This window comes from Scyliorhinus torazame, chromosome 24, assembly GCF_047496885.1.
Source record: "Scyliorhinus torazame isolate Kashiwa2021f chromosome 24, sScyTor2.1, whole genome shotgun sequence".
Classification (NCBI taxonomy): Eukaryota; Metazoa; Chordata; class Chondrichthyes; order Carcharhiniformes; family Scyliorhinidae; genus Scyliorhinus; species Scyliorhinus torazame.
The window spans coordinates 36,378,447-36,494,845 of NC_092730.1; the positions used below are offsets into that span (position 1 = coordinate 36,378,447).

At 50.1% G+C, this 116,399-nt stretch overlaps 1 protein-coding gene and 1 long non-coding RNA gene across 2 annotated transcripts; both read left to right on the forward strand.

Moving 5' to 3' along the window:
- Positions 1–17,526: 17,526 nt before the first annotated feature.
- On the forward strand, positions 17,527–64,305 carry LOC140400109 (uncharacterized). Its single transcript, XR_011938047.1, has 3 exons — positions 17,527–18,567; positions 27,187–27,271; positions 64,112–64,305. It is a non-coding gene; the product is annotated as an uncharacterized lncRNA (long non-coding RNA).
- LOC140400108 (histone H2B 7-like) lies at positions 54,459–55,148 on the forward strand. Its single transcript, XM_072489587.1, has one exon. The coding sequence runs from the start codon at positions 54,716–54,718 to the stop codon at positions 55,079–55,081; it is 366 nt and encodes a 121-aa protein (XP_072345688.1). The 5' UTR covers positions 54,459–54,715; the 3' UTR covers positions 55,082–55,148.
- Positions 64,306–116,399: the final 52,094 nt, after the last annotated feature.

Consider the following 116,399-nt stretch of genomic DNA (forward strand, 5'->3'; position numbering starts at 1 on the left):
AAAAACAAACCGAGGATAACAAAGAGAGAAATAAGGAAAGAGAGAATCAAATATGAAGGTAGGCTAGCCAGTAACATCAGGAATGATAGTAAAAGTTTCTTTAAATACATTAAAAACAAACGGGAGGCAAAAGTTGACATTGGGCCACTCCAAAATGACGCTGGTAATTTTGTGATGGGAGACAAGGAAATAGCCGAGGAACTGAATAAGTACTTAACGTCAGTCTTCACAGTAGAAGACATGAGTAATATCCCAACAAATCCGGAGAGTCAGGGGGCAGAGTTGAATATGGTAGCCATCACAAATGAGAAAGTGCTAGAGAAACTAAGAGGTCTAAAAATTGATAAATCTCCGGGCCCAGATGGGCTACATCCTAGAGTTCTAAAGGAGATAGCTGAAGAAATAGTGGAGGCGTTAGTTAAGATATTTCAAAAGACACTGGAGTCAGGGAAAGTCCCAGAGGATTGGAAAATCGCAGTTGTAACCCCCCTGTTCAAGAAGGGAACAAGGAAAAAGATAGAAAATTATAGGCCAATTAGCCTAACCTCGGTTGTTAGCAAGTTTCTAAAATCCATTGTTAAGGATGAGATTTCTAAATTCTTGGAAGTGCAGGGTCGGATTAGGACAAGTCAGCATGGATTTAGTAAGGGGAGGTCGTGCCTGACAAACCTGTTAGAGTTCTTTGAAGAGATAACAAATAGGTTAAACCAAGGAGAGCCAATGGATGTTATCTATCTTGACTTCCAAAAGGCCTTTGATAAGGTGCCTCACGGGAGACTGCTGAGTAAAATAAGGGCCCATGGTATTTGAGGCAAGGTACTAACATGGATTGACGATTGGCTGTCAGGCAGAAGGCAGAGCGTTGGGATAAAAGGTTCTTTTTCGGAATGGCAACCGGTGACTAGTGGTGTCCCGCAGGGTTCAGTGTTGGGGCCACAGCTGTTCTCTTTATATATTAACGATCTAGATGACGGGACTGAGGGCAGTCTGGCTAAGTTTGCTGATGATATAAAGATAGGTGGAGGGGCAGGTAGTATGGAGGAGGTGGGGAGGCTGCAGAAAGATTTAGACAGTTTAGGAGAGTGGTCCAAGAAACGGCTGATGAAATTCAACGTGGGCAAGTGCGAGGTCTTGCATTTTGGAAAAAAGAATAGAGGCATGGACTATTTTCTAAACGGTGACAAAATTCACGATGCTGAAGTGCAAAGGGACTTGGGAGTCCTAGTCCAGGATTCTCTAAAGGTAAACTTGCAGGTTGAGTACGTAATTAAGAAAGCAAATGCAATGTTGTCATTCATCTCAAAGCAGGGAAAGCTTTATAAAGCATTAGTTAGGCCCCATTTAGAATACTGTGAACAATTTTGGGCCCCACACCTCAGGAAGGACATACTGGCACTGGAGCGGGTCCAGCGGAGATTCACACGGATGATCCCAGGAATGGTAGGCCTAACATACGATGAACGTCTGAGGATCCTGGGATTATATTCATTGGAGTTTAGGAGGTTGAGGGGAGATCTAATAGAAACTTACAAGACAATGAATGGCTTAGATAGGGTGGATGTAGGGAAGTTGTTTCCATTAGCAGGGGAGACTAGGACCCAGGGGCACAACCTTAGAATAAAAGGGAGTCACTTTAGAACAGAGATGAGGAGAAATTTCTTCAGCCAGAGAGTGGTGGGTCTGTGGAATTCATTGCCACAGAGGGCGGTGGAGGCCGGGACGTTGAATGTCTTTAAGACAGAAGTTGATAAATTCTTGATTTCTCAAGGAATTAAGGGCTATGGAGAGAGAGCGGATAAATGGAGTTGAAATCAGCCATGATTGAATGGTGGAGTGGACTCGATGGGCGGAATGACCTTACTTCCGCTCCTATGACTTATGGTCTTATGTCCCTGTCAGGCAGGGAAGAGGTGGTCGAGTGAGGGAACCATGGTTGACAAGAGAGGTTGAATGTCTTGTTAAGAGGAAAAAGGAGACTAATGTAAGGCTGAGGAAACAAGGAGAGGGCGTTGGAGGGATACAAGATAGCCAGGAGGGAACTGAAGAAAGGGATTAGGAGAGCTAAGAGAGGGCATGAACAATCTTTGGCATGTAGGATCAAGGAAAACCCCAAGGCCTTTTACACATATGTGAGAAATATGAGAATGACTAGAGCGAGGGTAGGTCCGATCAAGGACAAGAGCGGGAGATTGTGTATTGCGTCTGAAGAGATAGCAGATGTCTTGAATGAGTACTTTTCTTCTGTATTTACAAATGAGAGGGGCCATATTGTTGGAGAGGACAGTGTGAAACAGACTGGTAAGCTCAAGGGAATACTTGTTAGGAAGGAAGATGTGTTGGGCATTTTGAAAAACGTGAGGATAGACAAGTCCCCCGGGTCTGACGGGATATATATGGGAAGCAAGAGGTGAAATTGCAGCGCCATTGGCAATGATCTTTTCATCCTCACTGTCAACAGGGGTGGTACCAGGAGATTGGAGAGTGGCGAATGTCGTGCCCCTGTTCAAAGAAGGAATAGGGATAACCCTGGGAATTACAGGCCAGTTAGTTTTACTTCGGTGGTAGGCAAAGTCATTGAAAAGGTACTGAAGGATAGGATATCTGAGCATCTGGAAAGACACTGCTTGATTAGGGATAGTCAGCACGGACTTGTGAGGGGTAGGTCTTGCCTTACAAGGCTTATTGAATTCTTTGAGGTGGTGACCAAGCATGTGGATGAAGGTAAAGCAGTGGATGTAGTGTACCTGGATTTTAGTAAGGCATTTGATAAGGTTCCCTATGGTAGGCTTCTGCAGAAACTAAGGAGGCATGGGATAGTGGGAAATTTGGCCAGTTGGATAACGAACTGACTAACCGATAGAAGTCAGAGAGTGGTGGTAGATGGCACATATTCAGCCTGGATCCCAGTTACCAGTGGCGTATCGCAGTTCTGTGTCCTCTGCTGTTTGTGATTTTCATTAATGACTTGGATGAGGGAGTTGAAGGGTGGGTCAGTAAATTTGCAGATGATACGAAGATTGGTGGAGTTGTGGATAGTGAGGAGGGCAGTTGTCGGCTGCAAAGAGACATAGATAGGATGCAGAGCTGGGCTGAGAAGTGGCAGATGGAGTTTAACACTGAAAAGTGTGAGGTTATCCATTTTGGAAGGACAAATATGAATGCGGAATACAGGGTTAACGGTAGAGTTCTTGGCAATGTGGAGGAGCAGAGAGATCTTGGGGTCTATGTTCATACATCTTTGAAAGTTGTCACTCTAGTGGATAGAGCTGTGAAGAAGGCCTATGGTGTGCTAGCGTTCATTAACCGAGGGATTGAATTTAAGAGCCGTGAGGTGATGATGCAGCTGTACAAAACTTTGGTAAGGCCACATTTGGAGTACTGTGTACAGTTCTGGTCCCCTCATTTTAGGAAGGATGTGGAAGCTTTGGAAAAGGTGCAAAGGAGATTTACCAGGATGTTTCCTGGAATGGAGAGTAGGTCTTACGAGGAAAGGTTGAGGGTGCTAGGCCTTTTCTCATTAGAACGGAGAAAGATGAGGGGCGACTTGATAGAGGTTTATAAGATGATCAGGGGAATAGATAGAGTAGACAGCCAGAGACTTTTTCCCCGGGTGGAACAAACCATTACAAGGAGACATTAATTTAAGGTGAATGGTGGAAGATATAGGGGGGATGTCAGAGGTAGGTTCTTTACCCAGAGAGTAGTGGGGACATGGAATGCACTGCCTGTGGAGGTAGTTGAGTCAGAAACATTAGGGACCTTCAAGCAGCTATTGGATAGGTACATGGATTACAGTAAAATGATATAGTGTAGATTTATTTGTTCTTAAGGGCAGCACGGTAGCATTGTGGATAGCACAATTGCTTCACAGCTCCAGGGTCCCAGGTTCAATTCCGGCTTGGGTCACTGTCTGTGCAGAGTATGCACATCCTCCCCGTGTCTGCGTAGGCAGCAATGCTAACCACTGTGCCACCGTGCTGCCCTCGGTGGTCGATAAGTTCATGGAAAGTGTCCTGAGGGGTAGGATTAATGACCATGTGGAAAGATGCAGCTTAATCCGGGATTGTCAACAAGGATTCGTGAAGGGTCTTGCCTCACAAATTGGATTGAATTCTTTGAGGAGCTAAGTGTGCAGATGAAAGTAGAGCAGTTGATGTACTATACATGGATTTCAGTAAGGTTTTTGATGAGGTTCCCCATGGTCAGCTCATGAAGAAAGTAAGGAGGTATGGGATAGAGGGAAATTTGGCCAATTCGATAAGTAACTGGCTATCACATAGAAGACAGAGGGTGGTGGTGGGTGGAAAATTTTCAGACTGGAGACCAGTTACCAGCGGTGTACCACAGGGAGCAGTGCTGGGTCCTCTGCTATTTGTGATTTTTATAAATGACTTGGAGGAGGGGGCTGAAGGGTGGGTCAGTAAATTTGCTGATGACACCAAGATTGGTGGAGTAGTGGATGAGATGGAGGGCTGTTGTAGGCTGCAAAGAGACATTGATATGATGCAGAGCTGAGCCGAAAAATGGCAGATGGAGTTTAACCCCTGATAAGTGCGAGGTGATTCATTTTGGTCGGACAAATTTGAATGCGGATTACAGGGTCAACGGCAGGGTTCTGAGGAATGTGGAGGAACAGCGAGATCTTGGGGTTCATGTCCACAGATCTCTGAAGGTTGCCACTCAAGTGGACAGAGCCGTGAAGAAGACCTCTAGTGTGTTAGTGTTTATTAACAGGGGGCTTGAGTTGAAGAGCCGTTGGGTTATGCTGCAACTGTACAGGACCCTGATGAGACCACATTTGGAGTATTGTATGCAGTTCTGGTCACCTCATTATAGGAAGGATGTGGAAGAATTGGAAAGGGTGCAGCGGATATTTACCAGGATACTGCCTGGATTGGAGGGTAGGTTTATGAGGAAAGGTTGATGGAGCTAAAGCTTTTCTCATAGGAGCGAAGGAGGATGAGAGGCGACTTAATAGAGGTTTATAAGATGATGAGGGGGATAGATAGAGCGGACGTTCAGAGACTATTTCCTCGGGAGGATGTAGTTGTTACAAGGGGGCATAACTATAAGGTTTGCGGTGGGAGATATAGGAGGGATGTCCGAGGTAGTTTCTTTACTCAGAGAGTGGTTAGAGTGTGGAATGGACTGCCTGCTGTGATAGTGGAGTCGGACATTTAGGAACTTTCAAGCGGTTATTGGATAGGCACATGGAGCACACCAGAATGACAGGGAGTGGGATAGCTCGATCTTGGTTTCGGACAAAGCCCGGCACAACATCGAGGGCCGAAGGGCCTGTTCTGTGCTGTACTGTTCTATGTTCTAACAACACCAGGTTCAAGTCCCACAGGTGGTGCTTCGAAACAAACCTTTTGGACTTTAACCTGGTGTTGTAAGACTTCTTACTGTGCTCACCCTAGTCCAACGGTGGCATCTCCACATCATCTCTGTGATATATAACACATTTTACTGCTCAGTAACAGGTGTTGGAGAGTGTGCGAGTGTGTATTTTATCCTCACTGTCTGTCTATCATATACAACATATTTTCCTGCTGACTGCTCAGTTGCTGGAGTGTGTGAGTATGTGAGAGTGGCGAGAGTGTGTTTTACCCTCACTGTCCCCCTGAGACATACAATGCATATTTAACTGCTTACTGCTCAGTGACTGGTGTGTGTGAGAGAGCATGAGTGTGTGTGAGAGACAGTGTCTGTATGAGAGTGTGAAGGTGTGATTTGCCCTCATTGTTTCTCCGTGATATATGATGCTTACTGGTGTGTGTGAGTGAGAGAGTGTGTGAGTGAGTGTGTGCTTTATCCTCACTATCACTCTATGATACATACCATATATTTAACTGCTTACTGCTCAGTTAATGGTGTATGAGTGTGTGTGTGAGTGCGAGAGTGTGTGACAGAGCGAGTGTGAGCAGAAGTGTGTGTGTGGGTGTCAGTTTTCTCCCCACTGTCTCTGTGATATAGCATATATTAGTGTCTGCTGCTCAGTTACTGATATGTTTGAGAGTGGGTGTGCGTGAGAGAGAGCGGGTGTGTGTGCATGAGGAGAGTGGGTGTGCGTGCGTGAGAGAGAGCGGGTGTGCGTGAGAGAGAGCGGGTGTGCGTGAGAGAGAGCGGGTGTGCGTGAGAGAGAGCGGGTGTGCGTGAGAGAGAGCGGGTGTGCGTGAGAGAGAGCGGGTGTGCGTGAGAGAGAGCGGGTGTGCGTGAGAGAGAGCGGGTGTGCGTGAGAGAGAGCGGGTGTGCGTGAGAGAGAGCGGGTGTGCGTGAGAGAGAGCGGGTGTGCGTGAGAGAGAGCGGGTGTGCGTGAGAGAGAGCGGGTGTGCGTGAGAGAGAGCGGGTGTGCGTGAGAGAGAGCGGGTGTGCGTGAGAGAGAGCGGGTGTGCGTGAGAGAGAGCGGGTGTGCGTGAGAGAGAGCGGGTGTGCGTGAGAGAGAGCGGGTGTGCGTGAGAGAGAGCGGGTGTGCGTGAGAGAGAGCGGGTGTGCGTGAGAGAGAGCGGGTGCGCGTGAGAGGAGAGTGGGCGTGCGTGCGAGAGAGCGGGCGCGCGTGCGAGAGAGCGGGCGCGCGTGCGAGAGAGCGGGCGCGCGTGCGAGAGAGCGGGCGCGCGTGCGAGAGAGCGGGCGCGCGTGCGAGAGAGCGGGCGCGCGTGAGAGAGAGCGGGCGCGCGTGAGAGAGAGCGGGCGCGCGTGAGAGAGAGCGGGCGCGCGAGAGAGAGCGGGTGCGCGAGAGAGAGCGGGTGCGCGTGCGAGAGAGAGAGCGGGTGCGCGTGCGAGAGAGAGAGCGGGTGCGCGTGCGAGAGAGAGAGCGGGTGCGCGTGCGAGAGAGAAAGCGGGTGCGCGTGCGAGAGAGAGAGCGGGTGCGCGTGCGAGAGAGAGAGCGGGTGCGCGTGCGAGAGAGAGAGCGGGTGCGCGTGCGAGAGAGAGAGCGGGTGCGCGTGCGAGAGAGAGAGCGGGTGCGCGTGCGAGAGAGAGAGCGGGTGCGTGTGCGAGAGAGAGAGCGGGTGCGCGTGCGAGAGAGAGAGCGGGTGCGCGTGCGAGAGAGAGAGCGGGTGCGCGTGCGAGAGAGAGAGCGGGTGCGCGTGCGAGAGAGAGAGCGGGTGCGCGTGCGAGAGAGAGAGCGGGTGCGCGTGCGAGAGAGAGAGCGGGTGCGCGTGCGAGAGAGAGAGCGGGTGCGCGTGCGAGAGAGAGAGCGGGTGCGCGTGCGAGAGAGAGAGCGGGTGTGCGAGAGAGAGAGCGGGTGTGCGAGAGAGAGAGCGGGTGTGCGAGAGAGAGAGCGGGTGTGCGAGAGAGAGAGCGGGTGTGCGAGAGAGAGAGCGGGTGTGCGAGAGAGAGAGCGGGTGTGCGAGAGAGAGAGCGGGTGTGCGAGAGAGAGAGCGGGTGTGCGAGAGAGAGAGTGTGTGAGTGAGTGTGTATTATCCTCACAGTCTCTCTGTGATATACAATTAATATATTCTTGATTACTGCTCAGTTATTGATTTGTGAGTGTGTGGGAGAGACAGTGCGTGGGTGTGTGTGAGAGAGTGTATGAGAGACAGAGTGTGAGTGAGTGTGTCTAAACCTCTCTGTTTCTGTGTGCGATATATGACATATTTTACTGCTTAATGCTCAGTTATTGGTGTGTGTGTTTCACCCTCAGACCCCCTGTGATATTCACTGCATATATAGTGCTTCCTGCTAAGTTACTTGTGAGTGAGCATGTGCATGAGAAAACGTGAGTGTGTGTTTTACCCTCACTGTCTATTTATGATATATGGCATATTTTACTGCTTCTTGCTCAGTTGTTGGTGTCTGAATGTGAGAGTGTGTTTTCCACGTTAGCTGTCTGTCTCTGTTATGGGTCAAGTGTTAGGGGGGAAATTAATTTGATTCCCTAACTCCTGTCTCTGTGCTTGCATTTGTAGCTGTCTGTCCCTTATGGGATTCTGGGTTTAATCTCTATCTGTAATATTATTTACATTTACACGAGAGGACAGGTAATCTCAGTCTGTCCACCTATCATAGATTATCATAGATTATCATAGAATTTACAGTGCAGAAGGAGGCCATTCGGGCCATCGAGTCTGCTCCGGCTCGTGGAAAGAGCACCCTACCCAAGGTCAACACCTCCACCCTATCCCCACAACCCAGCAACCACACCCAACACTAAGGGGAATTTTGGACACTAAGGGCAATTTATCATGGCCAATCCACCTAACCTGCACATCTTTGGACTGTGGGAGGAAACCGGAGCACCCGGAGGAAACCCACGCACACACGGGGAGGACATGCAGACTCCGCACAGACAGTGACCCAAGCCGGAATCGAACCTGGGACTCTGGAGCTGTGAAGCAATTGTGCTAGCCACAAGGCTACCGTGCTGCACCTCTCTGATGTGCAAGATTTTATTGTGTTTTCTGTACTTGTCAATATCTGTTTTGTGAGTTAAGGGTGACCTTTCTGTTCAATATTGACCTTCCATTATTACTTTTAGTGATAACATTGATATGTTAAATGATCTATTTCCATGTCTGTTTCATGAGAATGACACTGTACCATTATATCTGAGATTGTGTGAGATATTTGGATTGGAATTTTATATTTTGTTTTGGGAGGTGGCTCGGTAATTATATTTAATTATGATTAATTCGGCACTTTTCAATCAGCTGTACTATCCGACCTTTCACTTGTACCAAAGGTTCACAAATGGTGAGATGAAAGGATGGCCTTACAATTTGATAAGTGTCCTTTTGGAGAACAATTTAAATGTATAATTTTTCTGTTAATGCCTTATTCAAGTGCTTTGCTTCTGATATATTTTAAACTAAGAGAGTTACAAAAAAGTGCAAATGGATACTTGCACATTGATTGCTGAATCTATAGCCTAATTAATACTATACTGATTACTTTACAGATGAAACGCTGTTGTCAAAAGTTGATCCAACATTCCATGAGAGAGTAGGGGTGAATTGTGGAAAATTATCCCACCTGTCCTCTCGTGTATCTGTAAATAATATTTACATTTTCTCCAGAAGTCCAGATTTACTTGAATTTTTCAATTGGATAATGAGGACTGTTGGATTGGACATGTTCATCTGGGACTTGAGGTCTCTGCGAATCTGTCTGCTTCTGCTCTGTGACGGTGGAGCTGATATTGTGTCTGTGTCTCTGCAATGTCGGATTAATATTGTACTTACAGTCAGTTAGAAGGAGACGGCTGTACATTTATGTTGCTGAGGAATCATCATCATCATCTTGGAACTCATCATTTCATCTGTTGAACTAGGAAGAAGAAAACAAATTTCATGTAAGTTAGGGTCAGATGAGGCCAATGATAAATCAATCTATTCTTTCAACTGATAATCAGTAAAAGAAAGAAAATACTCTCCAAATCCTAACCCAGAATCAGACAATAAGCCAGGCCCAGAAAGAGCTCTCCCCTCCCCCCGCTCACTCCAAGTCCCGGAACAAGATCGTGCTCCGCTGCGCCTCTTGCAAACAGCCCCCGATTCTCCCTGAACTCCCCCCGAGTCAGTAATGATCTCTGAGCCTCTTTGCTCACACTCCCAGATGGAGGTGCTGCTGCAATGAGAACGCTGTTTCCTCGCTGACCTGGGCCCTGACATTGACATTTCCCTCAGCTTCAACAAAGCGATTCAGTGACCAAATGGAGAGTGTGTGGGGGAGGGGCTGCGCATGCGCTCCCAATCTCAGAATGACGAGCGGCAAGCGGTTACCCCGGGCGTGCGCAGATCCCCGCAGCAATTCCGCATTGAGAATCAATGGGAGTATTCCCCATTTCACGGTCATCACAAACGGAGCAGAACCTCCTACAGAGCCCGTGTTCCGGGGACTGTGTGTGTGGCTGCAAATGGCCCTGCGCCCTCGGGCTTAACCAATCACCTTTGTAGCTGTGTGTTTGTCCCAATGAGAGATTCAATTTGCAGTCATTGCCTGCAGCTTGTTTGTTATTACACTGTCACTCAGCCCCTCAAACTCACACTTTCTGCAAACTACCATTTCGCTGACTGACTTCATTTTTCATAGAAGCACACAATTTATTTTCAAAAATATACTTCATTTATAAAATCCCTTGAAATAAACATGGTCAAACATTTCAAATTGTCATCACAATAACATCGTTTCGTACAATAATATTCACATTTTCTCCAGAGCTCCAGATTTACTTGAATTTCTTCAGTTGGATAATGAGGACATTACACACATTTCAATATATACATTACAATTCTTCTCAAAATATTTACATCGGTCATGTTCCACCCTGTAAAGCTTCAATAATTTTAAACATTTAGTGTTAATCACACAGACCGACGGGTTTTACACAGTTACCAGCCCCTCTTTAGTGTTACTCACACAGACCCGGGGTTTTACACAGTTAACAGCCCCTCTTTAGTGTTACTCACACAGGCCGAGGGGTTTTACACAGTTACCAGCCCCTCTTTAGTGTTACTCACACAGACCCGGGGTTTTACCCGGTTACCAGCCCCTCGGTGTACATTTGCTGGAAGAACTTACACAGTGGCCTTTCTCCATTGAGCCTTGGTGCTGGGTACCCCAAGCTTGAGTGCGTCCCTCAGCACGTAGTCCTGGACTTTGGAATGTGCCAGTCTGCAACACTCAGTCGAGGCCAATTCTTTACCCTGGAAGATCAACAGGTTACGGGCAGACCAAAGAGAGTCTTTCACCGAGTTTATGATCCTCCAGCAGCAGTTGATGTTTGTCTCAGTGTGTCCCCTGGGAATAGCCCGTAGAGCACAGAGTCCTGTGTCACAGAGCTGCTTGGGATGGAAGCTGGACAAATACCACTGCATCTCTCAAAAAAGAACAATACAGCACAGGAGCAGGACCTTCGGCCGTCCAAACCTGTACCGGTCATGAAACCAAACTTTGCCAAAACCCTCAGCACTTCCTTGTGCCGTATCCCTCTCTACCCATCCTATCCACGTGTTTGTCCAAATGATTTTTGACCGCCGTAATGTATCTGCTTCTACAACCTCCCCTGGCAACGCGGTCCATGCCCTCCCCACTGTCTGTGTAAAAAAACCTGCCTCGTACATCCTCTCTAAACCTTACCCCGTGCACCTTAAATCTATGCCCCCTGGTGTCTGACCTCTCCCCCCTGAGAAAAATTGCCTGCCCATTCACTCTGTCCATGCCCCTCATTTTGTAGGCCTTTATCATATCACACCTCAAACTCCGTCTTTCTATGCTTTGTAGAGTCTATTTAGCCTCTCCATACAGCTGTAGCATGACTTGCCAGTTTTTATACTTAATGCCCGGCCAATGAAAGCTGGCATTCCGTCTGCTTTGTTGACGACCTTGTCCACTTCCATTGCCACCTTCAAAGATCTGTGGACCTGCGTGCCCAGATCTCTCCGACTTTCTATATTCCTAAGAGTTTTGCCATTTACGGTATATTTCCCCTCTATGTTAAACCTACCAAAATGCATTACCTCCCGTTTGTCCAGATTAAACTCCATTTGCCATTTCTCTGCCCAAGTCTCCATCCTATGTATGTCCTGCTGTATCCTCTGACAATCCTCAACACTCTCTGCCACTCCCACCAACCTTGGTGTCATCCATGAACTTTCACTCTCCAGACCTTCTTTGGAAAGGCACATTCCACATGGATGTGAGTGAACGTTTCATCCCCCAGCCACTTTGAGGGCAGCGTGTGACGGCGTTAAGACTTTGGGTGTGCATGAAGGATCTGACGGGGAGGACCGTTCTCACCACCAGCCAAGCTTGGTGCTTGTTTGAAAGTTCTGGTGATGCGATATTCTGCCAGATGCCTCTGAGAGTCTGCTCAGGGGAACCATCTGACATGATCCACCGTCTCCTTTCCCTAAGGGCCTCGAGGACATTACGTGCAGACCACTGCTTGATCGCCTTGTGGTCAAAGGTGTTTTCTGAACAAATGTCTCCATGAGGGACAGGTACGACGACACGGTCCAACTACCAGAGCATCCTGCGGCAATGAAGCCAGACCCATCCTTCGTAACACCAGGGACAGGTAGAACCTCAGTACGTAGTGACACTTGGTGTTTGTGTACAATCACGCACAGCTTGATGTAGCCACACACAAAGGTGGACATCAGGGGGAGGACGGCCTTATCCAGAGATTTGTACATGCTGTGCCGTCTGTTTGTATATGGGTCTCTGTGATCTCCAGATGAACTTGACGATGGCTCGGGTGACTGCTGCGCGCAGGACTGCCACGTCCAGCAACACCTAGATCCTTCCCATATAATTACTACAGTGCAGGAGGCCAATCAGTCCATTGAGTCCACAGCGACTCTCTGAAAGAGCAAACCTACCCAGGCCCACTCCCTCGCAACTCCACCGAACATACACACGCTTAGACACAAAGAGTTCATTTAGCATGGCCAATCCACCGAACCTGCGTATCTTTGACTGTGGGAGGAAACCCACACAGACACAGAATGTCAGGGTCAGAGTGAACCCGGGTCCCTGGCGCTGTGAGGCAGCAGTGCTGACCACTGTGCAGCCCATCATGTTGCAGTTGTACGTGTTGTTCAGCGCGCTCTTTTCACTTCTGTTTGGAATATAAAATGTGGGTTGGAGCAGGCAGGAGGCGGAGCTGGATGATCAATGACATTTCACTGCTCTGTCTGTCACTCGGTCTGCTCCCCGCCTCTCTCTCTCAGTCAGGTCGGGGCGGGCTGTATAATAAAGGAAAGTGCAGCAGCTCGTCTCTCATTCGGCAGCGATTTGACTGAACAAGCATCATGTCTGGCAGAGGGAAAGGAGGCAAAGGACTGGGCAAAGGCGGAGCAAAGCGGCACCGCAAAGTGCTTCGTGATAACATCCAGGGCATCACCAAACCAGCAATCCGCCGCCTGGCTCGCCGTGGCGGCGTCAAGCGCATCTCGGGTTTGATCTATGAGGAGACTCGCGGGGTGCTGAAGGTTTTCCTGGAGAATGTGATCAGGGACGCGGTCACCTACACTGAACACGCCAAGCGCAAGACCGTCACCGCCATGGATGTGGTTTACGCTCTCAAACGCCAGGGCCGCACTCTTTATGGATTCGGCGGCTGAGGAAATCCATTTGACAATTTAACAAAACCCAAAGGCTCTTTTAAGAGCCGCCCAAATCCTCACATTGAGAGCACTGACCTTAGAATGGCAGCAGAATAACTCATCGAGCTGGTTTAGCGAGTCATAGCTTGGAAACCTCGAGTTCCTGTTAAAACGGGTGGCGTTAGAGCAGGAAATCCTTTCCGAGCATTGATTTCTGTTTTCACTCTTGAAGAGCCGGTGCTGATTCGCTGGGCCGAATGGTCTCCTGCAGTATAAATTGTATAATTCGGCGACATAGTTCTACAGTCTGAAAAACAAAACCTTTCTCCGAGGTCAAACCTGTAACCGCGCACAATGAACACTGACATTGATCAGAGACACTGTTTACATAACTGATCTGTAAACACCGCCTCCTCCTTCCATCTCCCCCAGAACAGCCGCTAAACGAATCAGCCAATTTTCCCTTTAATACCTATCGCTCTTTGCATTGAAAGAACCGATATCGCTGATCAGATAAAAATGAGACAGAATTCCGCCCCTCAATAGGAGCTTTATCCCAGTCTGTTGTAGAACAATCGGAGTGAATCTGAATTTAATCCGGGTGCTCAGGCAGTGGGTCGAATCTGAGACAAAAATGGGACCAGGAATCATTGAGAAGTTTTTGATATTTACAGCTTGAGATTGAGTTTTTCAGTTTTCTCAAATATCCGTTCATGGTCCCTGTGAAATTGGCGGGCTTTTTGAAATTGATGGGGTGTCAGTTGCAGGTCCACCAATCAGGGCGCTGATATCCTTGCCGCTCATCGCTCTTTTCAAACTTGTCCACGGGATCGGGCTGCATCCAATGAGGAGAAGTGGGCGGTCACTATAATGTCTTAAATAGGCAGCGAGAGAGCGGCGCCAGCATTCTCAGCGTGTGCGTTTCCCCCAGTTTCACATCATGGCCAGGACCAAGCAGACAGCGCGCAAATCGACCGGAGGCAAAGCTCCTCGCAAACAGCTGGCTACCAAAGCGGCCCGCAAGAGCGCTCCAGCCACGGGCGGAGTGAAGAAGCCCCATCGCTACAGACCCGGCACTGTGGCTCTGAGGGAGATCCGCCGCTACCAGAAATCCACCGAGCTGCTGATCCGCAAACTGCCCTTCCAGCGCCTGGTGCGAGAGATCGCTCAGGACTTCAAGACAGACCTGCGCTTCCAGAGCTCCGCCGTCATGGCCCTGCAGGAGGCCAGCGAGGCTTACCTGGTGGGGCTCTTTGAGGACACCAACCTGTGCGCCATCCACGCGAAGCGAGTCACCATCATGCCCAAAGACATCCAGCTGGCCCGCCGCATCCGCGGGGAACGCGCCTAAAGCCTGGATTCAGCACCAACAACAAAAAGGCTCTTTTAAGGGCCACCAAGTCTGTCAGGAAGGGAGCTTCACCCCCCAATACTTCTGATTTGACGTGATTTCGAATATAAGCATCGGCTTTAGGAAGCTTTATTGAAATTATCACATACCCGAATTAATAGGATGGAATGAATTTATGAAATGAACATCGCTTATTGTCACTAGTAGGCTTCAAATAAAGTTACTGTGGATAGACCACATTCCGCCGCACGTTCGGGGACGCTGGAAGGGAATTGAACCCTTTCGTCTTTCGTCTGCTTTAAAAACCAACTCTTTATCCCGGTGTTGAACCAGCCCGGATTAGATTCTTCCCGGTCCTGGCGCTGGTTAAGAGTCCCTAAACCGACAAATAAAAGCTGCGATCTCCTGTTACTGGTTCCAATGCTCAAGCCTCTCAAAATTACAATTAACTCTCCATTGCAATGGAGTTTATCTTCTCTCCGTATCTCTGAAGGAGAATTTATGTTAATATGAGGCTCCGAGTTAGAAACGAGTCACATAGTAACCCACTTAGATAGCCATTGCAGAAACATCTACACATTAAATAGCAGAGCAGAAACGACAGGATAGATTGGATCGCAGGCTTCCTTATTTGAGCAATATTATTGGAACGCGCTACGGATTGATACCATAAAGCGTGAAATATTTTCATATTAAGTAGCAGAGCAGAATCTCGAGTGACAAAAAATAATTCGCTCTTTTTCAGATGAAGTGAGTGGCTCTGAAGAGCCTTTAGGTTATTAGAATAAAGAATGGTCGCTTCACTTCTTGCCGGCGCCAGCGCTGCTTTTCTTGGGCAGCAGCACGGCCTGGATATTAGGCAGCACCCCGCCCTGAGCGATGGTCACCCCTCCCAGCAGCTTGTTGAGCTCCTCGTCGTTGCGGACGGCCAGCTACAGGTGCCTGGGGATGATGCGGGTCTTCTTGTTGTCCCGGGCCGCGTTGCCGGCCAGCTCGAGGATTTCAGCGGTCAGATACTCGAGCACAGCAGCCAGATAGACCGGGGCTCCGGCCCCCACACGCTGGGCATAGTTGCCCTTTCTCAGGTGCCTATGAACACGGCCCACCGGGAATTGCAGTCCAGCCCGGGAGGAGCGAGACTTGGCCTTGGCCCGAGCTTTACCGCCGGTCTTTCCTCTTCCAGACATTGTCACAATCTCACAAACACTTTCCCGCAGAATGAGGAAACCCGCCCACATTCACTTCTCTTATAGCTTCAGGAGGAATGGCGGTGCACACATTGCTGATTGGTTATCTGAACAACATTGTGCAGCCTGGCACAAATTGACCAATCAGATGTCTGTTTGAAGCACCAATCAGGATGATCCAGGGTACTGAGGGCGGAAAGTTTGGGCGCCAAATGTTCAGATTCCAACCGAAGATTGATTTCAAAGCTTAAAAGAGCGCGAAAAGATTTAAAAAAGAGAAAATTGAATAGGGACCGTAAAAAATGTGAATAAATCGATGAATATTGAGTGTAAGAATGTTGGATTCTCTCTCTATCCCTAGTCCACAGTTTCCGTTCATCTGTCAGTTTCTGATTTCGTGTTTTCTCTGTAACTGACAACAAACCCAAAATAAATTAAAGCAAAATAATGCGTTGCTGCAAATGTGAATTAAGGAGAACGTGCTGGATAAACTCAGCATGTCCGGGGGCATCTTTGTAAACGTTTTGAATCTGCAGAACGTGGATTTAGATCCGAAATAGTCTTCAAAAATGTTTACAGTTAGGAGTCCAGTCGAGTTTAATCTGGCTGCTGTTTAAAACGCTCTCAGTCGCCGACAGAATGTCTAATTTACAGCCAAGTGAAAATTTTATAATTTGTTTCCATATTGTATACTGCTTCCTCAGTGTTAAAAGTGGAGTGAGCAATTTGGAGCTCGTGTCAGTATTGAAATGGAGTTTTCCCACAACACTGGTGTGCTCTCAATAAACTGATCGATTATTGAGTAAACCTGAACATAAATGGAAAGGGAGGTTTTTCGGAACCTGAACACAAATTGAAAGGGAGGTTTTGGAGTTCTATTCTCTCCAAATCTAGCGACAGGGACCGAATATGACCAAGTCAGAAACCAAAGACACACAGCGTCACCGAGCAGTCACAAAATGATGGGACTTTATTATCAAGGCACGAAGGGTGTTATGTTCCAGTGAAACGCTATTTGAACGGATTTGGCTATTCTTAAACTGATAATTGAAAATATGATAGTTTGGCTGCTTTGCAGAAATTGTGGGTGGCTCTTAAAAGAGCCGTTGGGTTTTGATGAGTTTGAGAACAGTTTTACTTGGAGCTGGTGTACTTGGTCACCGCCTTTGTCCCTTCCGACACGGCGTGCTTGGCCAGTTCCCCGGGCAGCAGCAGGCGCACGGCGGTCTGGATCTCCCGGGAGCTGATGGTGCTGCGCTTGTTGTAATGGGCCAGGCGGGAAGCCTCACCCGCGATGCGCTCGAAAATATCGTTGACGAAGGAGTTCATGATGCTCATGGCCTTGGAGGAGATGCCGGTGTCGGGGTGAACCTGCTTCATCACTTTGTAGATGTAGATGGAGTAACTCTCCTTCCTGGCTCGTCTCCTCTTCTTGTTGCCCTTCACTGGTACCTTCTTCTGGGTTTTCTTAGCGCCCTTCTTGGGAGCTGGAGCTTTCTTGTCCTCAGCCATGGTCAGAGCAAACTGCAGACACACAATAACTGAGAACTGCCACACAACTGTTCTTTTCTCGACTAACTCAGTGAACTATGTTAATGAAGGATGGCTGAGAGACCAAGTCGCCATTGGTGAAGTTAGAATGCTGAGACATCTATGAGCATCTGATTGGTTGTTTCAGGTACCCAATTAGAGCAACTGCCCCTCCCATCCACAAACTTCTGTGGCCAGTCAGATTCCCCTAATTGACACATTGCTCTGACTCTGGGCCTCCCTCTGCCGGCAGCAGCACATTCTCTCTTCTGGTAATAACACGTCACTCTCCAGGGACTGTCCCGGCTGCCGGCTATACCGCGCATGCGTGCCCACTCAGCCCGATCAGGCAGTGCGCAGGCGCGGTGCACAGCGGGCCGGACCGCCTCCTCCTGACGTCACCGGGCTGTCCAAGGGCAGCTTCTTTGAAGCAACAGCAGGTTGAAGCGGCGCCAGAGAGCAGATCCTCCATTTTGTAGCTGGCAGCTGTGAAGAATTGAAAATGGACGGTTTTGTAATAAGGAAGAGAGGGTCAGAGACACAAACAGGCCCGGATCACACATCTAAATCTGTGGGAGAGAGTCGCTGAGGAGAGTCCACAGCAACACAAAGCAGAGCTGGGGTGAGCTCCACGGCCTCTGCTCAACAACCCATTAAGAAGAAGCTGGAAACAGGAACACAGCAGAATAAAGGTGATATTTGAAGGTATGTCTTTATAAATTGTGCCAATGCAAATCAGGATCCCCTCTGGCTGATTTGTTTGCTGATGAAACGTGGAAGCTCTCTATGTCTTACCTTGCAGACATCTTTTCAATTCTAAACACACTGAACCGCAAATTGTCAGGGAAGGAGGATGATTGCTTTTGGCGCTGTGAAGAATTTGATGCTTTCCAAAAGTAATTGAACGTTAGGCAACTGCGCGTAGAAAGCCAAACCTACTACATGTTCCCCACACTGCAATGACATCTCAAAGAAAACGGTTAGGATGGGAACTGTCGATAGACTGGCTGCACTGAACAACAGTTTATATCGCTATTTTCCAGAGGAGAAGTTTCAGATTTTGAGAGAGAATTAGTTGGTGAAAACTCCCTTTGTGTTCGAGACCCCAGACTCAATTTACTGATTTATAGCTGACTCCAAATGTACAAACTGAGCTTCTGCACCTTACCTGTGACAGCACATTAAAAATACGGCACAACTCCATGAGGTTTTCAGAATTCTGGCATAGCGTCTAGGAGGAGTATCCAGTACGGAGTAAAATAAGCATTCTTTTGCTATTACACATCACAAGGATCTACATGTTCAAGGTTGGATTTTTCATCCTCAAAAGGATGAAGACAGCACACAGGAACCAGCTGAGCTCTGCACCTGAGACACGCACTGCCCTCTCCTCTAAACCTGATTGGAGTGAGCTCATAAGGACCAAGCAAGTTCACCTACTGGATTAAAGGTAAGAGAACATAGTGGGTCACGGAGGTGTGGGTCCCAAAGGCTGGCCAGCATGGGTCCCAAGGGATAGCCGGTTGGTTAAAATGGGTCGCAGGTAAAAACAGTTTAAAAGTACTGCTCTGTAAAATACTGCTGATTCAGTTCATCCATTTTCCCTTCATTTACCAGGACTAACTGATCTAATGTCATTGATGTAGTACATATGTTACAGATAAGAACATTTATAACTGAAGCAGAATGGAAAGGCAGTTTCAGACATCAGGACAAGACCAGGTCTCATGCTACAAGAAGAGACCTGAGCACTGATACATTGTTAGAATTATTATTGGTAAACATGCAGTTACTGAAGAAGAATTTTAAAATCCAGGTTTGGCAGTATGTCATGGTGCTCATTACAGAGAAAGTGCTGCAAACTGCTCCGAACTGTTTGTCAACAATTCAAGTGGAGACTGGAGAAGCTTTCCACCGGAGCTGAGTTCATAGATTTCATTGAGTCTACAGTGGCCACTCGGCCCATCAAGTCTCCAACGGCCCTTGGAAAGAGCATATTAATAATAATAGATTGTCACAAGTAGGCTTCAATGAAATTATTGTGAAAAGCCCCAGTCGCCACATTCTGGCGCCTGTTCGCGGAGGCCGGCACGGGAATTGAACCCACGCCGCTGGCCGTGTTCTGCATTACAAGCCAGCTGTTTAGCCCACTGTGCTAAACCAACCCTCCCCAACTACCTAAGCTCACACCTGAACCCTATCCCCACACCTCCAACCCTTCCCTAACATTTTTTGGGCACTAAAGACAATTTAGCACAGCCAATCCACATAACCTGCACATCTTTGGACTGGGAGGAAACCGGAGCACCCAGAGGAAACATGGGGAGAACGTGTGACTCAGTTGACTGTGTAAACCAGGGGAGTGTTCAAATCATATTCAATTTCAAATTGGAAAGGAGTGAAAATGAAGTCAGTCAGTGAAATGTTAGTTTGCAGAAAGTGAGAGTTTCAGGGGCTAAGTGACAGTGTAATAACAAACAAGCTGCAGGCAATGACTGCAAATTGAATCTCTCATTGGGACAAACACACAGCTACAAAGGTGATTGGTTGAGCCCGAGGGCGCAGGGCCACTTACACCCACACACACACAGGGTCTCAGTCTTGCGGGAGTGGAGCTGCTGCTTTGCTACTGGAGGTGGGAGTGAGACTACCTGGGGCCTGTTGCTGCTCCCTCCCGGGGTGAAGGCCCTGACCTCTGTCCTCCCACCCCTCTGCCTGAGGTGGGACCACATGGGGCCTGGTGCTGTTTCCCCTCCCGGGGTGAAGACCCTGCCTTTGGTCCTCCCGCCCCTCTGCCTGAGGTGCGAGTGGGACCGCTTGCGGCTGCTGTTAAGAAAAGGACTTTGTTTCGGGCCCCCACAGGGCTGAACAGGGCCGACCGCCCACCATTCCCACCCCCTGTGGCGGGTGTGGGGCAACTTGGGACATTGATTTCGGCCCCTCCAGGGCTGAAGAACGCTGCCCCGCTTACAGTGACTATCTGCTGTTGCCCTGCAGCTCCTTCCCTTGTGGCACCTGCTGTTGTGGGGCCATGTCCTTCCCCATGTACCCTGATCTCAGTTACAAGGCCATGCCAAACCAGGGCCAGTAACCCAGGGGCATCCTCCACTCTGCCGGGGGCACGGTGGACAAGTCACTCTGCGGGGAAGACAGCCTCCTCGCCCTTCCGCCTCCTAACGCAGCAACTTGGGGTCAAATGTTATGCCCACCCAACCATGGCCATCAAGGCGTGCACTCGTGCGATGGCCGGGGTCATCAGCCCTTTGGCCATCGTAGCCGCTTCTAGGATGTACGGTAAGGCCGTGTTTTTCCTGCGAGCCGAGCAGGCGGTCTACCGTGTCCTGGAAAGGGGGCTCACAGTGGGTGGGACACACGTGGTGGTGGACCCATTGGAGGCCACCGCCGAATGTGTCATTCCTTCAAACGTCCCGCTCTACCTCCCCACCGAGCTCCTCCTCCCCATCTCAACTTCCTGAGGGAGGTCAGGTCCGGGGTGGCGCCGCTGACACTCGGCCTGCGGGACACTTCCCTCAGTCATGAATACTCCTTCCGGCGTCAGGGTTTTGTCTGCCTGACCCGGGAGGAGGTCATGGAGGGAGGATTTGTGGTTCCCCACCAAGGGACGGACCATAAAGTGATCTGGTCTGCGGATGGCATGCGGTGCCATGCCTGAAGTGGGCTGGGGCATATATTCGCCGGAACTGCCCCACCCTAACGGCCACTGCCAACACCATCTCCAGGCCGGCCATGGCTGGCACAGCCCCCCTCTCCTCCACCACCTCTGTCTGCCCAGCACACCTTGGCCCCATCACGAGTACTGACCCCGTGCCCGTCCCAACCAACACAGAGGCCGCAGCCTCACCTCGCGATGCTGCCACCACCTCACAACAACATGAGGGGCCTGGAGAGACCAACACACAGGCTCCGGAGGGCGGTGGGGACCCTGTGTACAGTGCCGAGCTGGATGCTGTTCCGGCCCCACCACAGTCCCAGGGGCTCGGCGATGCGGAGGGGGGGGGCATTGCAGAGGGTGGGGGGGGGGGGGTTGCTGCCGAGGGCCCTCCAGCAGTGGTGGCCCCGCAGCAACACCAGCTTGCCCACCGCAAGCGCCAGCAGCCTGGGTTGGAGGTGGTGGTGGATCTCGCTACCCCCTCCCAGGCGAGCGGGGTTTGGTATCTCCTGTGTTTATTTCCATCACCCTGATGCCCAGCCCCGTTAAAAAGGCCAAAGCAGCCGCCAAGGCAACCGAGCTGCCGTCGTCACCCGAGCAGGGAGGCCTGGGCGCGGGCGGAGACGTGACCCCCCAAATGCTTGTTCTGCCCGGTGCAGTTTTACTCCCCGAATACCTTTTGTTCATCGCTGGGGGCCGGCGGCAGCCACCAGAGCCCCTATATCTTCGGGTCGTGGGCGGACGACGGGGAGGAAGGCTCCCCGCTCACAAGGCCCAAGCAGACGATGCGAAGGAGCACAGGATCCATCCCGGAGCTGTTCCCGGGGGTCTTTCCGGGTCTCTCCGAGGGCCCGGCATCGACGGCGGGGTCGGTGTCGCCACGGACTCTGAATCGAGGGGGGGCAGCCTGCGAGGAACCCGCCTGAGGATGATCCTGGGGGTGGGATCGACTCGGACCAGGGGGAGCAGTGCCAATCTGTTCTGTTCCTCGCGGGGCTCCTCAGGGAGTGGAGGGGGCAACAACCCTCTACTCCCTCTGAGCAGAGTTATGGGTGATTGGTGAAGGACACACGCTACAACTGACTTGGAGGTAACCATAGCCAGACTCAACATCCACGGCAGCAGGGACGCGCATCACCGTTTCCAGTGCTTCTCTGTCCTCCGGGACGCAAAGTATGGGGTGTGCTTCCTGCAAGAAACCCACGCCATTCCGGGGGACAAAGCTAAGTGGACCCTGGAGTGGCAAGGGGGTGTCTTCATGAGCCATTTGGCCCCACGTTCGGGCGGGGTGGCTATCTTGATGATTTCCCATTTGCAGCCAGAAATCTTGAGGGTCAAGGAGCCAGTGCCAGGCCGTCTGTTGCATTTAACGGTCCTCGACGGGGACGTGGTGCGTCACTTTGTGAATGTATACGCTCCCTGGCCGGGCCGCAGCAAACAACTTTCTTTGACAAAGTGTCCACTCTTCTTGGCGCCATTCCTGTGGGCGAGTGCATCATCCTTGGAGGGGATTTCAATTGCACCCTCCAGGACAAGGACCGTGGTAGAGTCCAGTGCAGCACGCAGGCGGTGATGAAGTTAAGAGACCTGGTCAGGTCCTTCGACTTGGTGGGCGCCTGGAGAACTCTCCATCCTGAATCTCAGGTGGACACATTTGTGGGCCCTCTGTTGGGAGCGTCCAGAATCGACCGTCTTTACATTTCTAGGACGTACTTGCCCAGCGTTCAGACGGCCTCTGTGGAGCAGGTGCCGTGCTCGGATGACCACCTGGTGTGGGCGGGGCTCTGCCAGCTCCGCGCTCAGGTACGGTCCGCGTACTGGCACTTTAACAACCTGCTGCTGGAGGACAAGAGGTTCCTGGAATCGCTTTGTTATTTCTGGGCCGGCTGGAGAAAGAAGCAGGGTGGCTTCCCCTCCTTGAGGCTATGGTGGGACTTGGGCAAGACTCATATCCGCGCCTTCTGTCAGAGGGACACGAAGCGGTCGATGCCAGGGCGGAAATCCACGATCGCCAAATTGGCTGAAGAAGTCTTCCATCTGGAGTCACGTCTCGCTCAGCCGGATGAGGACCCACCCTGGGGCTGCTGTACAGGGAGAAGACGGGCGCGCTGCGGGACCTGCAACTTGTCGGGTCCCACGGCGCGTATGTGAGGTCACGGATCCGTTTCCTGACAGACATGGACCGTGGCTCCCCCTTCTACTCGCTGGGAAGAGGATGCAGGGCCAGTCGGCCGACGACGGTCCCTCGTCTCGGATCCGGAGGGGGTCAGGACCCTAATTAGGGACTTTTATTCTGACCTCTTTACTGCAGATCCGTGCAGCGAGGACGCTTGCAGAGTTCTGTGGGAGGACCTGCCGCAGGTCGGCCCGGAGGGCGTCGGGGTCTCGACCAAACCGTCAATCATCAAGAACGGCGCCCTCGACAGCAAGACCCCAGGGCTGGATGGGCTGACCGTGGAGATCTTCAGTGCGTGCTGGGACGTCCTGGGGAGTGACTACGCGGGGTCCTGGGGAATGTATCGTGACCGGGGAGATGCCCCTTTCGTGGTGCAGGGCCATAATGGCGACCGGTCTCCCTCCTCAGCACGGACTACAAAATAATTGCCAAGGTCATGTCTTTGCACCTTGGCCCTGTGCTGGACCACATGATCCACCCCGACAGTCCTACACCGTCCCGGACCGCACCATTTACCATGATCCACCCCGACAGTCCTACACCGTCCCGGACCGCACCATTTACCATGATCCACCCTGACAGTCCCACACCGTCCCCGACCGCACCATTTACCATGATCCACCCTGACAGTCCCACATCGTCCTGGACCGCACCATTTACCATGATCCACCCTGACAGTCCCACACCGTCCCGGACCGCACCATTTACCATGATCCACCCTGACAGTCCCACAACGCACCATTTACCATGATCCACCCTGACAGTCCCACATCGTCCCGGACCGCACCATTTACTATAATATCCATCTGGTCCGGGACATCCATCATTCCCAGACGACTGGGATGTTGAGCGCCTTCCGGTCTCTTGACCAGGAGAGGGCGTTCGACAGGGTGGGGCACGAGTATTTGCTCGGGCCTCTGCAAGCCTTCGGGTTCAGGACGCACTTTGTCGCCCGGATCCGATTACTGTACACTGCCTCGGAGTGTCTGATTAAGGTTAACCTGTCCCTGACGGCGCCCCTTCGCTTTGGGAGAGGAGTGCGTCAGGGCTGACCAACTTTATTCTCTCTGCGTGGAGCCTTTCCTGCGCCTCCTGCGGAGGAGGTTGTCGGGGCTGTTTCTGAGTGAGCTGGGCATGGCGGTGGTCGTTTTGGCTTAGGCTGATGATGTGCTGCTCATGTTCATTGACCCCGGTGACCTGCGGAGGATGCGAGAGTGCCAGGCTGTGTACTCCGCCGGATCTTCTGCTGGGACCAACCGGGCTAAAATGTTCCGGACTCCTGGTCGGTCCATGGCAGATGGACCCCCTCCCAGAGGAGCTCAGGCCTTCAGCTGGCGCCGGTCCAACATCTACTTGGACCAACATCCTCGACTTGGGAGTCTATCTTTGCCCGGCAGAGGAAGCCTGGCCGGCGAACTGACAGGAGTTGGCGACCAAGGTCACCGCTCGCCTGGGACGCTGGACAGGACTGCTCCGAGTGATGTCCTACAGGGGTCGAGTTCTCATCATAAACCAGCTGATAGCCTCCATGTTGTGGTACCAGCTGGTCACTTTGACCCCTCCCCCTGACTTTGTCACAGGCATCCAGAGAACTCTGATTCGGTTCTTCTGGGACAATGGATTGCACTGGGTCGCTGAGGAGGTCTTGAGTGTCCCGCTTGCGGAGGGCGGTCAGGCGCTGGTGTGCCTTCGCATCCAGATCACGACTTTACGCCTTCAGACTCTGCAGCGATACCTGGACGTTGAGCCTCCTCCACGATGGTGTGTCCGGGCGAAGTATTTCTTCCCCCAGGTGCACGGCCTGAACTACGATGTGCAGCTCCTGTTCGTTGACCAGCAAGGTCTTCAGAATTCTTTGTTGACGCTGCCTGTCTTGTACCAGGATCTTCTCAAAGTCAGGAACAGGCGACATATTTCTTCTGCCAGGTGCACAGCCTGAACTATGACGTTGACCAGCAAGGTCTTCAGAATTCTTTGTTGGCGCTGCCCGTCTTGTACCAGGACCATCTCAAAGTCTGGATCAGGGTCCCCACGTGCCACAGCTCTCCGCTGTCAGGAGTAGTGGCTCTCGTAAGGGAGCTGCTGCTCAGGAATCCGCACCTCAGCCAATATCCATTCCGGTGGCTGGCGGAGCGGAGGGCTGTGGATGTCGGGGTGACCAGGATCGGGGACATGCAGGGTGGCAGAGGAGTGCACCTGATGACGCCCTACGAGCTCACCGAGCGCGGTGCTGTGTCCATCCAGCACGCGGCCAAAGCCATCCAAGGCCTCAAAATGGTCGTACTCGGCCCCTAGGACTCGAGACGGCGCAGTTGTGCGGTGGCATCCCGTCTGAGCGGACCCCTGCTCGGATGGAATGCCACGTTGGTCCCAGGACCCGGAACCCCTTCCGGGCGCCGGTACCCCACAAACCCAGTCGCTTCATGTCGACACCCCCCGTGCCTTTTCGTACCGCGCAGATGTGTTTCCTGTACGGCCTGCTGCTGCACACCTTCCACCTCCTTGCCCTCGCCCGCCATCCGGACACGGCTTGGCGTGCCTTGCTGCTGTCCGGCAGCGGAGGTCCCAACTGGAGGTCCCTCTACGGAGGCGTCTTCCCCATAAGACTTGGGGACCTGGGATGGAGGGTGCTGCACAAGGCAGTGTCGTGCAACCATCGGTTAAATCACCACACGGCCTCCCCAGAAACCTGCCACTTTTGCGGCCTGGTGGAGTCTGTGGAGGATGTGTTTGTTGTCTCTCTTTGGCTGCACTCCTTTTTTAGTTTTTTTGACGATATTCTTGTTGAGGTTTTCTTTGCACTTAAGCCCCACGCTCCTGATCTATGGACATCTGGTGTGGGAAGGTGGGGAAGCGGGGAAGGCGGAGGACCTCCTTGTGAACCTGCTCCTGGGCCTGGCCACACTTGCCATTAATAGGTCCAGGCAGCGGGCGACCGAGGGGGTCGTCCGGCCTGACTGTCTGCCCCTCCTCCGCAGCCTCGTTCGCGGCCGGGTGTCCCTGGAGTGGGAGCTTGTGGTGACCATGAGCACACTTGAGGCCTTCCGTGCTCAGTGGCCGCCGTCGGGGTTGGACTGCCTCATCAACCCTGATTTTCACACTTTAATTTAACGTGTTTTGTTCCGTTTCCGTTTCCTTTCTGATTCCTTTTTGGGCTCTGCTCCAGTTGCTTTCTTTTTGGAGCACCCCCCGGTTTGCTTTTGTCCCTCAGTTAATTTTTGTATTTTTACTTTCGTTGTCACGCCGTGCATCACTCCAGAATAGTCGGTGGATGCAGGGTTTTAATCCTGCTGCGTGGTGATAAATGCAGCAGGTCATCACTCACAAGGGAAGAAAACACAAGAAAAAAAACCAACACAAAAATATTATGACAGTTGTTAAACCCGATAAAACCCCCCACACACAGTGCCCCCAACACGGGCCCTATAGGAGGTTTTGCTCTATATGTGATGACAGTGAAATGGGGAATATTCCCCTTGATTCTCAATGCGGAATTGCTGCGGGGATCTGCGCATGCCCGGCGTAACCCCGCCCTCTGCCTGTCGTCACTGAGGGTGAGAGCGCATGTGCAGCCCCTCCAGCCCAGGAACAGCGTTCTCATTGCAGCAGCACATCCATCTGGGAGTGTGAGCAAAGAGGCTCAGAGATCATTACTGACTCGGGGGGGAGTTCAGGGAGAATCGGGCGCTGTTTGCAAGAGGCGCAGCGGAGCACGATCTTGTTCCGGGACTTGGAGTGAGCGGGGGGGGAGGGAGAGCTCTTTCTGGGCCTGGCTTATTGTCTGATTCTGGGTTAGGATTTGGAGAGTATTTTCTTTACTTTACTGATTATCAATTGAAAGAATAGGTTCATCCATCATTGGCCCCATCTGACCCTGATTTACAAGAGATATGTTATCTTCCGCCCAGTCCAACAGATGAAGAGATGAGTTCCAAGATGATGATTCCTCAGCAACGTGAATGTGGCGACTTGGGGCTTTTCACAGTAACTTCATTTGAAGCCGACTTGTGACAAGAAGCGATTTTCATTTCATTTCACATGGTTAGGTGGGGTTACTGGGTAAGGGTGGAGGCGTGGAACGCTCTTTACAAAGATGGGCTCGATGAACCGAATGGCCTCCTTTTGCACTATAAATTCTGTGATTATCAGTTGAAAGAATAGACTGATCTATCATTGGCCTCATCTGACCCTGATTTACAAGAGATATGCTTTCTTCCCCCTAGTTCAACAGATGAAGAAATGAGTTCCAAGAACAAGATGATGATTCCTCAGCAAAATGTATGTGCTGCCGTCTCCTTCTAACTGACAGTAAGTACAATATTAATCCAACATTGCAGAGACACAGACACAACATCAACTCCACCGTCACAGAGAAAAGAAGCAGTCACACTCACATTGACCTCAAGTCCCAGATAAACATGTCCAATCCAACAGTGATACACGAGAGGGCAGGTGGGGTAATTTTCCACAATTCACCCCCCCGCCATATCATGGAACGTTGGATCAACTTGTTGTGATAATAGCTTTTCGTAAAGTAATCAGTATAGAATTAATTAGGTACAGATTCAGCAATGTGTAAGTATCCATTTGCACTTTTTTGTAACTTTGTTGGATTAAAATGTATCAGAAACACTTTAACCTCAAGTTGTGAACCTTGGTGCAAGTAAAAAGTCAGATAGTACAGCTGATTTAAAAATACAGAATTATTCGTAAGTTTCTACTGAGACAAGTCAGTAAACAAGATATTGGGGGAATGTCCAATTCACATAACAAGCATGTCTTTCGGGACTTGTGGGAGGAACCCGGAGCATCCGGACTAAACCCACACAGACACAGGGAAAACGTGCGGACTCTGCACAGGCAGCGACCCAAGCGGGAATCAAACCTTGGAACCTGGCACTGTGAAGCAATCCCCTGATTTACACAATCCCCTGGTTTACATCCCCCTGCTTTATACACTCCCCGGCTTTATACACTCCCCTGCTTCATACACCCCCTGCTTTATACACTCCCCTGCTTTATACACTCCCTTGCTTTATACACTCCCTTGCTTGATACACCCCCTGCTTGATACAACCCCCTGCTTGATACAACCCCCTGCTTGATACAACCCCCTGCTTGATACAACCCCCTGCTTGATACAACCCCCTGCTTGATACAACCCCCTGCTTGATACAACCCCCTGCTTGATACAACCCCCTGCTTGATACAACCCCCTGCTTGATACAACCCCCTGCTTGATACAACCCCCTGCTTGATACAACCCCCTGCTTGATACAACCCCCTGCTTGATACAACCCCCTGCTTGATACACCCCCCTGCTTGATACACCCCCCTGCTTTATACACTCCCCTGCTTTATACACTCCCCTGCTTTATACACCCCCCTGCTTTATACACCCCCTGCTTTATACATCCCCCTGCTTTATACACTCCCCTGCTTTATACACTCCCCTGCTTTATACATCCCCCTGCTTTAAACACCCCCTGCTTTAAACACCCCCTGCTTTATACACCAGCCTGCTTTAGACATCCCCCTGCTTTTCCACCCCCCGGCTTCATACACCCCTGTGCTTTACACCCCCCCTGCTTCATACACTCCCCTGCTTTATACACTCTCCTGCTTCACACACACCCCTGCTTTATAAATCCCCCTGCTTGATACATCCCCCTGCTTGACGCACTCGCCCAGCTTGACACACTCGCCTGCTTGATACATCCCCCTGCTTGATACACCCCCCTGCTTTATACACTCCCCTGCTTTATGCACCCCCCTCCTTTCATCCCCCTGCTTTATACACCCCCCTGCTTTATACACCCCCCTGCTTTATACACCCTGCTTTATACACCCCCTGCTTTATACACCCCCTGCTTTATACACCCCCCTGCTTTATACACCCCCCTGCTTTATACACCCCCCCCTGCTTTATACACCCCCCCTGCTTTATACACCCCCCTGCTTTATACACTCCCCTGCTTTATGCATCCCCCTCCTTTCATCCCCCTGCCTTATACACCCCCCTGCTTTATACACCCCCCTGCTTTATACACCCCCCTGCTTTATACACCCCCCTGCTTTATACACCCCCCTGCTTTATACACCCCCCCTGCTTTATACACACCCCCTGCTTTATACACCCCCCCTGCTTTATACACCCCCCCTGCTTTATACACCCCCCCTGCTTCATACACCCCCCTGCTTCATACACACCCTTGCTTTACACACCCCCCTCCACACACCCCCCACCCCACCCCCCACACACCCACAACCACCCCAACCACACCCCCCCAACCCCCCCAACCACACACCCCCACACCCCCTCCACCCCCCCTCAATACTCCCCCCTCCACACACATCCCCCCTCCACACACCCCCCCTCAAACCCCCCCACACCCCCTCCACACACCCCCTCCACACCCCCTCCACACACACCCTCCACCCCCCCTCCACACACACCCCCTCCATACCCCCCACACCCCCCTCCCCCACAGCCCCTCCCCTCCCACACTCCCCCCCCCCCCCCCTTCCCCCCACCCTCCACAACCCACCCCCTCCACACCCCCCCCCCGGCTTGGTATATCCCCCTGCTCTATACATCCCCCTGCTCTATGCACTCCCCTGCTTTATACACTCCCCTGTTTTACACACTCCCCTGTTTTACACACTCCCCTGCTTTACGCACTCCCCTGCTTTACGCACTCCCCTGCTTTACGCACTCCCCTGCTTTACGCACTCCCCTGCTTTACGCACTCCCCTGCTTTACGCACTCCCCTGCTTTACGCACTCCCCTGCTTTACGCACTCCCCTGCTTTACGCACTCCCCTGCTTTACGCACTCCCCTGCTTTACGCACTCCCCGGCTTTACGCACTCCCCGGCTTTACGCACTCCCCGGCTTTACGCACTCCCCGGCTTTACGCACTCCCCGGCTTTACGCACTCCCCGGCTTTACGCACTCCCCGGCTTTACGCACTCCCCGGCTTTACGCACTCCCCGGCTTTACGCACTCCCCGGCTTTACGCACTCGTCTGCTTTACGCACTCGTCTGCTTTACGCACTCGTCTGCTTTACGCACTCGTCTGCTTTACACACTCCCCTGCTTTACGCACTCCCCTGCTTCATACATCCCCTGCTTTAGGGTATAAAGGGTGTATTAGCTGGGCTGGTTTAGCACACTGGGCTAAATCGCTGGTTTTTAAAGCAGACCAAGGCAGACCAGCAGCACGGTTCGATACCCGTACCAGCCTCCCCGAACAGGCGCCGGAATGTGGCGACTAGGGGCTTTTCACAGTAACTGCATTTGAAGCCTACTTGCGACAATAAGCGATTTTCATTTGATTTATGCACTCCCCTGCTTGAACCACTTCCAATCGTTTAGAAGCTCCACTGGTTTCCACACTTTCTTGTTGCGCACATCCCTCTGTTTTCACATTTCAAAAAACAAAAAAAATTGCCGTTCGTTTTCATTTATTGTCCAGAAACAAAGGCTTCTTCTTCGCTGTCTCTAATAACAGTCTGTCGCCATCTGGCTCAGCAAACAATCCTCCCTATTCCCCACCCACCCAGCTCGCCTCCCACTGACCCCCCCCCCCCCGCCCAGCTCGCCTCCCCCTGACCCCCCCCCCGTCCAGCTCCCCTCTCCCTGACCCCCCCACCCAGCTCCCCTCTCCCTGACCCCCCCCCCCCCCGTCCAGCTCCCCTCTCCCTGACCCCCCCACCCAGCTCGCCTCCCCCTGACCCCCCGCCCAGCACCCCTCTCCCTGATGCCCCCCCCCACACCCGCGCAGCTCCCCTCTCCCTGACCCCACCCGCCCCCCCCCGGCCCAGCTCCCCTCTCCCTGACCCCCCCACCCAGCACCCCTCTCCCTGACCCCACCCGCCCCCCCCCCGGCCCAGCTCCCCTTTCCCTGACCCCCCCCCTACCCAGCACCCCTCTCCCTGATCCCCCCCCGCCCAGCTCCCCTCTCCCTGACCCCCCCCCCCGCCCAGCTCCCCTCTCCCTGACCCCCCCCGCCCAGCTCCCCTCTCTCTGACCCTCCCCCCCCACCCAGCTCCCCTCTCCCTGACCCCCCGCCCAGCTTCCCTCTCCCTGACCCCCCCCCACCCTGATCCCCTCTCCCTGACCCCCCCGCCCAGCTCCCCCCCACAGCTCCCCTCCCCCTGACCCCCCCACCCCCCCCCCATCCAGCTCCCCTCTCCCTAACCCCCCCCGCCCAACTCCCCTCTCCCTGACCCCCTCCGTCCAGCTCCCCTCTCCCTAACGCCCCCCCCCGGCCCAGCTCCCCTCCCCCCGCCAAGCTCCCCTCTCCCTGACCCCGCTCCCCCCCAGGCTACCCCCCCCCCGCCCAGCTCTCCTCTCCCTGACCCCCCCCGCCCAACTCCCCTCTCCCTGACCCTCCCCACCCCCCCAGCTCCCCTCTCCCTGACCCCCCCCGCCCAGCTCCCCTCTCCCTGACCCCCCCCGCCCAACTCCCCTCTCCCTGACACCCCGCCCCGATGGTCTCCTTTTTAAAAATAATTGATTTAAAATACAGTTTTGTCCAGGTTGTGGATACAGGTATATACCTGACAAAACAAAACACAGGCTCCAGGAAATATACCCAGACAGGAGGGGTCTTTCCTCCCCTCTCTTCTTTCCTTTTCACTAATCATCTAACTGGGCAATTGTTCGTTTCCCCTTCCCAGTTTTCTTTGCGTTCTCTCACCGTGCTGTGGTTGCTCCTACTGTCGTCTTCCCCTGTGCTCTGCACACCCCCCCCTCGCCCGTTTTAGTTTCCTTCTCTTCCCCCTTCTGGCTACCCCTTTTTGTCCCTTTTCCCCCCTTCACTGCTGCCCCCATTCTTTCTTGCTGGCTGGCTTTTGTTACATCACCTTCCCCCCCCCCATCCCGGTCCTCCCTCGGTTTCCTCTTTCTGTCTCGTCCTGGCTATTTCTCCCGGGCTACTCGCTATTTATTGATGTGTTGGCCACAAACCGGTCTCGGAGCAGTCGGGTGAATGGCTCCCATGTTTTGTGGAAGCGCTCTCCCGACCAAGGATGGTGAATTTGATATTCTCCATTTGGAGAAATTCCGATCGGCCGGGAAGCCAGTCGGCAGTTTTAGGTGGTGCTGCTGATCGCCAGCCGAGCAAAATTCTACGGCGGCCGATCAGGGAGGTAAAGGCATCCGCCCTCCTCCCCATGAAGAGATCTGGCTGGTCTGATACCCCAGAGACTGCCACTTTCGGGCATGTCTTCACTCTCATCCCTAACACTTTGGACATTGCCTCGAAGAAGGCTGTCCAGTACCCACCAAGTCTGGGCAAGACCAGAACATGTGGGCGTGGTTGGCCAGGCCTCCTTGGCAGGTTTTACATCTATCCCCCACCTCTGGGAAGAACCTGATCATTCGGGTTCTGGTCAAGTGGGCTCTGTGTACCACTTTTAGCTGCGTTAGGGTGAGCCTCGGAGGGAGAGTTGACCCTGTGCAGTGCGTCGCTCCAGAATCCCCACCCTATTTCGAACCCCAAGTCGTCTTCCCATTTCCTCCTTGTCGTGTCCAGTTCGGTGTCGGTCCTCTCTAGCAGTTGTTCGTACATGTCACTACAGTTCCCTCTGCCTAGGATGTCTGCGCCCAGCAGCTCTTCCAATAGTGTCTGTCATGGTGGTCGTGGTTATGTCCTTGTCTCCTTCCTTGAGGAGTTTTGTCGCTGCATGTATCTGAGTTTGTTGCCTTTAGCTGGTTGGAATCGCTGCGTCAGTTCTTCCAGTGTTGTGACCCGCCCGTCAGTGTATAGGTCCCTGATTGTCAATGTCCCCCACATCCTGTCTCTACCTTTTGAAGGTGGCGTCGGTGAGTGCTGGTGTGTACCTGTGGTTATTGCAGATGGGGGCTTTGTCGGATATTTTGGTCAGTCCGAATTGCTGCCGTAGTTGGTTCCACGTCTGGAGGTGGCTATCACCACTGGGCTGCTGGAGTGTTTCTTGGGAGAGCCGCCTTGGTGAGGGCCCGGGGGGAGGTCCCCTTGAGGGGGTCTCCTCTGCGTGCATCCACTTGGCTTCTGCCTCCTTTGTCCATCCCATCTCTCTTGGATTGGATTGGATTTGTTTATTGTCACGTGTACCGAGGTACAGTGAAAAGTATTTTTCTGCGAGCAGCTCAACAGATCATTAAGTACATGAGAAGAAAAGGGAATAAAAGAAAATACATAATTGGGCAACACAACATATACAATGTAACTACATAAGCACTGGCATCTTATGAAGCATACAGGGTGTAGTGTTAATGAGGTCAGTCCATAAGAGGGTCATTTAGCAGTCTGGTGACAGTGGGGAAGAAGCTGTTTTTGAGTCTGTTTGTGCGTGTTCTCAGACTTCTGTATCTCCTGCCCGATGGAAGAAGTTGGAAGAATGAGTAAGCCGGGTGGGAGGGATCTTTGATTATACTGCCCGCTTTCCCCAGGCAGCGGGAGGTTTAGATGGAGTCAATGGATGGGAGGCAGGTTCATGTGATGGACTGGGCGGTGTTCACGACTCTCTGAAGTTTCTTGCGGTCCTGGGCCGAGCAGTTGCCATACCAGGCTCTGATGCAGCCTGATAGGATGCTTTCTATGGTGCATCTGTAAAAGTTGGTAAGAGTCAATGTGGACATGCCGAATTTCCTTAGTTTCCTGAGGAAGTATAGGGGCTGTTGTGCTTTCTTGGTGGTAGTGTCGACGTGGGTGGACCAGGACAGATTTCTGCAGATGTGCACCCCTAGGAATTTGAAACTGCTAACCATCTCCACCTCGGCCCCGTTGATGCTGACAGGGGTGTGTACAGTACTTTGCTTCCTGAAGTCAATTACCAGCTCTTTCGTTTTGCTGGCATTGAGGGAGAGTTTGTTGTCGCTACACCACTCCACTAGGTTCTCTATCTCCCGCCTGTATTCGGACTCATCGTTATTCGAGATCCGGCCCACTATGGTCGTGTCATCAGCAAACTTGTAGATGGAGTTGGAACCAAGTTTTACCACGCAGTCGTGTGTTTACAGGGAGTAGAGTAGGGTGCTAAGTACGCAGCCTTGTGGGGCGCCGGTGTTGAGGACTATTGTGGAGGAGGTGTTGTTGTTCATTCTTACTGATTGTGGTCTGTTGGTAAGAAAATAGAGTATTCAGTTGCAGAGTGGGGAGCCAAGTCCTAGGTTTTGGAGCTTTGATATGAGCTTGGCTGGGATTATGGTGTTGAAGGCGGAGCTGTAGTCAATAAATAGGAGTCTAATGTAGGAGTCCTTGTTTTTGAGATGCTCTAGGGATGAGTGTAGGGCCAGGGAAATGGTGTCTGATGTGGACCGGTTGCAGCGGTATGCGAATTGCAGTGGATAAAGGCGTTCTGGGAGTCTGGAGGTGATGCGCTTCATGATCAACCTCTCGAAGCACTTCATTACGACTGAAGTCAGGGCCACTGGTCGGTAGTCATTGAGGCACGTTGCCTGGTTCTTCTTTGGTACCGGTATGATGGTGGTCTTCTTGAAGCAGGTGGGGACCTCGGAGTGGAGTAGGGACAGGTTAAAGATGTCCGTGAATACCTCTGTCAGCTGCTCCATGCAGGCTCTGAGTGCACGACCAGGGATCCCGTCTGGGCCCGTCACCTTCCGAGGGTTCACTTTCAGGAAGGCCAATCTGACTTCGGAAGCTGTGATGGTGGATATGGGTGAATTATGGGCTGCTGGGGGCACGCGCCAGCGGATTGTTGGTTACCTGCTCGAACCGAGCATAGAATGCATTAAGTTCATCGGGGAGGGGTGCGCTGCTGCCAGAGATACTGTTCGGCTTCGCTTTGTAGCCCGTTATATTGTTTAGTCCTTGCCACAGCCGCCGAGAGTCTGTCTGACTCTAGCTTGGTTTGATCTTCTCTCTTGGCATTCCGGATGGCTTTGCGGAGCTCATACCTGGATTTCTTGTATAGGTCAGGGTCGTCTACCTTGAACGCCTCAGATCTGTCCTTCAGTAGGGAGTCAGTCTCGCGATTGAGCCATGGTTTCCGGCTGGGGAACGCACGTACTGCTTTCTTTGGCATGCAGTCGTCCACACATTTGCTGATGAAGTCTGTGACGGTGGTGGCACACTCATTTAAGTTGGGCGCTGAGTTCTTAAATATGGACCAGTCCACTGTCTCTAAGAGCTCTTCTGTCTCCTCGGACCAGCACTGCACAACCTTCTTAGCTGGATTCTCCCGCTTGAGTTTCTGCTTGTATGCCGGGAGAAGGAGCACCGTCCTATGGTCTGATTTCCCAAAGTGCGGTCGGGGGATGGAACGGTAGGCACCCTTGATTTTTGAGTAGCAGTGGTCAAGAGTGTTGTCGCCTCTGGTGGGACAGGAGATGTGCTGGTGAAATTTTGGCAGTACACTCTTGAGGTTGGCCTTGTTGAAGTCTCCAGCCATGATGAACAAGGCCTCCGGGTGTTCTGTTTCGTAGTTGTTTATTACTGTGTATAGTTCGTCCATCGCCTTCCTCACTACTGCCTGGGGTGGGATGTAGACCGCTGTGATAATGGCTGAAGTGAACTCACGTGGAAGATAATATGGGCGGCACTTCACGGTCAGGTATTCCAGGTCTGGGAGCAGTGGGTCGCCAGAGTCGTCACATCCAAGCACCAGGAGGAATTGATGAGGAGGCAAACCCCTCCACCCTTCGCTTTGCCTGATGATGCCGTGCGGTCCACCCGGTGAATTGAGAAGCCTTCAGGTTGTATGGCACAGTCCGGTGAGGCAGGGGTGAGCCATGTCTCTGTGAAACAGAGCACACAGCAGTCTCTTACTTCCCTCTGAGAGGTAAGTCTGGTGTTAAGTTCATCCAGCTTGTTTTCGATCGCTTGGACGTTTGCCAGGACTATGCTGGGGAGAGGGGTCTTGAAACCACGTTGCTTCAGTCTAACCTGCAGACCGCCGCGTTTCCCTCGCTTCCTCGGTTGGCGGCTGCTGCTGGATGATCCTGGGATCCGATGGCAGATGTCAGTTCTTGTGGAAGGTAGGTGGTCGTGTCTGGCGGGGTCCAGGGCGCTGGCGGGGACAAGGGCGCTGTTTACGTAACTGGGGTCGCGTCTGGCAGGGTCCCGGGCACTGGTTGAGGTAGAGGGGTTGCAAGGGGGGCACGTTTGCGATCCGGATGGGTCCCGGCCTTCTGCGGGCGCGGGAATTCCTTGCAGCACTTTTGGGTCCTCGCACGGGGTCTCCGCCGTTTCGGGAGTCCTGGGTAGTGGGCAGGGGTTTCCTGAGGCAGGTTGGGCTGGGTCCCATGGTCTGTTCCCTCCCTGGGTGCTGCTGCGGTCGGATCTTGAAGTGGGCCCGTTCGGGCCTCCACATGGATTTTTCTTTCTTCCATCACCAGGTAGGTCGGGTTGTTGGGCGGGCCTCTCAGGGTCGGGTCGCTGGGCGGGTCTCTGGGGGTCGCGTTGGGCCGGGTCTTGCCGTCGGGAGCTCCGGGGACTGGGCAAGGCGATCCGGGGGCTGGCGTCGGTAGTTAGGCCGGGTTTGGACCTCCGAGGTCCGGGTCGGCTCCAAATCGAGGTCGGGGCTTCACTTCCGGTTTGGGCCCGATCTTCTTCCAGGTCGCGGAGGTCAGGTCGGGTCGGGTCAAAAGGTCTCCAAGGGCTTCGGAGGATGTTCAAGCCTGCAAGAGAAGATAAAAGAGAGAGGATAGTAATAATGTTAGTTTTAGAATTAATTTTTCCAAGATTGGAACGAGTATAAGTTAAGTAAAAAGTGGATCTGTTTGGGAGAGCTCGCAGAGAGTTGCCTCGCTACGGCGCCATCTTGGTAAAAGATGCCGCTTTCGCTGCCCAGTGTTAGAATTGAAGGTTTGGGAGGGCTAGCACTCCCCTGGATTTTGGTTTCTGTTGGACCTTCTTTGTGATCCTAGCATTCTTTTCCCCCTATACAAACGCCATGATTAACTTGTCCAGTGAGTTAAAAAAGGCCTTGGGGATATAGATTGGGATCAATCTGAATAGGAAGAGGTACCTGGGCAGTACGTTCATTTTGATTGTCTGTACTCTCCCCAACAGGGAGAGTGGGAGTGTGTTCCATCTCTGCAGGTCCTTTTTGACTTCCTCTGCCAGACTGGTCATGTTCCATTTGTGGATCCCCATCCAGTGATGAGCGATTAGGATCCCCAGGTAGTGGAATTTGTGTTGGGATTGTTTAAACGGCAGTCCCACCAGTGCTGCCCCTCCCTCTTGCGGGTTCACCGGGAAAATCTCACTTTTGCTCATATTGTGTTTAATCGGCCGAGACGGCACCAATCTCTTTCAGGAGCGCAATGATTCCTTTCATGCTGCTTTGTGGGACCGAGATGTAGAGGAGCAGGCCATCTGCAAAGAGTGAGACTCTATGCTCTCTGCCTCCTCTTCGGATCCCTCTCCAGTTCTTTGCTGTTCTGTGAGCGATCGCTTATTATTCGATCGCTGGAACGAACAGCAGCTGTAACAGCGGGCATCCCTGCCTGGTGCCCTTGTGGAGCTGGAAGTACTGGGAGCTGGTGTTGCTTCGCCATTGGAGCATTGTACAGGAGCTCCACCCAGGAGGTGAACCCTGATCCGAGCCCGAACTGCTCCAGCACCTCTATAAGGTACTTCCACTTGACTCTGTCGAAGGCCTTTTCTGCATCCAGGGAAACGATCACCTCAGGTGCTCTGACCCCAGATGGGATCATGATCACGTTCAGCAGGTGCCTGATGTTCGATGTTAGCTGTCTACCTCTGACAAAGCCCGTTTGATCCTCTGCGACCACCTCTGGTACGCAGTCTTCCACTCTTTTGGCTAGGATCTTGGCCAATATTTTGGAGTCTACTTTTCGTAGCAAAATGGGTCTGTATGAAACGTATTCAGTCGGGTCTTTCTTAGGTATTAGCGAGATTGAGGCTTGTGCGAGTATAGGTGGCAGTCTGCCCCTTGCCAGCGAGTCTGTGAACATCTTCCTCAGGTGTGGGGCCAGTGCTGTCACAAATGTTTCGTAGAAGTCCGCCCGGAACCTGCCTGCATGGAGCTTATACTCTCCATGATCTCTCCCAGTTTTAGTGGTGCTCCCAGGCCCCATTTTCTGTCCTCCCCCACGACTGGCATGTCTAGTCTATCAAGGAACTGTTTCATCCCTGAGCCCCCTGTTGGGGGCTCTGAGGTGTACAGTCGCCAGTCAAAGTCCTCGAAGGTCTTGTTAACCTTGTTTGGGTCTGTTTCTAGTGTGCCTCTGTTGTCCCTAATTTGCGCGATCACTCTGGTGGCTGCCTGCTTTCTCAGCTGGTGTGCCAACAGGCGGCTGGCTTTGTCCCTGTTTTTTTGTAGGCGTCCCCATGCCTGGCGGAGTTGGTGCACTGCTTTCCTCGTGGAGAGCAGGTCAAAGTCCATTTGTAGCTTTTTCCTTTCCGCCAAGAGCTCTGCTGTTGAGGCCTAGCCGCTCTCTCCTCTCTCTCCCTTTGCGCTTTTAAAGGCAATAATTTCCCAATTTTCTTTTTTAAATTTAGAGTACCCAATTAATTTTTTATTTTTTTTTCCAATTAAGGGGCAATTTAGCGTGGCCAATCCACCTAACTTGCACATCTTTGAGTTGTGGGGGCGAAGCCCACACAAACACGGATAGAATGTGCAAACTCCACACACAGTGACCGAGATCAAACCTGGTGCCTCGGCGCAGTGAGGCCGCAGTGCTAACCCACTGCGCCACCGTTCTACCCAATTTCCCCTCTAATCACGGCCTTCAGCGTCTCCCAGAACGTGGAGGATGAGACCTCTCCCAATCTTGTTTGTCGTATACTCCGCTGTGGCCTGTGAAACCCTCTCACTGAAGTCCTTGTCGGCCAATAGGGCAGTGTCCAATGTCCATATGGGGCATTGGGTAGTGCCCGTCCCCAACCTCACTTCCATGTACTGTGGAGCGTGATCGGAGATTACGATTGCGGAGTACTCTGCCTTGACCAGCCCTGGGAGCACCGATTTTCCAACCACAAAGAAGTCAATCCTCGAGTATACGTTGTGGACTGAGGAGAAGAAGGAGAACTCCTTCTCCCCTGGGTGGGTGATCCTCCATGTGTCCACCACCCTCTTCTGCCCCATGAAGCGACCGGGTTCCTTCTCCATGTTCAAGGTCTTCCCTGCTCTGGGGTTTGACCTGTCTGTCCTTGGGTCCTGGACACAGTTAACGTCCCCCCACCCCCCACCATGATCAGTCGGTGCGTCGCTATGTAGGATATTTCTGCCATGGTCTTTTTCATGAATTTTACGTTGTCCCAGTTGGGAGCAGGCCGCACAGGAAACCCATCTGCGCGGTACGAAAAGGCACAGGGGAGTGTTTCCGTGTGGCGGCTGGGGTTGTGGGGTACCGGCGGCCGGAGGAGGTTCCGGGGCCTGAGACCAACATGGAATTCCGTCTCAGCAGGGGTCCGCTCAGACGGGATGCCACCGCACAACTGCGCCGTCTCGAGTCCAAGGGGCCGAGCACGACCGTTTTGAGGCCTCGGATGGGCTTGGCCGCGTGCTGGATGGACACAGCACCGTGCTCGGAGAGCTCGTAGGGCGTCATCCAGTCCACTCCTCAGCCACCCTGCACGTCCCCAATCCTGGTCACCCCGGCATCCACAGCCCTCCGCTCCGCCAGCCACCGGAATGGATATTGGCAGAGGTGCGGATTCCTGAGCAGCGGCTCCCTTACGAGAGCCACTACTCCTGACAGCGAAGAGCTGTGGCACGTGGGGACCCTGTTCCTGACTTTGAGAAGGTCCTGGTACAAGACAGGCAGCATCAACAAAGAATTCTGAAGACCTTGCTGGTCAACGAACAGGAGCTGCACATCGTAGTTCAGGCCGTGCACCTGGGGGAAGAAATACTTCGCCCGGGCACACCATCGTGGAGGAGGCTCAACGTCCAGGTATTGCTGCAGAGTTTGAAGGCGTAAAGTCGTGATCTGGATGCGAAGGCACACCAGCGCCTGACCGCCCTCCGCAAGCGGGAGACTGCAGACCTCCGCAGCGACCCAGTGCAATCCATTGTCCCAGAAGAACCGAATCAGAGTTCTCTGGATGCCTGTGACAAAGTCAGGGGGAGGGGTCAAAGTGACCAGCCGGTACCACAACATGGAGGCTATCAGCTGGTTTATGATGAGAACTCGATCCCTGTAGGACATCACTCGGAGCAGTCCTGTCCAGCATCCCAGGCGAGCGGTGACCTTGGTCGCCAACTCCTGCCAGTTCGCCGGCCAGGCTTCCTCTACCGGGCAAAGATAGACTCCCAAGTCGAGGATGTTGGTCCAAGTAGAGGATGTTGGTCCGGCTTCAGCTGAAGGGCCTGAGCTCCTCTGCGAGGGGGTCCATCTGCCACGGACCGACCAGGAGTCCGGAACATTTAGCCCGGTAGATCCCAGCAGAAGATGCGGCGGAGTACACAGCCTGGCACTCTCGCATCCTCCGCAGGTCACCGGGGTCAATGAACATGAGCAGCACATCATCAGCGTAAGCCGAAAGGAACACCGTGTTGCTCTGTTTATCTGGTTATAAATATAAGAACATAAGAACTAGGAGCAGGAGTAGGCCATCTGGCCCCTCGAGCCTGCTCCACCATTCAATGAGATCATGGCTGATCTTTTGTGGACTCAGCTCCACTTTCCGGCCCGAACACCATAACCCTTAATCCCTTTATTCTTCAAAAAATTATCAATCTTTATCTTAAAAACATTTAATGAAGGAGCCTCAACTGCTTCACTGGGCAAGGAATTCCATAGATTCACAACCCTTTGGGTGAAGTTCCTCCTAAACTCAGTCCTAAATCTACTTCCCCTTATTTTGAGGCTATGCCCCCTAGTTCTGCTTTCACCCGCCAGTGGAAACAACCTGCCCGCATCTATCCTATCGATTCCCTTCATAATCTTATATGTTTCTATAAGATCCCCCCTCATCCTTCTAAATTCCAACGAGTACAGTCCCAGTCTACTCAACCTCTCCTCATAATCCAACCCCTTCAGCTCTGGGATTAACCTAGTGAATCTCCTCTGCACACCCTCCAGTGCCAGCACGTCCTTTCTCAAGTAAGGAGACCAAAACTGAACACAATACTCCAGGTGTGGTCTCACTAACACCTTATACAATTGCAGCATAACCTCCCTAGTCTTAAACTCCATCCCTCTGGCAATGAAGGACAAAATTCCATTTGCCTTCTTAATCACCTGTTGCACCTGAAAACCAACTTTCTGCAACTCATGCACGAGCACACCCAGGTCTCTCTGCACAGCAGCATGTTTTAATATTTTATCATTTAAATAATAATCCCTTTTGCCGTTATTCTTACCAAAATGGATAACCTCACATTTGTCAACATTGTATTCCATCTGCCAGACCCTAGCCCATTCACTTAGCCTGTCCAAATCCCTCTGCAGACTTCCAGTATCCTCTGCACTTTTTGCTTTACCACTTATCTTAGTGTCGTCTGCAAACTTGGACACATTGCCCTTGGTCCCCAACTCCAAATCATCTATGTAAATTGTGAACAGTTGTGGGCCCAACACTGATCCCTGAGGGACACCACTGGCTGATTGCCAACCAGAGAAACACCCATTAATCCCCACTCTTTGCTTTCTATTAATTAGCCAATCCTCTATCCATGCTCCTACTTTCCCCTTAAAGCCATGCATCTTTATCTTATGCAACAACCTTTTGTGTGGCACCTTGTCAAAGGCTTTCTGGAAATCCAGATATACCACATCCATTGGCTCCCCGTTATCTACCGCACTGTTAATGTCCTCAAAAAATTCCACTAAATTAGTTAGGCACGACCTGCCCTTTATGAACCCATGCTGCGTCTGTCCAATGGGACAATTTCCATCCAGATGCCTCGCTATTTCTTCCTTGATGATAGATTCCAGCATCTTCCCTACTACCGAAGTTAAGCTCACTGGCCTATAATTACCCACTTTCTGCCTACCTCCTTTTTTAAACAGTGGTGTCACGTTTGCTAATTTCCAATCCGCCGGGACCACCCCAGAGTCTCGTGAATTTTGGTAAATTATCACTAGTGCATTTGAAATTTCCCTAGCCATCTCTTTTAGCACTCTGGGATGCATTCCATCAGGGCCAGGAGACTTGTCTACATTTAGCCCCATTAGCTTGCCCATCACTACCTCCTTGGTGATATCAATCCTCTCAAGGTCCTCACCTGTCATAGCCTCATTTCCATCAGTCACTGGCATGTTATTTGTGTCTTCCACTGTGAAGACCGACCCAAAAAACCTGTTCAGTTCCTCAGCCATTTCCTCATCTCCCATTATTAAATCTCCCTTCTCATCCTCTAAAGGACCAATATTTACCTTAGCCACTCTTTTTTGTTTTACATAGACATAGAATTTACAGTGCAGAAGGAGGCCATTCGGCCCATCGAGTCTGCACCGGCTCTTGGAAAGAGCACCCTACCGAAGGTCCAAACCTCCACCCTATCCCCATAACCCAGTAACCCCACCTAATCCCCATAACCCAGTAACCCCACCCTACGGGCAATTTTGGACACTATGGGCAATTTAGCATGGCCAATCCACCTAACCCGCACATCATTGGACTGTGGGAGGAAACCGGAGAACCCGGATGAAACCCACGCACACACGGGGAGAACGTGCAAACTCCGCACAGACGGTGACCCAAGCCGGAATCGAACCTGGGACCCTGGAGCTGTGAAGCAATTGTGCTAACCACCATGCTACCGTGCTGCCCCAAGGAAACCGGAGAACCCGTTTTCCTTGTATTTGTAGAAACTTTTACTATCTGTTTTTATATTCTGAGCATGTTTACTCTCATAATCTATCTTACTCTTCTTTATAGCTTTTTTAGTAGCTTTCTGTTGCCCCCTAAAGATTTCCCAGTCCTCTAGTCTCCCACTGATCTTTGCTACTTTGTATGTTTTTTCCTTCAATTTGATACTCTCCCTTATTTCCTTAGATATCCACGGTCGATTGTCCCTCTTTTTACCGTCCTTCCTTTTTGTTGGTATAAACCTTTGCTGAGCACTGTGAAAAATCACTTGGAAAATCAATATGGCGGTCAATATGGTCGCCTTCCTTAATCCTAATTATGTTTACTTTAGAGTCGCCAGGTATCTCTCGATACCACCACAAGGTTCAATCCCGAATACTGATCAAAGAGCCAATACACAAGTTAGTTAGTTCAAAGTCAATACTATATATTTACACACACAGTCAGATCTACTCATGCACAACAGTACTACAAACTAAACTATCTCTAACGCGAACGCCTGTACTTAACTTCGGGTGCCCACTTTGTCAGAGGAACAATGGCCGTTGTTTGGATCTGAGGCTGTTGGGTTTGAAGATACACAGGAGAACAGCGAAGGTCGTCCGTCTGGTCGCGAGCGTTGACCTTGAACTTACTTGCTTCTGGTGATGCTGGTGGATGGGTCTCTGTGCTTTGAGAGCCAAGTCCAAGAGAGTGAATCTCTCCTGGGGGTTCCTTCTTATCCTTGGAGGGGCTTTGCGCGCTTTTAGGTGGGCCTTAAACTTGGTCCCAATTAATTGGGCCGCTTCTCGATCACTGTTATCGATCTTGACCAATAAAGGGGTGGGTGCCCTGATGGCTGGGCGTGTCTCAGGTGGCCGTTGGCCTTGCTTTGTTTGTGCTTTTCGGTTGGGGAACTGGCGCCGGGATGCCTGCAATAGTATCGGTGACCTGAGTGTCATTCCTTTGTTTCCCGGAGATGGGCCATCAATATGCTAATCGACCCATAGTTTCAATTCCGTGTGGGAGCTGTTTCCCAAATATCCATTCAGGCTCTGTGCCTGCTTGTTTTCTAGCATTGTCCACAATTCCCTATATCCTTTGCGAGAGTCCATTTTGTATTCTGGAAGTGGCCATCCCAGATGGCTACAACCGCCATGCCCGGCTCGCACAGAACCAGCCCCGACAACCTCCTCCGCAGGAGGCGCAGGAACGGCTCCACGCAGAGAGAATAAAGTTGGTCAGCCCTGACGCACTCCTCTCCCAAAGCGAAGGGGCGCCGTCAGGGACAGGTTAACCTTAATCAGACACTCCGAGGCAGCGTACAGTAATCGGATCCGGGCGACAAAGTGCGTCCTGAACCCGAAGGCTTGCAGAGGCCCGAGCAAATATTCGTGCCCCACCCTGTCGAACGCCCTCTCCTGGTCAAGAGACCGGAAGGCGCTCAACATCTCAGTCGTCTGGGAATGATGGATGTCCCGGACCAGATGGATATTATGGTAAATGGTGCGGTCCAGGACGGTGTGGGACTGTCAGGGTGGATCATGGTAAATGGTGCGGTCCGGGACGGTGTGGGACTGTCAGGGTGGATCATGGTAAATGGTGCGGTCGGGGACGGTGTGGGACTGTCAGGGTGGATCTAGGTAAATGGTGCGGTCCGGGACGGTGTGGGACTGTCAGGGTGGATCATGGTAAATGGTGCGGTCCGGGACGGTGTGGGACTGTCAGGGTGGATCTAGGTAAATGGTGCGGTCCGGGACGGTGTGGGACTGTCATGGTGGATCATGGTAAATGGTGCGGTCCGGGACGGAGAGGGACTGTCATGGTGGATCATGGTAAATGGTGCGGTGTGGGACTGTCAGGGTGGATCATGGTAAATGGTGGGGTCGGGACGGTGTGGGACTGTCAGGGTGGATCATGGTAAATGGTGCGGTGTGGGACTGTCAGGGTGGATCATGGTAAATGGTGCGGTCCGGGACGGTGTGGGACTGTCCGGGTGGATCATGGTAAATGGTGCGGTCCGGGACGGTGTGGGACTGTCGGGGTGGATCATGGTAAATGGTGCGGTCCGGGACGGTGTGGGACTGTCAGGGTGGATCAAGGTAAATGGTGCGGTCCGGGACGGTGTGGGACTGTCATGGTGGATCATGGTAAATGGTGCGGTGTGGGACTGTCAGGGTGGATCATGGTAAATGGTGGGGTCGGGACGGTGTGGGACTGTCAGGGTGGATCATGGTAAATGGTGGGGTCGGGACGGTGTGGGACTGTCAGGGTGGATCATGGTAAATGGTGGGGTCGGGACGGTGTGGGACTGTCAGGGTGGATCATGGTAAATGGTGCGGTGTGGGACTGTCAGGGTGGATCATGGTAAATGGTGCGGTCCGGGACGGTGTGGGACTGTCAGGGTGGATCATGGTAAATGGTGCGGTCCGGGACGGTGTGGGACTGTCAGGGTGGATCATGGTAAATGGTACGGTGTGGGACTGTCAGGGTGGATCATGGTAAATGGTGCGGTTTGGGACGGTGTGGGACTGTCAGGGTGGATCATGGTAAATGGTGCGGTGTGGGACTGTCAGGGTGGATCATGGTAAATGGTGCAGTCCGGGACGGTGTGGGACTGTAAGGGTGGATCATGGTAAATGGTGCGGTCTGGGACAGTGTGGGACTGTCAGGGTGGATCATGGTAAATGGTGCGGTCTGGGACAGTGTGGGACTGTCCGGGTGGATCATGGTAAATGGTGCGGTCCGGGACGGTGTGGGACTGTCAGGGTGGATCATGGTAAATGGTGCGGTCCGGGACGGTGTGGGACTGTCAGGGTGGATCTAGGTAAATGGTGCGGTCCGGGACGGTGTGGGACTGTCATGGTGGATCATGGTAAATGGTGGGGTCAGGACGGTGTGGGACTGTCAGGGTGGATCATGGTAAATGGTGCGGTGTGGGACTGTCAGGGTGGATCATGGTAAATGGTGCGGTCCGGGACGGTGTGGGACTGTCAGGGTGGATCATGGTAAATGGTGCGGTCCGGGACGGTGTGGGACTGTCAGGGTGGATCATGGTAAATGGTGCGGTGTGGGACTGTCAGGGTGGATCATGGTAAATGGTGCGGTCCGGGACGGTGTGGGACTGTCAGGGTGGATCATGGTAAATGGTGCGGTGTGGGACTGTCAGGGTGGATCATGGTAAATGGTGCGGTCCCGGACGGTGTGGGACTGTCAGGGTGGATCATGGTAAATGGTGCGGTCCGGGACGGTGTGGGACTGTCAGGGTGGATCATGGTAAATGGTGCGGTCTGGGACGGTGTGGGACTGTCAGGGTGGATCATTGTAAATGGAGCGGTTTGGGACGGTGTGGGACTGTAAGGGTGGATCATGGTAAATGGTGCGGTGTGGGACTGTCAGGGTGGATCATGGTAAATGGTGCAGTCCGGGACGGTGTGGGACTGTCAGGGTGGATCATGGTAAATGGTGCGGTCTGGGACAGTGTGGGACTGTCAGGGTGGATCATGGTAAATGGTGCGGTCCGGGACGGTGTGGGACTGTCCGGGTGGATCATGGTAAATGGTGCGGTCCGGGACGGTGTGGGACTGTCAGGGTGGATCATGGTAAATGGTGCGGTCCGGGACGGTGTGGGACTGTCAGGGTGGATCTAGGTAAATGGTGCGGTCCGGGACGGTGTGGGACTGTCATGGTGGATCATGGTAAATGGTGGGGTCGGGACGGTGTGGGACTGTCAGGGTGGATCATGGTAAATGGTGCGGTGTGGGACTGTCAGGGTGGATCATGGTAAATGGTGCGGTCCGGGACGGTGTGGGACTGTCAGGGTGGATCATGGTAAATGGTGCGGTCCGGGACGGTGTGGGACTGTCAGGGTGGATCATGGTAAATGGTGCGGTCCGGGACGGTGTGGGACTGTCAGGGTGGATCATGGTAAATGGTGCGGTCCGGGACGGTGTGGGACTGTCAGGGTGGATCATGGTAAATGGTGCGGTCCGGGACGGTGTGGGACTGTCAGGGTGGATCATGGTAAATGGTGCGGTTTGGGACGGTGTGGGACTGTCAGGGTGGATCATGGTAAATGGTGCGGTGTGGGACTGTCAGGGTGGATCATGGTAAATGGTGCAGTCCGGGACGGTGTGGGACTGTCAGGGTGGATCATGGTAAATGGTGCGGTCTGGGACAGTGTGGGACTGTCAGGGTGGATCATGGTAAATGGTGCGGTCCGGGACGGTGTGGGACTGTCAGGGTGGATCATGGTAAATGGTGCGGTCCGGGACGGTGTGGGACTGTCAGGGTGGATCATGGTAAATGGTGCGGTCCGGGACGGTGTGGGACTGTCAGGGTGGATCATGGTAAATGGTGCGGTCCGGGACCGTGTGGGACTGTCAGGGTGGATCATGGTAAATGGTGCGGTCCGGGACGGTGTGGGACTGTCAGGGTGGATCATGGTAAATGGTGCGGTCCGGGACCGTGTGGGACTGTCAGGGTGGATCATGGTAAATGGTGGGGTCGGGACGGTGTGGGACTGTCAGGGTGGATCATGGTAAATGGTGCGGTGTGGGACTGTCAGGGTGGATCATGGTAAATGGTGCGGTCCGGGACGGTGTGGGACTGTCAGGGTGGATCATGGTAAATGGTGCGGTCCGGGACGGTGTGGGACTGTCAGGGTGGATCATGGTAAATGGTGCGGTCCGGGACGGTGTGGGACTGTCAGGGTGGATCATGGTAAATGGTGCGGTCCGGGACGGTGTGGGACTGTCAGGGTGGATCATGGTAAATGGTGCGGTTTGGGACGGTGTGGGACTGTCAGGGTGGATCATGGTAAATGGTGCAGTGTGGGACTGTCAGGGTGGATCATGGTAAATGGTGCGGTCTGGGACAGTGTGGGACTGTCAGGGTGGATCATGGTAAATGGTGCGGTCCGGGACGTTGTGGGACTGTCAGGGTGGATCATGGTAAATGGTGCGGTCCGGGACGGTGTGGGACTGTCAGGGTGGATCATGGTAAATGGTGCGGTCCGGGACGGTGTGGGACTGTCAGGGTGGATCATGGTAAATGGTGCGATCCGAGACGGTGTGGGACTGTCAGGGTGGATCATGTGGTCCAGCACAGGGCCACGGCGCAAAGACATGACCTTGGCAAATATTTTGTAGTCCGTGCTGAGGAGGGAGACCGGTCGCCATAACGGCCCTGCACCACGAAAGGGGCATCTCCCCGGTCACGATACATTCCCCAGGACCCCGCGTAGTCACTCCCCAGGACGTCCCAGCACGCACTGAAGATCTCCACGGTCAGCCCATCCAGCCCTGGGGTCTTGCCCCTTGACAAGCTGTCGAGGGCGCCGGTCTTGATGATTGACGGTTTGGTCGAGCCTCCTGACTTGCTCCGGGCCGACCTGCGGCAGGTCCTCCCGCAGATCTCTGCAAGCGTCCTCGCTGCACGGATCCGGAGTATAGAGGTCAGAATAAAAGTCCCTGATTAGGGTCCTGACCCCCTCCGGATCCGAGACGAGGGACCGTCGTTGGCTGACGGGCCCTGCATCCTCTTCCCAGCGAGTAGAAGGGGGAGCCACGGTCCATGTCTGTCAGGAAACTGATCCGCGACCTCACGTATGCGCCGTGGGACCCGACAATTTGCAGGTCCCGCAGCATGCCCGTCTTCTCTCTGTACAGCAGCCCCAGGGCCGGGTCCTCATCGTGCTGAGCGAGACGTGACTCTAGATCGAAGACATCTTCAGCCAAGTTGGCGATCGTGGATTTCCGCCCCGCCGTCGACCGCTTTGTGTCCCTCTGACAGAAGGCGCGGGCATGAGTCTTGCCCACGTCCCACCATAGCCTCAAGGAGGGGAAGCCACCCCGCTTCTTTCTCCAGCCGGCCCAGAAAAGGCGAATCCAGTCCAGGAACCGCTTGTCCTCCAGCAGCAGGTTGTTAAAGTGCCAGTACGCGGACCGTACCTGAGCGCGGAGCTGGCCGAGCCCCGCCCACACCAGGTGGTCATCCGAGCACGGCACCTGCTCCACAGGCCGTCGGAACGCTGGGCAAGTACGTCCTAGAAATGTAAAGACGGTCGATTCTGGACGCTCCCAATTGAGGGCCCACAAATGTGTCCACCTGCGATTCAGGATGGAGAGTTCTCCAGGCGCCCACCAAGTCGAAGGACCTGACCAGGTCCCTTAACTTCACCACCGCCTGCGTGCTGCACTGGACTCTACCACGGTCCTTGTCCTGGAGGGTGCAATTGAAATCCCCTCCAAGGATGATGCACTCGCCCACAGGGATGGTGCCAAGAAGAGTGGACACTTTGTCAACGAAAGCCGTTTGCTGCGGCCCGGCCAGGGAGCCTATACATTCACAAAGTGACGCACCACGTCCCCATTGCGGACCGTTAAATGCAACAGACGGCCTGGTACTGGCTCCTTGACCCTCAAGATCTCTGGCTGAAAATGTGGAGCCAGCAAGATAGCCACCCCGCCCGAACGTGGGGCCAAGTGACTCATGAAGACTCCCCCTTGCCACTCCAGGGTCCACTTAGCTTTGTCCCCCGCCCCGGAATGGCGTGGGTTTCCTGCAGGAAGCACACCCCGTACTGTGCGTCCCGGAGGACAGAGAAGCACTGGAAACGGTGATGCGCGTCCCTGCTGCCGTGGATGTTGAGTCTGGCTATGGTTACCTCCAAGTCAGTTGTAGCGTGTGTCCTTCACCAATCACCCATAACTCTGCTCAGAGGGACTAGAGGGTTGTCGCCCCCTCCACTCCCTCAGGAGCCCCCCGAGGAACAGAACAGCCTGTCGCTGCTCCCCCTGGTCCGAGTCGATCCCACCCCCAGGATCACCCTCAGGCGGGTTCCTCGCAGGCTCCCCCTCCCGCCCCTCCGTGGCGACACTGACCCCGCCGCCGATGCCGGGCCCTCGGAGAGACCCGGAAAGACCCCGGGAACAGGTCCGGGTTGGATCCTGGGCTCCTTGGCATCGTCTGCTTGGGCCTTGTGAGTGGGGAGCCTTCCTCGCCATCGCCCGCCCACGACCCGAAAATATAGGGACTCTGGTGGCTGCAGCAGGCCCCTGGACGGGCACGGGGTCAGTACTCGTGATGGGGCCAAGGTGTGGATGGATTCGGTCTGACCGTCACACCGTCTTCCGTTTGGCCTTTTTAGGCTGCCTCTGGTCTAGTGGAGTCTCCCTCTCCCCCCGCCAGCAGCCGCGGTGTTGTCAGGGGCCGGCTGCTGGGCAGACGAAGAGGTGGTAGAGGAGAGGGGGGCAGTGCCAGCCATGGCCGACCTGGAGATGGTGTTGGCAGCGGCCGTTAGGGTGGGGCAGTTCCGGCGAATATGCCCCAGCCCTCTTCAGGCATGGCACCGCAGACCAGATCACTTTATGATCCTTCCCTTGGTGGGGAACCACAAAACCTCCCAGCGTGACCTCCTCCCGGGTCAGGCGGGCAAAAGCCTGACGCTCCGAGTATACATGACGGAGGGAAGGGTCCCGAGGCCGAGTGTCAGCGGCGCCACCCCGGACCTGACCTCCCCCAGGAGGTTGAGATGGGGGAGGAGGAGACACGTTCGGCGATGGCCTCCAGCGGGTCCACGGCCATGTGTGTCCCACCCACTGTGAGCCCCCTTTCCAGGACACGGTGGACCGCCTGCTCGGCCCGCAGGAAAAACACGGCTTTGCCGTACATCCTAGCGGCGGCTACGATGGCCAAGAGGCCGATGACCTCGGCCATCGCACAAGTTAATGCCTCGATGGTCATGGTGGGGTGGGCATAACATTTGACCCCAAGTTGCCGCGTTAGTAGGCGGAAGGGCGAGGGGGCCGCCGAGGGTCGAGAGGCTGTTGCCCCCGCATAGGTTCTTGGCCGCCCTGCCCCCGGCAGAGTGGAGGATGCCCCTGGAGTACTGACCATGCCCACACTTGGTACGGCACAGCCATGTAACTGAAATCAGAGTGCTGGGGGAAGGACGTGGCACAACAACAGCAGGTGCCACAGGGGAAGGTGCTGCAGGGCAACAGCAGATAGTCACTGTAAACTGGCAGCGTTCTTCAGACCCGGAGGGGCCTAAAGCAAAGTGGCAACTGCCACACACCCGCCACAGGGGGTGAAAGAAGTGCGCGGACAGCGCTCTTCAGCCCTGTGGCCCCCAAGACAAAGTCCTTTGTCTTCACAGCAGCCCCCGGCGGTCCCACTCCCACTTCACCCCGGGAGGGGGAATAGCACCAGGCCCCAGGTGGTCCTACCTCAGGCAGAGGGGTGGGAGGACAGAGGTCAGGGCGTTCACTCCGGGAGGGGGCAGCAACAGGCCCCAGGTGGTCCTACCTCAGGCAGAGGGGTGGGAGGACAGAGGTCAGGGTCTTCACCCCGGGAAGGGGCAGCAACAGGCCCCAGGTGGTCCCACTCTCTCCTCCAGCAGCAAAACATTTCATTGATTGACTTCATTTTCACCCCTTTCCAATTTGAAATTGAATTTGGTTTATACACTATCCTGGCTCACACAGTCCGCTGGCTGATACATTTCAGTGGCTTTGGACAATTGTCTGGTCTTGGACAGTCCGCTGGTTTGAAACACTCCCCTGATTTCCACACTCCCTGGTTTACCCACACCACTGATGTAGTCACTCCCCTGGTTTCCAATTTGTAATTGAATATGACTTGAACACTCCCCTGGTTTACACAGTCAACTGAGTCACACGTTCTCCCCATGTTTCGTCTGGGTGCTCCGGTTTCCTCCCAGTCCAAAGATGCGCAGGTTATGTGGATTGGCTATGCTAAATTGTCCTTAGTGTCCAAAAAAGGCTAGGGAAGGTTTCCGGGGAGAGGGTTGAGGTGTGAGCTTCGGTAGTTGTGGGGCTGGTTTAGCACAGTGAGCTAAACAGCTGGCTTGTAATGCAGAACAAGGCCAGCAGCGTGGGTTCAATTCCCGTACCGGCCTCCCCGAACAGGCGCCGAAATGTGGCGACGAGGGGTTTTTCAGTAACTTAATTGGAGTCGACTTGTGACAATAAGCAATTATTATTATTATTAGTTTGCTCTTTCCAAGGGCCATTGCAGACTCGATGGGCCGAATGGCCACCTTCTGCTCTGTAAATGTTATGAAATCTATGAACTCTGCTCCAGTTGAAAGCTTCTCCAGTCTCCACTTGAATAGTTGACATCCAGTTCTGAGCAGCTTGCAGCACTTTCTCTGTCAGGTGCACCATGACATACTGCCAAACCTGGATTTTAAAATTCTTCTTCAGTTTCTTCTTCCGTTACTGCATGTTTACCAATAATAATTCTTATAATATGTCATTGCTCAGGTCTCTTGTTGCATGAGACCTGGTCTCGTCCTGATGTCTGAAACTGCCTTTTCCATTCTGCTTAAGTTATGAATGTTCTTATCTGTAACATATGTACTACATCAATGACATTAGTATGAACTTCATCAAGCACCGATACTGTCTATGGCACAGTGATGGAGCTGGATTTTGCTGACATTTTTTGTATAATTGAAAAATACATTCCAGCTGTAATACATTGAGAATATCTTTAATACCTGCGATCCAGTTCATGTATTCCAAGAAGTTTTCATAGTAAACTTACACACATCGATTAGGAGCTGCCAGATGTGTACAACTATCATATTCATTTTAAAGCCACGCAGAATACACGGGCAAAATGCTGGAGTTAAAATAAATCATTCTCTGCCAGAATCTGAGCATTATGGAATAGTGTAATAAACAAAAAATGTGTATTACAGATGAATCCATACATATGGATTGTAAACAGACAGGTGGCCCATAAACCCACAGCAGGGTTTTATTTCAGTCAGGTTTTTCTCAATGTTGTTGTCACTGCTCTTCTAACATTTTATCCAAAAACATTCGCAGCAATGTTCAAATGAGCCCCAGTTGTAAATCAAACATTCTGGATTCTACTTCCGGATGAAGGGCGGGATTAATAAACATCAGTTAGTCCTGGTAAATGAAGGGAAAATGGATGAACTGAATCAGCAGTATTTTACAGAGCAGTACTTTTAAACTGTTTTTACCTGCGACCCATTTTAACCAACCGGCCATCCTTTGGGACCCATGCTGGCCAGCCTTTGGGACCCACACCAGCTGACCTCCGTGACCCACTATGTTCTCTTGCCTTTAATCCAGTAGGTGAACTTGCTTGGTCCTTATGATCTGACTCCAATCAGGTTTAGAGGTGAGGGCAGTGCGTGTATCAGGTGCAGAGTTCAGCTGGTTCCTTTGTGCTGTCTTCATCCTTTTGAGGATGAAAAATCCAACCTTGAACATGTAGATCCTTGTGATGTGTAATAGCAAAAGAATGCTTGTTTTACTCCGTACTGGGTACTCCTCGGAGACGCTACGCTGGAACTCTGAAAACCTCATGGAGTTGTGCCGTATTTTTAATGTGCTGTCACAGGTAAGGTGCAGAAGCTCAGTTTGTACATTTGGAGTCAGCTATAAATCAGTAAATTGAGTCTGGGGTCTCGAACTCAAAGGGAGTTTACACCAACCAATTCTCTCTCAAAATCTGAAACTTCTCCTCTGGAAAATAGCGATATAAACTGTTGTTCAGTGCAGCCAGTCTATCGACAGTTCCCTTCCTAACCGTTTTCTTCGAGATGTCATTGCAGTGAGGGGAACATTTAGTAGGTTTGGCTTTCTACGCGCAGTTGCCTAACGTTCAATTACTTTTGGAAAGCATCAAATTCTTCACAGCGCCAAAAGCAATCATCCTCCTTCCCTGACAATTTGCGGTTCAGTGTGTTTAGAATTGAAAAGATGTCTGCAAGGTAAGACATAGAGAGCTTCCACGTTTCATCAGCAAACAAATCAGCCAGAGGAGATCCTGATTTGCATTGGCACAATTTATAAAGACATACCTTCAAATATCACCTTTATTCTGCTGTGTTCCTGTTTCCAGCTTCTTCTTAATGGGTTGTTGAGCAGAGGCCGTGGAGCTCACCCCAGCTCTGCTTTGTGTTGCTGTGGACTCTCCTTAGCGACTCTCTCCCACAGATTTAGATGTGTGATCCGGGCCTGTTTGTGTCTCTGACCCTCTCTTCCTTATTACAAAACCGTCCATTTTCAATTCTTCACAGCTGCCAGCTACAAAATGGAGGATCTGCTCTCTGGCGCCGCTTCAACCTGCTGTTGCTTCAAAGAAGCTGCCCTTGGACAGCCCGGTGACGTCAGGAGGAGGCGGTCCGGCCCGCTGTGTACCGCGCCTGCGCACTGCCTGATCGGGCTGAGTGGGCACGCATGCGCGGTATAGCCGGCACCCGGGACAGTCCCTGGAGAGCGACGTGTTATTACCAGCAGAGAGAATGTGCTGCGGCCGGCAGAGGGAGGCCCAGAGTCAGAGCAATGTGTCAATGAGGGGAATCTGACTGGCCAGAGTTTGTGGATGGGAGGGGGGGGCAGATGCTGCAATTGGTTACCTGAACCAACCAAACAGATGCAAATAAACGTCACAGCATTCTAAATTCACCAATGGTGACTTGGTCTCTCACCCATCATTCATTAACATCGGTAAGTGAGTTTCAATCAAAGAAAAGCACAGCACAGGAACAGGCCCTTCGGCCCTCCAAGCCCGTGCCGACCATGATGCCCGTCTAATCTAAAATCTACACTTTCTGGGTCCGTATCCCTCTATTCTCTTCCTATTCATGTATTTGTCCATATGCCTCTTAAATGTCATTCGCATCCCTACTTCCACCACCTCCTCCGGGAGCGCGTTCCAGGCACCCACTGCCCTCTGTGTAAAAAAACTTGCCTCGTACATCTCCTCTAAACCTTGCCCATTGCACCTTAAACCGATGCCCCCTCATAATTGTCCCCTCTACCCTGGGGAAAAGCCTCTGAGTATCCATTCTGTCCATGCCCCTCATAATTTTGTAGACCTCTCAGGTCGCCCCCAACCTCTGTCGTTCCAGTGAGAACAAACCGAGTTTACTCAACCGCTCCTCATAGCTAATGCGAGTTATTCTGGAAAAGAGCAGGTGTGTGGCAGTTCTCAGTTATTGTGTGTCTGCAGTTTGCTCTGACCATGGTTGAAGACAAGAAAGCTCCAGCTCCCAAGAAGGGCGCTAAGAAAACCCAGAAGAAGGGCAACAAGAAGAGGAGACGAGCCAGGAAGGAGAGTTACTCCATCTACATCTACAAAGTGATGAAGCAGGTTCACCCCGACACCGGCATCTCCACCAAGGCCATGAGCATCATGAACTTCTTCGTCAACGATATTTTCGAGCGCATCGCGGGTGAGGCTTCCCACCTGGCCCATTACAACAAGCGCAGCACCATCAGCTCCCGGGAGGTCCAGACCGCCATGCGCCTGCTGCTGCCCGGGGAACTAGCCAAGCACGCCGTGTTGGAAGGGACAAAGGCGGTGACCAAGTACACCAGCTCCAAGTAAAACTGTTCTCAAACTCATCAAAACCCAACGGCTCTTTTAAGAGCCACCCACAATTTCTGGAAAGCAGCCAAACCATCGTTTTTAAATTCTTCTTAGATTATGAATAGCCAAATCGGTTCAAATAGTGTTTCACTGGAACATAACATCCTGGGTGATGTCCAGTTATCGCCCGGTCGATCTTCGTGCCTTGAAAATAAGTCTCCTCATTTAGTGACTGCTCGGTGTCCCTGTGTCTTTGGTTTCTGACTTGGTCATATTCGGTCCCTGTCGCTAGATTTGGAGAGACAATAGAACTTCAAAACCTCCCTTTCAATTTGTGTTCAGGTTTCCAAAAACCTCCCTTTCTCTTTCAGGCTTCCTCAATAATCGATCAGTTTATTGAGAGCACACCAGTGGTGTGGGAAAACTCCATTTCAATACTGACACGAGCTCCAAATTGCTCACTCCACTTTTAACACTGAAGTAGTCTACAATATGGAATATTTTTAATAAGGTTTGTAGTTGGCTGTAAATTAGACATTCTGTCTGCGGCTGAGAGCGTTTTAAACAGCAGCCAGATTAAACTCGATTGGAATCCAGATTGTAAAAATCTGTGGAGACAGTTTCGGATTAAATGCCCCTTTTATAAATCCGAAACTTTTCCACAGATTCTCCCAGACATGCTGAGTTTATCCAGCATTTCTCTTCAATTCACATTTGCAGCATCCGCATTATTTTGCTTTAATTCATTTTGGGTTTGTTCTGTTAGAGAGAAAACCCGAAATCAGAAACTGACAGATAAAGGGAAACTGTAGATTACGGACAGAGAATCCAACAATCTTATACTCAGTGATTTAGTCACGTGTTTACGGTCCCAATTCAATTTTCTGTTTTATCTTTTCGCGCTCTTTTAAGCTTTGAAATAAATATTCGGTTGGAATCTGAACATTTGGCGCCCAAACTTTCCGCCCTCAGCACCGTGGAGTCTCCTGATTGGTGCTTCAAACAGACATCTGATTGGTCAGTTTGTGGCAGGCGACACAATGTTGTTCAGATAACCAATCAGCAATGTGTGCACCGCCATTCCTCCTGAAGCGAAGTGAATGTGGGGGTGCTGCCTAATATCCAGGCCGTGCTGCTGCCCAAGAAAAGCAGCGCTGGCGCCGGCAAGAAGTGAAGCGACCATTCTTTAATCTCATAACCCAAAGGCTCTTTTCAGAGCCACTCACTTTATCGGAAAAAGAGCGAATTGTTTTGTGTCACTCAGTTTCTGTTCTGCTACTTAATGTGCAAATTTTTCTGCAATAACTATCTGTGTTAATGTATGTGACTCGTTTCTTACTCGGAGCCATGAGACGAGAAACTCCATTGGAATGAAGCGTTAATTGTAACTTGGAGGCATTGGAATCAGTAACAGGAGGTCGCAGCTTTTATTTGTCGATTGAGCGGCTCTGAACCAGCGCTGGGACCGGGAAGAATCCAATAACCCAAAGGCTCTTTCAGAGCCACCCACTCCCTCCGGACAAGGGTGACCTGTGTCCATTCGCTTAATTCTGTCACTAAAGCTTCCGAATGCAGAGATACTGCCAATGATCATATTCTAAATCTCCGCATCTCAACTGAGGGAATTGGGTGTTGAAGCTCTTTTCCTGACAGACTTGGTGGCTCTTAAAAGAGCCTTTGTTGTTGTTGGTGCTGAATCCGGGCTTTAGGCGCGTTCCCCGCGGATGCGGCGGGCCAGCTGGATGTCTTTGGGCATGATGGTGACTCGCTTGGCGTGGATGGCGCACAGGTTGGTGTCCTCAAAGAGCCCCACCAGGTAAGCCTCGCTGGCCTCCTGCAGGGCCATGACGGCGGAGCTCTGGAAGCGCAGGTCTGTCTTGAAGTCCTGAGCGATCTCTCGCACCAGGCGCTGGAAGGGCAGTTTGCGGATCAGCAGCTCGGTGGATTTCTGGTAGCGGCGGATCTCCCTCAGAGCCACAGTGCCGGGTCTGTAGCGATGGGGCTTCTTCACTCCGCCCGTGGCTGGAGCGCTCTTGCGGGCCGCTTTGGTAGCCAGCTGTTTGCGAGGAGCTTTGCCTCCGGTCGATTTGCGCGCTGTCTGCTTGGTCCTGGCCATGATGTGAAACTGGGGGAAACGCACACGCTGAGAATGCTGGCGCCGCTCTCTCGCTGCCTATTTAAGACATTATAGTGACCGCCCACTTCTCCTCATTGGATGCAGCCCGATCCCGTGGACAAGTTTGAAAAGAGCGATGAGCGGCAAGGATATCAGCGCCCTGATTGGTGGACCTGCAACTGACACCCCATCAATTTCAAAAAGCCCGCCAATTTCACAGGGACCATGAACGGATATTTGAGAAAACTGAAAAACTCAATCTCAAGCTGTAAATATCAAAAACTTCTCAATGATTCCTGGTCCCATTTTTGTCTCAGATTCGACCCACTGCCTGAGCACCCGGATTAAATTCAGATTCACTCCCTGATTGTTCTATAACAGACTGGGATAAAGCTCCTATTGAGGGGCGGAATTCTGTCTCATTTTTATCTGATCAGCGATATCGGTTCTTTCAATGCAAAGAGCGATAGGTATTAAAGGGGAAATTGGCTGATTCGTTCAGCGACTGTTCTGGGGGAGATGGATGGAGGAGGCGGTGTTTACAGATCAGTTATGTAAACCAAGCTTCTGATCAAATTCTGACGCTGAACATTCATGTCCGAAAGTAGATTAATAAAATCCAGCAGGTACAATTTCACAGGGACAAGTAACGGATATTTGAGAAAATCAATCCCAAATTGGAAACATCAAAAACTTCTCGATGATTCCTGGTCCCTTTTTTGTCACATTCGATGCATAAAATTGTGCAGGTATTCATTCCCGCTCTCGTTACAATGTCAGTGTTCACTATGTGCGGTTACAGGTTTGACTTTGGAGAAAGGTTTTGTTTCAGACTGTACAGCACATCAATGTCGCCTTATAATGTGAAAAGAGAAATCACTGATAGGAAAGGAGTTCCTGTTATAACTACAAACTTTAACAAAATCGTGGTATCTCATTTATGACGCGTAAAACCAAGTCCTTCTATTCCTTTATTATACAGCCCGCCCCGACCTGACTGAGTCAGGGAGAGAGGCGGGGAGCGGACTGAGTGACAGACAGAGCAGTGAAATGTCTTTGATCATCCAGCTCCTCCTCCTGCCTGCTCCAACCCACATTTTATATTCCAAACAGAAGTGAAAAGAGGGCGCTGAACAACACGTACAAACTGTAACATCAGACAGCAGCTAGTTAGAAACGCGGATCTATTAAATCCAGACTTGTCAGTAATATTCCCGCCTCAGTTCACTCCTTTCTAGAACCAGCCCAACTATCTGCTCCCATTTCAACCCCAGCTCCGATTCCATCCCCACACAACTCCTCAACCAGACGGGTTGGGAATTTTACTAACACCCCTTCCAGCTGATATAAAGTGTTAAGTTGTGAGGCGGGATTTCTCCGCCATGTTAACTCTTTTACAGACTCTCCCCTGAATCTGTGAATAATGAAACGAACACAAACTGTGACTGTTCCCCCGGACACATCCCCGGTTAGGAAGAGGCAGCAACATCCCTGTGTTTTAGTGCAGAGTGGGGGGAGAGGCCCGGTGCAGAGCATGTCAGCGAGTGAGCGGCAATACTGGATTGACATTTCTATCTGAAATCTGCTCCCAGCACCGGGACAGCGATTCATTGGTCGGGGGATCAGCTCTTTCCTGAGAGATGTGGGTGGCTCTGAGAAGAGCCTTTGGGTTCAGAGGTTTACAATTTGCTCGCCTTCTTTCACTTCTTTGCTGGTTTCTTAGCCGTTGCTGATTTCACTTTGGGCTTGGCCTTCAATTGGGTCGGATTTATTCTGCCCGTGGTCTTTTTCACAAGTGACTTTTTCTTCGGGGCTGCTTTCTTCGCGCTCTTTTTGGGAGTTGCCGCCTTCTTGGCTGCTGGTTTCTTGGGAGATTTCTTGGTTGCTGGTTTCTTGGGAGATTTCTTGGCTGCTGGTTTCTTGGGAGATTTCTTGGCTACTGGTATCTTGGGAGATTTCTTGGCTGCTGGTTTTTTGAGAGATTTCTTGGCTGCTGGTTTCTTCACTGAAGGTTTCTTGCCTGCTCCGGCCTTTCTCACTTTCCCCCCGGTTGTCTTCTTAACGATCTTGAAGGAGCCGGAGGCGCCCGTGCCCTTGACCTGAGCCAAGCTGCCGTTGTCCACACTCCTCCTGACACTTTGCTTGATCTGGGCCCCCCGTTTATCCACATCGACCCCTTTGCTCCGCAGCGCCTTCTTTATGGCCTGTAAGGAAGCCCCCTTGCGATCGCCGCTTTCCGCCACAATCTGGAGGATCAGCTCGCCCAGCCCGGGACCTTCTTGTTTCTTCCGGGGAACCGCCTTCTGCTTCTTGACAGCCTTGACTGGGGCGGCGGCTGGAGGAGCCGTTTCGGCGGCTGCACTATCGCTCATGTCCGAGACTCTGCACAAAATCTCTCCGTCAATGTGGGTGAGAAATGAAGCCTCTGGTGGCGGCACTGAGCAACTTAAAGACAGCGAGCGGACGGGGCGGAGACAACCTGCTCTCAGCTCCAGGCTGCTGCTGCCTCTCTGTGTTTTTCTCTCGTCCCAAACTCTCCAATTCCACTCAAATTCCAGCTCCACAGTGTCCCAGGATAATTCCTTCCTGTCTCTCACACTCTCATGTTTGCTGTAGAAAAGGTTTCACGCGATTTGAAGGCTCCATTTTGCATTTAAAACCGTTTTACTGATGCACTGTTCGCGCTCTCTCACCCGATCGCTCTCATTTTCCCAACCTTTCCACAGAAATCTGGAAAGCAGCATCGAAACTGCCCTGAAATCCAACTTGGAAAAGTAGGAGGGGAACAGGGGGATTGTTGGAATGAAAAATATTTCCATTTAGTCCCAGAGGGATTGGGAGATCTCCTGGTCAGAGCGGACACACAAACACAGTTGGTTTCTCCTGTTTGGCCCGCCCCTTTCACACACTCTCTCTTCCACAATATTCACATCCACACACAAGGTCTGGAAATGACATTTCCCAGGGCCGAATTCTCCCTCTTCTCAACACTTGTTCCCAATCCGTGTCTTAATTACTGTTCAACTCTCTGAGTTTTCTGCTCCCTATTTTCTGTTTACCTAAATACCCGGCAGCAGCCAGTCATATTTTAAAATCTAAATTCATTGATGACACACCTCCCTTGAAGGTGAAAATACAATTGATCTCCTCTCTATCAGTGGAGATTTTCCTGTTTGATGTGATCCTCCTGCACTGCCGGGTAACACTGAACCCCAAACTCAACAAGCAGGGACCCCCAGTTAAAGAATAATCCCACCCCCTCTGAGAGTGGAGATTTTCACAGTGACACAGATTCTGACCATTCTGATCCAAACAGCAAATTTTAAAAATAAAGATGATCTGATAGACCTGGACTTTCTGTGTGGAGGAGGGACAGTGACCGTTTCACCCACGACACGGCAGCTGTGTTCACAGCGAGAGCCAGTGTTACACGTGTAATCACTGTGTCCAGTGTTCACAGTGAGGGCCAGTGTTACACGTGTTATCACTGTGTCCAGTGTTCACAGTGAGGGCTGTTGCTAACTTTTGCCTTAGTTTAATTGCTCTTTTTTATCACCTTTGCTCTTGAGTCGCCAGGTATCTTTCTGATACCGCCATGTGGTTCAAGTCCGAGTAATGATCAATAATCCAATACACCGCTTAGTAAGATTTAAATCAAAGCACATTTATTATACACAGTAATCACTACTCATGTATAAATTCTATGTGTGAGCTACTTCTACGACTAACAGGCCAATACTTAACTTGGAACTGGCCCACCAGGTCAGGGAAACAAATGGCCTTTCGTTCGTGTTCTGAGCCTGGGGATTCGAAGTTGGTACAGATTGGTAGCTAGGAGCGCCTATCTCGTAGCGAGCGTTGAAGTAAGACTTACTAGATATCAGCGGTGGCTGGACCGGTCACTGTCGAGGGTTGGTTCGCGTTGCTGAGTGACCCGGTCAAGCAGAGGGGCGATTTGAACTTGAGCTTGATTCTTATAGTCCCCAGGGGCTTCCCGCCTTTCGGGGCGGACCCTGTACCTGGTTCCAAGTGATTGGACTTTGTCCCAATCACTTGGTTCGATTTTCTCCAATGCTGGAGCGGTTCCCTGATCGATGGGCAGTCCTGAGGTAGTCGTTCACCTCCCATTGTGTAGGCTTCTGCTGGCGCCAAAGAGTCTGGTTTGGCTTCATGTGTCTAAATGTTGCTCATTGTTCCCGGGGATTGCTCATTAATATGCAGATGGATGGTGTTTTGTTCTGCTGATGGCTGCCGGTATCGATCTTGGAGTGAACCAGGGGAGTGAGTGAACCAGGGAGAGAGTGAACCAGGGAGAGAGTGAACCAGGGGAGTGAGTGAACCAGGAAAGTGAGTGAATCTGGGGAGAGAGTGAACCAGGAGAGTGAGTGAACCAGGGGAATGAGTGAACCAGGGAAGTGAGTGAACCAGGAGAGTGAGTGAACCAGGGGAGCGAGTGAACCAGGGGTGTGAGTAAACCAGGAGAGTGAGTGAATCAGGGGAGTGAGTGAACCAGGGGAGTGAGTGAACCAGGGGAGTGAGTGAACCAGGAGAGCGAGTGAACCAGGGGAGCGAGTGAACCAGGGGTGTGAGTAAACCAGGGGTGTGAGTAAACCAGGGGAGTGAGTGAACCAGGGGAGTGAGTGAACCAGGGGAGTGAGTGAACCAGGGGAGTGAGTGAACCACGGGAGTGAGTGAACCTGGAGAGTGAGTAAACCTGGAGAGCGAGTGAACCAGGGGAGTGAATACATTTGGAGGGGGAACATTGGTTTCACTGCTGCCTCACTGTGCCAGGGATCCTGGTTCAATTCCAGCGTTGGGTGACTGTCTGTGGAGTTTGCATATTCTGCCTGTGTCTGTGTAGATTTCCTCCGGGTGCTCTGTTTTTCTCCCACAAGCCAAAGATGTGCAGGTTAGATGGATTGGCGATGCTGAATTACCGCTTTGTATCAAAGGGTGTGTAGATTACGTAGGGATACAGATTTATGGTGGTCGGGTGGGGAGTGGTCCTAGGTGGGCTGCTCTTTCTGAGTGTCAGTGCAGACTCGATGGGCCAGATTGCCTCCTTCTGCAATGTGGTAATTCTATGGTTCTCAGGAAAATGAAGTAAATCAGTGGAAAGGTAGTTTGCAGAAAGTGTGAGTTTGAGGGGCTGAGTGACAGTGTAATAACAAACAAGCTGCAGGCAATGACTGCAAATTGAATCTCTCATTGGGACAAACACACAGCTACAAAGGTGATTGGTTGAGCCCTAGGGCGCAGGGCCACTTGCAGCCACACACACAGTCCCCCCAACACGGGCTCTATAGGAGGTTTTGCTCCACATGTGATGACTATGAAATGGGGAATGTTCCCATTGATTCTCAATGCGGAATTGCTGCGGGGATGTGCGCATGCCCGGTGTAACCCCGCCCCTGCTAGTCGTGATGTGGAGATGCCGGCGTTGGACTGGGGTGAGCACAGTAAGAAGTCTTACAACACCAGGTTAAAGACCAGCAGGTTTGTTTCGATGTCACTAGCTTTCGGAGCGCTGCTCCTTCCTCAGGTGAATGAAGAGGTATGTTCCAGAAACACATATATCGACAAATTCAAAGATGCCAGACAATGCTTGAAATGCGAGCATTAGCAGGTGATTAAATCTTTACAGATCCAGAGATGGGGTAACCCCAGGTTAAGGAGGTGTGAATTATGTCAAGCCAGGACTGTTGGTAGGATTTTGCAGGCCAGGTGGTGAGGGGTGAATGTAATACCTGGGATTCATGTCACATTACATTCATCCCCCACCATCTGGCCCGCAAAATCCTACCAACTGTCCTGGTTTGAGACAATTCACACCTCTTTAACCTGGGGTTACCCCATCTCTGGATCTGTAAAGATTTAATCACCTGCTAATGGTCACATTCCAAGCATTGTCTGTCATCTTTGAATCTGTCTCTATTTATATTTCTGGAACATACCTCTTCATTCACCTGAAGAAGGAGCAGTGCTCTGAAAGCTAGTGACATCGAAACAAACATGTTGGACTTTAACCTGGTGTTGTCAGACTTCTTACTGTACTCACCCCAGTCCAACGCCGGCATCTCCACATCATTCTGAGATTGGGGGCGCATGCGCAGCCCCTCCCCCACACACTCCATTTGGTCAGTGAGTGGAATCGCTTTGTTGAAACTGAGTGAAATGTCAATGTCAGGGCCCAGGTCAGCGAGGAAACAGCGTTCTCATTGCAGCAGCACCTCCATTTGGGAGTGTGAGCAAAGAGGCTCAGAGATCATTGCTGACTCGGGGGGGTGGGGGGGGAGGTCAGGGAGAATCAGGGGGCTGTTTGCAAGAGGCGCAGCGGAGCACAATCTTGTTCCGGGACTTGGAGTGAGCCGGGGGGAAGGGAGAGCTCTTTCTGGGCCTGGCTTATTTGTCTGATTCTGGGTTAGGATTTGGAGAGTATTTTCTTTCTTTTACTGATTAGGGGCAGCAAGGTAACATAGTGGTTAGCACGGCTGCTTCGCAGCTCTATGGTACCAGGTTCGATTTCCAGGCTTGTGTTGCTATCTGCGGAGTCTGCACGTTCTCCCCGTATCTGTGTGGGTTTCCTCCGGGTGCTCCGGTTTCCTCCCACAGTCCTAAGATGTGCAGGTTAGGTGGATTGGCCCTAATAAATTGCACTTAGTGTCCAAAAAGGTTAGGTGGGGTTCCTGGGTTAGGGTGGAGGCATGGGTTACTGGGTTAGGGTGGAGGCATGGGTTACTGGGTTAGGGTGGAGGCATGGATTACTGGGTTAGGGTGGAGGCGTGAGATGCTCTTTACAAAGATGGGCTCGATGGACTGAATGGCCTCCTTCTGCACTGTAAATTCTGTGATTATCAGTTGAAAGAATAGATTGATTTATCATTGGCCTCATTTGACCCTGATTTACAAGAGATATGCTTTCTTCCCCCTAGTTCAACAGATGAAGAGATGAGTTCCAAGAACAAGATGATGATTCCTCAGCAAAATTTATGTGCTGCCATCTCCTTCTAACTGACAGTAAGTACAATATTAATCCAACATTGCAGAGACACAGACACAACATCATCTCCACCGTCACAGAGAAAAGAAGCAGTCAGACTCACATTGACCTCAAGTCCCAGATAAATATGTCCGATCCAACAGTGATACACGAGAGGGCAGGTGGGGTAATTTTCCACAATTCACCCCCCCCCCCCCCCCTCCATATCATGGATCGTTGGACAACTTGTGTTAACAGCGTTTCATCTGTAAAGTAATCAGCACAGTATTAATGTGGCTGCAGATTCAGCAATCAATGTGGATGCAATCCATTTGCACTTTTTTACAACTTTCTTAGGTCAAAATACATAATAATAATAATCGCTTATTGTCACAAGTAGGAAACGGACGTGGATACAAATCATTTGTTATATCAATGTTGTCACTAAAAGTAATAATGGAAGATCAATATTGAACAGAAAGTTCACCATTAATTCACAGAACAGATATTGACAAGTACAGAAAACACAATAAAATCACGCACATCAGAGAGGTGGACAGGTAGAGATTAAACCCAGAATCCCATAACAGAGACAGACAGCTACAAATGCAAGCACACAGAACAGAGACAGAGTTACAGAATCAAATAGATTTTTCCCTAACACTTGACCCATAACAGAGACAGACAGCTGCAGTGGAAAACACACTCTCACACTCGCACACCAACAACTGAGCAGTAAGCAGTAAAATATGCCATATATCATATCCACTCACATTTTCTCATGCACATGATCACTCACAAGTAACTTAGCAGTAAGCATTACATATGCATTATATATCGCTGAGTGTCTGAGGGGGAAACACACACACACACACACACCAATCACTGAAGCAGTAAAATATATGTTTTTTAGAGCACAGAGTAACAGTGAGGTTTGTACACACTCACTCACACTCTGTCTCTCATACACTTTCTCTCTCTCTCTCACACATCCATGCACTGTCTCTCTCCCACACACTCACAAATCCAGAACACAGCAGTAATCAATAAAATTGCCCTTAGTGTTGGGTGGGGTTACTGGGTTATGGGGATAGGGTGAAGGTGTGGATCTTGGGTAGGGTGCTCTTTCCAAGAGCCGGTGCAGACTCGATGGGCCGAATGGCCTCCTTCTGCACTGTAAATTCTGTGAAAATATAAATTGTATATCACAGAGGTTAATACACACACACTCACTCACACTCTCTCTCTCCCACATACACACTCTCTCTCACACACACACACACCAGTCACTGAGCAGTAAGCAATTAAATATGTGACATATGTCACAGAGATACAGTGAGGGTAAAACATGCACTCACTCTCTCACTCACTTGCTCACTCAGACAGACACACAGCAGTAACTGAGCAGTAAGCAGTGAAATATTTGTTATATATCAGAGAAAAACAGTGAGGGTAAAACACACACACATTGTCTCTTTCACACACTCACAAACACTCTCTCTCTCACAGAAACCCTACAGTGCAGAAGGAGGCCATTCAACCCATTGTGTCTGCATTGACCCTCTGAATGAGCACGCCACGCTAAGACCAATCTCACACCCCCTCCTTGTCACCCCACCTAGGGACAGTTCAGCATATCCAAACCCCCGTAACCTGCATATCTTTGGACTGTGGGAGGGAACCGGAGCACCCGGAGGAAACCCAAACAGACACGGGAAGAATGTACAAACTCCGCACAGTCGCCGAGGTCGGTATCAAACCCAGGTCTCTGATGCTGTGAGGCAGCAGTGCTAACCACCGTGCCACCCTGCTGCCTATCAGCAGCACATCCACTTTTCACTCTATTGCTCTCACACACACATACACTCATTAGCCCTCACACAGACTCTCCCTCACACACACACTCACTCACTCTCTCTCACACACACACACACTCTCACACCAGGAACTAGGCCATAAGCAGTAAAATATGTGTAATACATCAGAGAAAGACAGTGAGGGTAAAACACAAACTTACACACTCTCTTTCACACACACACATGCACACTCTCACACAAACTCTCACACTGACTCACACACCAATAACTGAGCAGTAGACAGTAAAATGTGTGGTATATATCACAGACAGTCACTCACAAACTCTCACTTACACACACTATCTAACTCACACTCACTCCCTCTCACACACACACAATCACTCCCTGCCTCTCTCTCACACTATCTCACTCCCTCTCACACACTCACTCACTCACACACACTATCTCACTCACACACACTACCTAACTCACACACACTATCTAACTCACACACACACTATTAACTGAGCAGTACGCTGTATAATATTTGTTACATATCACAGAGAAACAATGAGGGCAATACACACACTCGCACGACTGTCACACACACTTACACTCTCTCTCACACACAGATGTTTCCTCTCTCACACACACTCAGTCACTCTCACTCACACACATACCAGTCACTGAGCAGTAAGCAGTTAAATAAGTTTTATATATCACAGATACATAGTGAGGGTAAAACACACACACACACCTGTAAGAGTAAATTATGCATTATATATCACAGATACATAGTGAGGGTAAAACACACACACACCTGTAAGAGTAAAATATGTGTTATATATCACAGATACATAGTGAGGGTAAAACACACACACACCTGTAAGAGTAAAATATGTGTTATATATCACAGATACATAGTGAGCATTAAACACACACACACCTGTAAGAGTCAAATAGGCATTATATATCACAGATACATAGTGAGGGTAAAACACACACACCTGTAAGAGTAAAATATGTGTTATATATCACAGATACATAGTGAGGGTAAAACACACACACACACACCTGTAAGAGTAAAATATGTGCTATGTATCACAGATACATAGTGAGGGTAAAACACACACACACACCTGTAAGAGTAAAATATGTGTTATATAGCACAGATACATAGTGAGGGTAAAACACACACACACCTGTAAGAGTAAAATATGTGTTATATATCACAGATACATAGTGAGGGTAAAACACACACACACCTGTAAGAGTAAAATATGTGTTATATATCACAGATACATAGTGAGGGTAAAACAAACACACACACACCTGTAAGAGTAAATTATGTGTTATATATCACACATACATAGTGAGGGTAAAACACACAGAATCCTGTAAGAGTAAAATATGTGTTATATATCACAGATACATAGTAAGGGTAAAACTCACACACACCTGTAAGAGTAAAATATGTGTTATATATCACAGATACATAGTGAGGGTAAAACACACACACACCTGTAAGAGTAAAATATGTGTTATATATCACAGATACATAGTGAGGGTAAAACACACAGACACACCTGTAAGAGTAAATTATGTGTTATATATCAAAGACATATAGTGAGGGTAAAACACACACACACACCTGTAAGAGTGAAATATGTGTTATATATCACAGATACACAGTGAGGGTAAAACACACACAGACTCCTGTAAGTGTAAAATATGTGTTATATATCACAGATACATAGTGAGGGTAAAACACACACACACCTGTCAGAGTAAAATGTGTTATATATCACAGATACATAGTGAGGGTAAAACACACAGACACACCTGTAAGAGTAAATTATGTGTTATATATCACAGATACACAGTGAGGGTAAAACACACACACACCTGTAAGAGTAAAGTATGTGTTATATAATCACAGATACATAGTGAGGGTAAAACATACACACACACCTGTAAGAGTAAAATATGTGTTATATATCACAGATACATAGTGAGGGTAAAACACACACACACACCTGTAAGAGTAAAATTTGTGTTATATATCACAGATACATAGTGAGGGTAAAACACACACACACACCTGTAAGAGTAAAATATGTGTTATATATCACAGATACATAGTGAGGGTAAAACACACACACACACCTGTAAGAGTAAAATATGTGTTATATATCACAGATACACAGTGAGGGTAAAACTCACACACACCTGTAAGAGTAAAATATGTGTTATATATCACAGATACATAGTGAGGGTAAAACACACACACACACCTGTAAGAGTAAAATATGTGTTATATATCACAGATACATAGTGAGGGAAAAACACACACACCTGTAAGAGTAAAATATGTGTTATATATCACAGATACATAGCGAGGGTAAAACTCACACACACACCTGTAAGAGTAAAATATGTGTTATATATCACAGATAAATAGTGAGGGTAAAACACACACACAGCTTTAAGAGTAAAATATGTGTTATATAATCACAGATACATAGTGAGAAAAAAACACACACACACCTGTAAGAGTAAAATATGTGTTATATATCACAGATACATAGTGAGGGTAAAACACACACACACACCTGTAAGAGTAAATTATGTGTTATATATCACAGATACACAGTGAGGGTAAAACACACACACACCTGTAAGAGTAAAATATGTGTTATATATCACAGATACATAGTGAGGTTAAAACACACACACCTGTAAGAGTAAAATATGTGTTATATATCGCAGATACAGAGTGAGGGTAAAACACACTCACACCTGTAAGAGTAAAATATGTGTTATATATCACAGATACATAGTGAGGGTAAAACTCACACACACCTGTAAGAATAAAATATGTGTTATATATCACAGATACATTGTGAGGGTAAAACTCACACAAACACTCCCAAACACACTGTCTCATTCACACACACACACCCAAACACACTGTCTCACTCACACACACTCCCAAACACACTGTCTCACTCACACACACACTCCCAAACACACTGTCTCACTCGCACACACACTCCCAAACACATTGTCTCACTCACACACACACTCCCAAACACACTGTCTCACTCACACACACACTCCCAAACACACTGTCTCACTCACACACACTCCCAAACACACTGTCTCACTCACACACACACTCCCAAAAACACTGTCTCACTCACACACACACTCCCAAACACACTGTCTCACTCACACACACACTCCCAAAACACACTGTCTCACTCACACACACGCCCAAACACACTGTCTCACTCACACACACACTCCCAAACACACTGTCTCATTCACACACTCACTCCCAAACACACTGTCTCATTCACAAACACACTCCCAAACACACTATCTCACTCACACACACACTCCCAAACAAACTGTCTCACTCACACACACACTCCCAAACACACTGTCTCACTCACACACACACTCCCAAACACACTGTCTCACTCACAAACACACTCCCAAACACACTGTCTCACTCACAAACACACTGTCTCACTCACACACACACTGCCAAACACACTGTCTCACTCACACACACACTCCCAAACACACTGTCTCACTCACAAACACACTCCCAAACACACGGTATCACTCCCAAACACACGGTATCACTCACACACACACTCCCAAACACACTGTCTCACTCACACACACACTCCCAAACACACTGTCTCACTCACACACACACTCCCAAACATACTGTCTCACTCACACACACACATTCCCAAACTATCTCACTCACACACACTCCCAAACACACTGTCTCACACACACACATTCCCAAACACACTGTCTCACTCACACACACACTCCCAAACACACTGTCTCACTCACACACACACTCCCAAACACACTGTCTCACTCACACACACACTCCCAAACACACTGTCTCACTCACACACACACTCCCAAACACACTGTCTCACTCACACACACACTGCCAAACACACTGTCTCACTCACAAACACACTCCCAAACACACTGTCTCACTCACACACACACTCCCAAACACACTGTCTCACTCACAAACACACTCCCAAACACACTGTCTCACTCACAAACACACTGTCTCACTCACACACACACTCCCAAACACACTGTCTCACTCACACACAATCTCGCAAAGACACTGTCTCACTCACAAACCCACTCCCAAACACACTGTCTCACTCACAAACACACTCCCAAACACAGTGTCTCACTTATACACACTCCCAAACACACTGTCTCACTCCCAAACACACTGCCAAACACACTGTCTCACTCCCAAACACTGTCTCACTCACACACACACTCCCAAACACACTGTCTCGCTAACTAACACACTCCCAAACACACTGCTTCACTCACACACACACTCCCAAACACACTGTCTCACTCACACACACACTCCCAAACACACTGTCTCACTCCCAAACACACTGTCTCACTCACACACACTCTCCCAAAGACATTATCTCACTCACAAACACACTCCCAAACACACTATCTCACTCACACACACACTCCCAAACAAACTGTCTCACTCACACACACACTCCCAAACACACTGTCTCACTCACAAACACACTGTCTCACTCACACACACACTGCCAAACACACTGTCTCACTCACACACACACTCCCAAACACACGGTATCACTCCCAAACACACTGTCTCACTCACACACACACTCCCAAACACACGGTATCACTCACACACACACTCCCAAACACACTGTCTCACTCACACACACACTCCCAAACACACTGTCTCACTCACACACACACTCCCAAACATACTGTCTCACTCACACACACACATTCCCAAACACTATCTCACTCACACACACACTCCCAAACACACTGTCTCACACACACACATTCCCAAACACACTGTCTCACTCACACACACACTCCCAAACACACTGTCTCACTCACACACACACTCCCAAACACACTGTCTCACTCACACACACACTCCCAAACACACTGTCTCACTCACACACACACTGCCAAACACACTGTCTCACTCACAAACACACTCCCAAACACACTGTCTCACTCACACACACACTCCCAAACACACTGTCTCACTCACAAACACACTCCCAAACACACTGTCTCACTCACAAACACACTGTCTCACTCACACACACACTCCCAAACACACTGTCTCACTCACACACAATCTCCCAAAGACACTGTCTTACTCACAAACCCACTCCCAAACACACTGTCTCACTCACAAACACACTCCCAAACACAGTGTCTCACTTATACACACTCCCAAACACACTGTCTCACTCCCAAACACACTGCCAAACACACTGTCTCACTCCCAAACACTGTCTCACTCACACACACACTCCCAAACACACTGTCTCGCTAACTAACACACTCCCAAACACACTGTCTCACTCACACACACACTCCCAAACACACTGTCTCACTCACACACACACTCCCAAACACACTGTCTCACTCCCAAACACACTGTCTCACTCACACACACTCTCCCAAAGACATTATCTCACTCACAAACACACTCCCAAACACACTATCTCACTCACACACACACTCCCAAACAAACTGTCTCACTCACACACACACTCCCAAACACACTGTCTCACTCACAAACACACTGTCTCACTCACACACACACTGCCAAACACACTGTCTCACTCACACACACACTCCCAAACACACTGTCTCACTCACAAACACACTCCCAAACACACGGTATCACTCCCAAACACACTGTCTCACTCACACACACACTCCCAAACACACTGTCTCACTCACACACACACTCCCAAACACACTGTCTCACTCACACACACACTCCCAAACATACTGTCTCACTCACACACACACACTCCCAAACACTATCTCACTCACACACACACTCCCAAACACACTGTCTCACACACACACACATTCCCAAACACACTGTCTCACTCACACACACACTCCCAAACACACTGTCTCACTCACACACACACTCCCAAACACACTGTCTCACTCACACACACACTCCCAAACACACTGTCTCACTCACACACACACTCCCAAAGACACTGTCTCACTCACAAACACACTGTCTCACTCACACACACTCTCCCAAAGACACTGTCTCACTCACAAACCCACTCCCAAACACACTGTCTCACTCACAAACACACTCCCAAACACACTGTCTCACTTATACACACTCCCAAACACACTGTCTCACTCCCAAACACACTGCCAAACACACTGTCTCACTCCCAAACACTGTCTCACTCACACACACACTCCCAAACACACTGTCTCACTAACTAACACACTCCCAAACACACTGTCTCACTCACACACACACTCCCAAACACACTGTCTCACTCACACACACACTCCGAAACACACTGTCTCACTCACACACACACTCCCAAACACACTGTCTCACTCACAAACACACTGTCTCACTCACACACACACTCCCAAACACACTGTCTCACTCACACACACTCTCCCAAAGACATTATCTCACTCACAAACACACTCCCAAACACACTATCTCACTCACACACACACTCCCAAACAAACTGTCTCACTCACACACACACTCCCAAACACACTGTCTCACTCACACACACACTCCCAAACACACTGTCTCACTCCCAAACACACTCCCAAACACACTGTCTCACTCCCAAACACTGTCTCACACACACACACTCCCAAACACACTGTCTCACTCACACACTCCAAAACACACTGTCTCACTCACAAACACACTCCCAAACACACTGTCTCACTCACACACTCACTCCCAAACACACAGTCTCACTCACACACACACTCCCAAACACACTGTCTCACTCACACACACACTCCCAAACACACTGTCTCACTCCCAAACTCACTCCCAAACACACTGTCTCACTCCCAAACACACTCCCAAACACACTGTCTCACTCACACACACACTCCCAAACACACTGACTCACGCACACACTCCCAAACACACTGACTCACTCACACACACACTCCCAAACACACTGTCTCACTCGCACACACACTCCCAAACACACTGTCTCACTCGCACACACACTGCCAAACACACTGTCTCACTCACACACACACTCCCAAACACACTGTCTCACTCCCAAACACACTCCCAAACACACTGTCACACTCACACACACACTCCCAAACATACTGACTCACTCACGCACACACTCCCAAACACACTGTCTCACTCGCACACACACTCCTAAAAACACTGTCTCACTCACATACACACTCCCAAACACACTGTCTCACTCACACACACTCTCCCAAAGACAGTGTCTCACTCCCAAACACACTCCCAAACACACTGTCTCACTCACACACACACTCCCAAACACACTGTCTCACTTACACACACACTCCCAAACACACTGTCTCACTCACACACACACTGCCAAACACACTGTCTCACTCACAAACACACTCCCAAACACACTGTCTCACTCACACACACACTCCCAAACACACTGTCTCACTCACAAACACACTCCCAAACACACTGTCTCACTCACAAACACACTGTCTCACTCACACACACACTCCCAAACACACTGTCTCACTCACACACAATCTCCCAAAGACACTGTCTCACTCACAAACCCACTCCCAAACACACTGTCTCACTCACAAACACACTCCCAAACACAGTGTCTCACTTATACACACTCCCAAACACACTGTCTCACTCCCAAACACACTGCCAAACACACTGTCTCACTCCCAAACACTGTCTCACTCACACACACACTCCCAAACACACTGTCTCACTAACTAACACACTCCCAAACACACTGTCTCACTCACACACACACTCCCAAACACAGTCTCACTCACACACACACTCCCAAACACACTGTCTCACTCACACACACACTCCCAAACACACTGTCTCACTCCCAAACACACTGTCTCACTCACACACACTCTCCCAAAGACATTATCTCACTCACAAACACACTCCCAAACACACTATCTCACTCACACACACACTCCCAAACAAACTGTCTCACTCACACACACACTCCCAAACACACTGTCTCACTCACACACACACTCCCAAACACACTGTCTCACTCACAAACACACTCCCAAACACACTGTCTCACTCACAAACACACTGTCTCACTCACACACACACTGCCAAACACACTGTCTCACTCACACACACACTCCCAAACACACTGTCTCACTCACAAACACACTCCCAAACACACGGTATCACTCCCAAACACACTGTCTCACTCACACACACACTCCCAAACACACTGTCTCACTCACACACACACTCCCAAACATACTGTCTCACTCACACACACACACTCCCAAACACTATCTCACTCACACACACACTCCCAAACACACTGTCTCACACACACACACATTCCCAAACACACTGTCTCACTCACACACACACTCCCAAACACACTGTCTCACTCACACACACACTCCCAAACACACTGTCTCACTCACACACACACTCCCAAACACACTGTCTCACTCACACACACACTCCCAAACACACTGTCTCACTCAAACACACACTGCCAAACACACTGTCTCACTCACACACACACTCCCAAACACACGGTATCACTCCCAAACACACTGTCTCACTCACACACACACTCCCAAACACACGGTATCACTCACACACACACTCCCAAACACACTGTCTCACTCACACACACACTCCCAAACACACTGTCTCACTCACACACACACTCCCAAACATACTGTCTCACTCACACACACACATTCCCAAACACTATCTCACTCACACACACACTCCCAAACACACTGTCTCACACACACACATTCCCAAACACACTGTCTCACTCACACACACACTCCCAAACACACTGTCTCACTCACACACACACTCCCAAACACACTGTCTCACTCACACACACACTCCCAAACACACTGTCTCACTCACACACACACTCCCAAACACACTGTCTCACTCACACACACACTGCCAAACACACTGTCTCACTCACAAACACACTCCCAAACACACTGCCTCACTCACACACACACTCCCAAACACACTGTCTCACTCACAAACACACTCCCAAACACACTGTCTCACTCACAAACACACTGTCTCACTCACACACACACTCCCAAACACACTGTCTCACTCACACACAATCTCCCAAAGACACTGTCTCACTCACAAACCCACTCCCAAACACACTGTCTCACTCACAAACACACTCCCAAACACAGTGTCTCACTTATACACACTCCCAAACACACTGTCTCACTCCCAAACACACTGCCAAACACACTGTCTCACTCCCAAACACTGTCTCACTCACACACACACTCCCAAACACACTGTCTCGCTAACTAACACACTCCCAAACACACTGTCTCACTCACACACACACTCCCAAACACACTGTCTCACTCACACACACACTCCCAAACACACTGTCTCACTCCCGAACACACTGTCTCACTCACACACACTCTCCCAAAGACATTATCTCACTCACAAACACACTCCCAAACACACTATCTCACTCACACACACACTCCCAAACAAACTGTCTCACTCACACACACACTCCCAAACACACTGTCTCACTCACAAACACACTGTCTCACTCACACACACACTGCCAAACACACTGTCTCACTCACACACACACTCCCAAACACACTGTCTCACTCACAAACACACTCCCAAACACACGGTATCACTCCCAAACACACTGTCTCACTCACACACACACTCCCAAACACACTGTCTCACTCACACACACACTCCCAAACACACTGTCTCACTCACACACACACTCCCAAACATACTGTCTCACTCACACACACACACTCCCAAACACTATCTCACTCACACACACACTCCCAAACACACTGTCTCACACACACACACATTCCCAAACACACTGTCTCACTCACACACACACTCCCAAACACACTGTCTCACTCACACACACACTCCCAAACACACTGTCTCACTCACACACACACTCCCAAACACACTGTCTCACTCACACACACACTCCCAAAGACACTGTCTCACTCACAAACACACTGTCTCACTCACACACACTCTCCCAAAGACACTGTCTCACTCACAAACCCACTCCCAAACACACTGTCTCACTCACAAACACACTCCCAAACACACTGTCTCACTTATACACACTCCCAAACACACTGTCTCACTCCCAAACACACTGCCAAACACACTGTCTCACTCCCAAACACTGTCTCACTCACACACACACTCCCAAACACACTGTCTCACTCACACACACACTCCCAAACACACTGTCTCACTCACACACACACTCCGAAACACACTGTCTCACTCACACACACACTCCCAAACACACTGTCTCACTCACAAACACACTGTCTCACTCACACACACACTCCCAAACACACTGTCTCACTCACACACACTCTCCCAAAGACATTATCTCACTCACAAACACACTCCCAAACACACTATCTCACTCACACACACACTCCCAAACAAACTGTCTCACTCACACACACACTCCCAAACACACTGTCTCACTCACACACACACTCCCAAACACACTGTCTCACTCCCAAACACACTCCCAAACACACTGTCTCACTCCCAAACACTGTCTCACTCACACACACACACTCCCAAACACACTGTCTCACTCACACACTCCAAAACACACTGTCTCACTCACAAACACACTCCCAAACACACTGTCTCACTCACACACTCACTCCCAAACACACAGTCTCACTCACACACACACTCCCAAACACACTGTCTCACTCACACACACACTCCCAAACACACTGTCTCACTCCCAAACTCACTCCCAAACACACTGTCTCACTCCCAAACACACTCCCAAACACACTGTCTCACTCACACACACACTCCCAAACACACTGACTCACGCACACACTCCCAAACACACTGACTCACTCACACACACACTCCCAAACACACTGTCTCACTCGCACACACACTCCCAAACACACTGTCTCACTCGCACACACACTGCCAAACACACTGTCTCACTCACACACACACTCCCAAACACACTGTCTCACTCCCAAACACACTCCCAAACACACTGTCACACTCACACACACACTCCCAAACATACTGACTCACTCACGCACACACTCCCAAACACACTGTCTCACTCGCACACACACTCCTAAAAACACTGTCTCACTCACATACACACTCCCAAACACACTGTCTCACTCACACACACTCTCCCAAAGACAGTGTCTCACTCCCAAACACACTCCCAAACACACTGTCTCACTCACACACACACTACCAAACACACTGTCTCACTCACACACACACTCCCAAACACACTGTCTCACTCACACACACACTCCCAAACACACTGTCTCACTTACACACACACTCCCAAACACACTGTCTCACTCACACACACACTGCCAAACACACTGTCTCACTCACAAACACACTCCCAAACACACTGTCTCACTCACACACACACTCCCAAACACACTGTCTCACTCACAAACACACTCCCAAACACACTGTCTCACTCACAAACACACTGTCTCACTCACACACACACTCCCAAACACACTGTCTCACTCACACACAATCTCCCAAAGACACTGTCTCACTCACAAACCCACTCCCAAACACACTGTCTCACTCACAAACACACTCCCAAACACAGTGTCTCACTTATACACACTCCCAAACACACTGTCTCACTCCCAAACACACTGCCAAACACACTGTCTCACTCCCAAACACTGTCTCACTCACACACACACTCCCAAACACACTGTCTCACTAACTAACACACTCCCAAAGACACTGTCTCACTCACACACACACTCCCAAACACAGTCTCACTCACACACACACTCCCAAACACACTGTCTCACTCACACACACACTCCCAAACACACTGTCTCACTCCCAAACACACTGTCTCACTCACACACACTCTCCCAAAGACATTATCTCACTCACAAACACACTCCCAAACACACTATCTCACTCACACACACACTCCCAAACAAACTGTCTCACTCACACACACACTCCCAAACACACTGTCTCACTCACACACACACTCCCAAACACACTGTCTCACTCACAAACACACTCCCAAACACACTGTCTCACTCACAAACACACTGTCTCACTCACACACACACTGCCAAACACACTGTCTCACTCACACACACACTCCCAAACACACTGTCTCACTCACAAACACACTCCCAAACACACGGTATCACTCCCAAACACACTGTCTCACTCACACACACACTCCCAAACACACTGTCTCACTCACACACACACTCCCAAACATACTGTCTCACTCACACACACACACTCCCAAACACTATCTCACTCACACACACACTCCCAAACACACTGTCTCACACACACACACATTCCCAAACACACTGTCTCACTCACACACACACTCCCAAACACACTGTCTCACTCACACACACACTCCCAAACACACTGTCTCACTCACACACACACTCCCAAACACACTGTCTCACTCACACACACACTCCCAAACACACTGTCTCACTCAAACACACACTGCCAAACACACTGTCTCACTCACAAACACACTCCCAAACACACTGTCTCACTCACACACACACTCCCAAACACACTGTCTCACTCACAAACACACTGTCTCACTCACACACACTCTCCCAAAGACACTGTCTCACTCACAAACCCACTCCCAAACACACTGTCTCACTCACAAACACACTCCCAAACACACTGTCTCACTTATACACACTCCCAAACACACTGTCTCACTCCCAAACACACTGCCAAACACACTGTCTCACTCCCAAACACTGTCTCACTCACACACACACTCCCAAACACACTGTCTCACTAACTAACACACTCCCAAACACACTGTCTCACTCACATACACACTCCCAAACACACTGTCTCACTCACACACACACTCCGAAACACACTGTCTCACTCACACACACACTCCCAAACACACTGTCTCACTCCCAAACACACTGTCTCACTCACACACACACTCCCAAACACACTGTCTCACTCACACACACTCTCCCAAAGACATTATCTCACTCACAAACACACTCCCAAACACACTATCTCACTCACACACACACTCCCAAACAAACTGTCTCACTCACACACACACTCCCAAACACACTGTCTCACTCACACACACACTCCCAAACACACTGTCTCACTCCCAAACACACTCCCAAACACACTGTCTCACTCCCAAACACTGTCTCACTCACACACACACACTCCCAAACACACTGTCTCACTCACACACTCCAAAACACACTGTCTCACTCACAAACACACTCCCAAACACACTCTCTCACTCACACACTCACTCCCAAACACACAGTCTCACTCACACACACACTCCCAAACACACTGTCTCACTCACACACACACTCCCAAACACACTGTCTCACTCCCAAACTCACTCCCAAACACACTGTCTCACTCCCAAACACACTCCCAAACACACTGTCTCACTCACACACACACACTCCCAAACACACTGACTCACGCACACACTCCCAAACACACTGACTCCCTCACACACACACTCCCAAACACACTGTCTCACTCGCACACACACTGCCAAACACACTGTCTCACTCACATACACACTCCCAAACACACTGTCTCACTCACACACACTCTCCCAAAGACACTGTCTCACTCCCAAACACACTCCCAAACACACTGTCTCACTCACACACACACTACCAAACACACTGTCTCACTCACACACACACTCCCAAACACACTGTCTCACTCACACACACACTCCCAAACACACTGTCTCACTTACACACACTCCCAAACACACTATCTCACTCCCAAACACACTCCCAAACACACTGTCTCACTCCCAAACACTGTCTCACTCACACACACTCCCAAACACACTGTCTCACTCACAAACACACTCCCAAACACACTGTCTCACTCACACACACACTCCCAAACACACTGTCTCACTCACACACTCACTCCCAAACACACAGTCTCACTCACACACACACTCCCAAACACACTGTCTCACTCCCAAACACACTCCCAAACACACTGTCTCACTCACAAACACATTCCCAAACACACTGTCTCACTCACACACACACTCCCAAACACACTGTCTCACTCCCAAACACACTGTCTCACTCACACACACACTGCCAAACACACTGTCTCACTCACACACACTATCCCAAACACACTGTCTCACTCACACACACACTCCCAAACACACTGACTCACTCACGCACACACTCCCAAACACACTGTCTCACTCGCACACACTCCCAAACACACTGTCTCACTCACACACACACTCCCAAACACAGTCTCACTCCCAAACACACTCCCAAACACACTGTCTCACTCCCAAACACTGTCTCACTCACACACACACACTCCCAAACACACTGTCTCACTCACACACTCCAAAACACACTGTCTCACACACACACACATTCCCAAACACACTGTCTCACTCACACACACACTCCCAAACACACTGTCTCACTCACACACACACTCCCAAACACACTGTCTCACTCACACACACACTCCCAAACACACTGTCTCACTCACACACACACTCCCAAAGACACTGTCTCACTCACAAACACACTGTCTCACTCACACACACTCTCCCAAAGACACTGTCTCACTCACAAACCCACTCCCAAACACACTGTCTCACTCACAAACACACTCCCAAACACACTGTCTCACTTATACACACTCCCAAACACACTGTCTCACTCCCAAACACACTGCCAAACACACTGTCTCACTCCCAAACACTGTCTCACTCACACACACACTCCCAAACACACTGTCTCACTCACACACACACTCCCAAACACACTGTCTCACTCACACACACACTCCGAAACACACTGTCTCACTCACACACACACTCCCAAACACACTGTCTCACTCACAAACACACTGTCTCACTCACACACACACTCCCAAACACACTGTCTCACTCACACACACTCTCCCAAAGACATTATCTCACTCACAAACACACTCCCAAACACACTATCTCACTCACACACACACTCCCAAACAAACTGTCTCACTCACACACACACTCCCAAACACACTGTCTCACTCACACACACACTCCCAAACACACTGTCTCACTCCCAAACACACTCCCAAACACACTGTCTCACTCCCAAACACTGTCTCACTCACACACACACACTCCCAAACACACTGTCTCACTCACACACTCCAAAACACACTGTCTCACTCACAAACACACTCCCAAACACACTGTCTCACTCACACACTCACTCCCAAACACACAGTCTCACTCACACACACACTCCCAAACACACTGTCTCACTCACACACACACTCCCAAACACACTGTCTCACTCCCAAACTCACTCCCAAACACACTGTCTCACTCCCAAACACACTCCCAAACACACTGTCTCACTCACACACACACTCCCAAACACACTGACTCACGCACACACTCCCAAACACACTGACTCACTCACACACACACTCCCAAACACACTGTCTCACTCGCACACACACTCCCAAACACACTGTCTCACTCGCACACACACTGCCAAACACACTGTCTCACTCACACACACACTCCCAAACACACTGTCTCACTCCCAAACACACTCCCAAACACACTGTCACACTCACACACACACTCCCAAACATACTGACTCACTCACGCACACACTCCCAAACACACTGTCTCACTCGCACACACACTCCTAAAAACACTGTCTCACTCACATACACACTCCCAAACACACTGTCTCACTCACACACACTCTCCCAAAGACAGTGTCTCACTCCCAAACACACTCCCAAACACACTGTCTCACTCACACACACACTACCAAACACACTGTCTCACTCACACACACACTCCCAAACACACTGTCTCACTCACACACACACTCCCAAACACACTGTCTCACTTACACACACACTCCCAAACACACTGTCTCACTCACACACACACTGCCAAACACACTGTCTCACTCACAAACACACTCCCAAACACACTGTCTCACTCACACACACACTCCCAAACACACTGTCTCACTCACAAACACACTCCCAAACACACTGTCTCACTCACAAACACACTGTCTCACTCACACACACACTCCCAAACACACTGTCTCACTCACACACAATCTCCCAAAGACACTGTCTCACTCACAAACCCACTCCCAAACACACTGTCTCACTCACAAACACACTCCCAAACACAGTGTCTCACTTATACACACTCCCAAACACACTGTCTCACTCCCAAACACACTGCCAAACACACTGTCTCACTCCCAAACACTGTCTCACTCACACACACACTCCCAAACACACTGTCTCACTAACTAACACACTCCCAAAGACACTGTCTCACTCACACACACACTCCCAAACACAGTCTCACTCACACACACACTCCCAAACACACTGTCTCACTCACACACACACTCCCAAACACACTGTCTCACTCCCAAACACACTGTCTCACTCACACACACTCTCCCAAAGACATTATCTCACTCACAAACACACTCCCAAACACACTATCTCACTCACACACACACTCCCAAACAAACTGTCTCACTCACACACACACTCCCAAACACACTGTCTCACTCACACACACACTCCCAAACACACTGTCTCACTCACAAACACACTCCCAAACACACTGTCTCACTCACAAACACACTGTCTCACTCACACACACACTGCCAAACACACTGTCTCACTCACACACACACTCCCAAACACACTGTCTCACTCACAAACACACTCCCAAACACACGGTATCACTCCCAAACACACTGTCTCACTCACACACACACTCCCAAACACACTGTCTCACTCACACACACACTCCCAAACATACTGTCTCACTCACACACACACACTCCCAAACACTATCTCACTCACACACACACTCCCAAACACACTGTCTCACACACACACACATTCCCAAACACACTGTCTCACTCACACACACACTCCCAAACACACTGTCTCACTCACACACACACTCCCAAACACACTGTCTCACTCACACACACACTCCCAAACACACTGTCTCACTCACACACACACTCCCAAACACACTGTCTCACTCAAACACACACTGCCAAACACACTGTCTCACTCACAAACACACTCCCAAACACACTGTCTCACTCACACACACACTCCCAAACACACTGTCTCACTCACAAACACACTGTCTCACTCACACACACTCTCCCAAAGACACTGTCTCACTCACAAACCCACTCCCAAACACACTGTCTCACTCACAAACACACTCCCAAACACACTGTCTCACTTATACACACTCCCAAACACACTGTCTCACTCCCAAACACACTGCCAAACACACTGTCTCACTCCCAAACACTGTCTCACTCACACACACACTCCCAAACACACTGTCTCACTAACTAACACACTCCCAAACACACTGTCTCACTCACATACACACTCCCAAACACACTGTCTCACTCACACACACACTCCGAAACACACTGTCTCACTCACACACACACTCCCAAACACACTGTCTCACTCCCAAACACACTGTCTCACTCACACACACACTCCCAAACACACTGTCTCACTCACACACACTCTCCCAAAGACATTATCTCACTCACAAACACACTCCCAAACACACTATCTCACTCACACACACACTCCCAAACAAACTGTCTCACTCACACACACACTCCCAAACACACTGTCTCACTCACACACACACTCCCAAACACACTGTCTCACTCCCAAACACACTCCCAAACACACTGTCTCACTCCCAAACACTGTCTCACTCACACACACACACTCCCAAACACACTGTCTCACTCACACACTCCAAAACACACTGTCTCACTCACAAACACACTCCCAAACACACTCTCTCACTCACACACTCACTCCCAAACACACAGTCTCACTCACACACACACTCCCAAACACACTGTCTCACTCACACACACACTCCCAAACACACTGTCTCACTCCCAAACTCACTCCCAAACACACTGTCTCACTCCCAAACACACTCCCAAACACACTGTCTCACTCACACACACACACTCCCAAACACACTGACTCACGCACACACTCCCAAACACACTGACTCCCTCACACACACACTCCCAAACACACTGTCTCACTCGCACACACACTGCCAAACACACTGTCTCACTCACATACACACTCCCAAACACACTGTCTCACTCACACACACTCTCCCAAAGACACTGTCTCACTCCCAAACACACTCCCAAACACACTGTCTCACTCACACACACACTACCAAACACACTGTCTCACTCACACACACACTCCCAAACACACTGTCTCACTCACACACACACTCCCAAACACACTGTCTCACTTACACACACTCCCAAACACACTATCTCACTCCCAAACACACTCCCAAACACACTGTCTCACTCCCAAACACTGTCTCACTCACACACACTCCCAAACACACTGTCTCACTCACAAACACACTCCCAAACACACTGTCTCACTCACACACACACTCCCAAACACACTGTCTCACTCACACACTCACTCCCAAACACACAGTCTCACTCACACACACACTCCCAAACACACTGTCTCACTCCCAAACACACTCCCAAACACACTGTCTCACTCACAAACACATTCCCAAACACACTGTCTCACTCACACACACACTCCCAAACACACTGTCTCACTCCCAAACACACTGTCTCACTCACACACACACTGCCAAACACACTGTCTCACTCACACACACTATCCCAAACACACTGTCTCACTCACACACACACTCCCAAACACACTGACTCACTCACGCACACACTCCCAAACACACTGTCTCACTCGCACACACTCCCAAACACACTGTCTCACTCACACACACACTCCCAAACACAGTCTCACTCCCAAACACACTCCCAAACACACTGTCTCACTCCCAAACACTGTCTCACTCACACACACACACTCCCAAACACACTGTCTCACTCACACACTCCAAAACACACTGTCTCACTCACGCACACACTCCCAAACACACTGTCTCACTCCCAAACACACTCCCAAACACACTGTCTCACTCACACACTCACTCCCAAACACACAGTCTCACTCACACACACACTCCCAAACACACTGTCTCACTCACACACACACTCCCAAACACACTGTCTCACTCCCAAACACACTCCCAAACACACTGTCTCACTCCCAAACACACTCCCAAACACACTGTCTCACTCACACACACACTCCCAAACACACTGACTCACGCACACACTCCCAAACACACTGTCTCACTCGCACACACACTCCCAAACACACTGTCTCACTTGCACACACACTCCCAAACGCACTGTCTCACTCACATACACACTCCCAAACTCACTGTCTCACTCACACACACTCTCCCAAAGACACTGTCTCACTCCCAAACACACTCCCAAACACACTGTCTCACTCACACACACACTCCCAAACACACTGTCTCACTCACACACAAACTCCCAAACTCACTGTCTCACTCACACACTCACTCCCAAACACACTGTCTCACTCACAAACACACTGTCTCACTCACACACACACTCCCAAACACACTGTCTCACTTACACACACTCCCAAACACACTATCTCACTCCCAAACACACTCCCAAACACACTGTCTCACTCCCAAACACTGTCTCACTCACACACACTCCCAAACACACTGTCTCACTCACAAACACACTCCCAAACACACTGTCTCACTCACACACACACTCCCAAACACACTGTCTCACTCACACACTCACTCCGAAACACACAGTCTCACTCACACACACACTCCCAAACACACTGTCTCACTCCCAAACACACTCCCAAACACACTGTCTCACTCACAAACACATTCCAAAACACACTGTCTCACTCACACACACACTCCCAAACACACTGTCTCACTCCCAAACACACTGTCTCACTCACACACACACTCCCAAACAAACTGTCTCACTCACACACACACTCCCATACACACTGTCTCACTCACACACACACTCCCAAACACACTGTCTCACTCACAAACACACTCCCAAACACACTGTCTCACTCACAAACACACTGTCTCACTCACACACACACTCCCATACACACTGTCTCACTCACACACACACTCCCAAACACACTGTCTCACTCACAAACACACTCCCAAACACACTGTCTCACTCACAAACACACTGTCTCACTCACACACACACTGCCAAACACACTGTCTCACTCACACACACACTCCCAAACACACTGTCTCACTCACAAACACACTCCCAAACACACGGTATCACTCCCAAACACACTGTCTCACTCACACACACACTCCCAAACACACTGTCTCACTCACACACACACTCCCAAACACACTGTCTCACTCACACACACACTCCCAAACATACTGTCTCACTCACACACACACACTCCCAAACACTATCTCACTCACACACACACTCCCAAACACACTGTCTCACACACACACACATTCCCAAACACACTGTCTCACTCACACACACACTCCAAAACACACTGTCTCACTCACACACACACTCCCAAACACACTGTCTCACTCACACACACACTCCCAAACACACTGTCTCACTCACACACACACACACTCCCAAACACACTGTCTCACTCAAACACACACTGCCAAACACACTGTCTCACTCACAAACACACTCCCAAACACACTGTCTCACTCACACACACACTCCCAAACACACTGTCTCACTCACAAACACACTGTCTCACTCACACACACTCTCCCAAAGACACTGTCTCACTCACAAACCCACTCCCAAACACACTGTCTCACTCACAAACACACTCCCAAACACACTGTCTCACTCGCACACACTCCCAAACACACTGTCTCACTCACACACACACTCCCAAACACAGTCTCACTCCCAAACACACTCCCAAACACACTGTCTCACTCCCAAACACTGTCTCACTCACACACACACACACTCCCAAACACACTGTCTCACTCACACACTCCAAAACACACTGTCTCACTCACGCACACACTCCCAAACACACTGTCTCACTCCCAAACACACTCCCAAACACACTGTCTCACTCACACACTCACTCCCAAACACACAGTCTCACTCACACACACACTCCCAAACACACTGTCTCACTCACACACACACTCCCAAACACACTGTCTCACTCCCAAACACACTCCCAAACACACTGTCTCACTCCCAAACACACTCCCAAACACACTGTCTCACTCACACACACACTCCCAAACACACTGACTCACGCACACACTCCCAAACACACTGTCTCACTCGCACACACACTCCCAAACACACTGACTCACTCACACACACACTCCCAAACACACTGTCTCACTCGCACACACACTCCCAAACACACTGTCTCACTCGCACACACACTGCCAAACACACTGTCTCACTCCCAAACACACTCCCAAACACACTGTCTCATCACACACACACTCCCAAACATACTGACTCACTCACGCACACACTCCCAAACACACTGTCTCACTTGCACACACACTCCCAAACACACTGTCTCACTCACATACACACTCCCAAACTCACTGTCTCACTCACACACACTCTCCCAAAGACACTGTCTCACTCCCAAACACACTCCCAAACACACTGTCTCACTCACACACACACTCCCAAACACACTGTCTCACTCACACACAAACTCCCAAACTCACTGTCTCACTCACACACTCACTCCCAAACACACTGTCTCACTCACAAACACACTGTCTCACTCACACACACACTCCCAAACACACTGTCTCACTTACACACACTCCCAAACACACTATCTCACTCCCAAACACACTCCCAAACACACTGTCTCACTCCCAAACACTGTCTCACTCACACACACTCCCAAACACACTGTCTCACTCACAAACACACTCCCAAACACACTGTCTCACTCACACACACACTCCCAAACACACTGTCTCACTCACACACTCACTCCGAAACACACAGTCTCACTCACACACACACTCCCAAACACACTGTCTCACTCCCAAACACACTCCCAAACACACTGTCTCACTCACAAACACATTCCAAAACACACTGTCTCACTCACACACACACTCCCAAACACACTGTCTCACTCCCAAACACACTGTCTCACTCACACACACACTCCCAAACAAACTGTCTCACTCACACACACACTCCCATACACACTGTCTCACTCACAAACACACTCCCAAACACACTGTCTCACTCACAAACACACTGTCTCACTCACACACACACTCCCATACACACTGTCTCACTCACACACACACTCCCAAACACACTGTCTCACTCACAAACACACTCCCAAACACACTGTCTCACTCACAAACACACTGTCTCACTCACACACACTGCCAAACACACTGTCTCACTCACACACACACTCCCAAACACACTGTCTCACTCACAAACACACTCCCAAACACACGGTATCACTCCCAAACACACTGTCTCACTCACACACACACTCCCAAACACACTGTCTCACTCACACACACACTCCCAAACACACTGTCTCACTCACACACACACTCCCAAACATACTGTCTCACTCACACACACACACTCCCAAACACTATCTCACTCACACACACACTCCCAAACACACTGTCTCACACACACACACATTCCCAAACACACTGTCTCACTCACACACACACTCCAAAACACACTGTCTCACTCACACACACACTCCCAAACACACTGTCTCACTCACACACACACTCCCAAACACACTGTCTCACTCACACACACACACACTCCCAAACACACTGTCTCACTCAAACACACACTGCCAAACACACTGTCTCACTCACAAACACACTCCCAAACACACTGTCTCACTCACACACACACTCACAAACACACTGTCTCACTCACAAACACACTGTCTCACTCACACACACTCTCCCAAAGACACTGTCTCACTCACAAACCCACTCCCAAACACACTGTCTCACTCACAAACACACTCCCAAACACACTGTCTCACTTATACACACTCCCAAACACACTGTCTCACTCCCAAACACACTGCCAAACACACTGTCTCACTCCCAAACACTGTCTCACTCACACACACACTCCCAAACACACTGTCTCACTAACTAACACACTCCCAAACACACTGTCTCACTCACACACACACTCCCAAACACACTGTCTCACTCACACACACACTCCCAAACACACTGTCTCACTCACACACACACTCCCAAACACACTGTCTCACTCACACACACTCTCCCAAAGACATTATCTCACTCACAAACACACTCCCAAACACACTATCTCACTCACACACACACTCCCAAACAAACTGTCTCACTCACACACACACTCCCAAACACACTGTCTCACTCACACACACACACCCAAACACACTGTCTCACTCACAAACACACTGTCTCACTTACACACACTCCCAAACACAGTCTCACTCCCAAACACACTCCCAAACACACTGTCTCACTCCCAAACACTGTCTCACTCACACACACACCCTCCCAAACACACTGTCTCACTCACACACTCCAAAACACACTGTCTCACTCACACACACACTCCCAAACACACTGACTCACGCACACACTCCCAAACACACTGTCTCACTCACACACACACTCCCAAACACACTGACTCACGCACACACTCCCAAACACACTGTCTCACTCGCACACACACTCCCAAACACACTGACTCACTCACACACACACTCCCAAACACACTGTCTCACTCCCAAACACACTCCCAAACACACTGTCTCATCACACACACACTCCCAAACATACTGACTCACTCACGCACACACTCCCAAACACACTGTCTCACTTGCACACACACTCCCAAACACACTGTCTCACTCACATACACACTCCCAAACTCACTGTCTCACTCACACACACTCTCCCAAAGACACTGTCTCACTCCCAAACACACTCCCAAACACACTGTCTCACTCACACACACACTCCCAAACACACTGTCTCACTCACACACAAACTCCCAAACTCACTGTCTCACTCACACACTCACTCCCAAACACACTGTCTCACTCACAAACACACTGTCTCACTCACACACACACTCCCAAACACACTGTCTCACTTACACACACTCCAAAACACACTATCTCACTCCCAAACACACTCCCAAACACACTGTCTCACTCCCAAACACTGTCTCACTCACACACACTCCCAAACACACTGTCTCACTCACAAACACACTCCCAAACACACTGTCTCACTCACACACACACTCCCAAACACACTGTCTCACTCACACACTCACTCCGAAACACACAGTCTCACTCACACACACACTCCCAAACACACTGTCTCACTCCCAAACACACTCCCAAACACACTGTCTCACTCACAAACACATTCCAAAACACACTGTCTCACTCACACACACACTCCCAAACACACTGTCTCACTCCCAAACACACTGTCTCACTCACACACACACTCCCAAACAAACTGTCTCACTCACACACACACTCCCATACACACTGTCTCACTCACACACACACTCCCAAACACACTGTCTCACTCACAAACACACTCCCAAACACACTGTCTCACTCACAAACACACTGTCTCACTCACACACACACTCCCATACACACTGTCTCACTCACACACACACTCCCAAACACACTGTCTCACTCACAAACACACTCCCAAACACACTGTCTCACTCACAAACACACTGTCTCACTCACACACACACTGCCAAACACACTGTCTCACTCACACACACACTCCCAAACACACTGTCTCACTCACAAACACACTCCCAAACACACGGTATCACTCCCAAACACACTGTCTCACTCACACACACACTCCCAAACACACTGTCTCACTCACACACACACTCCCAAACACACTGTCTCACTCACACACACACTCCCAAACATACTGTCTCACTCACACACACACACTCCCAAACACTATCTCACTCACACACACACTCCCAAACACACTGTCTCACACACACACACATTCCCAAACACACTGTCTCACTCACACACACACTCCAAAACACACTGTCTCACTCACACACACACTCCCAAACACACTGTCTCACTCACACACACACTCCCAAACACACTGTCTCACTCACACACACACACACTCCCAAACACACTGTCTCACTCAAACACACACTGCCAAACACACTGTCTCACTCACAAACACACTCCCAAACACACTGTCTCACTCACACACACACTCCCAAACACACTGTCTCACTCACAAACACACTGTCTCACTCACACACACTCTCCCAAAGACACTGTCTCACTCACAAACCCACTCCCAAACACACTGTCTCACTTATACACACTCCCAAACACACTGTCTCACTCCCAAACACACTGCCAAACACACTGTCTCACTCCCAAACACTGTCTCACTGACACACACACTCCCAAACACACTGTCTCACTAACTAACACACTCCCAAACACACTGTCTCACTCACACACACACTCCCAAACACACTGTCTCACTCACACACACACTCCCAAACACACTGTCTCACTCACACACACACTCCCAAACACACTGTCTCACTCACACACACTCTCCCAAAGACATTATCTCACTCACAAACACACTCCCAAACACACTATCTCACTCACACACACACTCCCAAACAAACTGTCTCACTCACACACACACTCCCAAACACACTGTCTCACTCACACACACACTCCCAAACACAGTCTCACTCCCAAACACACTCCCAAACACACTGTCTCACTCCCAAACACTGTCTCACTCACACACACACACTCCCAAACACACTGTCTCACTCACACACTCCAAAACACACTGTCTCACTCACACACACACTCCCAAACACACTGACTCACGCACACACTCCCAAACACACTGTCTCACTCGCACACACATTCCCAAACACACTGACTCACTCACACACACACTCCCAAACACACTGTCTCACTCGCACACACACTCCCAAACACACTGTCTCACTCACACACACACTCCCAAACACACTGTCTCACTCCCAAACACACTCCCAAACACACTGTCTCACTCACACACACACTCCCAAACATACTGACTCACTCACGCACACACTCCCAAACACACTGTCTCACTCACACACACACTCCCAAACACACTGTCTCACTCACATACACACTCCCAAACACACTGTCTCACTCACACACACTCTCCCAAAGACACTGTCTCACTCCCAAACACACTCCCAAACACACTGTCTCACTCACACACACACTCCCAAACACACTGTCTCACTCACACACACACTCCCAAACACACTGTCTCACTCAAACACACACTCCCAAACACACTGTCTCACTCACAAACACACTGTCTCACTCACACACACACTCCCTAACACACTGTCTCACTTACACACACTCCCAAACACACTATCTCACTCCCAAACACACTCCCAAACACACTGTCTCACTACCAAACACTGTCTCACTCACACACACTCCCAAACACACTGTCTCACTCACAAACACACTCCCAAACACACTGTCTCACTCACACACACACTCCCAAACACACTGTCTCACTCACACACTCACTCCCAAACACACAGTCTCACTCACACACACACTCCCAAACACACTGTCTCACTCCCAAACACACTCCCAAACACACTGTCTCACTCACAAACACATTCCCAAACACACTGTCTCACTCACACACACACTCCCAAACACACTGTCTCAATCCCAAACACACTGTCTCACTCACACACACATTGCCAAACACACTGTCTCACTCACACACACTATCCCAAACACACTGTCTCACTCACACACACACTCCCAAACACACTGACTCACTCACGCACACACTCCCAAACACAGTCTCACTCCCAAACACACTCCCAAACACACTATCTCACTCCCAAACACTGTCTCACTCACACACACACACTCCCAAACACACTGTCTCACTCCCAAACACTGTCTCACTCACACACACACACTCCCAAACACACTGTCTCACTCACACACTCCAAAACACACTGTCTCACTCACACACACACTCCCAAACACACTGACTCACGCACACACTCCCAAACACACTGTCTCACTCGCACACACATTCCCAAACACACTGACTCACTCACACACACACTCCCAAACACACTGTCTCACTCGCACACACACTCCCAAACACACTGTCTCACTCACACACACACACACTCCCAAACACACTGTCTCACTCCCAAACACACTCCCAAACACACTGTCTCACTCACACACACACTCCCAAACATACTGACTCACTCACGCACACACTCCCAAACACACTGTCTCACTCACACACACACTCCCAAACACACTGTCTCACTCACATACACACTCCCAAACACACTGTCTCACTCACACACACTCTCCCAAAGACACTGTCTCACTCCCAAACACACTCCCAAACACACTGTCTCACTCACACACACACTCCCAAACACACTGTCTCACTCACACACACACTCCCAAACACACTGTCTCACTCAAACACACACTCCCAAACACACTGTCTCACTCACAAACACACTGTCTCACTCACACACACACTCCCTAACACACTGTCTCACTTACACACACTCCCAAACACACTATCTCACTCCCAAACACACTCCCAAACACACTGTCTCACTACCAAACACTGTCTCACTCACACACACTCCCAAACACACTGTCTCACTCACAAACACACTCCCAAACACACTGTCTCACTCACACACACACTCCCAAACACACTGTCTCACTCACACACTCACTCCCAAACACACAGTCTCACTCACACACACACTCCCAAACACACTGTCTCACTCCCAAACACACTCCCAAACACACTGTCTCACTCACAAACACATTCCCAAACACACTGTCTCACTCACACACACACTCCCAAACACACTGTCTCAATCCCAAACACACTGTCTCACTCACACACACATTGCCAAACACACTGTCTCACTCACACACACTATCCCAAACACACTGTCTCACTCACACACACACTCCCAAACACACTGACTCACTCACGCACACACTCCCAAACACAGTCTCACTCCCAAACACACTCCCAAACACACTATCTCACTCCCAAACACTGTCTCACTCACACACACACACTCCCAAACACACTGTCTCACTCACACACTCCAAAACACACTGTCTCACTCACGCACACACTCCCAAACACACTGTCTCACTCACAAACACACTCCCAAACACACTGTCTCACTCAAACACACACTCCCAAACACACTGTCTCACTCACAAACACACTGTCTCACTCACGCACACACTCCCAAACACACTGTCTCACTCACACACACACTCCCAAACACACTGTCTCACTCAAACACACACTCCCAAACACACTGTCTCACTCACAAACACACTGTCTCACTCACACACACACTCCCTAACACACTGTCTCACTTACACACACTCCCAAACACACTATCTCACTCCCAAACACACTCCCAAACACACTGTCTCACTACCAAACACTGTCTCACTCACACACACTCCCAAACACACTGTCTCACTCACAAACACACTCCCAAACACACTGTCTCACTCACACACACACTCCCAAACACACTGTCTCACTCACACACTCACTCCCAAACACACAGTCTCACTCACACACACACTCCCAAACACACTGTCTCACTCCCAAACACACTCCCAAACACACTGTCTCACTCACAAACACATTCCCAAACACACTGTCTCACTCACACACACACTCCCAAACACACTGTCTCAATCCCAAACACACTGTCTCACTCACACACACATTGCCAAACACACTGTCTCACTCACACACACTATCCCAAACACACTGTCTCACTCACACACACACTCCCAAACACACTGACTCACTCACGCACACACTCCCAAACACAGTCTCACTCCCAAACACACTCCCAAACACACTATCTCACTCCCAAACACTGTCTCACTCACACACACACACTCCCAAACACACTGTCTCACTCACACACTCCAAAACACACTGTCTCACTCACGCACACACTCCCAAACACACTGTCTCACTCACAAACACACTCCCAAACACACTGTCTCACTCACACACTCCAAAACACACTGTCTCACTCACGCACACACTCCCAAACACACTGTCTCACTCACAAACACACTCCCAAACACACTGTCTCACTCACGCACTCACTCCCAAACACACAGTCTCACTCACACACACACTCCCAAACACACTGTCTCACTCACACACACACTCACAAACACACTGTCTCACTCCCAAACACACTCCCAAACACACTGTCTCACTCCCAAACACACTCCCAAACACACTGTCTCACTCCCAAACACACTCCCAAACACACTGTCTCATCACACACACACTCCCAAACATACTGACTCACTCACGCACACACTCCCAAACACACTGTCTCACTCGCACACACACTCCCAAACACACTGTCTCACTCACATACACACTCCCAAACTCACTGTCTCACTCACACACTCACTCCCAAACACACTGTCTCACTCACAAACACACTGTCTCACTCACACACACACTCCCAAACACACTGTCTCACTTACACGCACTCCCAAACACACTATCTCACTCCCAAACACACTCCCAAACACACTGTCTCACTTCCAAACACTGTCTCACTCACACACACTCCCAAACACACTGTCTCACTCACAAACACACTCCCAAACACACTGTCTCACTCACACACACACTCCCAAACACACTGTCTCACTCACACACTCACTCCCAAACACACAGTCTCACTCACACACACACTCCCAAACACACTGTCTCACTCCCAAACACACTCCCAAACACACTGTCTCACTCACAAACACATTCCAAACCACACTGTCTCACTCACACACACACTCCCAAACACACTGTCTCACTCCCAAACACACTGTCTCACTCACACACACACTGCCAAACACACTGTCTCACTCACACACACTATCCCAAACACACTGTCTCACTCACAACACACTGTCTCACTCACACACACACTCCCAAACACACTGTTTCACTCACACCCACTCTCCCAAAGACATTATCTCACTCACAAACACACTCCCAAACACACTATCTCACTCACACACACACTCCCAAACAAACTGTCTCACTCACACACACACCCCCATACACACTGTCTCACTCACACACACACTCCCAAACACACTGTCTCACTCACAAACACACTCCCAAACACACTGTCTCACTCACAAACACACTGTCTCACTCACACACACACTGCCAAACACACTGTCTCACTCACACACACACTCCCAAACACACTGTCTCACTCACAAACACACTCCCAAACACACGGTATCACTCCCAAACACACTGTCTCACTCACACACACACTCCCAAACACACTGTCTCACTCACACACACACTCCCAAACACACTGTCTCACTCACACACACACTCCCAAACATACTGTCTCACTCACACACACACACTCCCAAACACTATCTCACTCACACACACACTCCCAAACACACTGTCTCACACACACACACATTCCCAAACACACTGTCTCACTCACACACACACTCCCAAACACACTGTCTCACTCACACACACACTCCCAAACACACTGTCTCACTCACACACACACTCCCAAACACACTGTCTCACTCACACACACACTCCCAAACACACTGTCTCACTCAAACACACACTGCCAAACACACTGTCTCACTCACAAACACACTCCCAAACACACTGTCTCACTCACACACACACTCCCAAACACACTGTCTCACTCACAAACACACTGTCTCACTCACACACACTCTCCCAAAGACACTGTCTCACTCACAAACCCACTCCCAAACACACTGTCTCGCTCACAAACACACTCCCAAACACACTGTCTCACTCCCAAACACACTCCCAAACACACTGTCTCACTCACAAACACATTCCAAAACACACTGTCTCACTCACACACACACTCCCAAACACACTGTCTCACTCCCAAACACACTGTCTCACTCACACACACACTCGCAAACAAACTGTCTCACTCACACACACACTCCCATACACACTGTCTCACTCACACACACACTCCCAAACACACTGTCTCACTCACAAACACACTCCCAATCACACTGTCTCACTCACAAACACACTGTCTCACTCACAAACACACACTCCCATACACACTGTCTCACTCACACACACACTCCCAAACACACTGTCTCACTCACAAACACACTCCCAAACACACTGTCTCACTCACAAACACACTGTCTCACTCACACACACACTGCCAAACACACTGTCTCACTCACACACACACTCCCAAACACACTGTCTCACTCACAAACACACTCCCAAACACACGGTATCACTCCCAAACACACTGTCTCACTCACACACACACTCCCAAACACACTGTCTCACTCACACACACACTCCCAAACACACTGTCTCACTCACACACACACTCCCAAACATACTGTCTCACTCACACACACACACTCCCAAACACTATCTCACTCACACACACACTCCCAAACACACTGTCTCACACACACACACATTCCCAAACACACTGTCTCACTCACACACACACTCCCAAACACACTGTCTCACTCACACACACACTCCCAAACACACTGTCTCACTCACACACACACTCCCAAACACACTGTCTCACTCAAACACACACTGCCAAACACACTGTCTCACTCACAAACACACTCCCAAACACACTGTCTCACTCACACACACACTCCCAAACACACTGTCTCACTCACAAACACACTGTCTCACTCACACACACTCTCCCAAAGACACTGTCTCACTCACAAACCCACTCCCAAACACACTGTCTCACTCACAAACACACTCCCAAACACACTTTCTCACTTATACACACTCCCAAACACACTGTCTCACTCCCAAACACACTGCCAAACACACTGTCTCACTCCCAAACACACTGCCAAACACACTGTCTCACTCCCAAACACTGTCTCACTCACACACACACTCCCAAACACACTGTCTCACTAACTAACACACTCCCAAACACACTGTCTCACTCACACACACACTCCCAAACACACTGTCTCACTCACACACACACTGCCAAACACACTGTCTCACTCACACACACACTCCCAAACACACTGTCTCACTCACAAACACACTGTCTCACTCACACACACACTCCCAAACACACTGTCTCACTCACACACACTCTCCCAAAGACATTATCTCACTCACAAACACACTCCCAAACACACTATCTCACTCACACACACACTCCCAAACAAACTGTCTCACTCACACACACACTCCCAAACACACTGTCTCACTCACACACACACTCCCAAACACACTGTCTCACTCACAAACACACTCCCAAACACACTGTCTCACTTACACACACTCCCAAACACAGTCTCACTCCCAAACACACTCCCAAACACACTGTCTCACTCCCAAACACTGTCTCACTCACACACACACACTCCCAAACACACTGTCTCACTCACACACTCCAAAACACACTGTCTCACTCACAAACACACTCCCAAACACACTGTCTCACTCACACACTCACTCCCAAACACACAGTCTCACTCACACACACACTCCCAAACACACTGTCTCACTCACACACACACTCCCAAACACACTGCCTCACTCCCAAACACACTCCCAAACACACTGTCTCACTCCCAAACACACTCCCAAACACACTGTCTCACTCACACACACACTCCCAAACACACTGACTCACGCACACACTCCCAAACACACTGTCTCACTCGCACACACATTCCCAAACACACTGACTCACTCACACACACACTCCCAAACACACTGTCTCACTCGCACACACACTCCCAAACACACTGTCTCACTCGCACACACACTGCCAAACACACTGTCTCACTCACACACACACTCCCAAACACACTGTCTCACTCGCAAACACACTCCCAAACACACTGTCTCACTCACACACACACTCCCAAACATACTGACTCACTCACGCACACACTCCCAAACACACTGTCTCACTCACACACACACTCCCAAACACACTGTCTCACTCACATACACACTCCCAAACACACTGTCTCACTCACACACACTCTCCCAAAGACACTGTCTCACTCCCAAACACACTCCCAAACACACTGTCTCACTCACACACACACTCCCAAACACACTGTCTCACTCACACACACACTCCCAAACACACTGTCTCACTCACACACACACTCCCAAACACACTGTCTCACTCACAAACACACTGTCTCACTCACACACACACTCCCTAACACACTGTCTCACTTACACACACTCCCAAACACACTATCTCACTCCCAAACACACTCCCAAACACACTGTCTCACTCCCAAACACTGTCTCACTCACACACACTCCCAAACACACTGTCTCACTCACAAACACACTCCCAAACACACTGTCTCACTCGCACACACACTCCCAAACACACTGTCTCACTCACACACTCACTCCCAAACACACAGTCTCACTCACACACACACTCCCAAACACACTGTCTCACTCCCAAACACACTCCCAAACACACTGTCTCACTCACAAACACATTCCCAAACACACTGTCTCACTCACACACACACTCCCAAACACACTGTCTCACTCCCAAACACACTGTCTCACTCACACACACATTGCCAAACACACTGTCTCACTCACACACACTATCCCAAACACACTGTCTCACTCACACACACACTCCCAAACACACTGACTCACTCACGCACACACTCCCAAACACACTGTCTCACTCGCACACACTCCCAAACACACTGTCTCACTCACACACACACTCCCAAACACAGTCTCACTCCCAAACACACTCCCAAACACACTGTCTCACTCCCAAACACTGTCTCACTCACACACACACACTCCCAAACACACTGTCTCACTCACACACTCCAAAACACACTGTCTCACTCACGCCCACACTCCCAAACACACTGTCTCACTCACAAACACACTCCCAAACACACTGTCTCACTCACACACTCACTCCCAAACACAGTCTCACTCACACACACACTCCCAAACACACTGTCTCACTCACACACACACTCCCAAACACACTGTCTCACTCCCAAACACACTCCCAAACACACTGTCTCACTCCCAAACACACTCCCAAACACACTGTCTCACTCACACACACACTCCCAAACACACTGACTCACGCACACACTCCCAAACACACTGTCTCACTCGCACACACACTCCCAAACACACTGACTCACTCACACACACACTCCCAAACACACTGTCTCACTCGCACACACACTCCCAAACACACTGTTTCACTCACACACACACTCCCAAACACACTGTCTCACTCCCAAACACACTCCCAAACACACTGTCTCATCACACACACACTCCCAAACATACTGACTCACTCACGCACACACTCCCAAACACACTGTCTCACTCGCACACACACTCCCAAACACACTGTCTCACTCCCATACACACTCCCAAACACACTGTCTCACTCACACACACTCTCCCAAAGACACTGTCTCACTCCCAAACACACTCCCAAACACACTGTCTCACTCACACACACACTCCCAAACACACTGTCTCACTCACACACACACTCCCAAACTCACTGTCTCACTCACACACTCACTCCCAAACACACTGTCTCACTCACAAACACACTGTCTCACTCACACACACACTCCCAAACACACTGTCTCACTTACACACACTCCCAAACACACTATCTCACTCCCAAACACACTCCCAAACACACTGTCTCACTCCCAAACACTGTCTCACTCACACACACTCCCAAACACACTGTCTCACTCACAAACACACTCCCAAACACACTGTATCACTCACACACACACTCCCAAACACACTGTCTCACTCACACACACACTCCCAAACACACTGTCTCACTCCCAAACACACTCCCAAACACACTGTCTCACTCACAAACACATCCAAACCACACTGTCTCACTCACACACACACTCCCAAACACACTGTCTCACTCCCAAACACACTGTCTCACTCACACACACACTGCCAAACACACTGTCTCACTCACACACACTATCACAAACACACTGTCTCACTCACAAACACACTGTCTCACTCACACACACACTCCCAAACACACTGTCTCACTCAAACACACACTGCCAAACACACTGTCTCACTCACAAACACACTCCCAAACACACTGTCTCACTCACACACACACTCCCAAACACACTGTCTCACTCACAAACACACTGTCTCACTCACACACACTCTCCCAAAGACACTGTCTCACTCACAAACCCACTCCCAAACACACTGTCTCACTCACAAACACACTCCCAAACACACTGTCTCACTCCCGAACACACTCCCAAACACACTGTCTCACTCACAAACACATTCCAAAACACACTGTCTCACTCACACACACACTCCCAAACACACTGTCTCACTCCCAAACACACTGTCTCACTCACACACACACTCGCAAACAAACTGTCTCACTCACACACACACTCCCATACACACTGTCTCACTCACACACACACTCCCAAACACACTGTCTCACTCACAAACACACTCCCAATCACACTGTCTCACTCACAAACACACTGTCTCACTCACAAACACACACTCCCATACACACTGTCTCACTCACACACACACTCCCAAACACACTGTCTCACTCACAAACACACTCCCAAACACACTGTCTCACTCACAAACACACTGTCTCACTCACACACACACTGCCAAACACACTGTCTCACTCACACACACACTCCCAAACACACTGTCTCACTCACACACACACTCCCAAACACACTGTCTCACTCACACACACACTCCCAAACATACTGTCTCACTCACACACACACACTCCCAAACACTATCTCACTCACACACACACTCCCAAACACACTGTCTCACACACACACACATTCCCAAACACACTGTCTCACTCACACACACACTCCCAAACACACTGTCTCACTCACACACACACTCCCAAACACACTGTCTCACTCACACACACACTCCCAAACACACTGTCTCACTCAAACACACACTGCCAAACACACTGTCTCACTCACAAACACACTCCCAAACACACTGTCTCACTCACACACACACTCCCAAACACACTGTCTCACTCACAAACACACTGTCTCACTCACACACACTCTCCCAAAGACACTGTCTCACTCACAAACCCACTCCCAAACACACTGTCTCACTCACAAACACACTCCCAAACACACTGTCTCACTTATACACACTCCCAAACACACTGTCTCACTCCCAAACACACTGCCAAACACACTGTCTCACTCCCAAACACACTGCCAAACACACTGTCTCACTCCCAAACACTGTCTCACTCACACACACACTCCCAAACACACTGTCTCACTAACTAACACACTCCCAAACACACTGTCTCACTCACACACACACTCCCAAACACACTGTCTCACTCACACACACACTGCCAAACACACTGTCTCACTCACACACACACTCCCAAACACACTGTCTCACTCACAAACACACTGTCTCACTCACACACACACTCCCAAACACACTGTCTCACTCACACACACTCTCCCAAAGACATTATCTCACTCACAAACACACTCCCAAACACACTATCTCACTCACACACACACTCCCAAACAAACTGTCTCACTCACACACACACTCCCAAACACACTGTCTCACTCACACACACACTCCCAAACACACTGTCTCACTCACAAACACACTCCCAAACACACTGTCTCACTTACACACACTCCCAAACACAGTCTCACTCCCAAACACACTCCCAAACACACTGTCTCACTCCCAAACACTGTCTCACTCACACACACACACTCCCAAACACACTGTCTCACTCACACACTCCAAAACACACTGTCTCACTCACAAACACACTCCCAAACTCACTGTCTCACTCACACACTCACTCCCAAACACACAGTCTCACTCACACACACACTCCCAAACACACTGTCTCACTCACACACACACTCCCAAACACACTGCCTCACTCCCAAACACACTCCCAAACACACTGTCTCACTCCCAAACACACTCCCAAACACACTGTCTCACTCACACACACACTCCCAAACACACTGACTCACGCACACACTCCCAAACACACTGTCTCACTCGCACACACATTCCCAAACACACTGACTCACTCACACACACACTCCCAAACACACTGTCTCACTCGCACACACACTCCCAAACACACTGTCTCACTCGCACACACACTGCCAAACACACTGTCTCACTCACACACACACTCCCAAACACACTGTCTCACTCGCAAACACACTCCCAAACACACTGTCTCACTCACACACACACTCCCAAACATACTGACTCACTCACGCACACACTCCCAAACACACTGTCTCACTCACACACACACTCCCAAACACACTGTCTCACTCACATACACACTCCCAAACACACTGTCTCACTCACACACACTCTCCCAAAGACACTGTCTCACTCCCAAACACACTCCCAAACACACTGTCTCACTCACACACACACTCCCAAACACACTGTCTCACTCACACACACACTCCCAAACACACTGTCTCACTCACAAACACACTGTCTCACTCACACACACACTCCCTAACACACTGTCTCACTTACACACACTCCCAAACACACTATCTCACTCCCAAACACACTCCCAAACACACTGTCTCACTCCCAAACACTGTCTCACTCACACACACTCCCAAACACACTGTCTCACTCACAAACACACTCCCAAACACACTGTCTCACTCACACACACACTCCCAAACACACTGTCTCACTCACACACTCACTCCCAAACACACAGTCTCACTCACACACACACTCCCAAACACACTGTCTCACTCCCAAACACACTCCCAAACACACTGTCTCACTCACAAACACATTCCCAAACACACTGTCTCACTCACACACACACTCCCAAACACACTGTCTCACTCCCAAACACACTGTCTCACTCACACACACATTGCCAAACACACTGTCTCACTCACACACACTATCCCAAACACACTGTCTCACTCACACACACACTCCCAAACACACTGACTCACTCACGCACACACTCCCAAACACACCGTCTCACTCGCACACACTCCCAAACACACTGTCTCACTCACACACACACTCCCAAACACAGTCTCACTCCCAAACACACTCCCAAACACACTGTCTCACTCCCAAACACTGTCTCACTCACACACACACACTCCCAAACACACTGTCTCACTCGCACACTCCAAAACACACTGTCTCACTCACGCCCACACTCCCAAACACACTGTCTCACTCACAAACACACTCCCAAACACACTGTCTCACTCACACACTCACTCCCAAACACACAGTCTCACTCACACACACACTCCCAAACACACTGTCTCACTCACACACACACTCCCAAACACACTGTCTCACTCCCAAACACACTCCCAAACACACTGTCTCACTCCCAAACACACTCCCAAACACACTGTCTCACTCACACACACACTCCCAAACACACTGACTCACGCACACACTCCCAAACACACTGTCTCACTCGCACACACACTCCCAAACACACTGACTCACTCACACACACACTCCCAAACACACTGTCTCACTCGCACACACACTCCCAAACACACTGTTTCACTCACACACACACTCCCAAACACACTGTCTCACTCCCAAACACACTCCCAAACACACTGTCTCATCACACACACACTCCCAAACATACTGACTCACTCACGCACACACTCCCAAACACACTGTCTCACTCGCACACACACTCCCAAACACACTGTCTCACTCCCATACACACTCCCAAACACACTGTCTCACTCACACACACTCTCCCAAAGACACTGTCTCACTCCCAAACACACTCCCAAACACACTGTCTCACTCACACACACACTCCCAAACACACTGTCTCACTCACACACACACTCCCAAACTCACTGTCTCACTCACACACTCACTCCCAAACACACTGTCTCACTCACAAACACACTGTCTCACTCACACACACACTCCCAAACACACTGTCTCACTTACACACACTCCCAAACACACTATCTCACTCCCAAACACACTCCCAAACACACTGTCTCACTCCCAAACACTGTCTCACTCACACACACTCCCAAACACACTGTCTCACTCACAAACACACTCCCAAACACACTGTATCACTCACACACACACTCCCAAACACACTGTCTCACTCACACACACACTCCCAAACACACTGTCTCACTCCCAAACACACTCCCAAACACACTGTCTCACTCACAAACACATCCAAACCACACTGTCTCACTCACACACGCACTCCCAAACACACTGTCTCACTCCCAAACACACTGTCTCACTCACACACACACTGCCAAACTCACTGTCTCACTCACACACACTATCACAAACACACTGTCTCACTCACAAACACACTGTCTCACTCACACACACACTCCCAAACACACTGTTTCACTCACACACACTCTCCCAAAGACATTATCTCACTCACAAACACACTCCCAAACACACTATCTCACTCACACACACACTCCCAAACAAACTGTCTCACTCACACACACACTCCCATACACACTGTCTCACTCACACACACACTCCCAAACACACTGTCTCACTCACAAACACACTCCCAAACACACTGTCTCACTCACAAACACACTGTCTCACTCACACACACACTGCCAAACACACTGTCTCACTCACAAACACACTCCCAAACACACGGTATCACTCCCAAACACACTTTCTCACTCACACACACACTCCCAAACACACTGTCTCACTCACACACACACTCCCAAACACACTGTCTCACTCACACACACACTCCCAAACATACTGTCTCACTCACACACACACACTCCCAAACACTATCTCACTCACACACACACTCCCAAACACACTGTCTCACACACACACACATTCCCAAACACACTGTCTCACTCACACACACACTCCCAAACACACTGTCTCACTCACACACACACTCCCAAACACACTGTCTCACTCACACACACACTCCCAAACACACTGTCTCACTCACACACACACTCCCAAACACACTGTCTCACTCAAACACACACTGCCAAACACACTGTCTCACTCACAAACACACTCCCAAACACACTGTCTCACTCACACACACACTCCCAAACACACTGTCTCACTCACAAACACACTGTCTCACTCACACACACTCTCCCAAAGACACTGTCTCACTCACAAACACACTCCCAAACACACTGTCTCACTTATACACACTCCCAAACACACTGTCTCACTCCCAAACACACTGCCAAACACACTGTCTCACTCCCAAACACTGTCTCACTCACACACACACTCCCAAACACACTGTCTCACTAACTAACACACTCCCAAACACACTCCCAAACACACTGTCTCACTCACACACACTGTCTCACTCACACACACACTCCCAAACACACTGTCTCACCCCAAACACACTGTCTCACTCACACACACACTCCCAAACACACTGTCTCACTCACACACACACTCCCAAACACACTGTCTCACTCACACACACACTCCCAAACACACTGTCTCACTCACACACACACTCCCAAACACACTGTCTCACTCACAAACACACTGTCTCACTCACAAACACACTGTCTCACTCACACACACACTCCCAAACACACTGTCTCACTCACACACACTCTCCCAAAGACATTATCTCACTCACAAACACACTCCCAAACACACTATCTCACTCACACACACACTCCCAAACAAACTGTCTCACTCACACACACACTCCCAAACACACTGTCTCACTCACACACACACTCCCAAACACACTGTCTCACTCACAAACACACTCCCAAACACACTGTCTCACTTACACACACTCCCAAACACAGTCTCACTCCCAAACACACTCCCAAACACACTGTCTCACTCCCAAACACTGTCTCACTCACACACACACACTCCCAAACACACTGTCTCACTCACACACTCCAAAACACACTGTCTCACTCACAAACACACTCCCAAACACACTGTCTCACTCACACACTCACTCCCAAACACACAGTCTCACTCACACACACACTCCCAAACACACTGTCTCACTCACACACACACTCCCAAACACACTGTCTCACTCCCAAACACACTCCCAAACACACTGTCTCACTCCCAAACACACTCCCAAACACACTGTCTCACTCACACACACACTCCCAAACACACTGACTCACGCACACACTCCCAAACATACTGACTCACTCACGCACACACTCCCAAACACACTGTCTCACTCACACACACACTCCCAAACACACTGTCTCACTCACATACACACTCCCAAACACACTGTCTCACTCACACACACTCTCCCAAAGACACTGTCTCACTCCCAAACACACTCCCAAACACACTGTCTCACTCACACACACACTCCCAAACACACTGTCTCACTCACACACACACTCCCAAACACACTGTCTCACTCACACACACACTCCCAAACACACTGTCTCACTCACAAACACACTGTCTCACTCACACACACACTCCCTAACACACTGTCTCACTTACACACACTCCCAAACACACTATCTCACTCCCAAACACACTGTCTTACTCCCAAACACTGTCTGACTCACACACACTCCCAAACACACTGTCTCACTCACAAACACACTGTCTCACTCACACACACACTCCCAAACACACTGTCTCACTCACACACTCACTCCCAAACACACAGTCTCACTCACACACACACTCCCAAACACACTGTCTCACTCCCAAACACACTCCCAAACACACTGTCTCACTCACAAACACATTCCCAAACACACTGTCTCACTCACACACACACTCCCAAACACACTGTCTCACTCCCAAACACACTGTCTCACTCACACACACACTGCCAAACACACTGTCTCACTCACACACACTATCCCAAACACACTGTCTCACTCACACACACACTCCCAAACACACTGACTCACTCACGCACACACTCCCAAACACACTGTCTCACTCGCACACACTCCCAAACACACTGTCTCACTCACACACACACTCCCAAACACAGTCTCACTCCCAAACACACTCCCAAACACACTGTCTCACTCCCAAACACTGTCTCACTCACACACACACACTCCCAAACACACTGTCTCACTCACACACTCCAAAACACACTGTCTCACTCACGCACACACTCCCAAACACACTGTCTCACTCACAAACACACTCCCAAACACACTGTCTCACTCACACACTCACTCCCAAACACAGTCTCACTCACACACACACTCCCAAACACACTGTCTCACTCACACACACACTCCCAAACACACTGTCTCACTTCCAAACACACTCCCAAACACACTGTCTCACTCCCAAACAAACTCCCAAACACACTGTCTCACTCACACACACACTCCCAAACACACTGACTCACGCACACACTCCCAAACACACTGTCTCACTCGCACACACACTCCTAAACACACTGACTCACTCACACACACACTCCCAAACACACTGTCTCACTCGCACACACACTCCCAAACACACTGTCTCACTCGCACACACACTGCCAAACACACTGTCTCACACACACACACACTCCCAAACACACTGTCTCACTCCCAAACACACTCCCAAACACACTGTCTCACTCACACACACACTCCCAAACATACTGACTCACTCACGCACACACTCCCAAACACACTGTCTCACTCACATACACACTCCCAAACACACTGTCTCACTCACACACACTCTCCTAAAGACACTGTCTCACTCCCAAACACACTCCCAAACACACTGTCTCACTCTCACACACACTCCCAAACACACTGTCTCACTCACACACACACTCCCAAACTCACTGTCTCACTCACATACACACTCCCAAACACACTGTCTCACTCACACACACTCTCCCAAAGACACTGTCTCACTCCCAAACACACTCCCAAACACACTGTCTCACTCACACACACACTCCCAAACACACTGTCTCACTCACACACACACTCCCAAACACACTGTCTCACTCACACACACACTCCCAAACACACTGTCTCACTCACAAACACACTGTCTCACTCACACACACACTCCCTAACACACTGTCTCACTTACACACACTCCCAAACACACTATCTCACTCCCAAACTCACTCCCAAACACACTGTCTTACTCCCAAACACTGTCTGACTCACACACACTCCCAAACACACTGTCTCACTCACACACTCACTCCCAAACACACTGTCTCACTCACACACACACTCCCAAACACACTGTCTCACTCCCAAACACACTGTCTCACTCACACACACACTGCCAAACACACTGTCTCACTCACACACACTATCCCAAACACACTGTCTCACTCACACACACACTCCCAAACACACTGACTCACTCACGCACACACTCCCAAACACACTGTCTCACTCGCACACACTCCCAAACACACTGTCTCACTCACACACACACTCCCAAACACAGTCTCACTCCCAAACACACTCCCAAACACACTGTCTCACTCCCAAACACTGTCTCACTCACACACACACACTCCCAAACACACTGTCTCACTCACACACTCCAAAACACACTGTCTCACTCACGCACACACTCCCAAACACACTGTCTCACTCACGCACACACTCCCAAACACACTGTCTCACTCACAAACACACTCCCAAACACACTGTCTCACTCACACACTCACTCCCAAACACAGTCTCACTCACACACACACTCCCAAACACACTGTCTCACTCACACACACACTCCCAAACACACTGTCTCACTCACACACACACTCCCAAACACACTGACTCACGCACACACTCCCAAACACACTGTCTCACTCGCACACACACTCCTAAACACACTGACTCACTCACACACACACTCCCAAACACACTGTCTCACTCGCACACACACTCCCAAACACACTGTCTCACTCGCACACACACTGCCAAACACACTGTCTCACTCACACACACACTCCCAAACACACTGTCTCACTCCCAAACACACTCCCAAACACACTGTCTCACTCACGCACACACTCCCAAACACACTGTCTCACTCACATACACACTCCCAAACACACTGTCTCACTCACACACACTCTCCTAAAGACACTGTCTCACTCCCAAACACACTGTCTCACTCTCACACAAACTCCCAAACACACTGTCTCACTCACACACACACTCCCAAACTCACTGTCTCACTCACACACACACTCCCAAACACACTGTCTCACTCACAAACACACTGTCTCACTCACACACACACTCCCAAACACACTGTCTCACTTACACACACTCCCAAACACACTATCTCACTCCCAAACACACTCCCAAACACACTGTCTCACTCCCAAACACTGTCTCACTCACACACACACTGCCAAACACACTGTCTCACTCACACACACTATCCCAAACACACTGTCTCACTCACACACACACTCCCAAACACACTGACTCACTCACGCACACACTCCCAAACACACTGTCTCACACGCACACACTCCCAAACACACTGTCTCACTCACACACACACTCCCAAAAACACTGTCTCACTCACACACACACTCCCAAACACACTGTCTCACTCACACACACACTCCCAAACACACTGTCTCACTCACACACACACTCCCAAACACACGGTCTCACTCACACACACACTCCCAAACACACTGTCTCACTCACACACACATTCCCAAACACACTGTCTCACTCACACACACACTCACAAACACACTGTCTCACTCCCAAACACACTATCTCACTCACACACCCACACAGCAGTAAGCAGTAAAATATTCATTATATATCACAGAGAGACAGTGAAGTTAACACATACACACAGATAGAGTCATAGATAGACTATGACTCTGTCTTATAATAATCTTTATTGTCACAAGTAGGCTTACATTAACACTGCAATGAAGTTTCTGTGAAAAGCCCCTAGTCACCACATTCTGGCGCCTGTTTGGGTACAGGGAGGGAGAATTCAGAATGTCCAAATTACCTAACAGCTCGTCTTTCGGGACAATCGACCTATGAGTGTGTGTAGTAACCTCTGTGATAGTAACCACTGTCTCTCTGCGATATATATTGAATATTCTACTGCTTATTGCTCAGTAACTGGTGTGTGAGAGAGAGAGAGAGTGCGTGTGTATGAGAGATCGTGTGAGAGAGAGAGTGTAAGTTTGTGTTAACCCTCACTGTCTCTGTGCTATATAACTCGTATTTCACTCTCTCTCACACATTCTCTCTCACACACACTCATACACTCTCTCTTCTCACACACACACACACCAGTAACTGAGTGGTAAAATATGCTTTATATATCATAGAGGGACAATGAGAGACAGTGTGACACACACTCACTATTTCTCTGGCAAACACTAACTCTCACACACACTCATTCTCTCACACTCCTAGTCCCTCTCTCTCAGACTGCCTCACACATGGACACACCAGTCACTGAGCAGTAAGCAGTTAAATATGTGTTATATATCGCAGAGGGACAGTGAGGGTAAAACACACTCTCGCCACTCTCACACTGAAGTAACTGAGCAGTAAGCAGTAAAATATATTATATATGATAGCCAGATAGTGAGGATAAACACACTCGCACACCAGTAACTGAGCAGTAAAATATGTGTGAAATATCACAGAGACAATGAAGGTAAAACACACACACACTCACGCAGAATATTTCTCACACTCGTACACTCTTGCAGACATAGTGACACATTCCCTCGCACACACTTCCTCACACACACTCACATATTCACAAACTTTGATATTCACACACTCTTTGACACAACAGTAACTGAGCAGTAAGCAGTAAAATATGCATCATATATCACAGAGACCGTGATGGTAAAACACACTCTCTCTCTCACAGACACACACACCCCAGTAACAGAGCAGCAAGAGTAAAATATTTGTTACATATCAAAGAGTGACAATGTAAAATACAGAGGCTCACTCGCTCACACACGCACTCTCTCACACACACCCACTCTCTCACAAACACACTCACACACACATCCACTCTCTCTCTCTCACACACCAACCCTCTCGCACACACCCACTCACACACACATCCACCCACTCTCTCTCACACACCCACTCTCTCTCTCACACACCCACTCTCTCTCACACACACCCACTCTCTCTCATATGCACCCAGTCTCTCTCTCACGCACCCAGTCTCTCTCACACACACCCACTCTCTCACACACACACACACTCTCTCACACACATGCACTCTCACACACACCCACTCTCTCACAAACACACTCACACACACATCCACTCTCTCACACACACCCACTCTCTCTACACACACCCACTCTCTCTCACACACACCCACTCTCTCTCACACACCCACTTTCTCTCACACACACCCACTCTCTCTCACACACACCCACTCTCTCACACACACACCCACTCTCTCACACACACCCACTCTCTCTCACACACAGGCACTCTCTCTCACACACATACCCACTCTCTCACAAACACACACCCACTCTCTCTCACACACACACACACACTCTCTCACACACCCACTCTCTCTTACACACACCCACTCTCTCTCACACCCACCCACTCTCTCTCACACCCACCCACTCTCTCTCACACACACCCACTCTCCACACACACCCACTCTCTCTCACACACACCCACTCTCTCACACACACCCACTCTCTCTCACACACACCCACTCTCTCTCGCACACACACCCACTCTCTCTCACACACACCCACTCTCTCTCACACACACACCCACTCTCTCTCACACCCACCCACTCTCTCTCACACACCCACTCTCCACACACACCCACTCTCCACACACACACACTCTCTCTCACCCACACCCACTCTCTCACACCCACACCCACTCTCACACCCACCCACTCTCTCTCACACACACCCACTCTATCTCACACACAACCACTCTCTCTCACACACACCCACTCTCTCACACACACCCACTCTCTCTCACACACACCCACTCTCTCACACACACCCACTCTCTCACAAACACACACCCACTCTCTCTCACACACACACCCACTCTCTCTCACACCCACCCACTCTCTCTCACACACACCCACTCTCTCTCACACACACCCACTCTCTCACACCCACCCACTCTCTCTCACACGCACTCTCTCTCACACACACCCACTCTCTCACACACACCCACTCTCTCTCTCACACACACACACTCTCTCCCAAACACACACCCACTCTCTCTCACACACACACCCACTCTCTCTCACACCCACCCACTCTCTCTCACACACACACACTCTCCACACACACCCACTCTCTCTCACACACACCCACTCTCTCACACCCACCCACTCTCTCTCACATGCACCCACTCTCTCTCACACACACCCACTCTCTCACACACACACCCACTCTCTCACACACACCCACTCTCTCTCACACCCACCCACTCTCTCTCACACACACCCACTCTCTCTCACACACACCCACTCTCTCTCACACACACCCACTCTCTCACACACCCACTCTCTCTCACACACCCACTCTCTCTCACACACACTCTCTCTCTCTCACACACACCCACTCTCTCTTACACACACCCACTCTCTCTCACACACACCCACCATTTTCACTTGCCTTTAATGTGACAGGTGAGCCTGCTTGGTCCCCACGATCTCACTTGCTTTGTTATTCACTGTTACATTTCTGATAATGACTTCAGCTGATGATTTAAGATCTCACTGCATCCGTTGAAAAAAATACAGAGGTTTGTCCTGGAACTCGCCCTGCTTACTCTTCAAACGTCTTTGACATTTTGAGGGTTTTAAACATTCATTTGCCAGTAATTCCCTGTATGTAACACCCAGGAAATTTGACTCCTGATTGCAGTGGCACAATTTATAAACCCACCCCTCAAATACTCATCATTGTGCTGCTTTGTTCCTGTTTTCAGCTTCTTCATGGGTTGTTCACCAGAGGCCCTGGAGTTCACTCCAGCACTGCTGGCAGCTGCAAAATGGAGGAATCTCTCTCGGGCCCAGAACACGTGATGTCAGCGTACGGGGCATGTGACCTGCTCGCTGGCGCCGCCTCCGGTGGGAGGACTCCAGAATTTGCTGAACAAAACAGGCCCGGGACAACGCACTGACATCAGGAGGAGCCAGTCCAACTTGCTGGGCTCCGGACCTGCGCACTACTTGATAAGAGACACATGCGCGGAATGGCCGACAATCTCAAACGTCCATCATGGTTGGCATTTGTAAACACTAGTCGTGACCATTGGCCATTCCTTCCGCGATCTGGATAACTACCACCCTCCTGAAACCTTCATGAGATCGACCCACAGGTCAGGACCCTGAGCTTGAAAACCCCAGGCCTATGGTATCCTTGTCTCTATTCGCCGAGGCACAGAGTTTAAGAAAAGGCAGGTTATGCAGGAACTGTATAAAACATTGGTTAGGCCTTAGCTAGAGTAATACTCACACACACACTGTATCAGAGAGTGAGTAAATCCCACACTCACACACTGTATCAGAGAGTGAGTAAATCCCACACTCACACACTGTATCAGAGTGAGTAAATCCCACACTCACACACTGTATCAGAGAGAGTAAATCCCACACACACACTGTATCAGACAGTGAGTAAATCCCACACTCACACACTGTATCAGAGAGTGAGTAAATCCCACACTCACACACTGTATCAGAGAGTGAGTAAATCCCAAACTCACACACTGTATCACAGAGTGAGTAAATCCCACACTCACACTCTGTATCAGAGAGTGAGTAAATCCCACACTCACACTGTATCAGAGAGTGAGTAAACCCCACACTCACACACTGTATCAGAGAGTGAGTAAATCCCACACTCACACACTGTATCAGAGAGTGAATAAATCCCACACTCACACACTGTATCACAGAGTGATTAAATCCCACACTCACACTCTGTATCAGACAGTGAGTAAATCCCACACTCACACACTGTATCAGAGAGTGAGTAAATCCCACACTCACACACTGTATCAGAGAGTGAGTAAATCCCACACACACACTGTATCAGAGAGAGAGTAAATCCTACACTCTCACACTGTATCAGAGAGTGAGTAAATCCCACACTCACAAACTGTGTCAGAGAGTGAGTAAATCCCACACTCTCACATATTACAAGACACTCACAGTTCCTGAATGAATCCCACACTCCCGCACAGTCTCTCTGTGCTGAAGGGTCCCTCTCACCGACAGCTAGGTGACTTTTCCCGGTGGATCTTTACACATTGACAAACTGGGACTGGAGCCATTCTTTCTGAAATGTATTCCTTGTTTGTAATATGATTGCCATGATGTGGAGATGCCGGCGTTGGACTGGGGTGAGCACAGTACGAAGTCTTACAACACCAGGTTAAAGTCCAACAGGTTTGTTTCGATGTCACTAGCTTTCGGAGCGCTGCTCCTTCCTCAGGTGACTAAATCCTCACAGACTGTATCAGAGCATAAGTGTATTCCACACACACACTGTATCAGAGAGTGAGTACACCTGAGGAAGGAGCAGCGCTCCGAAAGCTAGTGACATCGAAACAAACCTGATGGACTTTAACCTGGTGTTGTAAGGCTTCGTACTGTAATATGATTGTAATCTGAGGTTTATGATTGGTGCAAAATCCTAATTCTGATTCGTCTGTTTTTATATCCAGTCAAATAAACGGAACATAACTGGTTGTCCTCATTCTCACAATGTCCAATCACAATCATTCCTTTCCCCATTCCTCATTAGCATAGATGTGAGGCTCTGTCTATTTAATCAGCGCTCGGAAGGGGTTTGCTTTATTTCTGGGTGATATTGACGATGGCTGACGAGAAGAAA

Bases quoted from the DNA above. Each gene is read 5' to 3' on its own strand.
- LOC140400108 (XM_072489587.1), top strand. From the start codon at position 54,716: ATGGTTGAAGACAAGAAAGCTCCAGCTCCCAAGAAGGGCGCTAAGAAA.